Source organism: Magallana gigas, chromosome 9 (assembly GCF_963853765.1).
Source record: "Magallana gigas chromosome 9, xbMagGiga1.1, whole genome shotgun sequence".
Taxonomy (NCBI): Eukaryota; Metazoa; Mollusca; class Bivalvia; order Ostreida; family Ostreidae; genus Magallana; species Magallana gigas.
In genome coordinates, this window is record NC_088861.1 from 6,317,679 (window position 1) to 6,434,461 (window position 116,783).

Genomic DNA, 116,783 nt, shown 5'->3' on the forward strand with positions numbered 1-116,783 from the left:
GTCGGGAATTTTATCAATGTGTTGATTAATTGATCAATGGCCGCTGTTTAAGATCGAGATGTGCAAAACTGGAATTGAAAGGACTTTGAAGGATGATTTATTGAAATAAATGCGAGGAATTGATAAGATAACAGCACGGAGTTGATACGTCGTGCTAATATCGGATGGATAGCGAAATAAAGAAATTCTGAAAAAAAAGTTGCTATCCTGTCGCTTCGCTCGTTACGCTCGCGATGCTCACTGGTAGGATGTTGCCTGTTTCTCACTTATTTAAAACAAATTGATAAAATTGCCGACTCCTGAGGCTTTCCACATACATGTTATTACAATAAGTTTCTTATTAATTGGATATAATGATTATTGTTTAAAGTGATTGATGTTTTATAGGTCAGGTCAACCAAGTACTCGATGTTAATGTACATGTAGTAGTGATGTCAAGACAATAAAGCGATTGTTTGATGTAATATAGGTCAGACCAATCAGGTAATTTTCTCAAACATGACATATTTTTTTTCAATTTTAGAAAAGGGGTCAAGAAAGAATGTGATGGGGTTTGTCCTTGTCATGTAGACTTTTATATATATTTACTTATACTTTAGTGTATCTTGTGTAATTCTTGATGATTAAATAGTAATCAATGACAACCAATTTTTATGTGATTTTTTAATTTAACCCCAACATATGCTTTGCTTTTCAGTAACCATTACGCTGATGCTCCAGTCTAATGTGAAAATGAAAATAAAGACGATCAAGTTATTTGATAGTTTGTATGTAGTATTTAAAAGAAATTATATCTGTAAAAAAGAAAAATTGTAAATTTTTTTGCAGATATTTTTTTCTACAAGTATTGCACATGGACATTTAATATTATACGCCGAAATACATGTAAATACATGTATATGGGTTCATGACAAATACAATTGCTTTTGCTGTTACGGCCACCTTTAATCAGAAGCCACTCGCCATTAGCGGCCAGTTTCAATCCAGCCCGTTTTGTTTTTCACTATGATTTAACTCATTTAAGCCGCCACCTGTCTAACGCGGCCAGCGCCCAGTGTTTTTAGATCCCGTGATTTCAACATGCCCTTTCTCAGGGGCCATTTTGTTTGTTTTGTCACATGACTTCTGTCTCTGACATGTGACCCCGTATCGAAAGAAGCCAAACTTAGACAGCTGATAATGAGTTAATGACAAATAATTGAGTGTGTAATTTGAATTATGCTAAGATTTAACGAGATAGTTGATTATAACACATGTTTTGTGTTGTTTATATATCTGTTTATAAACTCAATTCATTACAAAGTTATTAAATGCCCAGTCAGCTTAACATGTACTGCAATTTGCAATTTAAACAGCCATTTAAAATTAACATAATCTGTTTACTCAGCAACCAGAGCTGTGTATTCACCATCTCTGTGTACGCCGCAATTACAGTTGTTATTAATAGATCCGTGCAATAGAGCTAAATAAATATATTCTCGATGCTTTTCTTCATTAATTTGTAACCTGGAATAAGAGGCCATCTCTCTAGAATGACAGGCAAATATTGCTGCAGAGCCAAGTTGCTTTTGTATAGATAATAGCGAGCGCAGCGAGGCGGCGCGAAGCGCCGCTCGCGTAGCGAGCTCCATAGACAACGTGTACGAACGGAGGAAATTCGAGTTGAAATCTGCACATTGTTCAAATAAAATTTTGTGGACCCGCGTGAAAACGTTCTACTATCCCAGTGATCCTTTGCGGTGCATAGCAACATGGTGGAACAGGAAGCGTTTCAACGGAAAATTCTTACCTCTAAATCGCATACATCATTTTCATTTAACAGTAAAAAATCCTCTTAAAAACAAAGTAAATAACACATAAGCCTACGTAAAAAAAACTGTACCTATCTGAACGTTTGCTGACATATGACGTCATTTCCTTCCCCGAATTTGTCCGACAAATTACGATAACTGTCGAGCGCAAAAGACAGTTAACTATGACGTCACAAAGATCTCGCGTTTTAATTCCCGCGATACATTTAGAGGCGGATCAAGCATCTGTACTGGGTGTAACATGTAGAAAGTACTCAGTATCGGTGTAAACGGTGACTCTTTGGCTGATTAGTTTTGTTTTGATGAATTATTTTTTTTTTGCTTAGTAAAATTAATACACATGCAAGTTCCATGCTAAATTTATTGTCATATCTATCCAATCATTATGCATACGTTAGGTAGGTGACAAAATATTATTAAAAAAGAAAAGTCTAATCATTATTAAATCTACGTGCAGCCACGTCATTTTGTACATGTAATGAATAAATAAAAGAAAAGAATTAAACTGTATAAATATCTACATGTATTTGTTATATAGTTGCATATGTGGTCAAACCTTTCAATAATATTGGATATCACACACTAAAAAAGGGCACATGTCTACAACGCTTATATAGCGTACAAAAATTGAAAAGATTAAAAACAAAATTGATGTCACAGAGGAAAATAGTTAAAACACAGATAACACAGACACACAATTTATTGTTTACTGATTTTAATGATCATTATTAAAAGGTAAAGGAATGATAAAACATACTAGTAATTGTATTTACATAAAAAAAAACCAAACGGCTTTGTGTTTATCAAAATATTTAAATAATTCTTTTTAACATTTTATTAATGCTCAGTGGTAGTTTGTTTAAGTGTATAAGCCTAGGAAGGGACCATTGGAATAAAAGTTTAATAACTTTGGGTTCCTTGCGGCGGTAAAAGTTTTCAAACAAAGCCCAAGTTTTTTGGTTAGGGCAAGTCCATAGGTTGCATTTAACAATGATGCCAGATGTGTGGTTCCTTCTGCGCTCGCCCCAACGGTCACACCGTAAAACATATTAAAGATTAAATATGCTTTTCTGTGTAAAATAATTTTACTGACTGTTTATAGAGAGTTGTTTTATAAAACATTTTTAAGAAATGTTTACAGTCACAATTTTCTTTGTTGATATGTACAAAGATACAGAATACATGTAAGTAAAAAAGTTAAAACTGATTGAATATTATATCTTAAAGGCAATCATAGAAATAAATTGGAAGTTTTTTATAAATTGTATTGATTCAAGAAATATCAAATATTGTTCGCATACTATAAGATTACAGTGTGTATTACTTATTTCATAAATAATGAAAACAATGTAATCAATCATTAAGACATTTGATATAACTTGCAAAATGACAATTTAGTCCACAAAGATACATGTATATTGTGCTACTGTTTTTCCATCTTTGACATTCCAATCTATTTCCAGGCTGTATCATGATGTAATTTAATATACATGCACATATATTATCAGACATATAAGAACAAACATATACTTGAAACATCAAATGTGCATACAATCAAAATTCAAATATTTAAATACTCGTAGCCACTTCAGGTTCAACAAGTTTACTGAACTATCGGAAACACCATAAAAGTCGCATAATGGTCAGAAACGAAATGCAATAAAGTGCTGTAAAAAGACAAAATTGAACTAAGCTTATGATAATCCACATCCAAACACGAGAATTTTACCGACCTGACCCTTAGTTATCAAACTCGATGCTTACTTTACTAGTAAATTGACTCTTTAAAAAAATTGCCTTTATACAGGAGGAGTATGATCAGGATTCGAACGAAAAAAAAAATGTTCAATTCTTTTTCTTAGTATTCCTTCTCATTCCAAAATATGGAGAGAAAATGAGTAAAATTTACGATAGCATAATGGCCTTTTCAACAAATAAATAAAAGTGCCTAGCGGCGAAGGGGTTAAATCTTCCATATCAACTAGGCTGCCTTTGGTGTAATAAAATGTTGTTCAGAAATATTTAAAATCGATAGAAGGTCACGAGCTCTCGATAAAGTTATACAATGTAAAATTACACGTTACTCATAAACATCATAAACTAGGTATTTTAAGATTCTAATATCATTTGTTTGCAATACTTTTTTGCATTACAATCAATTAACAGAAAGGTAGTTGTTTCAGCTAATAATTTGATTCTTTTAAAAAATAAATAATCACAAGTTTAAAATTTTAGTCCGAGTCTTTTTTCGATAACTGCACTATGATAAAAGAGTAGGCTATGCCTTTAATAATGTCTGTTCCAACCTTGAAAGATATTATCTAAGGTTTTAAATTGCTGTAGTAATACTGGATGAAACATTGTACGCATATTACATGTTATAAATCAGATATATTGTTCAAGTGATGAGTAGTTTTTGAATTTTTGTATATTCAATTTGATGTATTTGATCCGTGGTCTAGCGTTGTGAAGGTTACATATATGTAGGTATTATAATCTTTGTGCTTTTTGAAATTCGGGATGATGTAAAAAATGACATTAAATGACTCAAAAGTCATTTTCTGACGCTGAAATGAAATTTAAAAAACTTTAACAAAAATATTTAGTATTTGATCTTGATCTTACTATATGTTAATGGTTGTGTGGGTAGTGATGTGGCATACACCTGACCTTGGAAGATATATAAGGACATGTTTCCTTGTAGAACAACTTTTACCATGAAAAGGTATATCATTAGTTTTCTTCAATAAAAAAAAAAGAGGGTCGTTTATACCCAAAGTGCAGCGATGCATAATGATTTTCTATTTCCGTAAATATAAAATAAGAGGGCATTTTAATATCCAAACTTCTATCTGATTTCAATTCATTTGATGATTTCATGATTTCATTTCAGTTGCAAAAAAGTGCATCTTTATAGACTATCTGTGTATTAATAATGCTCCTTATGCAGAGAACATTAAGGACGTTTGATCTTTTATAATTCACAAAGGAGGTATATCAGAATGCAAAGATTTTACATTTAACGTTTTGAATAGTCTCCTGTAAGGTGAATTTAAATGTCATCAACGACAGAATAATGAATGTACAGCACTTTTATTTCATGAATATTGAACGACTCAATTTGCCTTCCAAACGATACCATTTGTTATCAGTTGACTATTGATTCTTATTGTAAAAGGGTCTTCTTATCTGTGGGAAGCTCCTTTTTTCGTTATAACCACGTCCTCTTTATATAACATTGGCTAAACAACCCTTGTTATTCATTGCATACATGTGTCTTACAACAAAACCTTTAACCCTTTTTAACGACTGCAACACAAACTTACAACATCTAGCTATGCGTACATGTGATGGTCTAACAAATATGCTATCATTCTATATAAACACTACATCAGACAAAAGTGGCATGTACACTAGCTAATTAATGAAACAAAATGTGTTACATAAATTATTACATCAATAAGTTTTGCGGCTAACAACGAAGGAGACTGAAATTTTATCTTCATCATAAACTTTACTAGAAAAAAGGTGGGAAAACACTAACAGACTATATTTATGGCTGTTGATAATAAATATCAACTGTAACGTATTTCATCTGTTCCTAAATGGTAAGTTACAAAAAGTAAACATTACATACATTGTCATTGGAATACCTACATGTCATATATCATATAAAATTTTATGCCGAAATTTTATATGAGGCAACTCTAACTATCATAACTAAGATAACTGATCACTTTCAAGATGTCTGTTGAATTACCAACGACATAAAGTTCGTTATTGCACGAAATGCTTAAATCCTGCGGGCAATACAAATCACAGTTGTCAATAAATCGAAGAAAATGTCCATTGTGGTTGATGATGTGAATGATATTATTTAAGAAGTCACACACCAAAATATGTTGCAATGCATCGCATACAATACCTCTTGGATTGAATTTGTTTTTAAATCTTCTCAATTCGCGATTTCCATTGTAAGCAAACATGAATTCCCCAGAGGAATCCACGACGATAACATCATCCCAGTCAGAAACACATATATCAAAGTTGGTATTTTCGCATACGAAAAGGGGATTGGAATATAATGCTTTATCTTGGTCCTTATATTGGATTTCTTGTAAGACATTACTGTCCTTAAACCTAACAACTTTGTTTTCTTTTCCGTCATCTGTCTGCATTGTGACAAGTAATTCGTCTTTAGAACTGCAACAAACAGCCAGCGGTTTCCATCCATTTAGTGTGATAACCCTCTCTGTCCTGTTATCCTCTATATTTTTCACTTTATTAATGCTCCGTTTGCGGTTATCACTATAAACTAAGTGGTTATCTGACGTTACTGTTATATCAATAAGAAAGTGGTTTTCTGGCTTTAAAGCATGGATACCCAACACTTTGCCTTTGTCATCAAAGCATTTGATGTTGACTCCTGATCGTACGAAACATTTCTTAGACTTGTGCAGACAACACACTTTTGGCGATACTTTTAATCCAGTTTCACACACTCTGATTATTTCAGGTGTTTTGAGGCAATCTTCATTTTCTAGAAGATTGATATTAGAAATGATAAATTGAGGCTTCTTGTTCTTCTTCATGGATTTTGAAAGTTCTCCGAACATATCCTGCAATTGCTCAGGAATAATTTTTCCAGGAGAAAAAGTTGATGCTGTCAATTCAAACAACGCTGGGATTTCTCTAAACGTTTCGTTCTTTGATATGTGTGTTAAAACTTGGGCATTTTTACTTTTGCTTATGTCCTTATTAACTTCCGCCGATTGCCTTATGGCTTCAAGATTGTTTTTTATTTTTGAAATTAAATTTGTACAATCTTCTATGTCCCTCTTCTCATTTTCCTTTGCTTGCTTTGAGTATTGGTCGATCATTGTATTTAATGCTTGCTTTAACCGATTTCCTTGCTCTTTCATTTTCTCTTGGATTTCTGCATGACATTTTTTTTGCAGTGAAAGCAGAGTTTCTAGTTCAAGCATAATTTTTTCATATCCTGGTTCTAATGATTGTTCTAATTCTTCCGTTTCCTTATCCAACGTTGCTAAACGTGATCTTATTGCACTTGATATTTCAACTAGTTGATGTTTATGAATGTTCAATGCTAGACAACTTTGACAAAGAGCTCGATTACACGTGTTGCAGAATATTACACATATTTGCTTGTGATCCACACATTGAAGATCTTCCGATGATTTTCGATCCTTGTGTTTTACAATGGAATGCGCTGTTGATCCGTCATTGTTTGTAACATGGCGTCCAATACAATTTTTGCATAAATTGACATTGCATGTTTCGCAAATTCTCTCTGCGGCCTCTTCTTTGCACAGTCCACAATTTACGGAATCCTGCGCACCTGACATATTTTAATACTTTAAGGTCCATATATGTATAACTGTATTTTGTTGTATCATACTCTTTTTTCCCAGCTACTAATCATTTAGTAATTACTTTTTGTCTTTCATCTATCAATAATGAACACAAAATAACTTCCTACCTGAAAACATTTCTTTAAATACCTCAACGCTTACTGGTTGTTTGTTTACGTAGTTACTTAGAAACAAGGTCATTAAATATACAGTAAACAAATGAAATAGATAGTGCTTTACCTGTAAACAACATTAACGCAGCAGTAAAATATGAAGACCACTCAAAAAATTGTGTGTCACTTTGGAGGACATATTATAATTCTGCTTTGAAATATTCCAGTAAAGTCTTATTATCTGTACATTTTAGTTGTTGATAACAAATGATAAAGTTGGCAAATATTACAGGAATTTCAAATCAGAGGATAAAGTAATCGATATCTTTATAAAGTATTGAAACAAATCGAAATAACTGTTTATTCCAAGTCTAAAGATTCAGGCACTTTGAGTGACTAATAAGATAAATACGACGTCACACCACAAAACAAATGCTTGATTTTTTTCCCATAAAAACAGTTCACTGACATAGAGTACATTGATGTTATCTTATCATGTGGTTCATGCAGTCTGAAAAATTTGGAAAGCCAATGGATGTACTAGTTTTTTTTTCCAAATGCGTTATTTGTTAATTGTCAACGGAGAAATATTGATTGTCAACTCTGTAAATTGAGTTTTTGAACATTGAATATAACAATTTGTAAACGTAATTTGTAAGACTGATCAAGTTTTTGTAAGTTTTTGATTCATAATCTGTTTAATGCAAGTTTGACATTGGTATTTGCGGAATTCATGATCTGTGTTTTAAGATTTGTAAGGCTGATGACAGTGGGATCCTGTGGATATCAATTTTTCATATTAACATGTACCGGCGATAACTAATATCTGATATGATTAAGTACTTGATGCACACCCTTCTTTTGATACCCAAGCACATTGTTGTCAATTTTATGGCAACATTGACCCCCTCCTTCCTCCCTCGAGCTAGAAAATTCTTTTTTTTTTAAATTCTAGATCCGTGCTTGAGATAGCGAAATCTTAGATATACTTTTGGACCCGACTCTGCTTTTGTGAAGTTCAAGTCCACTTTATTCACTCAACAAAACCACTCTGTAAATGGTACACGAGGTAGTTACATATATAAAATATAACAAATAAATACCATCAAAGGCAACTGTGCTCTAAAAGAGATATACTTTTATTTAGATTTGTATAGATGTATGTAGATAAATATATAACTACACAAACATGTACAAATAGGGCATGAATTGTTATTTAAAACATAAGAAGGGTAATTAAGTGATGCACTAAGTTGTCTTCATTTTTGCGCTAATTATTGATATAATGTCTTGAAATTCTAAGACAAATGGTTACGTGCAAAAGTTTTGTATAATATTTGATAATGCAGTACACTCCAACATATAATGAAGTTCAGCTGCAGTTTGTCACAAAGAATACCAAATCTCACAGAGTGGGGTTTATTTAATCATGTACCAGTTTCTATTGCGGAACGGCGACTTTTAAAGCGAGATTGTAAAAAATAAATTTTTTAGTATTTTATATAACTCTTCTTTGTATGTTTTTAAAATTCTACTCTGTAACAGTGATCTTAATTGTGGTCTGCAAAAAACGAAATTTTAAAGTTCAAGGATAGTAAAAGCCAAAATTTTGTTTTCCAAAGCTAACAAAATTAATATAATTACAGCAAATATATGCATGATTTTAAAAAAGCCAAGAGAATTAAAGCTTTTTACGGGCCAAAGTGAAATTTTTGTTATTGAGAAAGTATTAAGAACGCTATGATGCCGACCAAATTATTGTGAACACGGGCTTGCATCTTGAAATAATTCTACCGAATATGAATTATTGTAGGTACATGCTAATGTAAAAGATTGGCTCTATAGTTTCATAAGATTCCATAAAATTCGACCAAGCGCACTTCCCCTGTCGTCAAAATGGAATCTTGAAAAACAAATCACGAATGACGTAAGTATAAATGTCAAACTTTCATAGAACGGATTATGAACCACAATTTACTGAAACCTGATAAGCTCACGAATGACAATTGACAAATGCTTTTAAAAAATGTGTTGGGGGCCAACAGATTTAACATGTACCAGGTTTGTTGTTGCTCCGTCAAAAATATTTTAAACTCTATATTTTACAAAATGTTTACATGTAATGTAAATTTTCCTAATTTCAACTAATTTGTAACAAAAGGGTAATATATTACGATCATACAATTCTTTCAAAATAAGAGTTTTACCGATCTCAGAGTGAATAAATTACCTTTAATGTTGAGCAAACAATTGAAAATCAACTGCAGTGATAATAACAACAACATTGAAATAAACACAACAGAATTTTTTAAAGAAATCAAAGTAGACCAATAAAAAGAAATTCACAAAAAATCAAGTAAATCTAATAGCTACAACTTTAATCTCTATTTTGGTCAATTTTATGAAGAAGGATTACAAAGGGAAATAATACTGCATCGAATACAAGAGATAATACTCTGACGTAGTTTTGTGACCTTTGACAGTGAATTATACAGAAAATGTTTAGTTACGTGCATTAAAAAATATCTGTAATTTCTAAAGTATAACATCTATTAGAATGGGGTAAGTATTACCTGCTAGAAGTGAAATAATTACGTTAGATATAAATTGCTTGATCAAATAAAGCATTTACATATATCTATTTCATCCATTAGATATGGATATTTTGTGTGTACTATTTTCCTGACACTTGCCGTTGACAATTTTCTCGCTCAAAATGAATTTCTTGTCATGCGCACTACTATTGATCCTATTCGGGAACTTGAAATATCCTCATGTCGTGTAAGCTGTGGGGATGCATTTTACACGTGTGCTATGGTGACCTGCAAAGATGACAATACAAAGTGCCAGAAAATGTGTATTACCGATTTTCGAGCATGTTTCCACGTCTGTAAAATCAGACTCCCTTATGCTGATCCAATACCAGTGGTGCCACCCGATGCGTTTTTGCTGAAAAATCGCAATCAACTATTATCATAGAAAAAACAATGTTAATTACTGTATAATAGAATTTTATCATCAATTAAATGTATGTTGTTTTCACCTGTCTCTTATAATTTTTTTTATATATCGCATATCGAAAGCAGATCAAATAAATATTTTCACGGTAATCATAATAAAATTTTATTGTTGTTCTTTTAATTTTGAAATATACATGTATGCATGTATATTTTGAATTTATAACTTATTGATGGGTTGGGGCATTTGAGTTATATTTTCTTATTAACGGTAGTTACTTTGGAATTTGATTATGATTTACAAATGAAGTTCGTTTTATTACAGTTTTTGGCATGAACTTTCATGTATACTCATATCAATGTTAGCGGTAAAGGAATCGAGGACAATGTAAAGGCTTATCAATATGTTTCACGATATAACATTCAACCAAAGGGTTAAGATAATGGCATTATGATTGACAGCGATCCGTGCAAAATGAGGTTAGTCAATTGATCATATATCAACAAATCTTATTATCATTTTCCGTTATATTTCAATTGTTCTTACGATAACGTTGATAAAACGCCGTTTTTGGTACTCTAACAATTAATACATTTTCTTTGACAGATTGTACAAGTCAAGATCCATTGTTTTACTTTTTCTTTCCATTATTTTTCTACCAACGTTTGCTCAATATCAGAATGGATTCCCTATGTTCTATTCAAAATCGACAATAAGTCCAGCGATTGCACAGGAAATTAGTGAGTGTCGACAACAGTGTGGAGATAAATATTACACATGTGCAACATCGAACTGTAGCCGGGAAGCTTGTGAAGTGACGTGTCTCAATAACTTCCGGTTTTGTTACAAAGGCTGTCAGCAACAAAGACTTAACACACGAAATAATTTTCATGCGAACCCTGATGTTAATTCGTTTGTTATTCATCATAAGAAATTTAATGAATAAATATATCTGACGTTTAAGAAGAATGAAGTTTACAATACATATCATTGGTTTATCAAAAAAGTACTATTTGCATTGAGCGAAAAAATTTTAAAACACTATAATGATATCCAATTTTTGAGAAATCGTTCCTCTTTGGTGTTTTTTTTTTATAAATAAGAACATTGACATTACTTTTGCGGATTCAATTATGCACGCTGAAAAAACAACACTTGATTTTCCAATCGTTAATGTTGATTTTTTATCATAGTTTCATGCAATTTACATCGATCCAAAAGATATAAGCGAGAATTTGAAATTTGCTTGATATGCTTCTTGCGATTTTATGCAAAAATTAATTTCTTGCGTTTTAATAGAAATCTACTGATTATGTCTGTAATTAAATAAAACTTTTATCCAGCTCGCCGACTTCACCCTCAACATATATTTTTTATCATCGGAAAAAAAAAATTTTGTCTTACAAAGTTTATAAACAAAATAAAATTTAAAAAAAAATTATTAATAGCATTAATGCATTCTACAAAGTGAGAACAAAATGAGTTGTTCCGGTGTAATGGTGGCTCGAACCTTTAACCTACATGAATACTGTGAAATCATTAAATTCCGTGGCGGCCAATTTTCGTGGATTGCTTCAATTTTCGTGGATTGCTTCAATTTTACAAGTTCGTGGAGACGTAATTTCGTGTGTTCTATTAAACCTACAAAGGAAATATGACATTATTACCATAATTTATTGATTCGTGGAGGATGTTAATTCGTGGATGAGAGGTACCCTAGAATTCCACGAAAATTGAGCCACCACGAAATATAATGATTCCACAGTATGTTCGATCTTAATGAAACCATTAACTCAAGCATTTCGCTGATCTTAATATTACTACTAGAAGACTAAGTAAATTTGCCAATAAAAAGGCTGATTTATGGTACGAATAAACCCCATTTCCCCGAACAACTAAGAACTATCAAACATTGCGGAGATCGTTTTAATGAAATTAAGTTTCCTGATATGTACCTTCAGAGTTGACATTCAAAACTCTAAGGACAATTTTAATCTTTTTAATTATTTTTAACATAAACAGAGTAAAAATCATTTAAGTATTTTTTTTCCTTTAAAATAAAACTGATAAGCAAGCAAGTTAAGCAAGTTATTATGATTTTGGGGTTAGAACATTTCTTTCTGTGGAATCATTTAATTTCGTGGGGACCACTTTTCGTGGATTGTTGGTTTTTTGCTTGTTCGTGGGGATCGAATTTCGTGGATGAGTCAGTTTTCAGTCTTAGTAGGTAAATCAAACCCTTTATAAATAGTTTTCGTTGAGGATGTAAATTCGTGGGCGAGGGCTACCCACGAATACCTCGAAAATCGAGCCACCACGAATTCTAATGATTCCACAGTATTGGTTTGATAGCAGAAAAAATTCACTTTGGGTCACATTTTGTAACACCTCATATACAAGTTTGCCTATAGAACAGAGTAAACAGAGGGAATGCGGTGATGAGGTGAACATATATCACAGATCGGAGAGTTTTTGGCAAACTGAAGAAAACGTTACATCCAAGAAATAAAAACAATTTAAAATGTTATTTACCTCAAAACTCCATCGAGATTTATCATTTTATCAAAAACTATATAGCCAGTACTGAGGAAAAGATTTATATCACAATTTTTATATGCGATAGATTCACAGAAACAGCAAGAACTTTGATATGCAGAGATAGTTCACGGGTTTATACACACAAGGAACGTATGTGTAATTTATACGGCATTTTAAACATTGAGATTGAATTTTAGATACAAATCAATTCTTTTTTTTAATTGCAATCTGTCGAATCTAAATGTTTATCCCTTGTGTTCATAAACATGCGAACTTTCTTTGCATAATCGCTTACTCCTCTCATTTTGTATCAACCAATGCGTTTGATTATGTATGGAAAATTTGAAATAAAGACATTCCAATAAAATGGTCAGCATTCCCGACTTTACGAAATAGTTGCAAAATACTGTTTGCAAAGTTGCCGATGAAATTATCAAGTTATATGAAGGCTCTTTTAGGTAAACATTGACACATGCATCTGTTTTCTTTACGATCCATGTAAGTACACATTAAATCAGGTTTGCCCTTTTATATATATATATATATATATATATATATATATATATATATATATATATATATATATATATATATATATATATATTTCAAAATTTTGAAACAGTTAACCTCACTACAAGTTTTTTATCTTATTTCATAGTGTCTTCCATTTCACACCTGTTTATATCAAATAGCTCAATTAAAGAAAAAAACGCATATATAAACACCGATACTTGAAAAGTATATCTTTAATTAGAACAAAAATGTGAAATACAATTTGAATGAAAGGTGTAATGTTTGATAATATTGCAATCCATTCATTAGGATGTGTTATACAGCAATAAATTCCATTCAGTTTCTAGTAGACAATGACATGAAATTCATTTTTTATTCATTATCAAATACATGTAACCGTATATGTTCTGTTTAATTTATGAATTACAAATATTTGACGGCGGACAGCCTCCAAGGGTTACTGATTTCAGATAGCTATCTATACTTGAGACTATTGTTTCACAGTTCCCAAGTACCGTCCAGAGGATGTTATTCCTGTGCGCATAGAGAGTTTCAGAAAGCCATTTTAGTTCGCAAGTGCATTCGATCTTATTATCTGACAAGTCAACCGTGAGAGGAAAAGTGTGCTTTACTCGCGTGAGGCTTTCGATGGCAAACTTCAAGGCGCAAGGTACTTGCTTCAAGTTTGTGTTTTTCAGTTCCAACCGCTCCAAATTTTTAGTGCTATCAAAGGCATGATTTGAAATATAAAGAATAGGGTTATTGTTGAGCTTGATTTCTTTAACAGAATGTAGGATTCTGACATCTTCAATATCAATACTATGGATGCGGTTATCTGATAGATCGAGAGATTTCAGAGACGTTATATTTGACAACGCTTGTGGAATACGAGAAATGCTTGAGTTGCGCATACTTAGATTTTCTATTTGACTAACAGCCTCAGCCGCATTGTCACTAACGAATTCTAGCATGTTTTCGTCCATGGATACAGATTTCAGATTATTGAAAGCCTTGAGCGCACTTGGGAAGGTTTTCAAGCTGTCGTCTTGGAGAGAAATGTTTGTCAGATAATTCATCATGCCAGGTCTAAGCGGAACATTCATTCCATAGTCTCCGACGTTTTCATTATGATCAAAGTTAAAAGATTGTAAGAAAGTTAGTCTAGAAACAGCCAGAGGCACAGAATTTAGAGCAGTGTTTTCCAAACTAAGAGTCAAAAGTGTTCCCGAAAATCCGTAAAATGCGTCTTGTGGCATAAATCGAACGGCTGCTTTGGTAACATTAAGGTTTTGAAGCATTTGGAGATGTTTTAGTGTACTAGGCCAATTATTAATGTCCAAACTACCAAAGGTCAGGGAAGTAAGAGTTGCGCCAAGCTTTCTCAAAACGGTCTCGGAAAAATTTTTGTCGTCGATAACGTTGTTTGAAACGTCAAGAGACTCCAATACATCTAGGTTCTTGAGAGCTAGAGGAAGAGTGGTCAAAAAGTTGTTAGACAGGTCAAGCTTCTTTAATACCGATTTCAGTGGTAAAAAAGCATCGTCAGGAATGGAGACGATACCCATATTTTTCAGAACTAGTTCCTCGGTCTGGAGATTAGCGAACGGACTCCCGAACGTAATGGCAGTTCGGAAGTTTCCGCCAACAATGTTTACAGTCTTATAGCTTTCAGAGGAACTGAAAACGGGCACCTGTGATTGACCCGTGCAAGTGACGACTTTGTTCTCACAACTGCAAGTGCCGTCATGAAAAATTGGCGGATTACACGATGCTCTTTTTTCGGATATGAGACCAGAATCCACCGTGCCATACAGAAGAGATAAACAAACCTGCAATATAAATCTAAAGGTATGATCTAATCACAGTCATCTATAAATCAGATATTATTAAATTGGTTTTGAGGTTATTTGAAAGAACATCGATATCATTACTATTTTAAAAAATATTATTGCGAATTTCTACTTCTGATTCTTTGTTTATCGGTCATAGTTCTTTTATTTTTCTTTGTCAACGTTTTATTTCTCAATTCAGTTACTTATACAGAGTTAGCTTTCTTTGTTCACATTGAAGAAGTATATACCAGAGAATAGATATTTTTTACAGCAATCTTTATATATATATATATATATATATATATATATATATATATATATATATATATATATATATAACTTCAAAACTTGTTGGAGTAAATCGATTGTAGCAAAAAGCTACTGTACAGAATGTTTGTATTTTCATGGTTGGCCATTTTAAACAAATAAAGATATAATAGCAAAGCCCAAAGAAAAAAAACATTGCTTTCACATAAAAATCCAATATCTTAAATAAGAGAGGAATAGTTTGAATATAAATAGCAGAAAAAAAATTATTTGTATTTTTATATATCACATTGGTTAAACAAATGTTCAGGTACACGTATAAAGCACCAACAGTGACTTTAAGGCCCACATGCATGCAAACACTTCCTTCCATTTAAGTATGTATAGTTATACATGAATTTGTTTAAGCCCGATTTCAGTCTTTCATTTAAAGAATGAGAAGAAGAAGAAAAAATTAAAATATTTCTTTATAAAATTGTCAAGTGTTTATTAAATCAATCAACGTAAAGTGAAAAATAATAATATTACAAATAAACAAACAAAATCCTTGTAATTGCAAGTAATTTACATATACTTATATATTCTTAAATATTTTCACATTTTTACAATCTGTTCATAAACTTAATGTAAAAAATAATACATACCAAAAATGTAGTAACCATTTTAGAATGTTTCCTGGATAATTAAAAGGAGAAAAAAAATTAATAAATCTTTTATTGAAAGAAGTCAATTTAACATATTTTTATTTCCTTGTAGTAGAACATTTACCTGCAATGCTTGCCGACCCAATGCTATCTGACCGGTTTGTCTACATACATCTTATCTTAAACTTAAGGTGATGTCAATAAAACTGGAATATGATCACCAACGACTTCATGTTTCATTGAAAACCTTATGAATCATTGACCTTATACAATGCGCGTCCTATACATACTATTTAATGAGGAAACACAATTTGTTTTGAAATTCGAATTGAATCCTTCTGTTTTCATTTATTTTGAAATGCTAGATACATGTAATTTAAGTTCAGCGATTTTTTATTGTTTTATTCGTACATTCATTGATATAATACATGAAACAAAATAGCGCGTTTTGAAAAAGATATTCAATATACGTGTTTCTAAAACTGACTTTCATTGATACTATCTGGATAGTGTTATAATGACGTGGAAATAAGCAGACACCCCTACTCACTACCACCTTAATGATAACATTTGTTACAAACTAGGTAAAATCACCCAAACACTATATATTGTAATTTATGACAGACTTACTAGAAAAAATACGAGTGATCTTTAACTTTAAATTGATCGCATTTTACATTATAGATCAGCGCAGTCTATTGAGGCAATACGTATTCTAATAGAGATTCTGACCAGTATTTCTATTGTGTGATCAAAGTGAAGAGTTATGTACTTTAATTAAAAAATGACATGGGTAACGAGCAAAGACAACATATTAGAAGACGCCTCAATACTTTGCACTAAAACGTTATCAATCTTGTAAACTCATTGCACGTGAACACCGTATTGCAATAGCTTTAAATTCAGCTTATACTTATACATGGAATAATAAAAACTTGAATGACCTTCATGCATTTTGTTTTGATCTGTTTTAATTTGATAAAGGATAATGATTTTTGACCGATTTATATTTTGTTGACACAGCTTTTTCTGGTTATGATAACGAGATATGAACTTAAGTCGACAAAAACACCCCAAAGTAATTCTTTTGCAGCCTGGAAAAGACCCGTCTTATCTGCACGGAAGAGATGAGCATGTGCATATATCGCCCAGGTGTCCTTCACTGGGTGGAATGCCTCTGTAGACAGGTACCAATAACTATAAGGTGCTCCTCTTGTCAAAGCTTCTCTCAGTCCTGATTTTGCAAAGACTGAGCATGGTACGTATCTTACAGTTTTTTCATTGATAATACGTTCATCTTCTTTGCACTTTTCACCTAAAAAATGTTATATCACAAGTAATTTTAAATTCAAATCAATCCTCGCCTTACAAATTGGAAAAACATAAAGTATTTCTGATTTGTTTTTGTTTGTTTTTTGGGTTTTTTTGGTTTTGTTTTTGTGTTGTTTTTTTGTGTGTTTTTTTTTTGGAGGGGGGGGGGGTTGGGGGAGGTTGTTTGGCTAATTGTTTGTTTAGGTTTTTTGGGGGTTTATTTTTTTTTTTTTGGGGGGGGGGGGGGGTTAAATTGTAGATTCTATTCAATTGTAATTAAGATTAACAAACTACATCTTAGTTTTTATTTAAAAGGGTAGTTTAGTAAGTTTTCACACGTAGATATTGACTTTCAGTTACGATAAATAAATTATTGTTATTTTTGTAGTGTCAAATCTTTATCATTCCCAATATTAATCAATTTTTCAGGAAGATTGTCTGTAATTAGTAGATATAATTAACTAAAAATAACCTGTTATCAATGCATATCTGGTAGGGTTTTTTTTATAATATCCGTACTGATGTACAAATAGCATGCTAACGACTTCCTTTTAATCATCACAAATCCAGCATTCATCAATTATTGATATATTTAGTTTTAAAAAGCCAATTTCTTCTGGTTTTCGGGATGAAGTTTGAATTGTCTTGCTAAATTAATTCATCAGGACATCGGCAACTTTATTACAAATTTGTCGGCATAGGGAAAATCCATGCGTATTATAAATTAACACTTTTATATATTGAAACCTACTTGTAACTGAATTTTCAATTCATAAAAGAGGCAAGTTTTATTTGTAAAAAGTATTCTCATACAGTTTTTTGTCAAAGTCTTGAACCGATTTAATACATTGTTCGTTAATACAAATTTTAGTGGTTTGCTCTCAATATTAGATGTTAATATAGTACATTAGAAACACTTCATCATCAATGTAACAAAAGCTAAATATCTTTGGGTAGGATTCGTTTAAATCCAAAGGAAGTACCTAAATTATCACGTCATTGATTTCCAGACATGTATTATGAGGGCTCATCCAATTGATGTTGATGCCTATCTTCAAGTAATTAACCCCGGGATTCTTGACCTGTCAAACTAGAAACTCTTCAGGAAAATGAACTGATGTTAAAATCTTCTTAATGATATCTAGTTGCTTGTGTGTAGATTTTTTTCAAACTTTATAATTTGAAATCTTTTGCACATGTGTTTACTTTCTATTTATAGATGCAACTGATCTTGTTAAGTGCCGTCATTAGTGTAGTAGCCAGTGCTAGCTGTCCTACTGGGTGCTCGTGTCGAAATCGCTATGTCGACTGCGTCGGTAGGCGACACACAACTATGCCTGATTTTTCTTCCCTAGGTGTCGCCTCGAACTATGACACTTTAGATATGAGAGATAATAACCTGACCACGTTGGATAATACAAGTTTTGTCGGTGCCCCTTTCAAAACAGTTTATTTATCACATAATAATTTGGCCGACAGATTTATCTCAGCAGGTGCTTTTGAAGGATTAGTTGATTCTGTCAAAATTCTTGATCTTGGTTATAATAATATTCAAAAGCTGCCAGTTGCTCTGAAAGAGTTAAAAATGATTGAGGAACTAGATGTATCCCATAATCCAATGCGGTTCTCAAACTCCTTCCCTGCTGACATTATGAGAGCTATGGGAGATACGATCACTGCTTTCACTTTCGGAAACAACCAGTTGGTCAGCTGGCCGGAGTCTTTGAATCACTTTGTTCAGCTTCAAAAACTTCATGTGGATCAACTTGGATCATTTATGCAGGTCTTGACTCCAGAGGCATTTCACGGCTTTGAGACAACACTTTTATACTTGAAGATTGAGAAAACTAATTTAATCGCTGTACCCATTGGAATAAGCAAGCTAAAAAATCTAGAAGAGCTTCATTTTGACGACAACCCCCAGATTACCGATAAAGGTGTTCTTATCCAGTCGTTCCCGACAAACACCGACAGTCCTAAACTCAGGATAGTCAGTTTAGATGGTGATGGTCTAACTAAATTTCCACCAGTCCTTAAATATCTTAGAGCCCTTAATAAATTAAGTTTAGACAGAAACCTGCTTGACTTTCTAAGTGATGCCTCTATCAGTGGTAATGTGACTGCAGCAGAGCTGTCATTGGTCAACTGTGGTCTAGACCGAATCCCAGGAGCGCTCTCTGATTTACATTACCTTACTCATCTCGATTTGTCTCAAAATGACATAAGAACGATCGAACATAACGATCTTGAGAACCTTCCAACTCTTGAGCAATTGGTCATTCAAAACGCCTCTCTAGAATACATTTCGAATAATGCTTTTTCAGCTCTACACCGCCTGGATAGTTTGGACTTTAGGCAAACCAATCTCAAGCAGGTGCCCGATGCCTTGAATGCGATGTATCCATGTCCTGCTAAAGTAGATCTCATCGGAAATAAAGTAGATTGTATGTGTGAGACCCTTGTGTGGCTCGCAGCTAAAACTGAATGGTGCCAGAATCACGGATCGCCAATGGATATTACAGGGGACTGCGACACCATTGCCTCCACAGTGAAAAACTATGTTACAAAGTATATCCCAAATTGTCCACAGTACAAAGTTGACAACAATATTGCACCGTATAACCACGGCTAATTTGCTGTTGATGAGTTTTCACGTTTTAATGTTTTGTTTTTAGCTTTAGATACTGGTGAATTGTACTATGAATGTTCCTTCAGACATTACAAAATTAACTTTTATTCATTAAATGCAATTTCATGCTCTTTTTACTTTGTATCTAAAACTTTAATTTTCTTTTTGTCATAAACATGAATTTATTGAATCTTAGTACATGTATCATTATGGTAATAAATGGTTTACTCAAGCAAACCTTTAAAAACGTGACTTAAAACATTGCAATTTTATAGCACAACACAGAATCTATTGCATAAAATAGAATTGCAAAAGGATTACAGATTATATGTATATATAATCATTTCTTTCTTTGAAAAAAAAGTTCAATATTTCAATGACTTAGTTTAATTAGGCTAATTTTTATCAGATAAATATTCATCATTAGAATTCAAAAGTAATCCACGACAAAAAATACGTTATAATACCAGTGAGTGCCTCTCAGAACATTTTTTGTTTAGTTTTTAATTATATTCTGAAAAAAAACCCATGTATTATTGGATATCATTAATTACAAATCTAATATATATATTTTAAGAACAAATGTTCAAGCATCATATTAAGAACTTTTTTCAATGTAAACTACACATACATTGCAAAATTGAGGTGCAGTTTGGACAAAGGGAAATGCATAATTGTGAAATAAAAATTAAACTGGGAGCAATTTAGTTTAAAATAATTTCATCCACAACACCTCTTTGAAAATGTCAGAACAAATAAGACCAATACATCTACATAAAGATGTTCATTTTGAATTAAATTTCAACGATATGCAGATTATTTTTAGGCTTTGGGCTAAACGGTGAAAAATATCAGGTATAAAAATGTGTTTTGTAAAATTATATACAACCGTATATATCAGAAAAATTGTATTAGGAAGAATTTTATAAAAAATATAACTCAAGTATGCGTCTTTTTACCCCAATGAACCCAAATGATACCCAAATGAACCCCAATGATACCCTATGATACTAAGTATGTTCATAATTGATACACTTAATGTATTTTATGTACCAACATGTTACACAAATAAATGAAATTTCAACTTCGCGGCGTTTTTTCACCAATTGGGTCATATCTTGTAATGGAAAATGATAAGGATCTAAACTATGACTCAAAGATTGTTTGCGGCCTGTAAATATGTCCTGATATGAGCTTTGGTCAATTGAAGATAGTCGGAGGGGTGTGTAGTAAATTTTATGAACACGAGTTGACTAATTAGCATCAACACGGAAAGTGGAAGGCGAGTTTTCAATTGGACAGATACTTTGGATCTAGCAATTTTTTAAATTTCATTTCTATACCACGACAGATTGGAAGTTAATACTTATAATATATGAGTTAATACTAACACTATACTTGTAAACAATGGACAGATTGTGTTCTACGTCTAAACGAATAAAGAAATCGGGAAAGTTGAGTGGGAGAACCCCTCTCTCCTAAATTGCTTTTTAAAATTTCTCTCCAATTGCTTTAAATTCTTATTTGGGACAGTAATAAAAAATATTGAGAAATTTGACCTTGGAAGAAAATTGTATATATTATCCATTTCAGTTCGGATTTTTTTAAACCCTGCCCGCTCCTCTAGATATTTATTATTTTTTTTTAATCTTAAATAATAGTTTAAAAAAAAGAATTTAGAAAACTTTCGAACCAAAAAAAAGAAAGGAAAAAAGCCCATGATATTAATGTGTAAACGGTGTTTATTCACACGCTTGCGCGGAACATCTTTTAGTATCATATTTAGTATCATTTGAGTATTTCAAGGTTCATTAGGGTATCATTGGGGTTCATTGGGATATCATTTGGTATCATAGGGGTATCATTGGGTATCATCGTGGTATCATTGGGGTATAATTGGGGATCATTCGGGTTTTATGGATATCGTTGGGGTTCATTGGGGTAAAAAGACCGCTTTTAGTGATTTCTTTTTTTTTTTAGTTTGAGAACCGTAGCTCTATGTAGCTACAGTTTTATCCATACAAAACGTATTCATTTATAGCGCACAAAAAGTTTGGTTTTTGAATTATCATAAAAAATATTCTTTAAATATTTTCGTACCAACAGATTAATTAGAACATGGTTTGACCAATCAGTCTTTTGGTTTACCTTTCTTTGAAACTTGTCACCACACGACATTAAATTTTAAGTCTAAAACAAAGTAATTGTGCATTAATTAAAACAGGTTATTAATCACATATCAGTTTATTAAACGAAAATACCACAAATAATTTTATGCACACAGCATTGTACATGTACAATTTACAGGAATGATTCTTTTAATTTCTATAATAAATGAATCACATCTTTCCTTATGTCTATATGATAATAATTTATCTCGTGATTTTACTTGCACAGCTAACACTTGATTATGTTGCTTATGAATTACAAATCGTTGACGTCGGACAGTCTCCAAGGGTTACTGACTTCAGGTAACTATCGATACTAGAAACTATTGTTTCACAGTTCCCAAGTACTGTCCAGTTGATGTTATTCCTGTGTGCATAGAGAGTATCTGATAACCATTTCAGTTCGCATGTGCATTCGATTTTATTCTCTGACAAGTCAACCGTGAGAGGAAAGACGTGCTTGACCCGGGTAAGGTTTTCGATGGCAAACTTCAAGGCGCAAGGTACTTGCTTCAAATTTGTGTTTTTAAGTTCCAACCGCTCTAAATTTTCAGTGCTATCAAAGGCGTGATTTGAAATATAAAGAATAGGGTTATTGTTTAGTTTGATTTCTTTAACAGAGTGCAAGATTCGGACATCTTCAATATCAATACTATGAATGCGGTTATCTGATAAGTCGATAGATTTCAGTGACGTTAGATCCGCCAACGCTTGCGGAATACGAGAAATGCTAGAGTTTCGCATACTTAGATTCTCGATCTGCCTCACGGATGTTGCTGCATTGTCACTTACAAATTCAAGCATGTTTTCGTCCATGGATACAGATTTCAGATTAGCAAAAGCTTGGAGTGCACTAGGGAAGGTTTTCAAGCTGTCGTCTTGGAAAGAAATGTTTGTCAGATAATTCATCATACCGCGCAAGAGCGGAAACATTCATTCCATAGTCTCCGACATTTTCATTGTGATCAAAGTTAAAAGATTGTAAGAAAGTTAGTCTAGCAACAGCCAAAGGCACGGAATTTAGAGCAGTGTTCTCCAAACTTAGAGTCAGCAGCGTTCCAGAAAATCCATAAAATGCGTCTTGTGGCATGAATCGAATGGCTGCCTTGGTAACGTTAAGGTTTTGAAGCATTTGGAGGTGTTTCAGTGTATTCGGCCAATTATTAATATCTAAGCTACCGAAAGTAAAAGAAGTTAGAGTTGCACCAAGCTTTCTCAAAACGATCTCGGTAAAATTTTTGTCGTCGATGACGTTGTTTGAAACGTCAAGAGACTCTAATACATCCAGCTCCTTGAGAGCTAGAGGAAGAGTGGTCAAAAAGTTATTAGACAGGTCAAGCTTTTTTAATACCAATTTCAGAGGTAAAAATGCGTGGTCAGGAATGGAGACGATATTCATATCCTTTAGGATAAGTTCCTCTGTCTGGAGGTTAGCGAACGGATTCCCAAACTTAATGGCATTACGGAAGTTTCCCCCTACAAAATTCACCGTCTTGTAATGATCACCTGAACTAAAATCAGGCATTTGTGATTGTCCATTGCAGGTGACGACATTGTCCTCACAACTGCACGTGCCGTCGTAGTAATGCGGAACATTACAGGAAGCTCGTTTTTCGGAAATTACCCCAGACTCAACAGTTTTGCACAACAAAGACAAACACACCTACAATTCAAATGCTATAAGTTTATTATTGTTGAATAAAATAAAACAAACTCTATCTGATTCAAGATATATCTGAAGAGTGAATATTAAGTTATGAATTACAGAATATTTAAAATTGATTTGATTCATTAGACTTTGAATCTTTAAATAACCATTTTTTGCTCCTTAGACTTTAAAATCTACTCAACAGATATTTGAATTGAACACCCTTGAACTTTGCTTTTATGTCATTAATTATATTTCTATACAGAGTTACTTTTCTTTCTAAATTTTACATAACATACAAAAGACATATTATATACATGTACATGTATATTTGAATATTTTCTTTAGCCAAAAAATAAATCATTTACTGACTTATAAAACTTTAATATCCTGTATGAAATGATGTTTTGAACTTAAAAAGGAGCTGGAAAAAGTGAAGGGAGATGATCAAGTTGTGCAAAATAAGGCTTTCTGTAACAGGGGTGTACTTGTTTTCGTTATACTGGGAACAGCCGAATACCTAATTACAACCTATTGGTTAAAGATTGTTAGACCGTCCTTGCATTAATCCATACATAAACTCGTTAAAAATTGTCCATGGGTTTTAACGTTAATTGACAAATCGTCATGATATTTTTAAAGGCATTTTTGTGAATCGAAAAATGATGCATAAACAATTTATGTATAATGATAATGTTGTACAATTTAACAAGATAACAAATATCACAGTTTTACACAGGAACTAGTAACAATGAAAAATATTTCCCCATATATTGCTTAAGTGTTACGCATGAGAGTACATGTATATCTTAAGCTCATATAAAAAAATTTCTATTTAGAATTTAAACGCAGAAGCGGTTATAAAATACATACCAATAATGTCGTAATCATTTTATATCGTTTCCTGAAAAAATATAATTTTTTTTTAAATCTTTCATAGGTCTTTGATTAAAACAAAGTGGATGGTTTTAGTTTAATGCACAGCATTAGCCATTTACCTGCAGTGTTTGCCGACCAAATGTAATCTGACTGGTTTGTCTTCTAAAACCTTATCTTTAAATCATTCAAGTTGGAATATTATCCCCCAATGATTTCATTTAAGCATTGGCTGCTTATTTTTGGATTCCGTCGGTCCTATAATACACCAATCGGTGCAGACAAATTGAATGAAAATATAGTATTATAATTTGTCTGCACGGTACCGTTTCGTGTGTTATAGAACCGACAAAATCCAAAATTTCATGCGTATATTTATAATCATACTGATGTTTATTTGTATGAAAGATTTGTGTATCGTCACTTTAAAGCCATAATATACGTTCTTAATCAGGGATATGAAACATATATGCAACAGAGATTCTAACCCTTTAGTTCGATTCAGTTACTAAAAATTAAAAATAAAATGCAAGAAACTAGCTTTTTCGAAAACAGTCTGTTTTATTGACGAATAGATATGATTTAACGATTATTCTCCATTCGAGCATATCAAATTTGTTATATAAGTTTCAATGTTTCATTTAATTTTGCAATAATATCTATACTCAAAACGCGTGATGACGTTTATATGTGTGGTTATGGCGCATTAATTAGCAAATTAAAGTGTATTCAAATGTAATTGAACGTCGCAGATTTTCAATGCAAACAAAAGGGAGAAAACGTATTGTTGTTAAACATCCTGCCATACAGTTTTGTGCATTTTCTAGGCGTAAAGAGAACGAGCCTCGAAAATAAAATAAATACTAAATGTAATAATGAAGTTAAATATGCACGCAAATCTCATATAATAATAATTGAAATCTATCATTAAGCCCTTCGGGCCTTATTTGATTTAATCACGCCTCGACCAAAATTATCACTTCATAATACTCAAAGAATGGTTCCTTATTCCTTAATTATATGCAATTTAGGTGTTTCTCTGCGCATGAACGTCGGAAAAGTTATTCAGAGAAGCATCACGGGGGGGGGGGGGGGGGGGAGAGAAAAAAAAATGACAACAAGTTTGTTAACCAAATTAAATAGTGAAAAAACTGTTTGACGGTATCAAAAATTATTAATTCAAAACTTTGTGCGAGGAATAACCATTGTCAATAAACATATAGCAAATATATACCATTTTAATTAATTTATTTCTGATCAGATATGCAAATATATGCCATTTTAACTCATATCTGATCAGATAAAACATAACGTTAGTTTAATCCTTATAGGGGGCTCACGACTAAAAACATCTGTACTGTCTTTGTCTTTTATTTCCTTTGCTATCAGAATTCCGACCTAGCTGCAGATCTGTAGCTTCCGCTCTGAAAAAAAAATTGGATGGACAGAACTACAGGGACACCCATGGAAACAATCGTGTATTTATTGCGCACAAAACTGATAAGCCTTATTTGTACACAAATTCCGTTGAACAAATTAGTGACATTAAATTCTTTATGGAATTTACTACTTCGTCACTTTACTTGCCTCGGATTTTCTCTAAACATGCTAACCGATCTCGGAAAACGAAGTACATTGTATTATAAATTCAGATCGAGATCGAGAGTCGCCATTTTTACATGAAAACAAACTGCACAACTTAAATTCACAAGGCTGTTGGTGGTGTTTAAAAGACTGTCAGAGGCAAGTAAAGTGACACTATCAGTAGCAACATGTCTGAAGAAAGTTTCGGAATCAAATACATGTACAGAATGTGTTCGGAAATACGATCAATCGGTCAAAAACTAATGCAATTTTTGTGTACCGTAAATTGCAGGGTTTTTTTTTTTTACTATTAATGGCACTGTAGCCCCCATGTCCTTCATCCGATTATTTTTCAGACCGTGAGCTACAGATCTGCAGCTACATGCCGACCATGCTTTTTGTCGATTTTTTGTTTACATGTACATATTTGCTTTAGGATACCATGTGATCAGATGGTACTGGATGTTTAAAACTGAGGCATTTACAGAGCTGATCTGTATAAAAATATATATTAATTGGAAATTATATTGCAATTGAATATTGTTATTTACGTTTGAATTAAATTGTGTTTGTTGCAGAAAGTTTTTAACTTGTGTAGATCATCACTGTCAAAATTTGGGTCGGGTTTCTAATATAGCAAATCAGAGTTTAAAACGGCATAAATTATATAGCTTTTAAAATTTCCAAAAGGTTTTTTTTTTATCAAATTCATCTCTATTTGATGATTACGAAAGCTCATTGAGGCCAGCTTAGCAGAAAGAATAATTTCTTTTGCATTTAAACGCAATAATTATTGCGTTTAATTGCAATCTTTTGCGTTAAAGATTTGCGTTTAAACGCAAAGTTTTGCATTTAAACGCAAAAGTATTGCGTTTAAACGCTAAATATTATTGCGTTTAAACGCAGAGGTAATATTGCGTTTAAACGCAATAATTTTTTGCGAATAAACGCAAACGTTTTTTCGAATAAACGCAATGATTTTGCGATTAAACGGAATAATCGTTGCGTTTAATCGCAAGAGGTATTGGGTTTAAACGCAATAGTTATTGCGTTTTATTGCAGAACTGTTTTTTAATTTGAACATGACTTTTCTATTCAGACCAAAAGAAGAGGTTTATGACATACTTATGTTAAGCCACAACCATCCATCAATCTGTTTATTAACTTGAAATGTTAGACATTTCTCGCTTTTCTCGTCGTGCCCTCTCCTCTATTTCTAATTTGTTTTTCATATTTTTTCTCATAAATCGAATCTTATTTATTCATAGAAATCAAATAGTCCGCACATACACTGTATAACTGCCATCCATAATGCTTTATTATATAATTGTCAAATGAAAGTGATAATGTTTATTCAATATGACGGACTGATTTGGCATTTATTGTAATTGTTATGTCACTGATTTGAATTAGTGATATCACATATTCAAAAAGTGATAGCATTTATTAAAGCGCTAAGCATAGCTCAGCGCTTTATTGTCGTTAGACTTCTATTTCCGGTGCAAGGAATAACTGCCCTCTATGAGCAGAATTATACATCATTTAAACTAGTAAGAGGTATAGGAGCCAGTTATCTGGGTGACGGAAATGGCCGAGTAGATACGATTGGTTTGCGGGGCTTACGTACATCAGCACGAGATGCTACGCAGTGATGAAAAAATATAGTGCGTATTCAGAAGCTAAAATATAGAAAAATAAAATCGATTCTTTGCAAGAAAATGTCAAAAACTGTGATAAATTACTGTTCAAAAGGTATAATTTGTGATTTTAACATATCTTTCTTCAGGCAAGTATCCATATACAAGTCGTGTTCAGCTTTAATTCACATCATCTTCAGAAAGTAACATATATTTAAAGAAATCTGGCCTTCGATACTTTAAATTGATATAAACATAAACCAAAATTTCAATAAGGCTCATTTCCGCCTATGCTCTTAGAACCAAGCTAGGTTAGCGCTTTTCAGTACTTTCAGTACTTTGATTATAATAGGTATTATCACCCATCAATCACCTATTTATCTTGTGATTTGAAGAAGGGATATCACATATTTGAAAAAAAAAGATACATGTATCACTCTCTGAGTTTGAATAGATGGAATCACCTATTCAGATAGATGATTTTACTCTTTGAAAAGGTTTTATCATCTATTCAATTCGGTAATATCTTTGAGACAATAAATTGTCATAGTATAGCTGTCATGTTGTAAATTTGAATTTACTGGGTGGGTGTAAATACAAAATTTACAACATGACAACTTAGCCATCAATGCAACTGTTTGTGCAAGTTCCATTTGTTTTAATTTGTCATATACGAATCGACATGCCTCTATTAATAAGGCCCCTTGGCATAATGCTCTTTGCGAAGGAGTCTTTTCCGGGTTTTTTTAATTCAACTGTTTCTCACAGTCTAGATACCAAGTATCCAGCAAGCAAACATCACTGGTGCATCCATCAATTGCCATTTTGCATGTCATCTCTAAGGAAGAATTTGGAAACAAATATAAGCAAAGACTTATTCTCTCTCTTGTATTAATTTATAGCGCGATCCTTTTTTGAGGATACGTTTGCTTAGAAGTGCCTGATGCTTTAACTTACTATTTCATTATAAGTTATTCCAAGTGAAAACCAGGAATTGAGTATTTGTGATGTGTCAAGTGTTGTCATCAAATTACGCACTTGGTACATACATGTACATGTATACTTAAGTGTATATATAAGCAAATGAATAAACTGCAATTTAACGCAAAAATCATTGCATTTAATCGCAAAATCATTGCATTTAATCACAAAATTATTGCGTTTAATCGCAAAAATTATTGCGTTTAATCGCAAAAACTTTTGCGTTTATTCGCAAAATATATTGCCTTTAAACGCAATATTTGTTTTGCGTTTAAATGCAATTCTTTTGCGATTAAACGCAATACATTGCGTTTAAACGCAAAACTTTGCGTTTCAACGCAATCCACTTTGCGTTTAATCGCAATACTTTTTGCGTTTTATCGCAATATTTTGCGTTTAAACGCAAAATACATTGCGAATAAACGCAAAAGATTGCATTAAAACGCAATAACTATTGCGATTTAACGCAATATAAATTAATTTATTAACTGAACTGGCCTCAATAAGCTTCCGTAGATGATGTTCAATGTGGGGTTTTTTTTTAATAAAAAGAACCTTATAAATCTTTTCTGTCTGAGTTTATCAGCACGACACATGGGATAGAATTATTTGCGCGTATGTTGTACATGTATGAGAATGTTCAATATCATTAAAGAATTCTGTAAAACTTAATTTCATTGACACTATCTAAATCAAAATCCCCATATATGTAGTTGTCAATTGATGGCATGCCCCATTACTCTCCACTTCCCCTACCAAGTTTGGTGTATCTAGGCACGTATGTTAGAGCGATGGGGATATTGCTGTTCTATCACACAGTCAAATGATTGCTATCAACAAACAGTTTTTTACTTATACTTATATATTGTAAACATCAAAGAAAGGATACCTTTAAACGACATTCTCCCTCTCTTAAACAAAGGAATAAGGAATCATTCTTTGATTATTATGAGCTGATTATGAGTGAATATATTTAAATAAATTTTTAACACTTTAGGTATTAATCATTGAATTAGTCATTTATGAAATGTATTGGACTATTCAGTTATTTACAAAATCGACTCATAGTGTTATCAAAGACGAATTAAACATTGCTTTATGTTATCATTGTTAAAGAAACGCATGTGATCTTTAAGATATATTGTACTAGTTTAACAAGGACGATTACAAAAAAAAAAAATTGGGATATTTTAAAATAAAAAAAAACATATATCTTGTTTTTTAGTTGATGACATCTCCTATTTTATTTGACATACCTGTGCCTTTTTTAACGACACTGTTCAGTTTTCTAGTCATAATGGAGAGACAGCGACCCAGGTCTGATAAAATACCCAAAAGTAATTCTTTTGCAGCCTGGAGAAGACCCATCTTATCTACACGGAAGTAAAGAACATGTCCCAAAAAGGTGTCCCATCTCTGTTGAAATGCCTCTGTTGGCAAGTACCCGGTACTCGGTAACTGCGACGTATAAGATGTTCCTCTTGTAGAGTTTTTTATCATTACTTTCTAAACAAAGACTGAAAATGGTTGGTATTTTCATATATTTTTTAAAAATTTCTCATTGATACAAGTATGTTGATAGTCTTATACTGATACTGTTTTTAAGATGCTAATTAATCAATTGTATTTGTTACTTAATTCTAACCTATTCTTAATTTATATAAATATACCTAACAGAAATTTTATTTCGATTTATTTGAAAAGAAAAACTACATCTGTTGCATCATGTATTCATGTATACTGAAAGTCGATCATGATATATACAGTGTTTGTATTTTCGTACTAAATAAGACCAATAAAGCTTTCTTTTTAATTGTCTTGAATTCTGTTATATGGGAGCTACGGTTCCGTACGTGTTAAAACGTTTTTATTTACGGCGCACAAAATTGCGCAAGTATCGCAAGTATCGATGTAATTTAACTTTTACGTACATTATGCATGGGTCAGATTACATAAGATTCTTATTACATTTAACAGCACGCTAATTTCCAAAAACACCAGCATCTGCACATATAAACTAAGCATATGTCTAAGTAAAAAACAAACGTTCTTTTCATTTTAAATATGTTGCTTAATACATCAATAAGTAGCATAGTTGGAGTTATATTTTATATTTTGGTATGTTTTTCTCATGTATTTAAGCTATTTCAATTCTTATATTTTGATTGCATTGTTTCTCAGAACAGAAAAATACTAAGTTAATGAATACGCATTAATAACTAAAAGGAGCCGAATATTTCTGATATTTTTTTTAAATAATTTCGAACACAGATTTTTGTTAACGCCTCCTTTAGAATTTATTTCACGTCCTCTCTGTAAAGATGTACACGTATTTGTTTTTTATACGAATGTTTTGGTGTCAGTGTTACACTTCATGATTTATGTGACACATATACATGTAAAATCCTCATGACATACCTTCATTAACGCTTTATTTGGGTGAATGATTTTATTCTTAAAATGATGCATATGTGTACATGTGCATTTTAAGTAAAAAAAAAAAAGCTAAATTTTGTTGTTTAAAAACTTTCACAAAATTATGCTTTATTTCTGACATAATGTGTAATTTTTAACTATTTGTGCTAAGTTGCATTCACGCTCTATTTGTAGATGCGGTTGATCTTACTGAGCGCCCTGATTAGTGCAGTAACCAGTGCCAGCTGTCCTACTGGGTGCTCGTGTCGAAATCGTTATGTCGACTGCAGCGGTAGGCGACATACCACTATGCCTGATTTTTCTTCCCTAGGTGTCGCCTCGAACTATGACACTTTAGATATGAGAAATAACAACCTGACCACGTTGGACAATGCAAGTTTTGTCGGTGCCCCCTTCGAAACAGTTTATTTATCACATAATAATTTGGCCGACAGATTTATATCAGCAGGTGCTTTTGAAGGATTAGTTGATTCAGTCAAAATTCTTGATCTTGGTTTCAACAATATTCAGAAACTGCCAACTGCCCTGAAAGAGTTAAACATGATTGAAGAACTGGATGTATCCCATAATCCAATGCGGTTCTCAAACTCCTTCCCTGCTGACATTATGAGAGCTATGGGAGATACGATCACTGCTTTCACTTTTGGAAACAACCAGTTGGTCAGCTGGCCGGAGTCTTTGAATCACTTTGTTCAGCTTCAAAAACTTCACGTGGATCAACTTGGATCATTCATGCAAGTCCTAACTCCAGAAGCATTTCACGGCTTTGAAACAACACTTTTATACTTGAAGATAGAGAATACTAATTTAATCGCTGTACCAATTGGAATAAGCAAGCTCAAAAATCTAGAAGAGCTTCATTTTGACGATAATCCCCAGATAACCGATAAAGGAGTTCTTATCCAGTCGTTTCCGCTAAAATTTGAACCACCCAAACTCAGGATTGTCAGCTTAGACGGTGATGGTCTGACTAAATTTCCACCAGTTCTGAAATATCTTAGAGCCCTTGATAAACTAAGCCTAGATAGAAACCTGCTTGATTTTCTAAGCGACGCTTCTATAGAAGGCAACGTTACGGCAACAGAGTTGTCACTAGTCAACTGTGGGCTGGACCGAATCCCAGGAGCGCTATCTGATTTACATTACCTTACCCATCTCGATTTGTCCCAAAATGACATAAAAACAATCGAACATAACGATCTGGAGAACCTTCCAACTCTTGAGCAATTGGTCATTCAAAACGCCTCTCTAGAATACATTTCGAATAACGCTTTCGCAGCTTTGCACCACCTTGTTAGCTTGGATTTAAGGCTAACTAATCTTAAACAGGTTCCCAATGCCCTAAATCTTATGCATCCATGCCCTGCCAAAGTGGACCTCATCGGAAATAAAGTAGATTGTATGTGTGAGACCCTTGTGTGGCTGGCAACTAAGACTGAGTGGTGCCAGGCCCAAGGATCGCCAATGGACATCACAGGGGACTGCGACACCATTGACTCCACAGTGAAAAACTATGTTGCGAAGTACATCCCAAATTGTCCTCAATACAAAGTTGACCACAACATTGCACCGTATAACCACGGCTAATTTCTTTTTGCATTAATTTAAGCATTTATTTTCACCTGTGTTCTTTCATTTAAAATTGCTTAGATTTTTTTTTTTTGTAAAACGATACATAAACAACTAACCTTCATTCACTAATTGCTTTTTTCTCAATATTATATTTTGTAAATTTGTCCGATGATCGCAAGGACAAATCTAGGTTATTAAAAAATAATGCAAAGTGTTTGATTAAGCTTTTATTTTACATCAAGCACCATACATGAATTATTAACATATCAAAGCACAACACTTACTATCACTACATTGTATGTAATAGGGCTTGAACTCAGATTTTACATTTTTTCGATGATTGAATGGACATCATTACAAAAAAGCTCGAGAAATGAACATTTAATGGTAAGTGTATCTTTTACAACAAGCACCGTATCATTACATCTCAAACTAAAACATTGAAATATACATGTATTTACACCTACCAATTATTTTCTCTATTTCTTAAGAAATAACCGATTGTGATTTATAGTTCTAAAGAAACTGACAGGGTTAAAACTACACGATCAAGTTCTAACCAGTTTGTCAATCGGTCGAAACCATCAACAATTTAAGATAAATCAAAGATTGCCAGAAATAATCATAATGATATCAGACTTAACTTACTTTTTCTTTACGATTTATTCATTAATTTCTAAAAATAAAATAAAATAAACAAGCATTCTGAGAGTATTGCATAAGCAATACACGTCCCCTACCGGTTTGTAGAAATTTGTGAAAACAATGCACTGTTATGCAGAATATCAATTCTTACCGTCTCAACAGACCAACCCGACAACGAACCGGATTGTAAAAATACATAAAGCCCTGTCGATTAAATTTACAACACAATGCTTGACACTATTTTACAGAACTTATTTGTTTGTTAGAAACAGTAAAAGGAATGGTCCAAGAAATGCACGATATTATTACTGACAACATACTTTCCTCGTTTATTTGATACACCGAGCCCGATAACGAATCCGAACATTAAAAAATTGGAATATAAAAAATTAATTTTCTCAAAAATATGTAAACCAGACGCTACAAAAGTGTAAACTTGATCTGTAGTTTGACATTTTGAAGCTGTTCAGCAAATTTCAATATCATTCCTCAAACGCATAAAGAAAAAAAGTGTGGAAAACTGAAGTGGGACAAACAGACGGACGGACCGACAGACTGACGGACGAAGAGGAAAGCTATAGTCCCCTCCGGTGAAAACCGGAAGGGGACAAATAAATATAAAGTTAATAATAAAATGCTATCTTTGATGATTCATACGGAATTATAAAGTATGCGATCATTGCAAAAAAGAGAATAGACCCACTAATGGAGATTATGTAATTTTTCTGCAATGTCACTACCTGAATTCATATCCTACATGAATTACAAAAGAAAGCATTTCGTTGCTCTAATAACCTCATAACACACAATAGGGCTGTAACTCAGATTTTGTATACACGAGGTCTTTAATTTACATTAATTCAATGATGATTTTCCTTAAACCCATGTACCGGCCAGGTCCAAATACTTAAACTGTATTAAAAGTATGAGGCATCAAAGGTACTTGATGACAATATAATTGCATTGACACAATTTCGTGCATTTACATTATCACTAAAACTATCTAATATTTAGCAGAGATGTGGTAGTTAAGAATAACGTATTTATAATTGAGCGTACTAATCACAATTTTCAAGTAATTGGAAGGAATTTATAATTAAGTCTGCCTTCGATTTATTGAAATCATCGTATATTACTTGTTTATGTTTTAGTAGTTACTGTAGATGACTGTCTTATTAGTCCCCTACCGGTTTCACCGGAGGGGACTATAGCTTTCCTCTGCGTCCGTCAGTCCGTCTGTCTGTCTGTCCGTCCGTCAGTCCGTCTGTCTGTCCCACTTCAGTTTTCCACACTTTTTTTCTTTATGCATTTGAGGAATAATATGAAACTTGCTGAACAGCTTCAAAATGTCAAACTACAGATCAAGTTTACACTTTTGTAGCGTCTGATTGACATATTTTCGAGAAAATTAATTTTTTATATTCCAATTTTTTTTTAATGTTCGGGTTCGTTATCGGGTTCGGTGTGTACCTGAATAAACGAGGTCAGTATGTAGTCAGTAATAATATCGTGCGTTACTTGTAACATTCCTTTTCCTGTACCATTCCTTTTATCATTTCTAACAAACAAATAAATTCTATAAAATAGTGTCAAGCATTGTGTTGTAAATTTAATCGGCAGGGTTTTTTTTGTAGTATTATTACAATCGGGTTCGTTGTCGGGTTGGGCTGTTTATCTGTTTCGTTTGATTCGGGGTACAGAAGACGGTAAGAAATGATATTGTGCATAACAGTGCATTGTTTTCACAAATTTTTACCAGCGAATACAGAATAGACTTGGCGAAATTACAGGAGATGAAATAAAGAGTATTATTTTACCTATTTCCTATTTAATTTCTATATCAACTATATAGTTTTAATTTCCTCTGTTCTTTTATCTCTGATTAAAGCATGACATCTCGTTTACAATAGATCTGAAATAGTTGTGTGCTTGGAACCTTTCATAGAATAATACAAACCGGTAGGGGACGTGTATTGCTTATGCAATACTCTTAGAATGCTTGTTTCTTTAGCACATATATTACATTATCTTTTATCTTTTAGACATCTTTTATATTATAATATCATGTTGTAAGTGGAACCGGGTCTTTCAGATAGTGACCGAATTACAGCATTGAAAGTAAAGTAAGAGACAGATCAAATCGGGAACCTTGCATTTCTTGTCAGGACATATACATGACTTAAAGTGCATGACCTTTTTGATAAGCGAGTACCTGCTTTAAACTTCCTTGTGTTTGTGATTGGTCAAATTCTCTACCAATGACGACGATTGATGTCAAATGATAACCTTTTAGAGGGAGCCACCGACGCATTACTTGGGAAATGAAATGCCTTCTTATCTAATATCTATTTAACGGAGGTCTACCTGCGCCGATTCTTTTTTTTCTGAACTGAATTTAAGGACATTTCTAGTAAATATATTTTCATAATTTTAAATTTTAAATCATTCAAGTCCAAACAAAAAGATTGTATAATTATTAAAAAATACTCTCCGATCGGGGGGTGTACGAATAATTTGATTAAAAATGTAATTAGGCAGCTATTTATTACAGACGTGCATCAGAAAGATTTGCTGTATTTTGCTAATAATTTCATTACTTAGACTTGAGGGCATCGAGGGTAAATGTGTAAGAAATATAATGGATCAAGATAATATATTACATGTAAAACTATTTAAAAAATTGCCTATTTCATTGGTTAAGTTACCATTGTGTAATCTTTACAAATAATTTTACATGAATTGTGTACATGTGTCAAAACGCTACCTGTAAAATGGAAATGAAATATATTCTACACAAAAATAAATATAAAATCTAATCTCTAAATGTAGAACTTTCTATCAATATATTATGAACATTATGACATAATTTTTGTGGCAACTTGAAGAATTTACCTGTAAATCTAATTCAGTATCTATGAGAGAAAAAAAAACCCTACTGAAAGACATAAACTTTCACACCTTTGTTATAACCAAAACAAGCAAATTATGCATAATCGCATTTAATAACAATGTTTGTACATGTTAATGAAGCCAATAATTAAGTTATTTTAGAATTTAGTTTCGTTCAAATAAATAATTATATTGATCAAATCATGGGGACACGTGCATTATTGCACGAGAATGCATGTGCGAGTGTCGGTTTTAGTATCTTTTTACGAAATCTAAAAATGAAATAAAAATGAAGTGCAAAGTGTATCAACTGTATTGGCATCCAAAGTAAAATAAGGAATTCAAAGCAATAGCTCAAGTCCGTTTCTTTCTCTGGTCGTAAGGTTTCCTAAATATTTTAAGACTGACTCAGTTGAAATTAATCATAAGTAATGTTTACGTATATAAAAGAAAATTCAAACTACATATACATGTATTGGTTTTCTTTCTTTAATCAACGCAGAGAGGTTATCATCTATACTTATCAAAGAAGACTTTTTGCCAATAAACTAAAAAAATGCCTGCACCAGCGTAACTGCTAATACACCTTTGGTATTTCAACACGTGTTATATGAAGTCCGTAAGCTATAGTCGAATTTTACTTGATAAGTAATTAATGTAAAATGAATCAAAAACCTACATTCATTTTCGATAAACCAGCTCGAAATAGCAAAAACGTGAGTGAGGTGGTGGATACGCTTTGGCGGATCCAGGTCAGGGGTAGTTTGCATCAAAATATATGCCTGCAATGAAATAATATTGAATTATTGCGTAACCAGTAGATATATTTATTAGAAACTTACCTGGATTACACAAAGAAGTTAAGATTTGACAAACGTTCTATAAATGAAATAAGGCAATTCGTTAAGTGAGCGATTTTAGTTTTGATAGATAGAAGCTAGCGAAGCGCGACCTCTAACGAACTTTTCAGAACGGAGTACATGTAACCAAGAACGCTGTTTGACTAATTAACATTATGTCGAAAAGTGTAGGACGGGTTCACCATGCATCGCGGGCAGATATTCATTCCTTGGTTGGGACATCATTGGTTAATACAAAACGTAAATAAATAAAATGGAAAAATTTGATGCAATTTTAGTTTTGATCGAAAAAATTTATTATCCAGGAACGCGGTTTGACTAATTTACAGAGCGGCGGAAAGTGTAGGGCGAGATACGTTGGATACTACAACTTTGATTTAAAAAAATGCAAATAAATATGCATATACTAGCTTCCTTTTTAAATTTTATACATTTTAATACCACGACAGATTGTCAGTTAACTATATACATGTACGTTAATTTGTAAACAAGGAACAGATCGTGTGATTAAACGTGGAAGTTAAATGTCGGATTGGAGCACCCTTCTTAAATTTTTTTTCGAAACAGTCTTTTATCTGAACTTCACATTTTGGACAGGGATAAAACATTAATGAAATTTGACCTAAAGAACAAAAGTTAGACATATGACGTGCTAAATACCCACTCACTGGTTTAAAAAAATTATCATTTTCCACTCAGCTGCAACAAAAAGAATTAAGGCCATGTTGATGTATGTATCATCCAATTCAGTTTGAATTTTTCATCCCTTTACTAAATATCCAGCTATGCAGTTTGTTTTATTTTTATTTCAATCATAAAAAATAGGTTAGGAATACAATAAAGGACAAAATCGGACACAATATATACGGGAAAAATATATGATTCAACATTATAGCATTATGTCATTCATTCGTGTTGATCCCCGCGCTTGCGCGGGTCATCATCTAATATAATTATAAATGAAGGTTTAAAAAAATAAAGAATCAAATAAACACTATCCGCAAATGATATTGTTATCACACTGATTGTGTAATGAAAGAATTTATATATTCTAATACATGTAACACAATGTAGTGCGTTTGAGGAGTATTATTATAAAAGTTGCTTATAAGCTGTTAAAAAAATACATTTGTTAATTGATACATGCACATATGGATAATGGATCCTTGGGTTTCCAGAAAGTTGTCAAGAAATCTCTATCATGCTTATGTCACTCTTCAATGAATTTGGTAAAGACAAGCTTTGCACTTTTTTGGAAATATCAAATTTCAAGATATCTCGCACCCGAAGGACTACGAGTTTTTGAAGAGAAGGCGGCTTTCGTGCTGTTTCTTGTAAAAGGGCGAACATGGAAGGATCGTTTTTAAGAGCTGCAGGAATTGTATCCAAAAATACACTGTCCCTCAGGTATTCATGCTGCGACAAGTTATACCCATACTCAGTCAATAGATTTACAATGTCCCATTGCAGAAGATCAACAGCCATTTCAAAGGGATCACACAGTCTCTCTTCCTGTCTCTTGTGCCTGATCATTGCCTTGGCAGCAACACTGGCATTGTAACGTAACAATAGCTGTGTGGTCTGGAGATCTCTGTTCCCAATGGCCGCATGTAGAGGAGTTATTCCAGATATGACTGAAATAAAAGAATAAATAAATGCAAAAATATGGATATACAATGTATGATTGGGTCTGCTGTGTTCTCATGCTTTCGTGGCATTTTGTTTCGTCTAGACAAGTTGTTCATTGTGACGTTATTATATAAAAATGTGTCCCAAGCTATCCTCGATTCATATTTGGCTTAATTACTGGATATTTATAAATACTTCGGGTTTCAAATGTTGTCATTCAAAGGTATGAAAAAAATTCGAAGATTTCTTTGTTTAAATGTCCTCTCTAGCTTATCTGGTGTCAATACACAGCGAAAAAAATGAAGTCTAGGGGATTTTGTAATACATCAGACCCGGATGATAACATCGGAAAATAGTGCGAGGTATTCCAAGTGACTTCCCAATGGTGAAAATATGTCATTATTTCCCATCAGAAATCTCCTTAAGAAATCTGTTTTCGTTCCTGTGAATCTTTATGAGTGAAAAATGATTATGTGTCAATGAAGTTATCTTGGATAGTTTCCCTTTTATCTAGTCAATTGCTCTTTTTTAACAGGTATGTGTATTTTCATTAGTATCCATCGTTCAGGTGGGCTGCATAACTATATTGGGACAGACACTATAATAGTAGCTTAATCCATGTTGCATATTTGCTATAATGGCTAATTTAATGTCGTGTTATAATTAAGATTCCTATCATTCTAATGAACAATATTGTGCTATGGAATGCAACAATTGTTTTCAGTAAAATAACTCACACCTTCTGAAAAAATCTTTTTATAAACCCTATCTTTCCAATTTTTGTTAGCAAGACAACGCTCTTCTTTATCGTTGGCAAATCAGGCAAGTCAGTGCATTTCGAAGAACAGTCAAAAATTCATTAATACAAAAAGGGTAAATTCTACATAACAGTGTCCGGTCCGGGTGTATTAAAATCATAACTTCATCCATCACAAAGCCTTGAATTTTAAAACAAACTGATACTAAATGTCAGGAGTAGATGATATCAGGGTGGTTTTTTTTTTATTTTGATTTCAGAAAATAATCATCAATGAATTTAATTACATTTGATGTTTGGGTCGGCTCCGCATGCCAAAAAATATTCCACCAGTTTGGTAGATTTTAACAACGTTGCTACCATCAGTGGATTACTGTATTCACATTTGTTCAAATTCAACTCGGCTCCCATTTGTTGCAACAGAACAACGATTGTCATGACGTCATCCATGACGGCGGAATCCAGCATCCGGGGACGTATAGAAGAAGCCATGAGATTGGTGAGTGGAGTACTTCCGCCCTTGTCTAAACTATTAGCGTCTGCCCCAGCTACCAGCAAAAGGGATACCACTTCTGTGTGTCGATTTGCCACTGCATACTGAAATCAAGCGAAGCATGTGGTTTAATTGCCAGTATTAGTTTCTCCGATTTATTTTGTAATAGTAAGATAAATATTAAGTAACATTTACCAAGCCCCTTCTAATTCGCGTAAATTTTACTAAATATGATCTGACTTACAAAGGACATAACGCCCTTTTTCATTGGCTGATCAAAAGTTCTTAAAAAATCAGACACTATTGATATCTCTTTAAATTTGTTTACGATTCCCTTAGTTGTTAATCGAAATGTGACGTCGTTGTGAACGGTGAAAAATTCTTAACGACTTGAAGCATCACTTAATAGAGTATATTGCGACTTCTGATTGCATGAAAAACTGGCATATGTTCTTATGTAAGTTCGATCAGCTCTTAATTTTCAAATATTAATGTAATGATCGAAAATATCATTGAAAACACCCTCCATGAAGAAGGATAATTTTAATAGCCTTTACACAAACATTCTGACAAAACACATGTTAGATTTGCATCCGACACACCCATATTATTATTTAAAGCAAGACTGTTTAGAGGATATTTGTAAGAGGATAAAATATGACATTTTCTTTTTTATATTCTTAGTGTCAATTTCGGCAAAATTAATGATGGAATTTCCTATTTTACCCTAAATAAAATCATGAAATCTTGTAAAAGTGTATCAATGGACTCTTTATTTATTAATAAAAACTAATTCTAATTCTAAAGAATCCATGATAAATAAAACGAGAATCCGGTATGGTTTTCTATAAATACATATCTATTACTTATATATATATATATATAAGTTCTTTATAGAGTTTTATAAAGAACTTATAAGAAACCTACGAATAGGTGCTGCATCTGGAGGGAAGAGGGGTATTGAACCATTTTTAATGACAACAATATCTGTATTAAATGGTCAGTGATGATCAAATACAAAAAAGCTTAAAAATATATGATAGAATTGATCACGCCCCGCCTCATCGTAATCAAAGAATGATTCCTTATTTCTGATATATTTGTATATCATTCGGCGACCGTATGATTAAATATTAAAAAAGTCATTGATAAGCTACTAGTATACGTTACAAAATCGATCTGTAGTGCTATCACAAAGACACCAGAAAATGTTAATATGAATTTGCAAACACGGTCCCCGTAACTCCCCTTTTTACATTTACACATGTTACACACAAAGGAAGATAACCACGAATAACTAGTCTTATAGTACTTTTCATGACATCTAATTATATATGATTAATGATGGAATCCATGGAATTGACAAAGCAAGGGCAGTTAATACATCACAAGGTTCTGCGAAAAAAAAATAGATTTCTAACTGTTTGAAATGATTCTTGATTAGAATGAGAGGTCTGCTTTCTACCTGAAGTGCAGTTTTGTAATCCAGGACGTCCATTAAATCCACCAGGGCGCCTTTCTCCAGGAGAATACGGACCATTTCCTCCCTGTTGGACAACTTTCGAGTGGTGCAGGCAAACATAAGAGGAGTAATCCCATGCATTGTACTCAGGTTGATATCGGCGCCCCTGTTTATTAGCAGATTAAAGATATCAACATTGTCAGACTCTATTGCAAAATGGAGTGGTGGTTTGTCGAACTTGTCCGTTAGGTTAACAGCTCGCGGACATTCCGATAGCAAGTATTCTACGATATCAAAGTGCTGAGAAATAATGCTGTGGACAAGCGGGGTCATCGCCCAGGCATCACGTGATTTGATATTCGCACCTGCTTCTACCAGCACCCGTGTGGCTTCTAAATATCCTTTTCCACAACACAGATGCAGGATTGTAAACGACAAGGCGGGGCTGTCGTTGTAGTTCTCGTTTGGATCCGCTCCTTCGAGAAGCAAAGAACGCAGTTTCGTAACGTCATTCTTATCCACCGCGTGATACAGGGCTGCAGGTATATCATCTGCCATCGCTTAGCGTGTTTCGTAACACAGATCAATGTACAACTGTAAATGAAAGCATATTTGTAAACAATGGTCAATCTAAATATACGTCAAAATGTAAAAACACGAAAAGAAAAATAAATCGATATATCATTTTCCTTTTTTTTTTTAATTATAGTTAACTTTCACTTATGAAAGAACAAAAATAAAATTTTATCAATGTTATCTTTAACTTACTTGAATTATGACGGTTATTAGAGCATCGTCATCATGCTAGAACACTTTATATGCCGCGCATCGTTTCGGGGCTAACACACGACATTTGAAAGATGTATAACATAAATCAGTGGCTTCTACATATCTGACCTCCTCTAAGAGCATAAGTACTCCGAGAACAAACACAAGACGTAGATATACCGACACTGTGAGTCTGGGGAATCTATTTATATCTACTTCTTGTTTCTGTTTCTGTTTACGCAGTCAACATCTGTAAGCATCTCTCCAGCCATTGCCATATGTTTATTCCAGATAGTTCTTATATTGAATTCTGCAAATAAGAAATATTTAATATTAAAATCGAGTTAATAGAAATTGTTTATTTAAATCAAATCCATTCAAAGGGGAAATATCTTTTTAACAATCTTACAAATACTTACATGTACCCCCCCCCCCCCCCATTCCTCTAAATTTTAAAATAATTGTTATTTTATGTGCTAAATATGTCTGGAGAAAACTCCGGGAAATATTTTAATAAAGGGAAATGCATGATTAGTTATAAAAACGTTCAGAAGTATTTCATTTATCATAATTATGTTCATTGGGGGGATGAGTCCACACGCGCAAAATAAATTAGACGATAAGAAAAATTAATCTTCAAAATCTTTAACGGGGAGGTGGGTAGAGTTTGGGGGGGGGGGGTTATAGAGTATTTTATTATTTTTTTTATTTTGATTTTTGGTTGATTTTAACAATAACTATTCGTGCTCAAAAAGGGGGGCCTAGCAATCACTGTTGATAAGTGCCTACATCCCTTTCAAAGTGATTTAGTAGTTGTATTAAGAAAAAGAATATCTAGACAAAGGAAGTCGAAAATTTATGTAAAATAGCGATTTTCTATAATACATACATTCGTGTTCAATGAATCTTTGATTTTTTGAGCATCAGATTTATGTAGATATAGGGAAACTCGTGGTCTCAAGGATATGAACATCCGTGGCCAATGAGTAATTAAATAAAATATGGTTTTGAGTGGTTAAAGCTGACATGAATTCATAAATACGCATTATTTTCCTTTTAACCCCGACTATCGCCATATAAGTTGTCGATTTCTATTGTTCTGCTCATCGCTACACACCCTCTATATAAGGCCGAGCACTATTCATGCTTCACTGCATTCTGGTATTTCATTAACCCGAACACGTTACCTTGGACGGAAAGACGTGTAAAAACACGTTTTGAACAAAAATAATATGACAACCACTGCACTGGCAAATATATCCAATAAACGACGAAACAAGACATACTGAAATTCAGACACAGATACTTTAAAAATTCCTCGATAATCGTAGACAGTTTTCCTGTGTATGGTATAAAATCGCACATGCGCAAACCACACACTGTGGCAGATCGAGCAATGTCAGTGATTGCATGGATTTTAGAAACGGGGTGGGTTTTTTTTGTAGGAACAGATGGGAATGACGTTACGTTGTTACTTTCTTTGATTTACTATCATATAGCTAGTGTATTGGATGTAGTGCCAAAAAGTTTTCAAAAAGATGAAGACGTTATGCACTCTGTATGAACGACACACGTGTTTGATGAGCATGCGAAGTAAGGCAGCATTGTCTGTGCAAAATAATAAGGATTAACTTGGAAATTCTTTAAGATCAAACGACACGTTCCTCGGGTATCTTTTTTTATCTCCTCGTAATAAAGAGTTCAAATAAAATTATTATTATTTACAATATATTTTTAAATGATAAACCTGTTTTATATATATATATATATATGCCTAGATGGCCGAGTGGTTAGGGCGGTGACCCCTTAATACTAGGGACGTAGGTTCCAGAGGTCGCGAGTTCGTTCTCCATCTACGGCCGAGATGGATCTCCATTATAGTAAATTTCCCTTTGCTGTATATTTCTCTATTTTTATATCAACAATTCAAGTCTATTTTCAAAAAGATTATAGAGGAAATTGCATATTCTAGTATTTTGCAAAAACGCCTGGTAAGGTAAATTTTTTAAAGAAAGCTTGTCAAAGTAGTAGGAAGCAATAACAAATTCCTAAAAAAACTTGTATGAAATTGAGGATCGTGTCGTCTGACCTTAAAAAAATAAATATATTTTGTATTTCATTGATTGTTGTTTCCTTTATTCTTTGAACAAAAATTTGAGTCCGTGCAACCTGAATGCCTCGATCGGAAAGCAACCGATCGTAACTTTCTCAACCGGTATATATACCCTAATGGCAATAGAGGAGCGATCGAAACTAATATGGCGACCAAATGCTTTTATGAACTCATGTCAGCTTTAATCATGTTGATAAACTCAACACTTAAATACCGAAATTGGTATTCTACAAAAAATCTATGAAGCCACAATACAGTAAAATTAAGTTTGACGACAAATGAAAATATATAGTTGTTCAATAGTAAGATGTGGCACTCTTTAAAATATTTTAAACAAATCAACTAACCTAATTTATTAAATTAACAAATTATGCTTTATTAATTTATTGCCTTATAATTTAAGTTGTGCTGACCCATTAATCTTAAATTGACCAGAGATATCTAGTTGGGTGGATATCGATATTATGACTCTGTGCACGTGTGTACTTGTCTGCATGCAAATAAAACCACTTTAACAGGAGCTTGGACTTTGGGTAGTTGTGTCAAACAGCAATGTGACGTATGCCTGTCTATTTCAATGCTGGCCACTCAGCCATGGCTCTTTGAAATCAACAAGGTTTGTCTGGCTTCGAATTCTGAGCTAAGACTACGCAATCTATGTATATTTCACCTGCAACCGGCGTCATTTTTAAGTTGTTTTGACGTACAAAAAAGATGGTTACATCCTACCGAAAATCCTTCTTGTTAAAATGGTTCTACATGATTAACATTGTAGATTTGTGAAAAGTTATATGTAATATTTCATCAGAGAGAAATCTAAATGCATTAGACCCCCGTGATTCAGATGATATAAAGCTCAATTATAATATGCTCGACTTCTTAAACAGTAAATCTTGTAGACAGTTCATGTCTGTTATCATATAAATATCACATTTAATAGACACGAGCTTGGAAGATTAAAGTATATTTATTTTGACAAGTCGTGAAATTAAAAGACACGACACTATATCTTAGCGGAAACCGCTTATCTCAAAAGATGTAATAAATAAGAAAATGAATAGCTTGATAATAGCTTGATAGTAGATGTATGATATTCTTTTAAAATGGTTTTAAAAAAGTGATAAATCAAAGTGTCCGATGGTTCTCTCTGTATATGTTGATCATCCACAGTATAAAGTTGGCACGAAACTTGAATGTTACGAGCTGAGTATCCTACGCCAAATGATCGACCAAAAGACCGATATTCGCCTCGCTTTGGTAAAAAAACGTCCATGCTTTGGTTTGTGACGTCAATCTCATCAAGAGGAGTCTTGCTGTGAGTGAAACAACAATCGTAGAACTACCTCACATGGTAAATGGCATCAAATGTTCAGTTAGAAACTCTTTTACAGGAAATAGGAAAGTAAAAAATGATAGTATTATCAGTAAGACCAAGATGGTTGCGCACGATTTGAAATTACGCACAGTAAATCACAGCGTTAGTACATTATATAAACGCTTAAGTGTCATTCAGAGAGATTCAGAGGAAAAAAAGACAGGAACTTATTAACAAAACGAACAGTGTTTTTGATGATGTCAAAACAGAAGTACGGTATATGTCTTTAACTATGTTGGATTTAAAGGATCGCTTGGGGACAGAAATTGTGCCGAGAAATAAAAGATACGAAGAAATGGAACGGCATTTTAATTCATCACAAGAAGATTTGAAATCTGAAAATTTGCAAACTAATCAAGAGTGTATTTCCTTAAAGACGATTGTTCAAAATCTAACCGACTTTCGTATGGATATGCACTAATAGATTGAGAATTTACCAACTGTTTACCGCTCCCAGTCTTTCATCTTTCAAATGAATTCGATCTATATGATTCCTATTTATTGAATACACTAAGCATTAAGGATTACGTTTACTCAGGGGCGAAAAAAAATTCACTAATAGGAAGGAAAAACTACTTATTGTACATTGTATCCCCACTATTGTGGTGCTATTTTTCACTTTCAAATAACTAGGTCAATGACCTACTTTTTATGCCAGTGACCTCTGAAAGTTTATTGAAATTTTTTTCAAAAGTCAAAATTGTACACCCTTTCCAAGGTTTTCTTTATTTTGTAATTATTAGAAATAATAAAACAATTTGTATGTTAGTAAATGATGAAATACGACTAGCTTTACTAATTTTATATTTAAATATATCATTTTAAGCATACATTTTAAGTTTAATTTAGTCCGAATTTCCTCTATCATTTTTCAAAATTGTATCCATTTTTGATCGAGCTTTAAAATCAAAGTACTGAAGTACTGACGGGAGTTGATTTTATCGATTATCATTTATTTCTTGCGTGGCAATGTGTTTCTAGTCTGTATTTCAATTACGCACTTTTTTATAATAGAATTAAGAGAAAACCCATATGAATCATGTTGTGTAATATTTTAAGATATCAAACTATGTATTAGTAATCGAAACAATTCTAAAAATTGTATGGATCCAAGCACTATTGATATTGAACTCCAGTCTCGTTCAGCCAGACGCTCAGCTGTCTCCGTTAATCTCCGACAAGCAAGAGAGTCTCTCTGTTTGTCGGAGATTTACGGACACAGTCGAGCGTCTGGTTGAACGAGACTATATTAAACTTTGGCGTAGAAATACATGAGACTACATACGTAAATATCGTAAATATCTAAATTGTTCGTATTATATAAAATCTTACTATTTTCAAAGTGTTTATAGATAAGTTTCCTTGAAAAACAATGTTTCAGCATACATTACATCGAATTTTTATATTATATTCAAGAACTTAGACTTGTCAGCGGTGATGATTTGTGCTTAGGTCAAAACACTGTTTCACTTTCGGTTTGCCAGAGTGACTGCATAGGAGAGTTGATTAAAATCAACTCCCAAAAACTTACCAATAGGAGCCCCAAACCATTTATTGCTTAAACTGTTTTTATTTTCTGTATTCTGTCGGCATTAACATTCTATTAGGTCAATGATCAAATTTTCGAGATATTTTATCTTGAATTGATTTAATGTATTTTTAAGATTTTTCCAATCGCGTGCCAGCCAGTGATATAAAATTATATACAAGTTAACTTACTTACTTACTTAGGCCTCTTCATGCCAGGTGGCACAAAAGGCAGCCACACAGTCTCTCCACCCAGTCCGATTCTTTGCTTTTGCCACCACTGTTTTCCATGTTAGCTCTATCTTTTTCAGCTCACTCTCTGCTGTTCTTCGCCATGTTGTTTTAGGCCTACCCCTTTTCCTTTTCCCATCAGCTGTCCAGAAGATGCTTTCTCTGGTTATGTCGTGCTGGTCTTTTCTGAGCACATGGCCGATCCATCTCCACTTCCTTCTAGCGATTTCCACGGCTATGTCTATATACAAGTTAATACAACCATAAAATATGAAAAGTGATATGAAAAATCACATAGCAACTTAACTTTTGCAACTACACTGCAACAGAAAGTTTTTAAGAGAAAATAAGAAATTAAAATGAAAAAATCCTCTGTTTCGATATTAATTTACTTTTGTCGAAGCACATCTTCCTCAAATAAACAAAACATTGATATCAACATCGATATTTGTTAATAACATTGTTATTTTGTGTTTTTAAAACAACTTTGTACGTCAGGTAATGAACTTTGTAAAAACATTGTTTGAAATTTCAAACCCTGAGTAAACGTAATCCTTAAAACGTTCTTCCAACTTGTCAATATCAATGTCTACAGAGGCTACCATTTGTGCACCAGTTACGTATATAGTGCGGCATCTTTCATTATTTGGCTGATTTAGAAATAGGATGGGAGATCACGTGACGAAAAAAATCCCGACTTTTGATGGCACGATATGCCAAGGGTTTGTGAGAGGCGGTGCGGATCAGAAAACCTTGGCTGACGAATATGCCTTCGCTTTGATCAAGAACGTCCATGCACTGGTGGTTGACGTCAATCTTCTTAAAAAGGGTCTCGCTGTGAGCGAAACAACAATTGTAAGACTACAACAGACGATACAAGAACACAATTTGAACATAACTGAAGCTTAAAAAAACTAATGCCTAGCTCTTTTGATTAATGAATAATGACATTTTTATCGACATGATGCATATTCAAAATACATGTTTTAATAGGAACATATCTTATATTTTAGTAAATTATTCAAGAGAAAATATTCACATAAGCGTGAAGGAATGCACGGGGCGTTTGTTTTGAGGTATTGTGTAAAGATTAAGAGAACCTGTTTTCAGATGATAACATATTTGAGGCGTATGAAGCAATACATTTTTGAAACTATCTCGAGTGATACTTTAAGTACCATTCTTCATTTAACCGCAGCTATTTGTATGCACGTGCTCTTCCATTATAAATATTCAAATTTTAGTCTAGTTTGCACATACATACTTTTGCAATTCTGCAATGAGGTTGGTTTGTATGCTAGGGATAATTTTAAGCTTGGTTAGGGTGGAGGCAGTGTCTTCATTCTTAACAGATGGCGAAAACAAAACTTCAACATCAATGGAAAGCAAAAACAAGGAATTCGACGATTTGAGCATCCTTCGACAGATGATTAACCAAGAAACAGTTATTCGTCTTGCTTTGGTTAAGAATTTCCACGCACTGGTTAATGACGTCACCGTTTTGAAACAAAGTCTTGCGACAAGTGAATGGAAAATATCAAAACTACAGCGGACGGTAGCGTCTCTTCAACAGGAAAACGGAGAACTAAAGAAGAGTAGCAGTAGCAGTGATTCCAGAATTATGGAGCTTGAAACGAAATTACAAACAGTAAATGAGAACGTTAGTTCATTGAGTGACCATTTATACATCATTCAGAAAGATTCAGAGGAAAAAAGACAGTTTTATTTTAACAAAACGAATAGTGTTCTTAATGATGTCAAAATAGAAGTGCGGTATTTGTCAGTTACTTTATTGGATTTCAAAGAAAAAACAGAGACCGAAAATGAGTCAAGAGATAAAAAGTATGAAGAACTTGAACGTCATTTCAATTCATCAATTACAGATTTATATGTTGAAAATTCTATAATTAAACAAGATGTCACTAGCCAAACTGCTCTTATTCATGGATTGGAGGATTCTCAATCGAAAACAAAGAGGGCATTTTCAGGTAATAAAATGCATGTGTATATATTTTTTTACTTGAAAGTTGATAACAGGCTATAATGGAAGGTAATGGTGACGTTATGGTTGTTCATATGGATACTTATCTAAATAAATTCAAGATAAATTCAAGACGCCTGTCTTGCATAGTAATCGTTATATTCATAGTTGTTTTGCCTTTTCTTCCAACAAAATTGTATTAAAATATTATATGTTTTCAACTTATAAATTCAAATTCCTAATATATAATATACATAATATTATTCGGCATTTTTGGAGGTTAGCAAGTCAGTAAAAGACTGTTTGTGGCTTCATCCGGATGATCGATGTCATTTTTGGGCTTTTTGTATCGTCGGATACCTACGGGTGATCGCGGACGCCTTTTACTTATTTATACCCGATGATAAGTAAAAGATGCGATCATCCGGATATCCGACGATTGGCTTTTTGAGGAGCAAGTTTTGTCGTGTTTTTTTTAAAGTAGCCCCTAAAATAATTGTTTCTGAGAAATCAAAAGATCTAAGTTATAGTTTGAAAACAACCAAACTTAAAATGGAAGATTTATGAGTATGCAAGTTATAGCTAGAAGAAACTGTGAACAAAGTGTTTCGTGCGGTTATTCATTTATCTATACTACTATATTAAAATAATAGACTCGATATTTTGAGCTTTGATACCGATAAATCGGAAGAATAATGTCTTTTGTTTGATATATTTTAAACATCAATGGTACTTGAAGATTACCAAATCGTTTTTATTTTTTCTCAATCAAGCTTCGTTAATAAATAATCAACGAAAATTCTTCAAAAAATTCCGGAAATCATTTGAATTTTTTGGATTTTACAATCTTGCGCATACATTGACACAAAATCACGGGAGGCTTTTTTTACAGTATGTTTCCACAACATCACATTTCCATGAATAAACTTGGAAACGATAAAACAAATGTGTGCTAATTTTCATTGGAATTTCTTTTCTGTTCATCAAAGAAAATACGGAAGATAACTCGAAGACAGTGCATGAACTATAAAAAATCCCGAGAATTCCGAATGTCAACATGGTGTGTAAAAAACGTTGAAATATGTTGAATTCTGCAATTATAGAATTAAACTTTTCGACGAAAGGTATTTACAGTTTCAAAATGGTTTGTTTTGAACAATTTGACTGTTATTTTCAATGCAACTTAATTTTCTCCAAAATCGTTTTGGGGCGATTCTGCAATGTTCTGCTACATTACGGGTATATGCCAGGCGTTTTAACTGTGATGAAGGCATTTCCCCAGATACAGGCTATTCCAACTCAGCAGAGTGTAGTGAAATTAATAGTATTATTGTAGGCTTGAAGTTTGGTTATGCAAATGTCAACAATATAACAATATTTTGTAAATGCCCGACATCATATGCAATGTCAACCCGTGCACGCAAGGGTCAAAGTCTAGTATATGTTAATGTATTTTGGCGGAATTGTAAGTTCATAGACAACTGATATGACTTTATAGTAATTAACTTATCATCAATAGGGTTTTGCTATTAACTTTTGTCATTTAATACACGTAAGAGTATACATATTTCTAACAAAAATATGTTTGTATTGATATAAGTCAATACAGTAACTGTTAATATTTGTTTGGTTTTTTATTTAGAAAACCTTAATAGAACAACATCAAATTTTGAAACAAAGTTCCAAACCTTCAAAAATGAGCAGCTTAAACTGTCATCTGCTGTGGCTTCTTTAGAGTTGGCCAACATGAACATGTCCAAATCAAACTGTGGTAAGATTAATTTTATGACTGTAAATTTTGTTCTGCAACAAATGTTTTGAATTCTATTGTATGCATTATGATAATATTTAGACCTTTGAGCACCTTGCAGTCTGAGTTCCAGATCTTTAGAATTGTGTTTGAAATTAACACATTTTAAGTAAAATGTTCAATACATAACAGTAATTACGTTAACGAATCTCCGATTACTTCTACTTATTTTCGTACTGGTGAACGTTGAAAATATGAAACAATTCAAAATGTGTAAAAACGTATCGATAATATTCACGAAGGGAAACATTTCACGAAACAATTTCAAACAAAACACAAAAAAGTCAACGATTTCAATTGAAAAAACTTTCATTTAAAGGTTTTAACAGACTTAACAAAAACAATATTTAGTACGGTTTTATTTTGATCATAACTGTTGAGCATTAGTACGTCTTCTAGAGTCTTTTTTAATTCAATGCTTTAGAATTTAGTATGAAATACCATACGATGTCTGTTCGGATATAATGAAGATATTTTTGTTATAATATTTCTTTTTTCTGATATGACAAACTTACAGAAGAATGCGTGGAATGAATTGGGACAATTGCATATTAAGGTTTTTTAACATTTTGTAAGTGAAACAAGGAAACCACCATCCTAATTTTCTCCCATTTCCCTAAAATTTTTTGTTGACGTTTTATTATACAGATGTAGTACACAATCAAAATCCAAAATAAGAATAACTACCTGCATTAAAAGTCCCTTACATTAAGATGCATAAAAATAGCGGTTGATCGATTTTCTAACTGTAATTCTAGCATTAATATTCATCAGAAAAAAATAAGAATTTCATGTAACATAGATCCCTTTCCACTATACTGTGTAAAGTAATTAATGAAATGCATATATCGCCCTTAAGATTTTTCCTGTTCTTTCCTGACTTCTGAATATATGATATATGAAAAAAAAGAAATGAGCAAAAAAATCAAAACAAATGGACATTGAAACTTGTAATATGTACCCACTCGATCACTAAATGATAATCAGTGTGTCTATTACGCTGAATTTATGAGTTATACAGTTGCATTACAATTGCATTAATTAATTCATTATTGTATTGTAGAAAACAGTCGCAACCATGCATTTTCTGCAGGTATATCATCAGGTAAGTCTGTTTGGACAGGAGACACCCTAGTGTTCCCCGTAATAATCTACAGTGAAGGAACAGGCTACAACCCCAGTACTGGTATCTTTACAGCGCCGACAGCGGGGACATATGTGTTCTATATCTCTGTTCAGTCCGCTATGCATAAATACATCTATTTTGACATAGTTTTGAATGGATCGGCTAAGGTCAGGGCTTTAGCCTGGTACAACAGTGGGAGCAGCATTGCCATTCACCAGACCGGAACCAACCTGGTCATCTTACATCTACAGACCGGGGACATTGTGTGGGTGAAACGAGGCGGTGGTACCGGTTACCACAGTGATAGTGCTCACATAATGACGTTTTCTGGATTTAAAATTTACTAATTAAAGTGTTTTGTATGGCAACGTACATGTCTTTTTTAAAGACCGTTTCAAAAAATTACTTTATTGTTTCAATATCATATAATTGATGTTATCAAATGATCCAGTAAGGTCAGGGCCATGGCTACTTTCGGTAGTGGGGACAGCATTTACATTCACCAGACCGGAACCAACCTGGTTAACTTACATCTACAGACCGGGAGCAGTGTGTTGGTCAAACGAGGTGATGGTACCGGTTACTACAGTGATGCTCATCACATAACAATGTTTTCTGGATTTAAACTTTACTAGTACCTGATCACTACTTTACGTTAATGTATCAGGGCTTTTTTTTCTTATTTCGAATCCCTGTATTAGATACATTAACTGTTAGAATTTAAAAAAAAATAATTATTTTTTGTTATATTTGTGTTGTTTTTTTTTAAATGTATTCATTTCAATACAGTAAAAATGGTCACAAATACAATTCGCAGGGTAAGGTGAATTTATATATATTTGCCATTTTGTCACCTTTCAGGAATTTTGGTTAACGTTCAAAGTGGTTAAATTAATTATAATATGTTTATCTTTTCTTAAAAATCAAATTCCATGCATAAAAAAATAAAACGTGTATTACCCACACTCTTTTTTCACATTAGTCGATTATTTTCTTTACGTAGCAATAGTAATTACCAAATAATCAGCTATTAAGGCGTCAACTAATTCATACCTACTTTTTGTACTTGGGTGACCTCCTTATCTCCTCTAATTAACAAATGACAACAATCTGCTCAACAAGTTTATATAGGGAAACCATTTGTAAGCGTTAATGTGAAATTTAACACCAGTTAACTTGAGTTTAAGAGGTTTGTTATTATACATCTTTTTGATAATGATAACAATTATATAAGTTGCATTCGGTCATGAATTGAAACTTCTATCATACAATCATTATAATATTTGAACAAAAGAAGGAAAATGAAAAATTTATCATGAAGTTCCGATTATCTATGAGTTAAAACCTGGGATGGATTGTAGATTCATGTAAATGGGTCAATGACATTCATCTAGTACATGTATGTATAGAAACACGAAAATTAGGTATAAATCGGGCTCAGTGTCTCCCCTGCGAATGTAATTGTTATTTTAATTTAGACAACGTGGTTTTATTTGACCCTTTTAGTTTCGCTTCATCAAAAGGTGGATAAAATAATTTCTAGAAACATATGTGACAATAGAAAATATAGTTTTTTTCTGTTTTTGCAGCAATTAACATGCTTAGTAAAGATTCATCCTACGGATTAATTTTCGACCGAGCCTGACTTGGTAATAGCATCAGTTTTGAAACAGACTATGCTATTTTATGCAGAAAGTTAGTTGAAAATGCCTTGTTATCCTAAATTTTTAATCAAAACAAACACCAATTCTATATCTAATAACCATGATATTGGACATCAAAGGCATCAAACATAGCTATGATTTTATCAAGCAACCCAAAGTTTATATTTTCAACCACGTATAAATTGGTTTAACACGAACATCAACTCTTTGGATATCATCGTTTAGTTTAGATAACCGCTAGATAATGAAATAAAACAGACATATTTCTTAACAGGTTTTTAATGTTTTAACATAAATAAAAGTAGGATATGACATGAAAAAAAAAAGTCCAGGACTTACGTATTTTAAGAATATTATCCGAACACTTATACTTCCGCTCGAAATTTCACAGGAACTGTGCAAATCTCGGGGAAGTCTCATGAAGTTTGATTCGAGCACCTCTGGATTTATTATATACTTAACAACGATAAAGCAATCATTCCGAACACATTCGCAGAGTGAGTGAGTCTCAAATTTTTTTTAGCTTTTTTATGATATAGTATATTAGCACATAAATATTGTTAAACTCTCTTAAATGTATAAATACAATTATTATCTTTGCAAAACTAATGTCTAAAATTTTAAAATACATAATTTACCGTTAAATTAATAATCTTGGACGACCCAAACAGAAAATTTTGTTAGCTCAGCCTTTGATGAACAGGGTAGCGCATCGATTGTATACACACACACACATACACACACATGTATATATATATATATATATATATATATATATATATATATATATATATATATATATATATATATATATATATATATATATATATATATATATATATATATATATTTGTGTGGTAGAAAACAAGGAACACATGTTGTCCCTTTATAATATTGAAAAAAAAATATTCTTGACCAGCAGTGTTAACACAGTAAAACACAATAATAATGGACTATATTTTGCTTTTTACTTTTAATTTTCAGAAAAATTTTAGTTAATATAATACCAGTTTAAATGATATGGTTGCGATTGTTTGCATTATATTAAAGGATAGATTTTTCATACACATGACTATTTATCAATATCATTGTGAAATGATGTGCTATAACGCCTCTAATGGCCCTGTATGTTTTCTTCTTTTAAAAAAAATAAAAATAAAACATCCCGTCATTTTTTTTACATTTTGTTTTCACACACACATCACTTAACTGACAGCTTTGAAAAATAACTTCCCAATTCCCTTAAAACGACAGCGCTGACCAGACATGCAGGATTAAATACGCCTCATCGCGTGTGGCCCGGGTACTCTTATAGACTAGCTATCTATGCACATTTCACGTGACTTTGAAATATTTGTTTCATTAGCCTTATGAGGGTTGTTCGGAAATTATTGAGACATTTTCTCTTATTCTTTTAGTAAAAAAGATAAACTCTTGAAATTTCACCAAAACGTAAATCAGGATAGAGTTTATCAATGTGAAAAGTTTCTTGTTCATGGCATGAATAAATCATTCCTAGTAAGCTGACCAACGTGCCTTCGTCCCGTAACCCGGCGCAACCGCAAACTTTTCGAAACGTCATTTTAACGCTTATTATTGATTCCGTGTTTTAAACATCTTACAAACGAACTGAAATAAGAATTATTCTTTATTTCTCATCTTTTGTTTTAATTTCAAGATGTCATCATTTACATTTTCTCTCATTCTTGTTTTTTTAGTGAAAAAATCGAGATATTTTTACCCGAAAGTCTTATTACTGTGAATGTCTCCTGCAGTCATTTTTTTTTTTTACATATTTTAGAACTGTTGACAACAGTTAGTGTGTCAAAAGTTGTTAATTAATCCCTTTGGCCTAATTCTAGTTAAATAATCAGTGAAAAAAAATATGATGAACTGAAGTTCTATACCTTGTCTTGTCATCGTATAGTTTTATTACGCAATTGCATGGCTTTAAAAGGTCTTCTTCTGAGATTTCCACCAGTTTAATGGTTTTCGTTGCGCCGCCTTGACGTCAAAAATCAAGGTAAAGTCGTTGTCAGATTTTTGTTGTTTCGTAAATATATGTGTACCATATCCGTATTTCAACTCGAACATCAGTGAAACTTACTCAACAGTTAGTCGCAAAGAATAGCAAAATGAACAGATTTAATTTGATTTCTTTTATCATTAACTGTAATTCTACGGACACTTATTAAGTAGATGTTTAAGTTGTTTAATCTCCGAGTTCATGGCTGCGCTGGGTACCCCGACCACTGACTTGTTTATCTACTGTCGTAAACAAAATATTAAATATTCTTTTAATATTACTTTGTTTTATTATTTGTTGGTGTTACTTCAGTGTCTATGCCAATTTTCACCAAAATTCGTCACTTAAAAAAGAAAACAATCGATTTGTCTCAATAATTTCCGAACAACCCTCGTATAGCAGGTTTTTTATGCATGTCAAAACACTTTTACTGATTATAGTAAAAAATGAGAGTAATCGTAAACATTAAAAAAAGTAAAACTAAACGAAACCATGCCATACTATGATCAAGGTTAACAGTACTTGGGGGAATATTTAAGTTTCTCAAAGGTGGTTCAACTTGTTGAATAATCATGTTAATAAATTAGATGCCGTAGATGTAGCTACATAGAACGATACGTCTCTGCAGGTATTGATAATGCGCGAGTGATAAACGATAGAGAAAAAGAACCATGCCATGTGTTTATGTATTCATTGAATCTCATAGTCGTTCAATATTTCTTCCACTACTCGACGATTCTTGCACTCAATGATTCTTTACTCATTATTTGACGTAACGGGCAGGTAGGTGAATAAAAAGTATAAATAACCACTATACGACTACACATCAATGTTGCTTGTGAACCCCAAACATTATCAATATTCATTAAACTCATGCATATTCATAATTATTGTGATTTTGGCGCAGGAACCAAAATTTACCAGAGAAATGATTTTTATAAATTCGTTTTATCCATAATTGATAATTTTCAAAATAGACCATTACTGCATATAGCATTATTTCTCACTCATGAAATAATTAACCTCTATCCGCTCGAAATTGAACCACCTGAGCCCTTCATCTTTGTACAGTAAAACATCACATAACACATAGGTATGTTGCACTCTGCCACTTTTGTGACTTTATTGTTAACCAAATTTGGTTTGAAATAATCAGGAAAATGACAATAGATGATTATATAACAATACTTAATAAGTTCATAAAATTAATCATAAAATTATGAATATTTAATTCTTTACCCATAATATTTTACAACTAAAATAATCCATAACTCCCATTACTGATGTAATCAATGATGTGATTGATTAGATAATTTATGAAAAACATAATCCTTGAGGTCTGAAAGCGCCATGTACTTGATTTATTCTATTTAAATCAAGTTCAGACCCCAAGGAAGCATGGGAGTACGAAGCTAAAGAAGAATTAGTAAGGCTCGCCTCCAATAGTCTTTGTATGTCACCTCTTAATTTGGAAAGGGCGGTAGTGGAGATATGTTGACTGGATTTCTGTCGGCCCAGGGTGCCAGTTGTAAAAACTGATTTACCTTTGAACGAGAAAGACAATCACATAGTAAATTTTCTTTTGAAGTCAAATGCTGAGCTTTAAAATAAATATTAAACTTCAAGCATATCAATACCAGTTTTCGCAAAAGAAACATGATGTGCTTATCTTTTGCTGTTTGTTTATTAATGACATGAACCAGTGCTTGATTGTCTGTGTTAAACAAAATGCACTTATTAGCCATATATTTTGACCAGACATCAACAGCCAAAACTATTGGGTATAATTCTAAAACTGCTATGTTCTGATTTCGCCAACTGTCATTCCATTCTCCTTTGAACCACTGACTACCAAAAACCGCAGCATACCCCACAGCTCCAGATGCATCTGTATATAACCTTAGTTCAGTTGAACTTAACCATATATCTGGTAAAAACATTGAAGAACCATTAAAATTACTCAAGAAATCATACCAGACACTTAAATCCTCCTTAACTTGTTTCGTCATCCTAATTCTATAATCCTGCTTTTTTACACCAATGGTCAGATCTATTAGCCTCCTTAAAAAGGCCCTGCCTGGCAACACTACATTACAAGCAAAATTCAATAAACCTATAATTGACTGCAGCTGCTTTAATGTTAATTTAGATTGTTCCATCGCAAACTGGATTTTGTTGACACACTTTACAATTTTTTCCTTTGGTAATCTGCATTCCATTTTTGTTGAATCCAATTCACAACCCAGGTAAGTTATAACTTGGTTAGGACCACATGTTTTTTCAAGTGAAATGGGAACCCCAATATCTGAACACATATTCAAGAAAGATTTCGGCTTGTAGACACATTGAGTTGGCGATATATCCACAATGATAAAGTCATCCAAAACATGTGATATACATGGTATACCAAGTTTATTTTGTGCTATCCATTGTAGGGCTGTTGAGAATCGCTCAAATATTTTACAAGATGAACTTAGACCAAACTGCAAACATGTATCAAAGTAATATTTACTCTTCCACTTGAACCCAAGAAACTGATACTGAGATTGGTGAATATTAATAATTCTAAATGCTGACTTAATGTCAGTTTTACAACAGAAAGCACCTTTTCCACACTTTTTTTTTAAATGAATAGCATCTGAAATAGATGAGTATTGAACAAATGACTCATCAGGTGGTATGCCATCATTAATTGATTGATTTTCTGGGTATGACAAATGATGAATCATTCTAAATTCACCTGGCTCTTTCTTTTCAACCAAACCCAGTGGTGAACACTGTAAATTGGAAAATGGTTTATTTTCAAAAGGTCCTTGAACTCTACCAGCCGAAATTTCTTTTTGTATTTTTTGATCAATAATTTCTGGTCTTGTAAGAGCCGAATTTAAATTTTTTGACTCTATTCCAGGACATTCTCCAACAAAGCCTAAATAACAACCCTTTGAAAAACCCTGAACTAGAAAATTAGTTTCATCTTCTTCATACCCTGATAACCAATGAGCAAGTCTATTTACCTTGATTGGTGTTGGGCCCTTGCTTGGATGTACCAAATGATTTTGATTGGTTATATTGTTTCCCTGTATTTGTACTACCTGTTTGGTTTTGATACCTCTGCATGATCCGAAAGGGCTGCTTGGCTTGCTTTGTACATTGAATAAAAGGGTGTGACCCGCCGCAGTTATAACATCTGTGTTGGAAGCGACAAGACAAGCCTGCTGAACAATTCTTACCTGAATGGTACTGGAAACAGACACCTCTTGGCATAGAGCTATATGACATATCTTTATGACTTTTGTTAGGTTTTGAAGATAGAGCTGTCGTCAGTCTGGCATTAACATATAACTCCATGTGTACATCACCCCATGAAACTTGTCCTTGGGCAACAAGCATCCTAAAATCGGTGTCGTGAGCTTTCCAATTGCCCTTCGCGTCTGCAATATCTCTGACTGATTCTAAATGTTTAGCTAATTTAGCTTGTTGTTCTGGGTATTTAATACAATAAATTGCAGCAAATATATTCCATGCTGTAAGCCAGTCATGCATGGATGTGAGAGTTACCTCGCTTTGGGAATCATTCTCTACCTGGTGGATCGTAAGCTTGCCTGGACTGTCACCATCTTCGACCTGAATAGATAACTTACCTTTCTTTTGTTTGTCTTTCGACAAAAGGCTTGCAAATTCTATATACTGGTTTGACCAAATTTTGATTTAGTTTGATCCCATACCCTTGCATCAATTGGTACTGCTGTACTAACAAAACCTGTCGGACACTTACCAGCGATTTTCTCATTGTGATCCACAACTACCGCTTCAACTGAGTGTTGAATAGCGTTGTCCAGATATCTAGATTCTCTTACCAACCCGTCATTATCATCGTTGTTAGATGCCCCTAGAGGGTTTATACTAATACTCCCCTGAGAATTTGAAGCACTGTTGCTGTTAATGTTGTTTATCAGCGTTATCAACTCGTCTCTAATTGTGGCCGTCACCCGCTGGGTCACCTGTGCTGTGATGGTTTCCAGTACATCGGGGGATAAAGCTGGCGACACCACTTCCAAGTTCATTGATGTCCTGCGTTTCTTTTGTTTTGAGACAGTTGATGGTTTTGCGCGAGCTTGGCTTGTTCTTTTTGGTGGCATACTTATTCTTGATGACGATAACTAAAATTACAAATTTCACTGATATTGGTTAGTAAACCATTGTCAACAACCGGTCTGTATAGAATCGGAAAATATATGATAAAACATGAAAATTCCGGAATACTTAATTTTTTTTTTTTTTTTAATTATTGTGTAGTTTATTGAATATTAAATGACAAACCTAAGGAAAGCATAAATGGAAAGTAGATTTAAAATTAAAATCCACTAACAACGCATGCATATAAAATTGTGGTAAATACATTGTATTGTAATAAAATAAACCTCTGGGAGTTAATTAAATATGTAAGGAAAACACAAATAAATTTGTGTTAAATACAAGTAAATTGTGTTTATTCCTAAGCAATGAGATCCGCCTCAGGGAGGCAAAATTTAAATTTGAAAAATCTCAGGAAAACACAAGTAAATTGTGTTGATTCCAGTGCAATGAGATCCGCCTCAGGGAGGCAAAATTAAGGTATCCGATGTACAATTGAGCCAGAGAGCTCGGGATTATCCGGGATAAGCTCGGTAGATTACGGAGCTTGAAATAATTTTTCAAAAAGTCGCACTATTTTTGATCTGACATAATAAACGATAAAGAATAAACAATTGATGCATAAAGTCAAGCAATATTTTTTTTCCTTAATTTTAAAACGAGTTTTTTTAACTTATCCCCCTTACGCTGATTGTGACGTTGTAGTAGCTTTACGTCATTTGCCGTTGTATGACGTCATTTTTTCCCGCGGCGCTCTTGCAATAACGTGAAGAAAAAAATCCTAATTTATAGAGTAAAAGTTGCAGTACACAAGTCACGTATTTCGTCAAAAAATACAGAGTAGGTCGTTTTTAAAATCATTGATTTCATAGATATTGTGACTGTGCATAACCTGAATTGGGGTAGTCTGTTAATCGTATGGCCCTATTCAATTTGTTCAATTTTTTGTATACCTAATTTCATTATACATGCAGAGTGTTTCGGACCTAACATTTGTATAACGGCGTATTTCCTACTAACTATTTTTAATAAGTACCAAGCATACGGATTTCGTGGTTAAAATGCTTGTACACGTTTATTGTAATTATTGTGTTAAAACATCTCCTTGTTATTTTCCGTAAATCAAGTTAACAAGAGTCAAATAATGACATTTCTAATCATTCATTTATTTTTTCATCGGGATTCCAAACAATTTTCTTCTCTCGCATTTCATATTACATGTATGTGCATGAACGGTACATTTTTTACTTTTTCAAAATCGCTGGATTTTATATCATTCAAATAATACTATTAGATACTGATTCCGACTGCTTTAAAGTCAATTCGTTTCATTTTGCTGTTTACATAAAAGAGGCGCGTCACCATCAAATGAAATCAAATACTCGAGATTTGATTGACAGGTTCAGCCAGATAGCCTATGTCCGATGCATGTTATGTGTGGTATTTGTACACAATATTATCGTGTAAAAAATGCATGCTCATTACAACACCACAGCGTCATTTATGGTTGATTCATATTTTGTTATAACTGTGTAAAGCATGTTGATGTATTGTGCATTCCACAATTGTACCGATACGGAAACATCGTAGTCAGACTTTATCGACAATCTCCATTTTAAAACTGACTTAATTTTTTTGTTAAAAAGGATACAATTTTGAGTAAAAGATAACACAGTATATATTGTTTTCTACGAGTAAAAGGTTTGGAATGAATTCTAATTAAACATTTCACACGGTTCTTGCACGCATTGTTCGTAACGCTTTACACACCTGATGTGACCCGCAATTCTCGACTTCGTTGTATTAGTAACAATATTTTTTGTGCAAACATTTTGCTGAATGAAAAGAAAATGAACAATTTAGATATTTAATTCTAAAATTACAAGTTCTCAATCGTAAAAGAAAATTACCAGGTAACGGGAATATGCGTTGGATTATGAATGCGACGGCTAACGTTGGGGGGGGGGGGTAAAAATCGTGCGAGTCGTCATGGTCATTGTAAAAAAAAATTCGCAAAAATAAAAAAAGATATTGATAAAGGTAATCAATTTATTTAAAAACTTTATTTTTATTCAAATATGTTAGTAATATTTATTTGATAAATATTATTAATGATTACACATGTTTTCGTCAAAGAAAAGTAGTATTTTACCATGCGTGATTTGCAGAGCTAGAGTTACTTCCCCATAGTGATTTGGCGGGAAAAACATCTATTTTTAGAAACTACGTATCCTTACCTATCAAACGAGTACATTGAATATATACCTTACCAGGCATCATTTTTTGGTCAATTGTACATCGGATACCTTAAATATGAAAAATCTCAGGAAAACACATGTAAATTCTGATGAATCCAGTGCAATGAGATCCGCCTCAGGGAGGCTAAAGAAATATGAAAAATCTCAGGAAAACACAAGTAAATTCTGATGATTCCAGTGCAATGAGATCCGCCTCAGGGAGGCTAAAGAAATATGAAAAATCTCAGGAAAACACAAGTAAATTGCGTTGATTCCAGTGCAATGAGATCCGCCTCAGTGAGGCTAAAGAAATATGAAAAATCTCAGGAAAACACGAGTAAATTGTGATGATTCCAGTGCAATGAGATCCGCCTCAGGGAGGCTAAAGAAATATGAAAAAGCTCGGGAAAACACAATGTAAATTGTATTGATTCCAGTGCAATGAGATCCGCCTCAGGGAGGCTATACAAATATGAACTATCTCTGGAAAACACCAATAAATTGTGATGATTCCAGTGCAATGAGATCGGCGTCCTGAAAGAAGTGAGAACCCACGCTATTAAAATGACGCTCCCAAGATTTTACCGCGGAATAAATTCATTGGTTACCTCCGGCGACGTTGATTTTGTGTCCATATATGAAGATGCTGTATAACTTTGACAATACCGCAGGAAAGATAACTCTCGCGAACTTAACAGAAATCATCAATATGCATAAAATATTTTAAGAAATCTTAAAAATCATTTATTGTATATTTTGTAATTGCGGAAAAGTTATTTATTTGAATAATGATATTAAAATATGAATCCTTCACGAATATTGTTAATGTTTGCCTCTAGATTGTGTCCTTCAAATCTACTGCTGTGCTTATTATCAACGTCACATGCAAGCTTACCGTTAGCAATAGAGGAGGCTCATAAAGGAAAAAAAAATTCGTTCGAAAACCATTATAATCAAGTTTTTAAAAGCTTTAAACAACAGTAAATGCTACGGTTTCTATTTATTTCCATATTTAAAAATGACCAAAACTTGTAACATCACTTATCGGTATTAATGATGACTCCGTTATAGATAATCATACATGTTTATAACAATACTAAAAATTCAACATATCATATTTAGTACAAAATGTTTTTAAAAAATGAATGGTTTCTAGAATCTTTTGTAAAGTTTAATATTGTATTACGTTTGAAACAGTGTACAAATAAATGTTTATATGTCTATAAATTGAAATAAATACCCCTTTTCAAAATTAAATACGATGCAAAATTCTTGATACCTTCTCAAATGAGTTATAATATTAATAGTCAACCAATTTTTGACACTAATCATCATTCAATAAAATTTAATCCCCTGCTGACTCTTGCTGAACAAAGCTCTGCTCTGCTGTTTCTTCCTGTTGGTGTTTGTGTTTGCTCTTTTCTTTTTAGACTTTTTATGCTTTTTTACTTTTTCGTAATTTTCAGTCATTGTAGTCCCCCGCTCATCATTAAATGACGTTCCATTTATATCATTACCTGAGCTAGGAGGTTGAATATCCTGATTATTGTTACACTCAGGTTGATTTGTTTCTGTATTTCCCTGTTCTTGATCTATGATCAGAGTTTCCAAATCAATTTCTGGATGATTGCGTTTTCGCTTTTTCTTTTTCTTCTGAATTTTCTCACTTTTCTCGTTTTCAACAAGTGCGTTTTCTGCTTGACTGTTGACAGCAATAATTCCCTCATTGACATCCGTGGATTTTGTATGTTGATCTTTTTGGTTTTTTTTCTTTTTCTTTTTCTTCTTTTTCTTGCTATTTGATCGAAGATCTCCATTCTCACTCATTATTGGTTCCAAATGATTGGGCTTTTTTTTGAAGTAATGAAATTACTGTGATTTTGATTTGAAGGAAAGTTGTTGTTAGGATTGCCATCCTCGGGTGGACTTTCATGAGAATTTTTTTGATATATCTGAGGACTTTTATTTTCTTTCTGATCTCTTTCTATATCATCAGAAACACCTTTTTCATTTTCCATTGATTTTTATGCTGATATTCTAGATCTCTTCTTGTCGGAAAACAAGATTTATTAAGTTATTGTTGAATATCTATATAAGTTAAAGCTGATAAGATTATCTTCCTACTAAATGATAGCAAATTAAAGTTAAACGCATTATATTTCGATTACAGCGAATCAAGCTTGAATTAATACATAGAATTGCAATACAATGTTGCATTAATTCATTTATATGAAGTATTTAAATATGATATCTCTGTTGAGAAATGCTAGTATGACAAAAAATATACATGAAATTTGATAAATTCGTTTGTAGTAGAGTGTATTTCATAAATATCATTAAAATGGTCAAATTGTACCTTACATTAACTTTAATAAAATAACACAAGCAATGTAAATATAACATTCAGTTTAAACAAAAGAATTTTTTTAATATACTAGTGACAAAAATTGAAATTAAAACTAACCTTTTTTAACCAACTACAAAGAATGGCAGCAACTGAGACAGAGAGAATAATTACTGTAGCAACAACTGCAATAATGATATATAACTTTTCGTTCTCTGAAATAACAAAGAATATAATTATGATTATTTCTGTATTTACTTATTGTTATGAACTTGATGTCACGTAAACATTATCACTTGATTAATATACCATTGTCTGTTCCATTCTTAGCAGACGTATCTCAATAAACTGTTTGATTGGCTGGTAATGCTGTTGTGACAGTTGTTGGATCGCTATCTGTGCTTGTTGATTCATAAACTGTTTGGTTTGCTGTTGATAACGTCGTTGATGTAGTTGTGACAATCGTTGGATCACTCTCTGTGCTCGTTGATACAGAGCAGTCAATTTCTTGCGATCTGGCTGGACAGTGTAATTGAACAGTTTCTTCGGAAATTCCTGATTCAAAATAAGGTTACATTAAAATTACAAATTTTTATTTTTCTTCTGAAGTGATGACAACCTCACACTTACCACTAAATTCTAGCCAAAAATGGCCGCCTTGGACAGTCATCGAATTTTGGAACGTAATAGTTATATAATTGGTTTGTGATGGTACACTGTATACTGTATAGTGAATGTTGTTGGCACAGGTCAAGGTCACACTGCGGGTTCCGTCGACGATAGTAAGACTTTGTTTACAGTCTGTGCCATCGTCTGCTAGTCGCAAATCTAGAACATCGAGTGTTAGTGTACTGTTACAAAATGGTGCTTCAAGGGAACAAGAGTTATTCATTACATTGAAAGCGGATATTTTACCATCGTTGTTAGCTCCTTGAAGATAAACACTGTCGTTTGATTGTAAACTGTGTGATCCAACAATAATTGCAATCTTAGACTCTGAAAAAAAAACCCAATGGATATTAATAGCATTCTTAACCATAAAAAAAACGACAGTAGCACATTGGTATTTGAAATTTAACTTGTTTTCTGGTACTGTTTTTTGTGTATTGATTTTTTTTTAGGTTCGTCTTCCAACTTCATGTTTATAATCAAGCATCCCATCATATGATACTAAAGCAACAAAATTAACCTTAACAAGTTGTTACAAGTCACTGTTAAAACATGCATGGCTAAAACGATACCTTCAAATTTAGATGATATACCTTACCATCGATGCAGTTGTAATACATAGCCATAAGTGTAGTCTGAGTCGAGAAAAGCGATTGATTACACTTCAAATATGCAGTGTCCATATTTGAAAAAGGCACATTTGGACATTCGCTTTCCCCAATACAGTTTTCGTGAAATTGAAAAGACCGAAAAGGATCGTCAACGTTCTAATAATCTCCCGTAACGATTAAGTGATGAATTAATTAGCTGATTAACAAAGTCTGATAATTACGAATAAATGATTATTGTCAATATAAAAAGTAGTTAAATATCAAAATCTGATAATCTAATGCTATTTAATACTTAAATACTGAACTACATGGGCGGATATTACCTGTATGCATAAGTGCAAGTATGCTTATTCCCGGTCATGTTTGCAGGTACACTTATAAACTATCAGACAGACAGACAGACATTCTTTATTTCCTCTATAAGTTAGAGATTCAATCCAGTGCAATGTGTTTACAATAAATAGTGCTGAAATTTCAAGCATTAAATTATCACGAACACAAATATACAATTACTAATATACAGAACACAATCAATGTTCAAATATCATGGAGTGTTCATCTTGAATCGCACATATTTTAAACAAAAAAACGTTACAAGAGTGCTCGCATGTCCTTTATCATCACTGTGATGCCTTCCGAAACTGAGAGCATATAGCTTGCCCACACCTACTCTGGAATGACGTCGTCGTCCTTCAATCCGAGAATAGTACCAACTATTACGCTGTCCGAGTTGTATGTCAACTTGACATATGTATTTACAGTCAACGAATTTACTATAAGATGCATAAGATTCTCGCCACTTTTATATAGGACAGGACAGTCTAGAATAAAATGCTGTACTATATCGTTTACTTTCCTTTTACAGAGCTTACACGACACTTCCTCTGTTTCATACGGCGGCGTGGAAGGGCCAGATGAAAAAATAAAAAATTCTTATTTGTTCGGACAAATAAGTTATTTGTTCGGACAAATTATGATTTGTTCGGACGAATAAGTTATTTGTTCGGACGAATTACGATTTGTTCGGACGAATTAGGATTTGTTCGGACGAATTACATATTTGTTCGGACAAATAAGTATTTGTTCGGACAACTAAGTTATTTGTTCGGACGAATTACGATTTGTTCGGACGAATTAGATATTTGTTCGGACGAATTAGGATTTGTTCGGACGAATTAGGATTTGTTCGGACAAATAAGTTATTTGTTCGGACGATTTAGGATTTGTTCGGACGAATTAGATATTTGTTCGGACAAATAACTTATTTGTTCGGACAAATAACTTATTTGTTCGGACAAATTAGGATTTGTTCCGACGAATAAGTTATTTGTTCGGACGAATTAGGATTTGTTCGGACGAATTAGGATTTGTTCGGACGAATAAATTATTAATAGTGGTACATGCATGAGAGAGAGAGAGAGAGAGATGTCATAATCATGGATACATAAATGTGAAAAGTCTAATCAGTTTACATGATCATGCGCGGATCCAGAAAAAATTACCGGGGTAGTGGTGGTGGTGGTGGGGGGGGGGGGTGGTCTGATAGATAGTTTTGTTTGCGGGGTGGGGGTGCAAGGCCCCCCGACCACCCCGGCTCTAGATCCGCGTATAGATGTATGCCAACTCTAGGCAGCGCAGGTTTTTTCTTAGCTAACTATAAGTTTTATTTCGCGCAATGCCAGAAGAAATGATTCCAATAGTCATAATTATATGATTCCGCAGGTGGATTTCGATTCTCGATGTTTATATTGAAAATATAGTCATTCTCCTGTTTACTTGGGACACTGGACATACGAAATTATCTTTCGCCTTAACTTTATACATATACATGTATACGATCAAAGTCAATTGATATGCTTCGTGGAATTGTAATAATCGCACAATTACTTAAGTGACTTATAAAACAAACTAGTTTTTACTTATACTTTATAATATAAAGACTACATGTATATTTAGACTACATGTATCTGCTTTGGTAATGATGTAGATGAAAGGGGGGGGGGGGTCAAGCCACCCCTTTCCTTCAAATGATAAATTGCTAATAATATAGACATAGGTGTTACATGTATACTATCTGACATGTATGCAATATCTGACATACATGTATTGTGCTGTCAAGCTTAATTTTCAAACTCTATCTATCTAAAGGATTGGAGTTATATTATCATGGTGCCATGGGTTTCCGATAGTCTAAAACTAATGTTAACCTTAATGGTTGTCTCATTAGTCAACTTTGAATCTATTTCATTTTTAAAATCAGACATAGCATCAAAATTCGTCGATACAAAATCAAAGTTAGTCGTCACCATATGCAGTTTTTATCTATAAATAACCTGGATGCCGCATTCGACCGATGAAAATAGGCGTCAGATGTTTACGATATTTGATTCATAAACAATATTTTTCAATAATAGTTAAGAAAAATGAGATACAACCTTTTGAAAATATTGTATAAAATTGTCAATTGTTTTGTAAGCTTTTATTTCACCTTAAATCGTCCAATTATTTTAATTTTCCCCATAACTTGATTCAATCAGTTATGATTATTCAATCAGTTATGATTATTGATAATGTTTTTATTTGCGCTCCTAAGATTCCAAACATAGGAAAACTTTACAAAGCCATATGATAATTTTAACATGCAAATACGTCATCAGAGGTCTATTTGACGGACAATAAGTATTTTTATCATTAAATTCTATTTTTATTACTTTTTTGCATTATAGTTAGGATGTTGGGTTATTTTGCTGACTTTAAATTATAAAGTATAAGTAAAAATTAGTTTGTTTTATAAGTCACTTAAATAACTGTGCGATTATTACAATTCCACGAAGCATATCAGTTAACTTTGATCGTATACATGTATATGTATAAAGTTAAGGCGAAAGATAATTTCGTATGTCCAGTGTCCCAAGTAAACAGGAGAATGACTATATTTTCAATATAAACATCGAGAATCGAAATCCACCTGCGGAATCATATAATTATGACTATTGGAATCATTTCTTCTGGCATTGCGCGAAATAAAACTTATAGTTAGCTAAGAAAAAACCTGCGCTGCCTAGAGTTGGCATACATCTATACGCGGATCTAGAGCCGGGGTGGTCGGGGGGCCTTGCACCCCCACCCCGCAAACAAAACTATCTATCAGACCCCCCCCCCCCACCACCACCACCACTACCCCGGTAAATTTTTCTGGATCCGCGCATGATCATGTAAACTGATTAGACTTTTCACATTTATGTATCCATGATTAGGACATCTCTCTCTCTCTCTCTCTCTCTCTCTCTCTCTCTCTCTCTCTCTCTCTCTCTTTCTCTCTCATACATGTACCACTATTAATAATTTATTCGTCCGAACAAATCCTAATTCGTCCGAACAAATCCTAATTCGTCCGAACAAATCCTAATCGTCCGAACAAATAAGTTATTTGTCCGAACAAATAGCTAATTCGTCCGAACAAATCCTAATTCGTCCGAACAAATAACTTATTTGTCCGAACAAATCATAATTTGTCCGAACAAATAACTTATTTGTCCGAAAAAATCCTAGTTCGTCCGAACAAATCCTAGTACGTCCGAACAAATAACTTATTTGTCCGAACAAATAGCTAATTCGTCCGAACAAATCTTAATTCGTCCGAACAAATAATTTATTTGTCCGAACGAATCCTAATTCGTCCGAACAAATAACTTATTCGTCCGAACAAATAGCTAATTCGTCCGAACGAATAAGATTAATTTTTTTACTCATCTGGCCCTTCCACGCCGCCGTAGTTTCATATGTAAAAGAAAAGTTGATAAATTCAAATAATTTCCAGGTGTATTCCGGTACTAATATGTAAATCCCGATTTCATTAAAATTTGATTTGTAATCTTTTTCCGATTATGCTGAGACACTAGAGATAATTTAACAAAAAGCCCTTATATTGACCTTCATCTTTGACAATTGACGGCCTTAAATTCATCATGTTATTCTCAATGGAGATAATGTCAACGGCCTCAGTCTTGTAACAATTTTTACAGTGTTTAGAATAATTCCACTCTTTTAAATTTCAAGTAACGTCTTAGCCATGGTCTCTAGAAAATAATTCTTACTCGCAACTTATAATATGAAACGAAATGAAACGTCGAGGTACTCTTTCTTACACCATAATCCAACTGTCAGTCAACAATAAATTTAATAGAATACTCTCCTACAAAAAATATCAAGTCCAAACGGCAGTACATGCTCTAATCACCGTCCGTAATGTATAAATTCTGATTGTACAATCGTATGTTCGAGGGTTGCCCCCCCCCCCCCCCCCCCCATCAAAAATCTCCGTCTGGTTGTACATGTAATTAATGAAATTCTGACAATTGAAATAATTTTGTTTTACGTATTTCCATTTGCATTTAAAATTAATTTACATTTTCTATCTATTTCCCGTTTTCCCGGGCATCGCTAAATATTTTGGTTTACATTTTCTACATGCATTAAAGTGCTCTGTGTGTCAATCGCACACACGGGGATTGTGCATATGGATTGTTTACATCGTAATGAAGTTCGCATTTAGCATACAAAATTAGCAGCTCACGCCGAGACGTACACGCAGCGTATCTATATTGCACGCAGTAGCACCCTTTTCGGCTCTTTATTTGCATAAATCATGTTCTCAAAACAAATACCCCTTTACGAGACATATTTCTATTTATTCACACACGTTTCGGTTAAATACAGCTAGGTGTGTATGCTTCATTGACAACGCGTGTTGCGCACCCCATTTCTTAATGATCACTCTTGAACACAGGAAATGCATTTCATATTTATCAATTTTTTTTTCTTCATCAAATATCATATAAGACATCGTATATCTCAATTTTTAAGAAATTTGACCGGGTATTTAGGACGAAATTATCTCTTACCATCTATACTTTACTTTAGAAGCAATCTTGAAATATTAGAAATGTGGAAAACAATAACCCACCGTGGCGTATTCGTTAGTGTGTTCGACCCCACATCTAAGGGTCCCGGGATCGATGACCGCCTTGGGCAGATTTTTGCAAACAGAAAATCTGTTAATGCGATATTTAATCCATGTGTTTATTGTTACTCATTTCTCTCTTTATTTTTTTTCTTTCCCCTATTATTATTTTTAATTATTTTGATCGACCAAATCTGTGGAAGGGAATTCTCAAAACGGCTTAGTCGACTTCAAAAACAATTACATATCTTATTGATATTGCTATAAATAACCTTTTTGTATTTTATAATAAAACGTCACTGTTTGTCTAGATAAATGTAAGATATAAAGGGAAATCTTTATTGATATTGCTATAAATAACCTTTTTGTATTTTATAATAAAACGTCACTGTTTGTCTAGATAAATGTAAGATATAAAGGGAAATCTCGTCTAGGTACGAATATTAAAGGTTAAAAATTAGAAAGATTTTACACAAAAGTTACGGTTCAATAACTGAGATCTAAAGTGAGTCTCAGTTGATTAATTTGTATAAACATTTCCCATTTTCATTAATTTTCTTAATAGAATTAATACATTTAGAATTACATTTAGAAATATCTTGTAGTTTACTCTAAGACTCTAAGACAATAACAAAATAATTGATACAAAGTTTCCAACATTTTGTAGACATTCTTTCCTCTTAACAAATCTATACTTTTGAATTAAAAAAATTCGCCAATAACCTACGAAACGCCTAAACCAGAGAAATTGCTTATACCTTTGGAATTTTAACACGTATGATATAATGTCCGTAATCTATATTCAAAGTTTACTATAACGTTCCTAATAATAACTTTTTTAATATGCTATGGAAGCAATTATCTTCATCGTAACGTTATTTACCTATGCATGCCAATTGTTTATTCCTTTGTTACGTAATTAAGAATTTTAGGGGGAGGGGACAAGATGTTGCAGTGTAAATTATTTGTCATTGAATTTTTTGTTTTCTTTTAAACACATCAACATTAAGATGTCATCTACAACATATATTATTTTCATGACTACGTTCTTACTTTGCAAGGTAGATATTTTGATAGGGATTTTCCCGGTTTTTTTACATTTTGAATTCTTCTTGACATTTCAACTTTCTGCAATAGTTATTTCATATATGGAATTTATTTACAAATTATATTCATTTTTTTTAAGAACGGAAACAAATTTCAAATTATTCACATCATTGGCTTCTTTACATACAAGTAGCATTATATTGCTAAAATCAGCACTTAAAATTTCGGAGTTTTATTCTTAATTTGCACAAAATGTGATGGCACATGAAAAAAAATTTCAATAAAATTAAGGATAAAATCATTTATTATTCTTAGCATGTGCTTTTTAACTTCTAAATTTTCATAGCAAATGTTTAGCATTCAAGAAAGAGTCGTTAGAGTCGTGGACATGTGCCAAGGGGACCCGGGATCAAGCCCTGGGTGCCGAATTTTTTTTCTCTAATTTTTTGCTTTAATTAACAACTTTGTCTTAAAAGAGAATGATTTTATCTCATTCACTCAAAAATCGGACGGAAGACCCACCCGTTGCTTGCAACGAGATCGTGTCTAGTTCTCATTATTATTATATTGATGCCAATTTTCCTAATACCCGGGATATCTGGCTTTTGTAAATGGGTATTGTTATTGAAGTGAAATAAAGCATAATTAAAAAATAATATATCAAACGTTTGCGTTCTGTGAAATCTCATGTATCCTACCAAAGGTATGCGTTCCATTATCCTTGAATTTCATATGTTCTATCGAACGTTTGCGTTCCGTTATCCTTGAATCTCGTGTATCATATCAAACGTTTGCGTTCCCTTATCCTTGAAATTTCATGTATCCTATGAAATGTATGCGTTCCATTATCATTGAATCTCATGTATTGTATCAAACGTTTGCGCTCCGTTATCATTAAAATCTCATGTATCCTATCAAAGGTTTGCGTTCCGTTATTCTTGAAATCCTACATCAAATGATTTTTTTCTCAAGATTTTTTTGTATTTATAATATATCCTTAATAAGAATACAATGTAGTAATCAATCACGGAAACGTTTATTTCATAAGATGTATGATGGAAAACAAATAAATCAAAGTAATGTATTTGTCTCATGAAAATTTTTAGGATGTTCTTTTTAAATTATTTTCAAACATAATCAATTCATGCAGTGTATATCAGATGATGCTCTCTCAAAATATGTTGATCTTCATCAGCTTAACGCAAGCACGTGACTTTGTCTTATAAAAATCAATGCGTTTTTCCAAGTCAGTTTCATGCATTTTATTTACAAATCAAATCATTGAGAATGATTAGTTTACTAGCGATGCATACGGGCATTAATTTTAATATTTTTTTGATTGGAGGTAGTTTTTTCATACCAAATATATAGTTACTGAACTTCAACATCATTTGTTAACATGGAACTTGAAAGTTACAAGTTAAGGTTTAGTATGATTCGCCAAATGATCGACCAAGAGACCATTACCCCCTTCGCTTTGATCAAGAACGTCCATGCACTGGTGGTTGACGTCAATCTTCTTAAGAAGGGTCTCGCTGTGAGCGAAACAACAATTGTAAGACAACAAAAGACAGTACAAGAAACACAAGATGGACATAACTAAACCTTGAAAAACCCTAATGTCTAGCTCTTTTGATTCAGGTAGTCCATCCATAACTAAGGCGAGTTTAACAACTTTTGTTGATCCATACTACATCAGATACATATTTTAAAGTTATTATGAGGCTGACATAAACCAAACTTGGGAGAATGTATGTAGTCAATTAAAAGAACCTTTTGATTTTATAACTTTTTTATAGAGTTTACCACCCTTAAGGAATTTTAAATACAAATCATTTTCTGAAAATATGTATGGTATTTTGTGAATGGTTTTAGCATTATTCGAAGAAAGGGAAAGCTTTTGCAACTTTTTACCGAGAGAAATGTGAGAAAATTACTTGTACTAAAATATGATTTAAAAAATGCATTCTTTCCCATAGACTTCAATATAAACTTCAACAAATAGTTAATTTGTTAATATTCATTTTCTTTTTAAATTTTATAGGTAAATCTTATCATTACAAAAAAACTTTGAAAATCACACTAATATTTTGATGATCAAACTTGCAATATATTAGATATGAAATATGATAGTTGTGGATGGACTATCTTGATGAATAATGATAATTTTATTGACATGATGCATATTCAAAATACATGTTTTAATAGGAACATATCTTATATTTTAGAAAATTATTCTTCAAGAGAAAATATTCACATAAGCGTGAAGGAATGCACGGGGCGTTTGTTTTAAGGTATTGTGTAAAGATGAAGAGGACCTGTTTTCAGATGATAACATATTTGAGGCGTATGAAACAATACATTTTTGAAACTATTTCGAGTGATACTTTAAGTACCATTCTTCATTTAACCGCAGCTATGTGTATGCACGTGCCCTACAATTATAAATATTTAAGTTTTAGTCTAGTTTGCACATACATCCTTTTGCAATTCTAAAATGAGGTTGGTGTGTATGGTAGTGATAATTCTAAGCTTAGTTAGGGTGGAGGCAGTGTCTTCATTCTTAACAGATGGCAAAAACAAAACTTCAACATCAATGGAAAGCAAAAACAAGGAATTGGACGATATGAGCATCCTTCGACAGATGATTAACCAAGAAACAATTATTCGTCTGGCTTTGGTTAAGAATTTCCACGCACTGGTTAATGACGTCATTGTTTTGAAACAAAGTCTTGCAAAAAGTAAATGGAAAATATCAGAACTACAGCGGGCGGTGAGGTCGCTTCAAAAGGAAAATAGAGAACTAAAGAAGAGTAGCAGTAGCAGTGATTCCAGAATTATGGAAGAGGAAAAAAGACAGTTTTATTTTAACAAAACGAATAGTGTTCTTAATGATGTCAAAATAGAAGTGCGGTATCTATCAGCTACCTTATTAGATTTCAAAGAAAGAACAGAGACCGAAAACGAGTCAAGAGATAAAAAATATGAAGAACTTCAACGTCATTTTAATTCATCAATTGCAGATTTATATGTTAAAAATTCTCAAATTAAACAAGATGTTACTAGCCAAACTGCGCTCATTCATGGATTCGAGGATTCTCAATCGAAAACAAAGAGGGCATTTTTAGGTAATGAAATGCATTTGTATATATGTATTTAATTGAAAGTTGATAACAGGCTATAGTGGAAAGTAATGGTGACGTTATGCGTCTAAGACAAAAAATGGTTGTTCATATGGATACTTATCTAAATAAATTCATGATAAATTCAAGACGCCTGTCTTGTATTATAATCGTTACATTCATAGTTCTTTTGCCTTTTTACCCAACAAAATTGTATTAAAATGTTTTCGGCTTATAAATTCAAATGCTTAATATGTTATTAAGTATCATTCGGCGTTTTTGGAGGTAACCAAGTCAGTAAAATACTGTTGATGGCCTCATCCGGATGATCGATGTCATTTTTAGGCTTTTTGCATCGTCGGATACCCACAGATGATCGCGCGCGTCTTTAACTAATCTATACCCGGTGATAAGTAAAATATGCGATCATCCGGATATCCGATGATTGGCTTTTTGAGGAGCAAATTTTGTCGTTTTTTTTTTTTTAAAATAGCCCCTAAAATAATTGTTTCTGAGAAATCAAAAGATCTAAGTTATAGTTTAAAAACAACCCAACTTAAAACGGAATATTTATTAGTATTCAAGCTTTAGCTAGAAGAGAGGGTAAACAAAGTCTTTAGTGCGGTAATTCATTTATATACATGTAAGTTAATGTATTTTGGCGGAATTGTACATGTAAGTTCATAGACAACTGATATGACTTTATAGTAATTTTTTTTTTATCATAAATAGGGTTTTCCTATTAACTTATGTCGTTTAATACACGTAAGATTATAACATATTTCTCACAAAAATATGTTTGTATTGATATAAGTCAATACAGTAACTGTTAATATTTGTTTTGCTTTTTGTTTTTTTTTTTAGAAAACCTTAATAGAACAACATCAAATTTTGAAACGAAGTTCCAATCCTTTAAAAATGAGCAGCTTAAACTGTCAACTGCTGTGGCTTCTTTAGAGTTGGCCAACATGAACATGTCCAAATCAAACTGTGGTAAGATTAATTTTATGACTATAAATTTTGTTCTGTAACAAATGTTTTGAATTCTATTGTATGCATTATGATATTAATTCGAATGACTAAAATAATGTTTATGATAACAAATTTGATCAATAAAAAAGTACGATCCTCATTTTGAGCACCTTACAGTCTAGGTTCCAGATCTTTAGAATTATTTTTGAAATTAACACATTTTTAGTAAAATGTTAAATACATAACAGTAATTAGGTTAACGAATCTCCGATTACTTCTACTTATTTTCGTACTGGTGAACGTTGAAAATATGAAACAATTCAAAATGTGTAAAAACTTATCGATAATATTCACGAAGGGAAACATTTAACGAAACAATTTCAAACAAAATGCACACACAAAACAATGTCAACGATTTCAAATGAAAAAAAACACTTTCATTTAAAGTTTTTACAGACTTAACAAAAACAATATTTAGTACGGTTTTATTTTGATCATAACTGTTGAGCATCAATATGTCTTCTAGAGTCTATTTAATTCAATGCTTTAGAATTTAGTATGAAATACCACACGATGTCTGTTCAGATAGAATGAAGATATTTTTCTTAAAATAGTTTTTTTCTGATATGACAAACTTGCATAAGAATGTGTAAAATGAATTGGGACATTCCGCAGACTTGCCTATAAAGGTTTATTTTGATACGGCCTCTTTTTTAACAATTCATAAACTAGCAGGACTCATGCGTCTGTTTTTATAATAAGGTCAATATTTGTTATGATACAGGGAAACCACCATCCTAATTTTCTCCCTTTTCCCTAAATTTTCTGTTGAAGTTTTAATATACAATCATGTAGTACACAATCATAATCCAAAATAAGAATAACTACATGTATTAGAAGTCCCTTACATTCAGATGCATTAAAGAGTCACTGTCCTTTGAACTGTATAAAATTAGCGGTTGATTGATTTTCTAACTGTAATTCTAGCATTAATAATCATCAGAAAAAAACTAAGAATTTCATGTAACATAGATCCCTTTCCACCGTACTGTGTAAAGGAATTAATGAAATACTTATATCGTCCTTCAGAGTTTTCCTGTTCTTTAACTTATGGATATATGATATATGAAAAAAAAGAAATAAGCATAAAACTCAAAACAAATGGACATTGAAACTTATATTATGTACCCGCTTGATTACTAAATATAATTAGTGTGTCTATTACGCTGAATTTTTTAGTTATACAGTCGCATTAATTAATTCATTACTTGTAGAAAACAGTCGCAACCATGCATTTTCTGCGGGTATATCATTAGGTAAGTCTGTTTGGACAGGAGGCACTCTGGTGTTCCCCGTAGTAATCTACAGTGAAGGAACAGGCTACAACCCCAGTACTGGTATCTTTACAGCGCCGACAGCGGGGACATATGTGTTCTATGTCTCTGTTCAGTCTGCCCATCAAAAACTCATCTATTTAGACATAGTTTTGAATGGATCGGCTAAGGTCAGGGCCATGGCTTGGTACAACAGTGGGAGCAGCGTTAATATGATTCAGACCGGAACCAACCTGGTTATCTTACATCTACAGACCGGGGACAAAGTATGGGTCAGACGAGGCGGTGGTGATGGTTACTACAGTGATGGTTATCACATAACAACGTTTTCTGGATTTAAACTTTTCTAGTACCTGATCACTACTTGACGTTAATGTATCAGGGTTTTTTTCTTATTTCGAATCCCTGTATAAGATGCATTAACTGTTAGAATTTAAAAAAAATTATTTTTTGGTATATTTATTTTGGTTTTATTTTAAATGTATTCATTTCAATGCAGTAAAAATGAATTTATATATATATATATATATGCCATTTTGTCATCTTTCAGGAATTTTGGTTAACGTTCAAAGTGGTTAAATTAATTATATAATGTTTATCTTTTCTTAAAAATCAAATTCCATGCATAAAAAAATAAAACGTGTATTACCCACACTCTTTTTTCACATTAGTCGATTATTTTCTTTACGTAGCAATAGTAATTTCCAAATAATCAACTATTAAGGCGTCAACTTGTTCATGCCTACTTTTTGTACTTGGTGACCTCCTTATCTCCTCTAATTAACAAATGACAACAATCTGCTCAACAAGTGTATAAAGGGAGACCACTTGTAAGCGTTAATGTGAAATTTAACACGCGTTAACTTGAGTTTAATAGGTTTGTTATTATACATGTTTTCATTATCAATATTGTTTTTCCTCATTTAATCGAATTGAAAACGAATATTTGGTGCTATGATAACAATTATATAAGTTGAATTCGGTCATGAATTGAAATTTCTATCAAACAATGATTAAAATATTTGAACAAAAGAAGGAAAATGAAAAATTTATCATGAACTTCCGATTACCTATGAGTTAAAGCCTGAGATGGATTGTAGTTTCATGTAAATGGATCAATGACATTCATCTAGTACATGTATGTATAGAAACACGAAAATAAGGTATAAATCGCGACTCAGTGTCTCCCCTGCGAATGTTATTGTCATTTTGATTTAGACAACGTGGTTTTATTTGACCCTTTTAGTTTCGCTTCATCAAACGGTGGATAAAATAATTTCTAGAAATAAATGTGACAATAAAAATATTGTTTTGTTCTGCTTTTGCAAAAATTAACATGCTTAGTAGCGATCTCTCCTAAGGATTAATTTTCGACCGAACCTGACTTAGTAATAACATCAGTTTTGAAACAGACTATACTATTTTATGCAGAAAGTTAGTTGAAAATTGCTCGATATCCTAAATTTTTATACAAAACGAACACCAATTCTATTTCTAAAAAGCATGATATTAGACATCAAAAGCATCAAACATGGCTATGATTTTATCAAGCAACCCATAGTTTATATTTCCAACCACGTATAGAGTGGTTTAACATGAACATCAACTCTTCGAACATCATCGTTTAGTTTATATAACCGCTAGATAATGACATAAGACAGACATATTTCTTAACAGGTTTTTAATGTTTTAACATAAAATAAAGTAGGATATGATATGGAAAAAGTCTAGAACTTACGTATTTTGAAAATATATTATCCGAACACTTATATTTCCGCTCGAAATTTCACAGGATATTCTCGGGGAAGTCTCATGAAGTTTGATTCGAGCACCTCTGGATTTATTATATATTTAACAAAGATAAAGAAATCATTCCGAACACATTCGCAATGTGGGAGAGTCTCTATTTTTTTTTTATAGTTTTTTTATAATATAGTATATTAGCACATAAATATTGTTTCACTCTCTTAAGTGTATAAAAACAATTATCATCTTTGCAAAAATAATGTTTTGTAAAATTTCAGAATTCATGATTTACCGTTAAATTAATAACATTGGACGACCCAAACAGAAAATTTTTGCTAGCTCAGCCTTTTGATGAACAGCATAGCGCATCGATTGTATACACACACACACACACACACACACACACACACACACACACACACACACATATATATATATATATATATATATATATATATATATATATATATATATATATACACGAGGTTTGTTCGGAAATTATTGATAAATTTTCTCTTCTTCTTTTAATAAAAAAGATAAAGTCTTGAAATTTCATAAAAACGTAAATCAGGATAGAGATTATCAATGTGAAAAGTTTCTTGTCCATGGCTTGAAAAGATCATTCCTAGTAAGCTGACCAACATGCCTTCGTCCAATGACCCGGCGCAACCGGAAACTTTTCGCAACGTCATTTTAACTCTTCTTATTGCTCCTGTGTTTTAAACACCTTATAAACGAACAGAAACAAGAATTATTCTTTATTTCTCATCTTTTGTTTTCATTTCAAGATGTCATCATTTACATTTTCTCTCATTCTTGTTTTTTTGTGTGCAAAAATCGAGTTATTTTTACCCGAAAGTCTAATTACTGTGAATGTCTCCTGCAGTCATTTTTTTAATATATATATTTTAGAACTGTTGACAACGGTTAGTACATGTATGGTTGCGATTGTTTGCATTATATTAAAGGATATATTTTTCATACACATGACTATTTATCAATATCATTGTGAAATGATGTGCTATAATGCCTTTAATGCCATATTTTTCTTTAAAAAAAACATCCCGTCAATTTTTACAGTTTTTTTTCACACACATAACACTCTAAACTGACAACTTTGAAAAATTACTTCCCAATTCACTTAAAACGACAGCACTGACCAGACATGCAGGATTAAATACGCCTCACAGTGTGTGGTCCGGGTACTCTATCTATGCACCTTTTACGTGACTTTGGTATATTTGCTTCATAAGCCTTAAAGTAGGTTTAGTATGCATGCCAAAACACTTTCACCGATTATAGTCAAAAATGAGAGTAATCGTAAACGTTCAGTAAAGTAAAACTAAACGGGGATATTCAAGCTTCTCAGAGGTGGCTCAACTTGTTGAATTATCATGTTAATAAAAAAGATGCCAGAGACGTAGCACTATAGAAAGATAAGTCTCCGTTGGTATTGATAATATGCGAGGGATTTAAACGATAGAGATATAGAACCATGCCATGTGTACATGTATTCATTGAATCTCATAGTCGTTCAATATTTCTTCCACTACTCGATGATTCTTGCACTCGGTGATTCTTGACTCATTATTTGACGTAACGGGCAGGTCAGGTAGATGAATATAAAGTTTAAATAACCACTTTAAGACTACACATCAGTGTTGCTTGTGAACCCCAAACATTATCAATATTCATTGAACTCATGCATAATCATAATTATTGTGAATTTGACGCAGGAACCAATTTTTACTGGAGAAATGATGTTTATTAATTGCTACATAAATAGTTATTTTTATTGTATATTTTGTAATTGCGTAAAAGTTATTTATTTGAATAATGATATTGAAATATGAATCCTTCACATATAATGTTAATTTTTGCCGCTAGATGGTGTCTGTCAACTCTACTGTGCTCATTATCGACGTCACGTGCAAGGTTACCGGTAGCAATAAAGAGGCTCATAGAGAAAGATTTTTTTCCCTTCGAAAATCATTATAATCAAGTTTTTAAAAGCTTTATACAGTAGTAAATGCTACAGTTTCTCCTTATTTCTATATTAAAGAATGACATAAACTTATAACATCACTTATCGGTATTAATGATAACTCCGTTATAGATAATCATACATGTCTATAACAATAATAAAAATTCAGCATATTATATTTAGTACAAAATGTTTTAAAAACAATGGTTTCTAGAATCTTTTGTAAAGTTTTATATTGTATTAGGTTTGAAACAGTGTAAAAATAAATGGTAAAATGTCTATAAATTAAAATAAATGCCCCTTTTAAAATTAAATACGTTGCAAAATTCTTGTTAACTTCTTAAATGAGTCATAATATTAATAGTAAACCACTAATTTTGACACTAATCATCATTTAGTAAAACTTCACCCCCTGCTGACTCGTGCTGAGCAAAGCTGTTCTTTGTTGTTTCTTCCTGTTGGTGTTTGTGTTTGCTCTTTTTCTTTTTAGACTTTTTATGCCTTTTTCCTTTTTCGTAACTTTCAGTCATTGTAATCCCCCGATCATCATTAAATGATGTTCCATTAATATCATTACCTGAGCTAGGAGGTTGGATGTCCTGATTATTGTTACACTCAGATTGATTTGTTTCTGTATTTCCCTGTTCTTGATCTAAGTTAAGAGTTTCCAAATCAATTTCTGGATGATTTCGTTTTCGCTTTTTCTTTTTCTTCTTCTGAATTTTCTCACTATACTCGTTTTCAACAAGTGCGCTTTCTGCTTGACTGTTGACAGCAGTAATTCCCTCATTGACATCCGTGGAGTTTGTATGTTGATCTTTTTGTTTTTTCTTTTTCTTTTTCTTCTTTTTCTTGCTATTTGATCCATGATCTCCATTCTCACTCATTATTGGTTCCAAATGATTTGGCTTTTTCCCTGAAGAAATGTTGTCACTATTATTTTGATTTAAAGGAAAGTTGTTGTTAGGATTGCCTTCCTCACCTGGACATTCATGAGAATTTTTTTGATTTATCTGAGGACTTTTATTTTCTTTCTGATCTCTTTCTATATCATCAGAAGCACCTTTTTTATTCCCTATTGATTTTTCTGATGATATTCTAGATCTCTTCTTCTACAGAAAACAAGATTTATTAGGTTATTGTTGAAAATCTATATAAAGTAAAGCTGATAGAATACCCTTCCTTCTAAATGATAGCAAATTAAATTTAAACGCATTATATTTCAATAACAGTGAATCAAGCATAAATTAATACATAAAACTACTAAACAATGTTGCATTATTACATTTATATTAAGTATTTAAAAATCATATAACTGATAAGAAATACTAGTACGACAAAAATATACATTAAATTTTAAAAAGATTCGTTTCTAGCAGAGTGCATTTCATAAATATTATCAAAATGGTCTAATTGTACGTTTACCTTTTATAAACTTAAAAAAGTAGTGATGTAAATTTAACATTTAGTATTTAACATTCAGTTTCAACAAAGAAGAGAACTTTCATTTTATTTTTCTGAATAAACAAGTGAAACTCAAATTAAAACTCACCTTTCTGAACCAAATACAAAGAATAGCAGCAACTACGACAGAGAGGATAACGAGGGTTGCAACTACTGCAATTATTATATCTAACTTGTCATTCCCTAAAAAAAATAACAAACAAATATTGTACAGATTATTTTGTATTTACATATATTTACTGATTGTTATAAACATATTTAGCATTAACTTTATCACTTGATTAATATTGGCCCTACCATTGTCCGTCCCATTCTTAGCAGGCGTATCTCCATACACTGTTTGATTTGCTGTTGAAGTCGTTGTGAAAGTTGTTGGAACGCTATCTGTGCTTGTTGATTCATAAACTGTTTGGTTCGCTGTTGATAACGTCCTTGATGTAGTTGTGACAGTCGTTGGATCACTCTCTGTGCTCGTTGATACAGAGCAGTCAATTGCTTGCGATCTGGCTGGACAGTGTAATTGAACAGTTTCTTCGGAAATTCCTGAATCAAAATAAGGTTACATTTAAATTACAAAAGTGTTTTTTTTTCTTCTGAAGTGATGACAACCTCACACTTACCTCTAAATTCTAGCCAAAAATGGCCGCCTTGGACAGTCATCGAATTTTGGAACGTAATAGTTATATAATTGGTTTGTGATGGTACACTGTATACTGTATAGTTAATGTTGTTGGCACAGGTCAAAGTCACACTGCGGGTTCCGTCGACGATAGTAAGACTTTGTTTACAGTCTGTGCCATCGTCTGCTAGTCGCAAATCTAGAACATCGATTGTAAGTGTACTATTACAAAACGGTGCCTCAACGGAGCAAGAGTTATTCATTACATTGAAAGCGGGTATTTCACCATCGTTGTTAGCTCCTTGAAGATAAACACTGTCGTTTGATTGTAAACTGTTTGTTCCATCAATAATTGCAATCTTAGACTCTGAAAAAAAAGCAATGGATATTAATCACTTTACATTCTTTGCCATTAAATAATCCGACAGTAGCACATCGGTATTAGAAATGTAACTTGTTTTCTGGTATTGTATTTGGTTTATTGATTTTTTTAGGTTTGTCTTCCAACTTCATATTTATGGTTAACCATCATATGACACTAAAGCAACAAAATTAACCTTAACAAGTTGTTACAAGTCAATGTTAAAACATGCATGGCAAATACTATTCCTTCAGGTTTAGAGGATATACCTTACCATCGATACAGTTGTAATACAGAGCCATAAATGTAGTCTGAGCCGAGAAAAGCGATTGATTACAGTTCAAATATGCAGTGTCCATATTTGGAACAGGCACATTTGGACATGCTCTTCGCCCAATACAGTTTTCGTGAAATTGAAAAGACCGAAAAGGATCGTCAACGTTCACATAATCTCCCGTACAGCTATCTTCATCTTCTGGCTTACAGCACTGATCAAAGTTTGAAATGTTACTGTATAAAGCAGGACAGTTGAGGGATAGATTCTTTGCTCCTGTAACGACTTGAAGCGGATATATTTGTTGTGATGCTGGACAGCTGGCGTTCATGAAACCTCCTCCATAACAGTCATAGTGGATATGAATGTTCTGAGTTGCAATACCTGAAATTATTTCAATAGGAATTGTTGAAATAAATTTTTATTAATAAATAAGAACAGAGTGAAAAGGAGAGAGAGAGAGAGTGAGGGAGGGAGAGAGATAAAACAGTTCCACATTCTACCGAGTCTATTCTACAGCTGCTCATATTGATGCGTACTCTTTTTTAACGTATTTTAATGCTACATATCTTATGGCATTTGAATTGAAAATGAGTTAAACGAAACACAAAAGTTTGAGCGTTTCATTTTCAATAGAATGCGTTGCCAAGGCTAAAGTGTAGTTTAATTTCGGTCAATAAATTGTTTCCCCAAATAGGGTAAAATATGCAACTTTGAACAATAATGTCGTTTTAGTTTCTTAAAAGAGTCTAATGTCATAAAGCTTACCAAAGTACATATAACAGTAATTAAACAAGCATTTATTACAGTGTATGCATAGATCGATTTCGAAATAATTCATATAAAACGTAAAAGCGTGTTAAACTGGAACAGTGTAAATATTGATTTACAGTTTGAATGCATGCATATCAGAGTGCTTACAAATTAATATAACGCATTTAATAATCGAATACTCTTGAGAAAAGGTTATTAAGTAAGTTTCATTTTACATTCCTCTTACCTCCAGAGACCATGATCTCAAAATATTAAATTAATTCCCACAACGTACATGTACATGCATGTGGAGTGCAAAATCTCATACTAAAGCTCTGTAAATTTTGTCACAAATTGTACAATTTGCAGGGAGGGAAACATATATCAGCTCCTTTTCTTGCGCTGAAATACTAGAATGTGTGTGTTTATTTGAATTCATAAATAATGACACTAATATTAATATCATCGGTGAAACATGTATTCTTAATTATTAATGGTCAACAATGACAAACAAATTTTATGATGTGCATCTAATCATTTCTATAACCAAAGCATTCCAACGTCAACGTTTCTATGCAACAAAAATTTACATCGCACATCTTCTTAAAAACCACTACATTTATCGTTTGCCCGGGCATTTAAAACTCGTTTGATCATATCTTTGAAATTAAAGAATTTGATCATCATCAATGGAAACAAAATACGTGTCCACGTGTTAGATAAAAAAGATAACATGTAGTTAACAATGAAAAAAATACAATCACAAACCGTCAACCATCTCAAAAATCCGTAAAACGAAAAACAAATTCAAAGCAGAACAACACGAACCTCCAAAAAGATAGAGGTATGATCAGGTGACTAAGAGAAATGAGCTTTCTCTGCTTACTGGTCACACCCGCCGTGTGCTCTTTGTCGTAATCGGGAAAACATGGAAAAGTCCGTAAAAAATTAGGTGATTAATTATGGTCTAACAATTAGTATGAAAAACGTCAGTCAGCATTCGACCCAGTGGAAGATTGTATTTGCTGACAAAGTCGTTCTATCGACCATAGAACTTACGAAATTATGACTTCAAACGAGACTGTTGATAGTCCTGTTTTATCAACTTGACAGTACCAATATATAATCATAAGAATAAAACTCAGATTTACATATTCATCGTCTACAAGTTGTTGTACATGTACAAATATTTTCTCTCATGATTAATTTTTGAATTTGATAAAAAGTTGTTTGTCCGTAAAGAATATTTTTACAATAAAAGGAGATACAACTCTAATTTAAAAAAAAATGGAAACCGTAGTTTTAACGCTTCTACTATCTTAAAAGAGTATATTTTTACCTAAAATAAAAGGAATCAATCCATAAATCCACTCCATTCTTTGTTGAGGATATCCCTCTACTAGCATGCTCTGATTCCTTATAATCGTGCGACGCGGAAGTTTTATACGCTTCAGTAGTTTGGATATCGATTAGCTCTGTTTAAACGATCAAAATTTAAATGTTTTTTCACCCTTTAACAAGTACAAAGTTACTAAAAAAATCAATGGCTTTAAATAAGTCTTTTAAAATATCCCTCGTAACAATATCATATTCATATTCAATACAGGCAACATAAGTTTACAAATCGTTCCGACCATTATATAAAAAAGAATTTACTGATGATCGGTATTCCGCCGTCAGGAATTACGTAGGATCCATGTATATTTTTGACGGTTAAAACTTCACATATGAGATGTACCGTAGTACTACTCTTGTAAGCATATCTAACTGTAATGTCAATTCGCCCATGATGAGTCCATTTTAGTGGGGAAAAAGCCTCGTGGTTAGAAATTTTGTTTTATTACTCATTGAAAGCAAATATTATCCCAAAAAAAAATTAAATAGCACATTCATTCACAATATTTATTAGGATGTGTAAGTTCACATTGACAATTGATTATTTTTATTTCATTGTCCATTGCGGACATGTGAATAAAAATACAAAAAGTAAAACTACACTACGAATTACGCTTTACAAACGTTATTTACATACCATTAAAAAAGGGGGTACACTTTTAAAACAAAACTTACATTTTTTAATACCCAGTAGGTTATTTTCAAACAATAATTGCAATGTCGGTGAATATTTATTTTATGATGATAGCATATTGAAGTTGCCTTATTTAGTACAAGCAAATTCTAAAAAAAAAACAAAAAACAAAAACAAATTAGGAAGTTAGCACAGTTGGTGGTAAATAATCACAAAATATTTGATTAAGAACTCTTTCTTTTCAATATTCTTCACTAATTCTTGCTTTTTTTCCACTAGTTTCTAAACAATACGAAACATTTCCGACATATTGCAAGCTAAAGTTCTCTGCATTTTCCTCTGATTATTAATGCCCATGTTACCAAGGCAAATTTTTACAATTTCGCCTTTAACCTAATAATTTTTGACTGGTTAATAAGATGATTTAACTCTCCAATATATAACTATTTGAGTTTCTCTTAAGTCAACATGTTACATCAAAACATTTCCTTGATATACATTTCGTCTTTAATTGTTCATAAAATATTTTTAATTAATTGTCGTAGGTGTTGCTGTTACCACCAAAACTGCAATTAGTGTTATCTTGGTATGCTGTGACGTCATAAGTTTTAGAGCTCAAAAGTTTGTGAGAGTGTGGCTCGTGAATTTGTAAGGTGTGCTTATGGATGTGAACACTTTGTACTGATTTTTTACGGATGGAAACTACTTCATTGGTGAGTGTTGTAATGTATATATTGTTAGAGTAATGTTTTTCAATGCATTCATTGTGCAGTATACTTATATTAGTACATTTGGATAATATTTCCTACTGGAGTTACAAATGTATTTAGATATAAAGTTACTGTTTATGCATACATGTACCTGTGTATACATGTATATTACAAAGGTCATTATTAATGATGTATGATGACATAGCTACATATAGGTAGGTATGTGTAATTATGAGGCATGTGTGCAACTTCGCTTGAATGTGTTAGGTTCATAATTTTTACATCACATTAGGTAGCACCATTTGTAACATGTAAAATATCCTTGTATTTATCTAAAGTTATGCCTTTTTGTTTACATTTGTGAGTTGCCAAACTTTGATAGGGTTTTATGATTCACATATTAAGTAAATGCATATCGTATTAAGACTAGTTGAAGTAGGTTATACTGATATTACCAATACTCATACATTTTATCAGAAATTAAATGTACCTGTATCTTCAAGGATAAATTATTTTGTGTACTAGTCAAAATTTCTAACGCCCCAGGCAAGTATTTGGATTATACTGTTTGTAATTCCATTTATTCTGATCATGCCAATGATCAAATATGAAGAATTGTTAATAACAAAGCATTTAATTAAAAACTCAGGCAAAATTTATTAAGGGCTTTATGAAAACCATGTAAGTGCAGGTAACCTAAGATGTAGTAATTACAACATTAATATCTCATAAGTTCCCAATTCGCGCTAATAACAACATCCCATAGAGATCCACAGACTGAATAAAAAACATTTGTTGAAGGTTATTTCATTTGTTTATGTGGTCTAGTTCTGCAAAACTCGGATGCTGAGGAACTTTCTCACTCTTGGTTTTATATCGTCCCGCTCATAAAAGCCATTGATGTGGTCTAAAATGTGCCGTGCAGATGCGCGTGCTCTATGGTTCCTATCAGAAAGGTGAGTTACCCTAATGTAGCGGTCACGTTGGCGTTTCGTTACATGACGTTTTGACCCTTATGGTGAGTCTGCAACATTTCTGGTTACACTGAACTTCCGGTAAAGCCTAAGAATGATTTAGTGGTCTCCGTAAAAAATCTAGCGATTTGTGAAAAAAATTATGAATTAGGAAAAGCCAATTTATAATTTAGGACTTCGTTTATAAAAGTTAATAAAGCAAAATGTTGAAAGGAAACAAACCAATTGTGAACTGCGCACTGCTTGGACCACGCTAACTGATCTTGAAAGTTCTTGGGCAGACACGCACCGCATTGTTCTTAACTGTTTTTATGTTTTTTACAATCAGTAAAAGATAGGGAATCGATCGAATTAAGTTCTTTAAAAAAACACATCCGAGAAACAAATCAAACATGCGTTCCACGATTTTCAACCAAAAAGGCCATGGTCGAGCTGTTACCTACTCGATTACAATTTTTTAAACATGAACATTTGAACATTTATAAAAACAGCAGTGCAAAGTGCCAAAGACTTAAAAACTGATATAAAAGTGGAGCGTTAGAAATTTTGGCCTATATATATATATATATATATATATATATATATATATATATATATATATATATATATATATATATACACCGCCATATACATAAACCGTATGTTTTTCACCATCAAAAAATATGAAGCATAAACAAGAATACAGTTTTCTTTTCACTGACCATTTCATACCCTAAACGAACACCACATTTTAATGAAAAATGTTAGACTGGTCAATGTTATCATTTTCGATGTATTTGAAATTCTTTTCATTAATATTCACACGAAGGTTAAGCACAACGCATACAGACAAGATGAAATATACAATCAGTTTCATGTCAGATGCCTCAAACCGTGGTAGGCGTCGAAATCTTGCTTTAAGAACGTAGCCCAAATGTCTTTCATGTCTGGTTTATTGTAGGAAGTATTGAAAAGACATCGATCTTTAGTCCAATTTCCATAATCTCGAAAAGATGAGATTGCTGAAATAATCTGGATGCCCAAAGGACTGTTGCATCATGGATTGTTAGTCCCCAAGTTTCCAGTTCATGCGGATGTGAAACGAAGACTGGCATCAAACTATGTTAAATGAACCAGTGAGTGATCTTTCTTACGAACGTAATATGCATTTCGATTTTTTGCCGTTGCTGTTGCCGATGTTTATGCGATTCATCAACGTTTAAAAGTCCCGAAATGTCACTTGTTTCTCTTATTTTGTTTCCAGTTGGCCATTGTATGGTTCTTGGCATAATGTCACTTTATAGAGTCCTCGCAACTCTTTTGATGCTTCGATGGTAGGAATTTTTAACCAACATTAATTATGCCTTCATGGATCTGATTCTCTCTGTGCTCCATGTATTAAACAAAAATTTCCTCAAAACAATAAATGGAATCATTGTTGGTTAAAGAGAGGTGTATATGAACGAATACCGAATTTACTACAGTGTATGTTGTGTGCATATCTATATACTAAAGAAACTTGAGGGTATTTCTTAATGAATTGACAGGAGGGCCATTCTTGTTTTTCTACACACTGCATTCAAAAATCTTTTGTGTGATGACATCAGATGACTCCTTAGTCAGTCGAAAATGGTTTCTAAAATCATCAGGCTGAATACAATTTTGTTAACCAAAAGGTATTGCTATATTAAAATAATTTTCAATCTGAGTTACCGCTTTTCTTTGATAAAATAAGGTTATGATAATGAGTGTACTTTCACTGAAACGATTGGATGGTTAACACAACTGTTGCCGCAATAATTTGTGTCCATAGAAATAACAGAGTGTTTTATTACCTTTTTTTATCTGCATCTATGTTATTCTTTAAAAGGAAATGTAATTTGCAACTATTTGTGACAACTGGCTTATATTTTTTTTTACCAAATTTGACAAATAAACGTTTCAAGTTTTAATGGTCTCCATTTTACAGATCTAGAGTTTTGATGACATTTGCTCGAGTTTTTCGCATAATTCTTCAGCAATTTTAACCACGCATGTCCATATTCGGCTGATATTGTATCGGTGACACAGACACGGAAAATTGACCCTGGGAGGAGGGACATGGAGACTGAATGAAACAAACTGACTCTGAGGCACTGAGGAAGACTGGTTCATAAATCCAAGATTGAAACCAGTATAGAAGACGTCATTTGTGGATCTATGTTACAGCGCATTTTTGGGATTTCTGAATAAGATGTACTCATGTGTACTTTGTTTCGCTCACGCCCAATTTATTGATGTTATTGCTGGGGGGGTTTTCTTCTCTCTTCTTTGACTTCTGTTTGTTACCTTTTCCTTCATTGTATATCACCGTCACTAACTGAAGAAACTCCATAGGCCAAGCGCAGATTTTTTTTCGTGGAAATTCTAGCAAAATACTTTAAAACCAGTTTAAACAATTGGACTTTTTAAGAGAATTAATAACGAGTACATTGTAATTCATAGCCTTATGGTTATACATTTTTCTGATGAATGTATTTTTTTAATTCTAATTGCCTGTAACTTAATTGGTTGCAGATAATTGTCACCCATGACTGCGACAAGAACGATAATTTAACACAATCGGAAGTAAGCATACATAATATATAAGCATATATGTTATATACGATTAATAACACGTCACTTTTAATTTTCTCCATTTTATATTTATTTCAAAATATATAGAAGATATACCAACAATAACCCTCATTAAAAAACCCAGATACAGATCACACAGAACTTGAGATGAAACTAGTTATTTATATCAAAAAGTTAAATGGATTAAAATTGTTAATAAGAGTAAAACGTTTTAACAAATTCAACAATTCGTTATACATTGCATCAATTTAAAAATATTTTTGATATGTCTTAAATGGGGCTCCATACAATTCCAACATATTCTCATAAGGTATAACCGTAAAGCTAAGAATAACATTTAAGACGATCTACAGTAAATCGGTATGGTAAATCGATGCTTTTGTATTTTTTATCAAAAGAGATTAAAGTAGCAAAAATTTATGGAAAAAAATCACGAAAAATGTTGTCCAATTAGTACGATAGTAATATAACGATAAATGATTCTTCAATTAACAAAAGCAGTCGCGGAGAACATTTCAATGACCTCTAAAACAATAACATTCAAGATTCTGTAATCGGCAATAAAATTAAGACCTTCAATGCAATTAATAAGTTTATAGAAAATATCATACTACTCCTCTACGACAATTAAAAGTGAAATATCTTCACCTATCTCTTCTATTGATTTACATTTATTTGTTTAAAAAAGAATCATACCAATGGTTGTCAATGACAAAAAAATTACAAAAATAAAAGGTTTTCAAGATGCAAAGCCTTAAACTAAAAAACCAAAAAAATGTTATCCAAAACATAAAAAAATAACAAATGTACAAACCAGACGAAATATACTATTGAAAATAAGCACGCATACATATAACACAAATCAAGCATTGGTTGTACAGTAGCAGAAAACTAACATTATAAACTAAAGTATACCATTCAGGGAGTCTGCAAGAATCCAGTTCCCAAAGAACAAACCTACATGCATCTCCCGAGAAGAAACCGAAGGGAATAGGCTTGCTCGAAGGGAACTGGATTCTCAGTGATTCCATCAATGGTATACATTACTATAACTGTTCTATTATACCGAAATAAGAAAAAAGAAATAAATCAGAAAGAAATTCAAATTATCCGAACTGGTCATTCTTTGCTACTTATAAGTTATTGTAAATTCCTAATTAAACGCAAGGAATTAATATCCGCGTAAAATCGCAAGAAGCCTGTCTTTCAAATTTTAAAATCTCGCTTTTAATTTTCGAACATATGTAAACTACATGAAACTATGATAAAATTGACATTTGCGATTCTATGTTCTCGCGATTTGATGAAAAACCGTTAAATCGCAGAATTAAGTACTCGCGTAAAATAAGGAATCTACAGTATTCCGGTTCCGGGACATTTGACAAGCCAATCTTTACAAAGGATAGGTGAGCTAGCGCTGTAGCTATTTTTATACACAAAAAGGAAGGTCGTTAATGTCATTTATTTGCTCTGATTTTTCTGTATGATAGACTAAGAAAAATTGACCACGGAGAATTTCCTTTGCTTCGATAAAAACTTGTCCTGCTTTAATGTCGTTTTTGTGTTAATATATATCTTGATTATATCTTGTCAAAAATGAATAATAAAGAATTTTTTTCAGTGTGGTACTGCATTGTATAAATTGTCTCTTGTCTTTAAAGCTGAACACCGCTCGTAAATAGGCACCGTCACACAGATACCTGGTATATAAACCCTTCGATTTCGTTACACCCGATTGCACACCTGAACCTCGTGGCCGACATGTATATTCCTTTCGTGGTCTTTAGATTTTATGCATTTTTTTCTTATCTTATGTTCATTTTCTGTTCGTAAATAATGCATTGACCAATTTATTTGATGTTAGTATTCTCCTGGCTTCAAAAAGTGCGTAAAATTTGATAATTTCATCGCGACCGGGTAACACGGCGAGGCAAAATGTACGTCCACACAGGTGAGACCTCTACAGCGAAGTACTTTGAACTGTTTAGAGGTCTGTCCATTATATAAGGGTTGTAGGGACAGCAGTGATTAAAGAGAAATATGGCGGACAGTGCCTATTTACGAGCGGTGTTTTTTTTTTCTTTTTTTTTTTTTTTTTTTTTGCACATTGAGGAACTTCAGACATATGATTATATCATATACTAAGTATCATTTTTCTGATGAAAAGAAATTGTCACCGTACATTCATTTTATAACGAATTTCCCAGGATACCCAAACATGACGTCGAGCATGTGCAATCAAGAATTATACACTTACATTGTTGCTAGAGCTCGAAAGCGCTGGCAGTAATGAATAATTGTAATAATTGTTTTATTCGGAGATTTCGAGATATTTTTTGCCTTAGGTTAAACGAAATTGCTAAACGTTCAAACAGAACTGTGTAACAGTTAATCAAACTGAAGCACCTTTTTACGGGAATTAGTCTGTTTTGCAATCAATAGGTCTGGTCACGGTAATTTGTTGTAGGATATCAGCAAAATTAATTGACTTACTGTAGTGAAAGTTTAAGAAATAAATAGAGGTATATTAAGATATGATGTACTTTATCCTAATTAGATTGAAACACTGCACAACGTCTTTATAGTATCCGTCCCTATTAATCATAAAGGTACGGTCTCTGATTTCCATAAGCCCAGCCATGCATTTGCCTTCTTGATCCATATAACGCTGCAGATATTCCGCGTAGATTTTCTGTTACATCGGTTTTATTCCCCTTTACCATATTTCTAACTGAAAATATAAGCAATGCTGTATCAAGCAAAGCAGTGATTGGCCCAATAATTGCACCCAGAATTACTAATCCTCGGGCAGATACTCTTAACACGCTTAATGGGATCATAATAAATCCTTTAACGGCACGAAAAATCCCAGGAATACTCTGTATCCCCGCAAAGTCAGAAGAATTAAAGTCTTGATTTGCCTCTAACCCTGTTGATAATTCCACCAATTCTTTCAACTCATTATTAATTTCATTTAGAACGGACTTTAAGCTTTCAAATATTTCTTTGTAACAGTTTTGGTAGCGTTTGAGTTTGTCTATTGAACCGATGTTAAGCACGCTTTCAGTTATCTTTGCCCCTGTTGCTACGGTTCCTCCAGTTGCTGCTATAACGGCTCCTCCCACGGATAGTCCAGTAGAAATTCCTGCTGTTACTGGAATAAGTAAAATTCCAACAGCAGTGAGAATAGCTCCAATTATCCCAGCACTGCTACCGGTTATAGTAGCAATATTTACGTTTTTGCGACGACCTTCGATTTCTGATATAATCAGTTCACAATGTCTTTGCAGATTTCTGTTGCAAATTAGCCACTGCTCAATTAACGTACAAGCAGTGTCCAGTAGGCCGTCAATTTTTCTTATTCTTCGAATAAATTTGCAATCTAAAAAAAAAATATATATATATACATGTATATATATATATATATATATCATATTCAAAACATATTCAAATCAATAACAGCTCTTCGTTTAAAAACGTTAAAATAAAAACTAAATTTAAAATTCTAAAGTAAAGCAGAACAATCGAAACGTTTATTTTTTTCTGTTTGTTTTGCAATATCTGTACGTACCAAGTTGTGTTTGATATGATGTGGGATCAGCGACGCGGCCAGGCACGGTGGGGATTTTTAACACACAGTTACACGATGCTTGTTTGGGAACAATCCTGTAATAATGTTTACTTTTTGTCTCCAACAGAGTTATGAAGTAGGTGTTGGTCTGGGGACATCTTTTAGAATAGGATATTTTTGCTGGATCCGTCTCTCTGCTTCTCACTTTACTATACTCTGTCCAGAAACTCTCTGTGGAAGTTTTAGTGTCACTGACACGAAGAACGTAAATGGTCGTCTTAAAAAACGTGCTTGCGAGCCACAATAGTAGCTCATCACAGGGTAGGCCATCCTCAATTCTCTCTTTAACGAATTTGGCCATTTCTTTATAGTCATTTTTTCCACCAATATCCTTTCCTAAATGTTCTTGATAAGCTTTGTTGATGTTTTCGCCGAAGAAAGGAGCATAGGTTTCGAAATTATTCAACATTTCATTACAGAGTTCTTCAATCAGTATATCAAATTTGTTTTCGGTTCCAAAAATTTCTTTGCTTAAACATCGCAGGAGGGAATGTTGGTTTATTTCTACGGAATCAAATGTTCTTTGTCTCATATCGTCTCTTTGCGATGCTATCCTCAATGGAGAGAATGCTGAACACACCGGAAAATCCCGTAATTCTATTTCGATTTTAATTCTGTCTGGGTCAACTGTTAAAAAACTAGTTAGAGGATGATGACGGTCGTTTAGTTAAAAGTTCAATTTCCTTACCTGATGAAAAATAAAGCATAATTTATGTTTTCTATGCATACAAGTAACATGTGTTTTTAGACATGATATATAAATGTTTATATCGATGTTTTGTAAATACGTGTTTTGAAGGGGTATCGACAAGCGTGGTGATTGATTTTAAGTATAATACATTTTCACTATTTGGCCATATTGGTCCCGCCGTAAGATCTGAAACCCTCATCTAATGACGATTCCTTTAAACAATTCTGTTAGAAGGCTTCATAGGCATCATAGTAATGCATTTAGTTTTTCCTCTCATATACATGGGAGAGGAGGACAGGATTTTAAAAGATTAAATTTCAAAGATTTTCACTGTTAGATCATTCTGGTCTGTTTACACATATAACTCCAGGTGGGTTTTAACTACTTGTTAACTGAAACAATGAACGTGATACCTTATACTGTTTATTTCTTTTTATTTGCGGTGTCATATCAAAAAGTAAATATATCTTTTTTAAGTCACCGCATCATTTTAAAATGTCCTAAAGCAACAAATAAGCTTTATTGAACATAACGCATCAATCAATATAAAGTGATGCAGTATATTGTTTTATCTTAAAAGTTGTAAAGGTATACTTACGCTGATTAGTTCTCAGCAAAGACAGAGGAGGAGGAATCTGACAATTGCAGCCTTTTATGGGAATGATTCGGTCAAACGTATTATTTAAGCGGTTATGAAAGAGAGTGATGTAAAATCTACAATCACTATTTGTCGACTGTGTCCGGTCTGGCTCGTATTCCTTCCAAGCAAAGAGTTGTGAAACTCCAAACTGATCATGGGCAGTCATGTCATGGTAAACGTAAATGGGAACCTTTAACAAATTAGAAAGTTGTTGGATCTGTTTATCCAATTGCAATTGCAATTTGCTTTCTTCAAGGACTTCCTGCAGATCCCTTGTTTAAAGAAAGAAGGTAATATAATGGATCATAATAAATGAATTTTAGATTAAACAAATTCTCTTCTTAAATTCCGAACTATCTAATATCACATTAGTAAAACTTTCAATTTATACAACTCAGTGCTGTTTGTCTTCTAACCTTAATTATGAATTGTTTTTACGGAATATTTACAAGTATCGGTAAATGATATAAAACTTTCGACTCTCGGTGCAGCTAAAATTAGTTATTCGGGAGATTTGTCTATTGAGTCAGAACATTTCGTTATACGTAGTTGCATTTTGCTATCGCATGTTTCCATTGATGAAAGACAAAACCTATATTTTTTATGTTGATTGTGTGTATGTAAATTACTTCATATAGTTCCTTTTCATTGTTTTAGATTTGAATTAATAAGAAAAAATTTTAAAAAGTTTTTCATCATTTCATACAGTATTAAATTGCAGAAGACGGCAATTTAATTTGCGTCAAAGGTTTAACAAGCGACGACAGATAATAAGTTTTTCGAGAAAAATAAACGATCCGCGACATGTAAATCAAAGTACTAAAGTACTGAATGCCGGGCTCTTTTGGTGTGTTTTAATGCATATTGTGTAGTAAAGACTGAAATCTATCTCTCTCTCTCTCTCTCTCTCTCTCTCTCTCATGCTTTTAATGTCGGCAAAGCGTCAGAGAGCGACCAAATTTTGTTAGCGGCTATAAAGAAAAATATATCTGTCTAGCATAAAAAAGTTCCTGCCTTGAACTTTACAACAGGCGTTATATATTTAATCCCCATAGTCTACAATCCCCATTTTTTCAACGCGCAGCAAAGTAGTTCATGGAAATTCATGCTCATTGAATGTGTGCAAAATGCATAGTCTTGTTTTTTAAAAACACGTTATTAATCAGGAAACTAAAAAAGACAATTTTCTTGAAATTAAAAGAAACAAAATGTCAGCACTTTTGATAAAATGTGGCTCTTTGTGTAACTATTTGGTATAGCGGAAGCTTTTACTTTGACGCTGTTTGGTTTTTCGTTTACTTTTGAAGTTGCCCTATTTATAGTAAGATATATTTGGCGATTTGCCTGCCTACAGCCACCAGTCACGACTCTGCTTTTAGCAGAGCCCGGCTAAAAATGACGCTTTTTTACTTATGGGTATGTGAGTAAATAAAAGGTACCCGACAGAGATTTGATTTTCATCCCCGAATAATTCCTTGGCCATGGCATTTGCAAGAGATCCCTCTCCGCCATTGATTTGGTCTAAACGACGATCTTCTTTTTCAAGTCGTGCAATAATGATTGAAATCGATTGTGTTGGATTCAAATAGTCTTTCCGATGAGGCCAAAACTCTCTTATGTTTGGTATATGCTTTAAATGTGTGTGGTTAAGTCGACGATTCGATGAAGGACAGCATGGGTTTTTCACTTAAAACAAAGAACACATATTTAAACACATAAATCATATATTCTACCGAAAAAAGAATCTACAATGCTATAATAATCATAATGCAACTTCACATCTAGTGTACAAATTTAAGTAGCATTTGATAAAAGGTTTGAAATTTATTTTAATATACCAATGTTTCGCACCATTGGTCTAGTGTAAGCATTTAAACTATAAACAAACACTCTTCATTGCAAAACATTGCTAATGTCGTTGTGAGAAAATTGGTTTTATGTCACACTAAATTTTTTGGTCACATGGACAAAAACAAAATAACATGTAATCAGCTATCGAATGAATAGGGATAAAATAATTTAACCTTTTTTTTTACCCAAAACTGGAAGTTTTGTATATCATAGTGAACGAGAAAAAAAGAATTATTCCTGACGCAAACTTAACTTTTTATTACAACAACTGAAACTAACTAAATAAAACCCATTATTTTTTAAAATTAAAATTAAAGAACCAAACTTTTTCCAAACCAACCTATAAAAGATATTTTTAAGACAAAGACTAGATCATATCAAGGTTTTTTTTTCATATGGTCGTAAAACCTGTTGCTTGCGTACTCTAGCAAAAGCTAAATTATTTACATAGTTATGTGTATTATACTTTATTTGGGCTAACACGGGTTATATTGAGATCACTTTGGCCTCAAAACACTTTTTGGATAAAAAAAATTTTCAAATTTTTGCTTCCCAAAAACAATTTTGAGCATCTTGATTTCAAGCATACCACCACATTGTGTGCTTAGGATATGATCTCTCTTTTAATAAAATATTTTGATGACGAACAGTGCTCAAAATCAAGGGACAAAAGGAAGAATACTTTAAGTTAACAGTAGCAGAGCAAACACGGGCCTTTAGAAAAATAGGCGGTAGGGTCATATTTATGGGGTTTTTTTTCTTTTAAATGTGTTCTCTCAGAAATTTACCAGAAAATTTCGTTGTTAAATTTTCTATAATCATTTATTATCTTTCTACGGCGAGTAATTGGTTCTTTAAAAATAAATTGAATTCAAAACGATTTTTTAAAATTTATTTCTGCGTTAAAATAACCTTCATAGAGGTCTCATCCTTAACTTAGGTTCGATTCGAACCAACTCCTTTAGCTAATTTGGTTTGGTTTGGTTTGGTTAACTTTGGTTTTTATTGTTTAAAAATTTTATATGATTTTTATCATTGAAATAAATTATATTTCCATGTGGTCCACCTTTAATCCGGAGATCATTATTTTAACAAATAAAATATTTAACATCAATATGCTTCTTCACAAGTTTAAGTCTTTTAGGCAAAAACGTGTTAGACAAGTAAACTAGTCAGGGTTTGCCTCTGTTGTTCCTTTGTCAAATTCAAACCCCTACAATGGCCCCAACCTACCTTCGGGGCATTGATTATATAAACGTTATTTACTCTACTTGATTATGCACCCACTTTTTAAAAAAAGATTTTTCTATATTTTTTGCCATGTAAAAATGCAAATCTCAATCGTAATTCCACACTTTCCTTAAAATCCATGACTTGAACAGACTTAAATCTAATGATCCTTTCGCTAAAATTTCTGCTTTTTCGTTGAATGGCTTTTAAAAGGGTATCGTTTAAAAACCTCAACAACATTTTAATAATCTTTATATTATACAAATACTGATTGGTTAGATAGTGACAGTTATAAAGTGAGAATATACTACTGAATATAACAAATATATTTGTTATATTCAGTAGTATATTCTCACTTTATAACTCTATATAGATGAATAGTCAATAATTGTAATATTAGCTCGTCCGAAAAATATTGACCGGTCAATATTTTCTTGATATCGACCGGCTAGGAATAATATCTAGAGAACATTCCCTGTATTTCAAATAATCGCCTCTGATTTGTTGCTTTGTAAACGATGACGTAAATAACTCTTCGTGACTCCAAAACAAGGTGACGTTATAATAGACAGTCAATCAAGGCAAGTAAACAACGGACGCGCAATGCGACGGTTTGCTATCATAGAGGATATATAATAAGGATTTGCGAATTACTGTGAAGTAAAATCAAGTAGAACATCTGTGTGTTAATTCTTTCGGTCGGCGGAAGATCACCAGTGACCGTTTGATGCTGATGATATTTTGGAAATGAACTTAACATAAAATTGAATTCGTGAATTCTTTTTTGAGCTGAGAAAATTACAGCGATCTGTTTTCAATTACTTTCCTAAATTTTGGTTTGTTTCTTCATATAACAAAACAAATATTGACTGTGTTGTCGGGCAACATTGATTATATAAATCATATTTGATTCTATGAAAAAGGAATATTCCTTCATTTGAAAAAAAGAAATTGAATCCCTTATACTAATGGCAGTTTTGTTAAGTTTGGTGAATAGTAGTTTGTAGAAAAGATGCAAATGTAAACTTTACATTTCAAAACAAAGATGATACCACCAACGACAGCGAACAGATGTTGATCAGTTTACTAAAAATAAAGAGATTATGACATTCTATAGCCCACTGGTTTAAATCCCTTGGATGTCTCCACATTTTTGGATAAGTCAACCTATTTCATCGTTTCTTTTTGTATAAAAAAAAATGTTCTACATTTAAGATAAAGATTCTATTTTTTTTCTTTTTAAGAGAACTTTTAATAGTTTTTAGTTCGATTAATCAATTTTAGTTAGCTTCAAAAATATTTCTTAAAATTGTTTAGCAAAATTCATGTAACTATACATACACACAATCTCATAGATGTTGCTTTTAATCTTTCCAATATGGCCAGGTATTTTTGGTTTCTGCTGACGACAGGAACATGTGTGAGACTCTGTAACATGTGGTATATAAACATTTTTTGTTGATTGAGAACGCAGTAGGATTGGGGAATCGAAACAGCTTAAATAGCACCCAACCACTGACATATACGTCTCCCATTCGCCTCTTCCCGTGGTATCAATGATTATGTCTACGTTGAATACAGAAGACAAAGCAAAAAGTTCCCCTTCACCTGGTGGCTTCATTCGTTTTTGAACAGCATCAATGTGTGTCTTCAAAATCCTCTTTTTGACACTAGCACTTGTTTCTTCTGTGATCGTCTTGTCAGCGTACTTACAAAACAACTCAAAATTGTCTTCTTCAAGTTCAAAATTGCATATGATATTCAGAATGCGTTCATGATGCTCTTCTGTCCTATAAAACTCTAAACTTAGACGACGAAATAAATCTGTTACATCTGGTTTTACACCAAAGGCAACATTGCACGAAAAGAGTATGGAAAAGTCATTAACAAAACGTAGACCAAAACATTGACTGTGATTTATATTAGCAATATCACCTGGATAAGATTTCAAATCTGTCATGTCGTCTACTTGACAAAATCTGCCAAAAATTGTGCATCCGCCGTATTGTTCCATCATTAAAAGGCATAATGGTTCCATATCAAGAAGTTGTTTATTAGTAGGTGCAAACATATACCCCTTTAGCCTTTCAATGTCCATGCCAACAGCATGGTCAAAACGGATAACACAGATGTTTCTTTGTAGCATTTCTGCTGCAGCAAATATTTCTCTTGGTGTAGGGGGCTTTTTCTCTTTTTGAATAATTTTAAGATCAGCTGACAAGCAATCCTTCGGGGGAAGCTTCCCGTCGCATTCAACACATTGTGATAGAAACAAGTGATAGTACATGGGATTTTTCTTCTCAAACTCAAAAAGGTCGTTTTCTTTTTGCATTGCCTTTTTAGGGGTGACATCCTGCTTATTGTCCAATGCTGCCATGTACAGACAGTGATAAAATGAGTAATTATCTTTAGAATATACAGTCAACTTGTATCCTTTTTCTTGAAATATATTCCTGCAAAGTTCCATGTTTTGTTGAGGTTTATTCGAGACCTTGAAAAGTGAAAAAAAAACTGTCAATTATTTTCGATAGTTTAAGACAATAAATATTGTTTTTCAGTTGATAGAAAAAAGCACAGAAAAAATTGACACTGGGCTGGAAAATGGAAAAAAAACAACAAAAAATATTAATCATCTTGATATTATTAGTCCCCTCCGGTGTATAGCTTTCCTCTCCAAGCATTGTGTTGTAAACTTAATCGACATAGTTTTTTTGTATAATTACAATCGGGTTCGTTATCATGTCGGTCTGTTGATTCAGAAGACGGTAAGAAATGATATTCTGCATAACAGTGCATTGTTTTCACAAATTTCTACCAGCAAATACTTAATGGACTTGGCGAAATTACAGGAGATAAAATAAAGAGTATTATTTTACCCATTTTTTATTTAATTTCTATATCATCTATGTAGTTTGAATTTCCTCTGTTCTTTTATCTGATTAAAGCATAACATCTCGTTTACAATAGTTTTGAAATAGATGTATGCTTCGAAGCTTTCATAGAATAATACAAACCGGTAGGGGACGTGTATTGCTTATGCAATACTCTCAGAATGCTTGTTATTATTATTTCCATAACTGAACTTATAAATGATCTCGTCTTAGGTCTTTGAAGTGGTGAACACAAAAGTGAACAAAGGACCTATTTGAATTTTTCATAACTCAAATGGTCCTCAGATCTGGTATAAAAAACACATTCGAGTTTTGATAACAAAAATTTTGGCAGGGACGAATGCGAAATTCAGTATTAAGTAAATGAGACATTGAAATACGCATGTAAATGAGACAATATATATATATATATATATATATATATATATATATATATATATATATATATATATATATATATATATATATATATATATATATATATATATCATCAAGAACCATTAATATTACAAAACTTTCTTGTCATGATAATCCATCAAAAAGACCATTTTGTAGCCCATTAGGCCGATTCCCAATGTGCTAATTTATTGCATTTTTTATATTACAGTGCAAATTGTGTTTTGAGAAGCGTTTATTAAAACAAAAACCTTATTTGTTAAGCAGTATGTTACTTGTAGCTTGTAAAAAAAAACCTCTTTGATTGTATTTGTTTCAAATATCGGCATACTGTATGATCAAAGAACAAGATACGGTATTGGCAGTATTTGGCCGCAAAACTTACGATATTTTCAACGTCTTTGTCTGGGTTATTGATGTCTTGTATTATTCTAGCTAAATCTTACATGCACTAAAATGACGTAATTTATCATAATGACGTCACTTAAGTGCGCTTAACATGTGCTGCTCGTTTAACGGTGCCGAGTACAGATCGAGTACGCACGCTTTCGCGCAGCGTTTCATTTGTATTGTAACGTCATCTTTTTGCTTGGTTGACGCAATGGGGTGATTGTTTTTACAGCAAATATTCAGCAAAAATTGTTGAAAATAGCTCGTTTGATGCGTAGAATTGATATTATATTGTGGAATAAACATAAATGTTTCGAAGTTTAAGCTATATTTGGGCTCGGGTCGAAAACGTGAAGAGGATTCAGCAAGCGTAGCCTTCTGTCACGTTTTCTTAACCCGCCTAAATATAGCTTAATTCACATATTTCTAGACAGTAACCACGTATTTTATATTAATGCCCCTTAATATGTGATGTTATATATTTATTTATAACTTAAATATATCTTAATGTTAATAATACTATAAAGATCATCATTTTGACGAATAAAAAATAGCCATTATCTGACAAATCTGGAAAATTGGGCATACAAAAAAACTTTGATAAGACCCCTGGAACAAACCAGGAGGTAAAAGCTTTTTTATATTTTACTATTTGATGTCTTTTAGCAATAACTTTATATATGTAGAACAGAAAAAGAAATTCCTAGGGCAGACGTTTTAAAAAATGTAAATAAAAAAATATGCAAAATTGATACATTTCAAGCAAAATCCCATAGGGTCCTATGTTAAAAATTAACAAACTTTGAGATGACCCATACAACAATCGGTGTGGTAAATGTCTTATTTTTTTCTTAAAATAATTTAAGAAATAAAGATAATAATTTTTCTATTGATCGACGTATCAAAGAAAAAATTGACCGGAAAACTTCATCAATGCGCGTAGCGCATTGATGAAAAAGTTTTCCGGTCAATTTTTTCTTTGATACGTCGATCAATATAAAAAATTATTATCTTCATTTCTTATCATTTAATAAAACATTTTCAAATAAAAAAAATGTGATGTGTCATTGATCAAAAATGTAAATAATGTAAATGAAGCGGCGCGTATGAATACAAAACAACAACAGCAACAATATTCAAAATGGAATCGCCTTCAGCTGATGCAGAGCTACTGGGCTGAATTTAATGGTGAGTTAAAATCTGAACCGGCTGAATTGAAAACGAAAGGAAAATACATGCGATAGCTTGTGATAGCATTCACTGTGCAGAAAAACTCGTATTAAAACTAGTTTTCATGTGAGATCGCTGGAATATGCAACTGGACATAACCATCCAAGGAAAAGCGATCGTGGACGAAAATAGCTGATATGTCGACAAAGAATAGTATGTATAAGCGACTTTTGTAAACTTTGTGGTAACTAGATAGCCAGTGATGTACTTAAATTATCTGCCGCTTGGAATTCACCGAAGGAGTTGATGCATCACTCATGGCTTTTCTTTACGACGCTTATTTTGATGACCGATCATGTACGTGTGTAAATTTAAAAATTATCGTTACCAAATTTGAACAGCAGTGTTAAGCCTACCGTGAAAGTTTATATGCCTAGGGTATATGTTCGTTATAATATTGAAATCCTTAAAAGGAACAGCCAGCCTCGCTGTAAATGTTGATTGATCTCAAGCAGACGAAATCGTGAGAAGACGCTTAATTTTCTATTTCGTGAATCAAACAAAGTGTTTTGTTTATTTTTGAAGGTTAAACTTTCAAGTTTTTATATTCACAAGTTTGCATTTTGTTTGCTGACAATAAAACAGACACAACTTTACATTTTGTTGACAGTGTTTATCTTGGAAATTCCCGTTCTATAAATAGTGTTAGATCAGAGCAGTTGAGAAAAGAAGATCCGGAGAAAATTTTATTGATGCAGGTATCAAAGAAATTTTTCAACCAATCAGAAGCGCCGATATCTCATCAAACAAATAAATATTAAATGATAATTATATCAGTAGAAATTCATGTTATAATTTTCATTCAAAAATCTAGGGCTGAACAAATTAGACCCGGCATCGTTAAATGCGTTTCTATATGCTGTATATAAATCGTTTTTGCAACATGCGACAACCACTTGCATATTTTGCATGCAGATTCATCAATTCATCATTTATTAACACAGTTAAAATTGTGTTGGTTGTTACATGTGAACAGTATGAACTTTTATAAAAAACTGTAAACGGAAAATGTTAATTTACCGACGTCATTTACGCTTATGTTTATCGGTATCGACGTCAACAACGCTATCGACCCTAAGTGAGAAGCTGATTAGCAGAATCTAATAATTGGTAAGTTATTTTGATAGCACCAAATGGTATTCTTCACAGATTCTTGATAACACATAACTACACGCATTAATGATATACTTATAACGAACATCTTCACTAATTTTAAGAATGAACAAGCATTCTGAAAATATTGCGTAAGCAATACACGTCCCCTCCCGGTTTGTAATATTCTATGAAAGCTTCGAGGCATATATCTATTTCAAAACTACATAGATGCTATAGAAATTAAATAAAAAATGGGTAAAATAATACTCTTTATTTTATCTCCTGTAATTTCGCCAAGTCCATTAAGTATTTGCTGGTAGAAATTTGTGAAAACAATGCACTGTCATGCAGAATATCATTTTTTACCGTCTTCTGAAACAACAGACCGACCCAATAACGAACCCGATTGTAATTATACAAAACAACTATGTCGATTAAATTTACAACACTTTGATTGACACTATTTTACAGAACAAAACTGATATAAGGTACCGATGTGGCAAAAAATATGTCAGCATAATTATGTAAAATGTGACGCATATTAACTGTAATCAAATGATACCTGTATGTAAAGGGGTATAGGGGAGAACATAAAGCATAAAATATAAAGACCTATGAATACCATGTGGCGTCGGACGTGAATTAAAAGAGTGTGTGTGTGGGGGGGGGGGGGGGCTAGAATTATCTGAAATCTTTACAAGCAAAAAGACCCCCCCCCCCCGGTTCCCACGCCTATGTTACTGATTATAAAGGTCTAGATGTTTTGTTTGGTGTTAGTTTCATTTCAGAATAAAATACCAGCTAATTATTCTGTTATATAGAATAGTGTCCGAATGCGGATTAGTACAAGTATTTATTTACTTGATTTCAATATTTTCAAAACATTATAACAAATACATTGTCCGTTTTGGTGATTTTCTTACGACCATGATGTTATTAAATTGCTCCATTAAAATTACAATCAAATTAAGTAATTTACATGTATACTAGCGGAAAAAAGAAACTGTGCATTATTTAATATATGAAAAAACATTTAAAAATTACAATAGCAAATTTTATTTTTTGTAATACTGTTAACACATGTATTCGTAACAACATCTCATAACACATTAATGTCAACGTCGAATAACGTCAATTTCAGCACACTCGAAAGTCACTGTTATTTGAAATTGAATTAACAAAATTAATAAAGCGTGTGACCACCATTTGCGTTCACGCACGCTTGACAGCGACGCTTCATTGATGCCACTAAAGTGTTCAGAAATGCTTGAGGGATGTTGTTCCAGATGTTGGTTAAAGCCTGGCCTAAATCAGCCAATGTCACTGGCTGATTTGGTAAACGGCGTAAACGTCTTTCCATTTCATCCCGGACGTGCTCGATCGGCGACAAATCGGGGGAAAAAGCTGGCCAAGGCAAGACATCCACATTCTGTTGAACAAACAAGTCCCTGACTACACGTGCAACGTGTGGGCTTGCGTTGTCTTGCTGTAGAGTGATGTGATTTTGATGTCTCTGTATGAAGGGTGTCACATGACACTGAATAATTTCATCTCGATAGCGTACGCCGGTGAGATTTCCATTGACAATTTGTAGAGGGGTCCTTCCACGTGCTGATATTCCACCCCACACCATAACGCTACCTCCACCAAATTGTGGACGTTGCACAACACAAACGTCCTGGTAACGCTCCCCAACGCGACGATACACCCTACAACGGCCGTCACTGCTATCCAAATGAAATCTGGATTCATCAGTGAACAGAATATTGGCCAAGTCCTGTATTCTGAATCGCAGATGTCGTGTGCACCACGTTAGTCTGGCGATACGATGACGTTGAAGCAGAACTGGGCGCACTGCTGGACGTATTTGTCTGATGTTTTGCTCGCGCAGACGATTACGCACAGTTCTTGGACTAATTGGTCGAAGCTTTGGAATGCTACGGGCAGTCAAACTTGCTGTCTGGAAACGATTTCTCAGATGCACAAGTCTAATGTGGTTGTCCTGTTGACGTGACGTCACACGAGGTCGCCCAGAGCGCGGTCGATCCTGAGTGTAGCCAGATTGTTGAAAACGTTTCCATAATGACTGGATGGTGTTCCGTTGAACTCCAAAGTGTCTTGCTACAGTATTTTGTGCCATTCCAGCTGTTTGTGCCCAACAGCACGATTACGTTGGTTTTCGTTGAGCCGTGGCATGACATAGGGGTAAATTTTGTTGAAACTAAAGTGATTTCCTTAACAAAAAAAGTTTAAACAAATCCTTTACAATTAAAATTCTTATTCTAAACAGTATTGGCCCGTAAAGGTCGTGCGTACAAATTCTTCAATAAACAACAGGTGCCCACTAACCATGAAAAAGTCCGTGCACCCGGACGGTTACCATCCGATATTGTCAAAAACATTACCATTATCGATTGTTTAAATTTTATAAATACAAACAATTGATATAGAAAAATTATACTAAATTTTATAATGCACAGTTTCTTTTTTCCGCTTGTATATATTATCTAACTTGCATTGTAAAATAAAATTTTGATTTACGTAATTTCCGCTAAATTACCATGATCCCTTTGCAAGATCAGTATTAAGAAACAAAAATCAGCTTAATTATAAAAACATTTTATGCTTTTGAGTCTGCCTTCTTGTGCATGACCAATTAACGTGTTTCTTTTAATCTTATCACTTTTTTAAGAAATGCTACGCACATTGATGAAGTTTTCCGGTCAATTTTTTCTTTGATACGTCGATCAATAGAAAAATTATTATCTTCATTTCTTATCATTTAATAAAACATTTTCAAATCAAAAAAATGTTAAGTGTCATTGATCAAAAATGTAAATAATGTAAATGAAGCGGCGCGTATGAATACAAAACAACAACAGCAACAATATTTAAAATGGATGCGCCTTCAGCTGATGCAGAGCAATGGATTAAACACAAATAGTGAGTTAAAATCTGAACCGACTGAATTGGAAACAAAAGGAAAATACATGCGATAGCTTGTGATATCATTCACTGTGCTGAAAAATTCGTAATAAAACTAGTTTCCATGTGTGATCGCTGGAATATGCAACTGGAGATCGATAACCATCCAAGGAGAGGCGATCATGGACGAATATAGTTGATATGTCGACAAAGAATATTATGTATAAGCGACTTTTGTATACGTTGTGGTAACTAGCTAGCCAGTGATGTACTTAAATGGTATATCTGCCGCTTGGAATGCGCCGGAGGAGTTGATGCATTACTCTTAGTCTTTACTTTTCTTCACGATGCTTATTCTGATGTCCGATGATGTACGTGTGTAAATTTAAAAATCATCGTTACCAAATTTGAACAGCAGTGTTACCGTGAAAGTGTATAGGCCTATATGTTCGTTATAGGCTAATTATTCTGGAAAAGGAACAGCCAGACTCGCAGTAATGTTGATTGATCGCAAGCGTACGAAATCGTGAGAAGACGCTTAATTTTCTATTTCGTGAATCAAATAATGTGTTTTGTTTATTATTGAAGGTTAAACTTTCAAGTTTTTATGTTTATAAAATTGTATTTTGTCTGCTGACAATAAAACAGACATAACTTTACATTTTGTTGACAGTGTTTATTTTGGAAATTCCCGTTCTATAAATAGTGTTAGATCAGAACAGTTTAGAAAGAAGATCCGGTAAAATTTTTATTGATGCAGGTATCAAAGAAATTTTTCAACCAATCAGAAGCGCCGATATCTCATCAAACGAATAAATATTAAATGATATCGAAATGAAACTAAAGCTTAATTTGTTAATGCTTTTAATGTAGTCCTCATCGGGAGTTTTGAAAATGCTTGCATTTTATAAGAGTTTGATAGTGCTAAAGAATTTATTACAATAGATTTCTCAAATAATGTTAATTTTCTTCTCTTCCAAGATTCGAGATTCGAATAAAATGTCTGTATCATGATAATTTTCATCCAATTTTATTATAGCATTCAATTTTATCATAATCTTCAAAAATATCTTAATTTTATTGATTTGTTCATGACTGTTCCACCTTCGATTTCTGTTGACATATATTTAAAAGGACCAAGCAAAATACATTCAGGTTTGCTTATATTAACCTTAAATCCAGCATGAATACAGAACTCGTTTACCGTTTCCAAAGCATGTTTAAGTGATTCAATATTTGGCATTGTAAAGTTCATGTCATGTCGTCGGCATGTTATATATTCTTTACTTCTTCTTCAGTAAAGTAAGCTTTATTTCTAGTACTCTTTATATTTTCAGATAAAATTTCGGCATTAATAGATATAAAACGGCAGATATTGGACAGTCCTGTCTCATTACCCTTTCCATTTCGCACGTTTTTGAAATCCATTTATAAATACAAAGTACAGCTGAAAAAAAATGTGTTTTTTGCTTCAGATTAACTCATTGTATAGTTAGAAAATAAGATATAACGTTGATTGTGACAGTTGAAGTCCATAAAAATCCCTTTCACGTGCCTAATAAATGTAATTATGAGCTTCCGGAAATTAAAGGGTGGTACAAACCAGAATATATTGTTTGTTTTTACCACGTGAATTTTGACTGACAGTAATTGATACATACTGAAATCTACAAGATCTGCGCCCAACTACGATTATCATGGTATACGAGGTAAAAGGGACTCTCTAAACGGAACACATCATCACTTTCTCGATAATTTATAAATGATTTGCCAATTTCAGCTCATTTTAAAATTAACTGACATAAATATGTCAATTAATCCTTCAAGGGGCATCACTTACAAAATAAGTTTAGGTTGTAGCAACTCCTGAGATAAACACGTAAAATACATGCCTACAAAATAATTCTGGTTATTTTAAACACGTTGAGAAACTATAACTTTGGAGAAGTAGAAAAGGCATATTTCTATCAACAAACCTGTCAAGGAGAATCTTTGCGAGCCCTTCATGTGTTTTGTTTATAGTAAATACGCATGCGTAATAGTATAAAAGGCTGAACCCCGTAACACGTTGCGATGTATATATTAAAGTGTTATTCCTATTTACTAATTTTAATGAATATATTAGATTTATATCACGGAGAAATTTGTACTTTTCTGAAAGTTTATACATTTATGAGTAGTACAAAAATACCGAACCCAATCGGATTTTTCAAGTCGATTTTTAATAAGATGCGCCGTAATGTATCTTTAAATCAAAATATTGTTCTTTAATATAAGATTTTTATCCAATTAAAAAGTTTTCCACTAAGTTGAATTTTTCTACTGTTTAAATAAAGTCCACTCAACTTAATAAAAACTTTTTTCAAATTCTGAAAATAACAGAATTCCCGCTCTGTTAAATTTTCACAACATTACAAAATATCTAAGATAAAACGGACATTAATACCTATAAACGGTATTTACATGCGCTGTTTGCTTTTTACCAATTTGCTTTGAAGTAAAAGTTTGTAACCTACGTGCAAAAACTAATGCTATGATTATATAGTCTGTAGTAAAAAGACTTATTGGTCGGTCGTTTTTCAAATTATTTTTCTTCCTTATTCATATACACTACGGCCAGCACGGATCCCGTATTTCCCGCGACACCGTGATGGTGTTTTAATTCATTCCGCGATACACCGTCGCGGTATTGTCATCGCGGTGATCGCAGGGCCACGATTTTACCGCGGTGGTGTAAGACACCGAAACAGGTGTGTGTTTTGTATCTGTTATTAAACCGAGAAGAAAAAAGCGCGGTTTCAATTATTGTTAGAATTTTGATATAGGTATTATTAGAAGAAAAATTCATTATTTTCTTTGAATTTTTTTTTTACAAAAACTTCTAGAAAACTATTGCTACATGTTTTTGTTAATATTGTACAAGAGCCCAAAACATAGCAATGAAAAAAATGACAATAACAAACTGTCAACCATCTCAAAAATCCAAAAAATAAAATACAAATTCAAAGCAGAGCAACATTGTATTACGCAAATCATGTATAAACATGTACTTGAAAATTTGTTAAGTATTATTTTTTGGCATGTGATGAGTTGAAAATATGCCATAGATTTGCAAAAGAAAAATATTACGCAATGTACTATTATGAGGTCCCTACGTATGCATCAACTCAACTTGTCTGTTTTTCCCTCAATCAGACTCTTTTTTAACTCATGAATTATTCTCTCTCTCTTTCTCTCTCTCTCTCTTCTCTCTCTCTCTCTCTCTCTCTCTCTCTCTCTCTCTCTCTCTCTCTCTCTCTCTCTCTCTCTCTGTATAAGGGAGGTAACTGCAAGTCTTTAGAAAATATCATTTTTCCGTTCAAAAAAAATACCTTGATCATATCATAAAAAAGGGAGGATAACTGACGCCAGAAGCATTGATAAAATTAATTGTAAAGTCCATCAAGTTCATAACAATTATTAGTGTTCAGTTTCCAGTACCAATTTCCTCGTTCATTATCATATCATATACAGATAAATCAAATTTGATTGCTCTCTATGATAAGACATTCTAGTCTCGTTATTATGAGTACCGAGAATAATACGAATAATCACTTGTGGGTTTTTTTATCAACAAGATGTCCTTATAAATATGAAATCCATACGGCTTTTTTATATTATTGCTTGCACCACACCAGGTGTATCCATTAAGATTTACTCATGTATCTCTTCATAAGTCTTTTAAATGTAAACTAACCATAATGTCAAACTTTTTTCAGTATTCTCCCCCTCAAAGTGGCATTTAAAATCTCCACATAAAATAATATTTTCTGTGATTCTTTAATTGCTTTAAAAAGTCAATTATGTAGCTTTTTTGTGCGGTGCATAAATAAAAGTACCTCACTACACCCAGACTTACACCTTTTAAGACACTACGTCACAAGGTGGCGATTTAAATATTTTGTTAAACTGTTTATATCGTTCCATTCGGTTGTATGTCGTCGTAGCTCAGTGGTTAAAGTATTGGGCTTCTGAACTGCAGATCATGAATTCGAATCCGCCTGGAGCTTTTGTTCATGTTTACCGAATTAAATTTTCGAAAATGTAATTTTTCATCCAAAATTGCCCATTTTTGCCTATTTGACTTACATACTTCTTTTCCATTATGATATCTATCAAAATCAAGTAATTTTCTGCTGCTTTCAAAAAATATTTCAAGGTGTAGTAAGCCACCTTAAGTAAACTATAGGAAATATCATCAATATTAAAATTGACCAGTATTTTTCTTTGATCGCTGGTCTTGTGTATATTTTTTATATCAATATTTAACCCCCTTTAAAACTAAATTTTAAGCTTCTACTGAATGATAAGTCGGAAAAGCAATGTATAGATTTGTCATTCCAAGCAAATCGTGTTGAAAATTGTTTTTCTCTATAAGGAGTGTTTCTTGAATCAAAATTATAGCATGGATACTTTTATCCTGTATCCAATATTAGAATTTATCTCTTTTTAGAGTTCAAACCTCTCATATTTACGTGGATGAATTTGTGGGGTCAATGTTCTTTGGTAGCCAAAATTGTCCTGGTTCGCGGGGGCGTAATGTCGTCGGTAGCAAGTTCTATTTTGTAAAAAAAAAAAAAAAAACTCAACAAGTGTTTGAATATACGTTCGTGGAGAAATAAATGCATATGCAAGGATTACCTACAAAAGCCACGAACATTGCTTCCCACAAACAATAATGATTCCACAGTACATTGTTGCTATGTCCACACAGGTATTTTATTGCTAGTCTATTTTTTAAGGTATCCGTAAATCAGGTTGACACTTTATGAGAAAATTCACATGAAATGTAAGCCATCAATGTTAGATCGTTTCATAGTCGGTGATTTTGGCGAATTTTTCCGTGTACCGGAGCAATCGCACTTTCTCGGGGTTCAAAGCTCGCTGAGCATACTGGAGATGTCCCGCTATGAGCTGTCCTTGGAAATTCGCGGTGCGGAATTCGATTGCTGTGTAATACGACTGTCGTTAGAATGAGATGCAGTGACGTTTGTCAGGAAATCCTCCAACTTTTTTTTTTACCAGATCAGGGAAATGTGGATCGTTACTTTTTTATCTAAACCGGACGTCCAAAAATCATTAAAGGTTGCTTCAACAAAGATTGCTGATAATTTTTAATTGCACAATGCCTCACGGAAAACCGATGCCTGATTAAATTTTGCTTTTATTATTTCAGTCATCAAATCTAACTTTTTTTTAGCTTCAAACAGTTAGAATAAGAGATGGTCTTCCCAATTTTTTGCATCTAATGTAGTTGACGTATTCTGAATTGCATTTATTCAGGATTTATTGCCACAGAGAGTTCAAACGATGTTTACAAAATTAGTGAAGGAGATTCGTTAAAAAGCATTTAAATTCCTAAGAAATTGTCATAAACACGGAGCTAGGAACACACACGTTCTCTCGGTTCTGTCTCACGTGACCATTTCTTACAACGATATAAAGCACATGGATCTAATCTTTATTATCATTCCAATAGTGAAAAAATGAAATATTTTATATAAGACTCGTTGTATTAACAATATACATTGTACGGTTCTTAAATATCATTTATTACATGTAGGTAATTTTCTTGAAGCTAAATATTTCGGTGACCAATGCATATTTCTTGGTAAGACTAAGGGAAAAAGTTATATAATGATGGTTTAAAATGCATTATATTCGATGTTATGCATTTCTTTCAATGCTTGTTGACGTGTGTAAAGTATGCTAAGTGTTCACAATTATGGCACGCCAAATTCACAAAAATGAAATAAACATAGTTTCACATTTGATAAATTAGGTTTATCGACTGGTTACCATAGTTTGCACACCCCAAACTATAGTTAACGATTCGTTTACTATACTTTAGATCTGTAAAACTATATTTAACGGTTGTAAACAATAGTTAACGAATGATAATCTAAGTTTATCCGCCTGCAAATAACATTAACAATAACTTTTGCGTATATTATAACTATAGATTCACAACTGTAAACTATAATTTACATTCGTTTACTATAGTTAAGAGTTGTTAATCATAGTTTCACAGTCTTGAAACCAAATTTATCAGATACACTATATTTTGCAATCGCAAATGGTTGTTTTCAGTGTTAATTACATTTACACAACTTAAACATAGATGATCGCGTTAACGATGGTTTACACATAAGATATATAGATTATCGTCGTTAACTATTGTTTTATCTCTGTAAACAACCGTTAAACCTAGTTTATCGACTGTGAAACTATGATTACATCAAACGTTAATATGCAGAATCAGCGATTTTTTGCAACAAGAATTAAGATTTAGATGTAACACATTGTCAAACTAGCTCGTGCATGTGTAAACTTTCTACATTAAGTTTATATTACTCATGCAGGTGTATTAAGAAAATAGGATTATCTTTTTTGAATACGTGGCCTTTTGCTCTTTAAATATCATCATTAGACTTTATATTATCTTTGTAGTATTTGAACAATAGATAAGGAGTCGATAAATCCATACCATTGTCGATTTATTACAACGTAAATTGTATGTTTTTAATGCATATGCATGTAAGGTAGGCCTATATTTCAAAAAAAATGAAATCTACGAAAACCCTATAAGTTCTTGAAATTATCGATATTTTCATTAAAAATCAATGAATTCTACAAGACATTGTTAAGGCAAAAAGAATAAAACTTTTAACTCAAATTCATAAATAAACGTCTGTGTAAGAGTTTCTTTAAAAAAACAAAACGAGAAACTAACGAAGTTTTCAAGCCATGAAATAAAATGGTTTGAATTGGCATTGTTTTGAGTGTCAACACCAACAAATTTATGTAATGCTTTTCACAAAAAGCAAAACGGTATAACACTATCAAAATGAAAGTTAAATACGGTATTCGTACCTGTTAAAATAGAAATATCAATTACAAATAGATAGAGTCTGTAAAGAACGTTCGTGAACAGCATACATGTATTATCAGATTAAATATATTGTGTGACAAGGTGTCACGTAATACATAACCACGTGCTAAGTAAAAGACTTTGTACTTTGAAACCTGGGGATGAAATTATATCCTTATAATTGCAACAACTACGTATATTTATAAAATTGCATAGATTTTATCAGTCCAAAAAACACATCGAAGTAAATTTAGTTCGATCTGGTTTTTTGAAAGTGTATACGAGGGTTGGAAAACGTTGTAGTGTTGTAGCACATTTAATCAAATGATAAAACGATTACCTATACATGTATTTTTTTTTTATTGATTAACTCTTAAACGGTCAAAACTGAGCACAAAATCCAAAAACTTTATCCAATAAGGTACATATTATATATGAAATATTTAAAAATACACACAATCATATTATATAACAATATCAATACAGTTTTTTTTACATATATAAAATTAATAAACACTAGCCTACCTAGTTTTATAGAAACTTATCCACTGGTCCAGCAGAAGGATCTAGTTTATATTGAAGGTAAACTCCTGAACTGCAAATAATCTGAACGAATGTCAAGATGCCACGTATTACATGATCACGTGCTTCAGTAACAGATGTTTGAAACCTGAAGGTATGATATATGCATTATTTTTTGTAACAAACACGTAGATCTATAAAATTTCATAGATTTTATCAGTCCAAAAAACAAATAAAAGGAAGTCAATCTTGGACCATCTGTTTCTATGAACGTGTATACAAGGGTTTTACTGTTGTAGTATAATTCATCAATCGATAAAACGATAAAACGACTACATAAAGTTTTTAAAATTTATTCTAAAACGGTCAAAACTTTTTAAAAAACAATGCATCAACATTATCAAATCTGGTACATATAACATACAAAATATTTAAAAATGCACACCGCTATTGTAATACATGTATAAACAATATCGGTAACAGCTTTTTGCATTGATAAAACAAATGAACTCTATTTTACCTTTTTCTTTTTTTTTTTTAATTTTCTCCATAAGTCCGGTGGAATGATCTAGTCTGTATTGTAAATGCTTAAATTTTATCAGATCGAATATCTTATGTGTCAAGGTGTCCCGCTATATATAACCTCTTGCTGCAGTAAAAGACTGTGCACTTTGAGACCTGGAGCGGATAAAATCTTGATTATGTTTTGTAACAACTGCGTAGATTTATAACCTTGATAGATTTAATCAGACCAGAAAACATTAAAGCAAGTCTCATTCGATCTGGTTATTTGAAAGTGTATTCAAGGGTTGGAAAAGGTCTTACTGTTGTAACACATTTCATCAAACGGTATTACTACCACCTATAGGTGTTTTTAATGATTAATTATTCTAAAATGGTCAAAAACCTGAAAAAAATGCAACAACATTATCAAATATAGAATATGTAATATATGATATAATTAAAATACACATTGGTATGTAATATGAACGTTTGCACGGACTACCAATTACAGAGATAGGTAAAGTTAGCTACTAGTAACTGGCTACCAGTAACTGGCTACGAGAAGTAAGAAAAGCTAGTTACTAGTAACTGGCAACGAGATGAAATAAAATTTGGCTACTAGTAACCGACTACTAGTAACTGGCTATGAAAAGTAAGAAAAGCTAGCTACTAGTAGCTGGCTACGAGAT

At 32.8% G+C, this 116,783-nt stretch overlaps 10 protein-coding genes across 12 annotated transcripts; 4 read left to right on the top strand and 6 right to left on the bottom strand.

The window, feature by feature from the left end:
• Positions 1 to 13,510: 13,510 nt before the first annotated feature.
• Positions 13,511 to 24,901, bottom strand: LOC105343031 (uncharacterized). The gene is made up of 7 exons (XM_066071457.1): positions 24,803 to 24,901; positions 24,678 to 24,708; positions 23,011 to 23,819; positions 22,505 to 22,712; positions 16,173 to 16,195; positions 16,049 to 16,079; positions 13,511 to 15,134 (listed from the first exon to the last, which is right to left on the bottom strand). Exons 2-7 carry the CDS (start codon positions 24,693 to 24,695, stop codon positions 13,722 to 13,724), a joined length of 2,502 nt encoding a protein of 833 aa, XP_065927529.1. The 5' UTR covers positions 24,696 to 24,708; positions 24,803 to 24,901; the 3' UTR covers positions 13,511 to 13,721.
• Positions 17,148 to 21,307, top strand: LOC105343032 (leucine-rich repeat-containing protein 15-like). The gene is made up of 2 exons (XM_011450185.4): positions 17,148 to 17,306; positions 18,579 to 21,307. The coding sequence occupies exons 1-2, from the start codon at positions 17,304 to 17,306 to the stop codon at positions 19,989 to 19,991; spliced, it is 1,416 nt and encodes a 471-aa protein (XP_011448487.2). The 5' UTR covers positions 17,148 to 17,303; the 3' UTR covers positions 19,992 to 21,307.
• A 5,405-nt stretch (positions 24,902 to 30,306) lies between the features above and the next one.
• LOC105343034 (leucine-rich repeat-containing protein 15) lies at positions 30,307 to 33,011 on the top strand. The gene is made up of 2 exons (XM_011450187.4): positions 30,307 to 30,408; positions 31,493 to 33,011. Exons 1-2 carry the CDS (start codon positions 30,406 to 30,408, stop codon positions 32,903 to 32,905), a joined length of 1,416 nt encoding a protein of 471 aa, XP_011448489.3. The 5' UTR covers positions 30,307 to 30,405; the 3' UTR covers positions 32,906 to 33,011.
• Positions 33,012 to 38,076: 5,065 nt separating this feature from the next.
• Positions 38,077 to 42,643, bottom strand: LOC105331883 (serine/threonine-protein phosphatase 6 regulatory ankyrin repeat subunit A). Of its 2 annotated transcripts, none has more exons than XM_066071707.1 (4): positions 42,523 to 42,643; positions 41,629 to 42,219; positions 39,958 to 40,267; positions 38,077 to 38,918 (listed from the first exon to the last, which is right to left on the bottom strand). In XM_066071707.1, exons 2-4 carry the CDS (start codon positions 42,181 to 42,183, stop codon positions 38,470 to 38,472), a joined length of 1,314 nt encoding a protein of 437 aa, XP_065927779.1. In that variant the 5' UTR covers positions 42,184 to 42,219; positions 42,523 to 42,643; the 3' UTR covers positions 38,077 to 38,469. The 2 variants fall into 2 exon arrangements, with proteins under 2 accessions (XP_065927779.1, XP_034334556.2); XM_034478665.2 differs by having other exon boundaries at positions 42,394 to 42,553.
• Positions 42,644 to 48,886: 6,243 nt separating this feature from the next.
• Positions 48,887 to 53,659, top strand: LOC105331882 (myosin-9). The gene is made up of 3 exons (XM_011434253.4): positions 48,887 to 49,627; positions 51,263 to 51,391; positions 52,494 to 53,659. Exons 1-3 carry the CDS (start codon positions 48,919 to 48,921, stop codon positions 52,901 to 52,903), a joined length of 1,248 nt encoding a protein of 415 aa, XP_011432555.3. The 5' UTR covers positions 48,887 to 48,918; the 3' UTR covers positions 52,904 to 53,659.
• Positions 53,660 to 63,952: 10,293 nt separating this feature from the next.
• On the bottom strand, positions 63,953 to 64,444 carry LOC136271432 (G patch domain-containing protein 4-like). The gene has a single exon (XM_066071458.1). It carries the CDS (start codon positions 64,442 to 64,444, stop codon positions 63,953 to 63,955), a length of 492 nt encoding a protein of 163 aa, XP_065927530.1.
• A 10,275-nt stretch (positions 64,445 to 74,719) lies between these two features.
• On the top strand, positions 74,720 to 78,200 carry LOC105341871 (uncharacterized). The gene is made up of 3 exons (XM_011448624.4): positions 74,720 to 75,379; positions 76,238 to 76,366; positions 77,620 to 78,200. The coding sequence occupies exons 1-3, from the start codon at positions 74,749 to 74,751 to the stop codon at positions 78,027 to 78,029; spliced, it is 1,170 nt and encodes a 389-aa protein (XP_011446926.3). The 5' UTR covers positions 74,720 to 74,748; the 3' UTR covers positions 78,030 to 78,200.
• Positions 78,201 to 79,954: 1,754 nt separating this feature from the next.
• On the bottom strand, positions 79,955 to 86,324 carry LOC117691842 (TNF receptor-associated factor family protein DDB_G0272098-like). Of its 2 annotated transcripts, XM_066071055.1 has the most exons (7): positions 86,220 to 86,303; positions 85,128 to 85,290; positions 84,128 to 84,511; positions 83,494 to 83,859; positions 83,171 to 83,416; positions 82,962 to 83,056; positions 79,955 to 82,521 (listed from the first exon to the last, which is right to left on the bottom strand). In XM_066071055.1, exons 2-7 carry the CDS (start codon positions 85,138 to 85,140, stop codon positions 81,793 to 81,795), a joined length of 1,833 nt encoding a protein of 610 aa, XP_065927127.1. In that variant the 5' UTR covers positions 85,141 to 85,290; positions 86,220 to 86,303; the 3' UTR covers positions 79,955 to 81,792. The 2 variants fall into 2 exon arrangements, with proteins under 2 accessions (XP_065927127.1, XP_034334558.2); XM_034478667.2 differs by lacking the exon at positions 85,128 to 85,290 and having other exon boundaries at positions 79,956 to 82,521; positions 86,220 to 86,324.
• A 4,941-nt stretch (positions 86,325 to 91,265) lies between these two features.
• LOC117691843 (uncharacterized) lies at positions 91,266 to 95,485 on the bottom strand. The gene is made up of 2 exons (XM_066071677.1): positions 94,760 to 95,485; positions 91,266 to 94,570 (listed from the first exon to the last, which is right to left on the bottom strand). The coding sequence occupies exons 1-2, from the start codon at positions 95,349 to 95,351 to the stop codon at positions 93,786 to 93,788; spliced, it is 1,377 nt and encodes a 458-aa protein (XP_065927749.1). The 5' UTR covers positions 95,352 to 95,485; the 3' UTR covers positions 91,266 to 93,785.
• Positions 95,458 to 115,824, bottom strand: LOC105337833 (uncharacterized). Its single transcript, XM_034478679.2, has 5 exons — positions 115,594 to 115,824; positions 100,573 to 101,722; positions 97,590 to 97,836; positions 96,109 to 96,422; positions 95,458 to 95,507 (listed from the first exon to the last, which is right to left on the bottom strand). The coding sequence occupies exons 2-5, from the start codon at positions 101,696 to 101,698 to the stop codon at positions 95,458 to 95,460; spliced, it is 1,737 nt and encodes a 578-aa protein (XP_034334570.1). The 5' UTR covers positions 101,699 to 101,722; positions 115,594 to 115,824.
• Positions 115,825 to 116,783: the final 959 nt, after the last annotated feature.

Coding starts and splice junctions, on each gene's coding strand:
- LOC105343031 (XM_066071457.1), bottom strand. Junction 22,713..23,010: donor CAGCTTGAAAACCTTCCCTA/GTGCACTCCAAG, acceptor CGCCTTTGATAG/CACTGAAAATTTAGAGCGGT. Junction 16,196..22,504: donor GGAATAACATCAACTGGACA/GTACTTGGGAAC, acceptor CCGGTCAGATAG/CATTGGGTCGGCAAGCATTG.
- LOC105331883 (XM_066071707.1), bottom strand. CDS start 42,183: ATGGCAGATGATATACCTGCAGCCCTGTATCACGCGGTGGATAAGAAT. Junction 40,268..41,628: donor ATTACAAAACTGCACTTCAG/GTAGAAAGCAGA, acceptor GCTTGATTTCAG/TATGCAGTGGCAAATCGACA. Junction 38,919..39,957: donor AGCCGACCCAAACATCAAAT/GTAATTAAATTC, acceptor CTTTTATTTCAG/TCATATCTGGAATAACTCCT.
- LOC105331882 (XM_011434253.4), top strand. CDS start 48,919: ATGAGGTTGGTTTGTATGCTAGGGATAATTTTAAGCTTGGTTAGGGTG. Junction 49,628..51,262: donor AACAAAGAGGGCATTTTCAG/GTAATAAAATGC, acceptor TTTTTTATTTAG/AAAACCTTAATAGAACAACA. Junction 51,392..52,493: donor CATGTCCAAATCAAACTGTG/GTAAGATTAATT, acceptor ATTGTATTGTAG/AAAACAGTCGCAACCATGCA.
- LOC136271432 (XM_066071458.1), bottom strand. CDS start 64,444: ATGAGTGAGAATGGAGATCTTCGATCAAATAGCAAGAAAAAGAAGAAA.
- LOC105341871 (XM_011448624.4), top strand. CDS start 74,749: ATGAGGTTGGTGTGTATGGTAGTGATAATTCTAAGCTTAGTTAGGGTG. Junction 75,380..76,237: donor AACAAAGAGGGCATTTTTAG/GTAATGAAATGC, acceptor TTTTTTTTTTAG/AAAACCTTAATAGAACAACA. Junction 76,367..77,619: donor CATGTCCAAATCAAACTGTG/GTAAGATTAATT, acceptor CATTACTTGTAG/AAAACAGTCGCAACCATGCA.
- LOC117691842 (XM_034478667.2), bottom strand. CDS start 86,286: ATGCTAGTAGAGGGATATCCTCAACAAAGAATGGAGTGGATTTATGGA. Junction 83,417..83,493: donor TTTTTGGCTAGAATTTAGAG/GTAAGTGTGAGG, acceptor ATTTTGATTCAG/GAATTTCCGAAGAAACTGTT. Junction 82,522..82,961: donor TTTGTATTTGGTTCAGAAAG/GTGAGTTTTAAT, acceptor TGTTTTCTGTAG/AAGAAGAGATCTAGAATATC.
- LOC117691843 (XM_066071677.1), bottom strand. CDS start 95,351: ATGAGACAAAGAACATTTGATTCCGTAGAAATAAACCAACATTCCCTC. Junction 94,571..94,759: donor ATCATATCAAACACAACTTG/GTACGTACAGAT, acceptor TTTTTTTTTTAG/ATTGCAAATTTATTCGAAGA.
- LOC105337833 (XM_034478679.2), bottom strand. CDS start 101,698: ATGGAACTTTGCAGGAATATATTTCAAGAAAAAGGATACAAGTTGACT. Junction 97,837..100,572: donor CAACATCTATGAGATTGTGT/GTATGTATAGTT, acceptor CTTTGTTTTAAG/TGAAAAACCCATGCTGTCCT. Junction 96,423..97,589: donor GAAAATCAAATCTCTGTCGG/GTACCTTTTATT, acceptor TCTTTAAACAAG/GGATCTGCAGGAAGTCCTTG.